Source organism: Lactuca sativa, chromosome 6, assembly GCF_002870075.4.
Source record: "Lactuca sativa cultivar Salinas chromosome 6, Lsat_Salinas_v11, whole genome shotgun sequence".
NCBI classification, from domain to species: Eukaryota; Viridiplantae; Streptophyta; class Magnoliopsida; order Asterales; family Asteraceae; genus Lactuca; species Lactuca sativa.
Window position 1 is genome coordinate 143,660,992 of NC_056628.2, and position 144,179 is coordinate 143,805,170.

Consider the following 144,179-nt stretch of genomic DNA (forward strand, 5'->3'; position numbering starts at 1 on the left):
CTCAAGCTAACAGCATGTCTGGTTGTAGTGATCAAATATAGTTATGTTTCGGGTGTGTACGAAAAATCTCCCTTCCATACTATAGTTGCAATGATGGATGTCCATTCTCTCTCCACAAGTATTGAGTCGAGTTACCACTAAAATTACAACATCCATTTCACCCAGATCATTCGCTTGACTTGATAAACATCAGGAGGATACATGAGAATTACAATGAATGTACCAGATGCAATAGCTATGGCAATACATTTTTATAGAGATGTGAAATTTGCAAGTTCTACCTCGATTTCAACTATGCGTTTCTACTTAGAACCATCAAACACAAATCCCACAAGCATCCTCTTCTCCAAGTTATCAATCCTCACCCTCTTTGTAATGCTTGCGACAAGTGGTTTGATAATATAAGCTATACTTGTAGAGCTTTTAACTTCATATTAGACATGTATTGTGGAATGAGATTGAGAAATTCTTTTGCTTATAGGGCTTGCAAAGAACATAAAATTCCTTTGACATATCCCCCAATCATGGATCATCCTGAAGATTTATATTGTGATATTTGTGAGATGGAAATGCACCACAAGTTCCCCCTCTATTATTGTCACAAGTGCAAAAAAAAACAATTCACCTTCATTGCATTAATCGATTTAAGCATTTTGCAAACGTTTTCCACATGGGCACCTTGAATGTTCCTTATCACAAACATCCATTAATATTTGTTCGGAGAAAGAAAACACCCAATTATGTGTGTTGTATTTGTAATCAACACAGCTGATTCCACTCAACCGAGTCCACTCAGGCTTCGTATGCAAGGTGTATTGCGGATGTATGCGGGGCATACTAGCTGCTTGAGGCATCAGGGCCAGATCTACCTTCGCGCAGCGTACCCTTCGGTATGCCCAACATAGGCATCAGTCCCCCTTTTAACTTATTAAGTGCCTTTTTCTTTGACTAAGCACGTCCACTTGTAGATCCAAGGCGAAAATGCCATCAATAGTCATAAACTTTCCAACTTTATGACTTTGCATGTCCATTAAGTGCTTAATACACAAAATCCCAACATCTTAATGCCATAAGACCTTCTATAGCATGCATGGAGTAAAACTAACCATCAATACCACATTTTTATGACTCAAGGCACCCCATAGGGTCTGAAATGCAATATTTATTCATACTCAGGGACTAAAATGCAATATTTATTCATACATAGGGTTAAAACTGAAAATACCTCAACATCGGGATGTTAAAATTATCGATCTGAGCTTAAGTATAGAAATACTCCGCTTGTGAAACGCACGAGCTTAATCGAGTAGCGTTATATTTACACTTTTATCCTTTATTTCTTCATATTTACATATTATAGAGTCGAGTCGATTCGAGCTCACCAGCTTCATTGTATTTCTATTGTAATTTAATGTTGATTTTATTTTATTAGTAGCTAATCGAGTCGAGCTGAGATGATCTCGAAAGACTCGGTTACTTTATCGAGATCGAAATTGAGCTTGGAGTTAAGGCTCGAGTCGAGTTCGAGCGGAGTTTCGAGCTTGGGTTTTTTAGTCGAGTTGAGTTTCGAACTTGACAATGCTCGACTTGGCTCAGATTGATTACACCCCTAGGTAGGAGTAACTTTTTAATATGGGCCAAGTTAGATTGATCGATAAAAAAGTATTTTATTTTGAACTATTGACAAATACAAGTAATGGCAACATGGTTTTACTTTTTGTTTATCATAGCATCCTACTTTCATTTATTGCTTTTACATCATTGTACTTTGAAATTTCTACCCAATTATAGCAAGGTCATCCAAATGCTCATAAATTTTCACTGTTAATATATTTTTGAAGTGCAATGCCTGATAAAAAACACTAAATGGAAGTACAATGTTATAACTGAGTTATTTTTTAAAATACAATGTTTTAATCATAAAATGATTTAAAGTTCAATGGTGTAATAGAAATAAGTAAAAGTATGATCTTCTACTTCTAATAAAAGCAATGTTGTAAAAATCGGTCTAGGCGGCCGATTAATCAGGGATTAACCGCTAGGCGGTCTTCAACTAAATAGAATTAAGGCTAATCGGTTGGCTTAATCGGTTTTGGTCAAAGGGGGTCAAATTCGGAGCTAAATGTTTCTAATCGGTCCTAGGCGGTCCTAATCAGGCGACCTAATCGGCCAAATTTTCAAGTTTTCAAATTTTTAAATGTTAAACCAAAATTTTCAAAATTTCAAAAGTTCATAGTATTTCAATGTTCAACTAATATATAAAAAAAATTTAAAACAAATAAATTTTAAAGTTTTTCGCAAAAAATTTCAAATTTCCTGTGTTTTCAAATATACAAATACCAAAATTTACTTCTTTTCTTAAGATATATTAAAAGTTGAATAACTTTTCTTATTAATTAGATAATAAATTGTTGTGCTTGTTAAACTTATTATTAAACTTTTATGCTTATTTATTTATATTCTTACAATTAAAGTTATATTTATAAATTTTTGAACAGTTTTCTTAATAATTAATGGTCCACGATTAATCCCCCAATTAATCCCCACCTAGTCGATTAATCCTTAAACCCCAGTCTAGCGACTAGCTAACATCTAATGTTTTCTACAACCATGAATAAAAGAATATACTTATGTGTCATCTTTGATTATCTGGTTTACAACACGTCATATTTTAAGAAATTATATCTTATGGTGTTGTTGAGTGTGGATATTGTCCCCTGAAGACCTCCCCATACTGTTTCCTAGAACACACATGTGTGTCTATGTAATGGTAGGTAAGTACGATGCTAAAACTGTAATTCTTAGGAGTTGAATGTGATGGTGGTTATCCATTATACACATACTTATCACCCAAATCTTGATATATATATATATATATATATATATATATATATATATATATATGGGAAGAGGGAATATGCATTACAACCCCACCTAACTTTACATACTACACCTCTTAAAAATGCATTGTTTTACTATATAAATATTACGGTTAATGGATTCACGATTAAAACTTCAAGATGTAAATTCAGGATCGACATAATAGGGTTTAGGGTTTAGGTTTTAGGGTTTAGGGTTTAGGTTTAGTGTTTTGGGTTTAGGGTTTAGGTTTATAGTTTAGAGTTTAGGGTTTAAGGTTTATTAATGTTCACTTGGGTGAAGTAATAAACGATAATGGAGGAAGGAAAAAACAGAGATGGTAAAACGATAATGAAAGAAAGAAATGTTATGGAGGAAGATATATTTACCAAGTAAAACCAAACCGGGTATATTTAGCAAGTTAAAACGATATATTTTAGAGGTTTGGTACCTAAGCTTAGGTGGGGCTGCAATATATTTTCTTTATCCCCTATATATATATATATATATATATATATATATATATATATATATATATATATATATATATATATATATATATATATATATATATATATATATATATATATAAATTCACGAATCTTTTAATGTTGTAGCCCAAAATATGACATTTCCCTACGTGGAAACGTTTTGGACTTTATATTTGTTGGATTAGTGTCTAAGTCCATAACTATTTTGGTATGAACTTGACCCGATGGTGCATGGTCCTTTTGGGTTGCCTTCACCAAAGCAACTTGATAGGATGAATTATGGAGAGAAAGGATTAAATATGATTTATTAATATATTATGGGAATAATATATTAAAGGAGAAATCATATTGTTTAATTAATATTAGTCAAGAATTAATTGGTAATTAGTTTTGTGACTAAAAGAGATTAATTAAACTTAAGGGACTGGAATTGTAATTATAAGATAATTGCAATTAGGGCCATGGATTGCCTTATATTATAAGGTGGACGAATTCTATGGGGGAAGACCATATGAAATCGTCCAAAGCCTTAAGGAAAGGGCTCGATGGGTTGCTTAGGACTTAAGCATCCAAATTAGAGTTTCCTTGTTAGATAACCCTAGTTGCCTCACTATATATAGATCCCTTAAGGACCAAAACGTGGCTAAGCTTCTTGCTAGGGTTTCACACGAGTTTTGGTAGCCTCCATCCTCTCTCCTCTTCATCCTCTTGCTTATGGTGTTTGTGAACCATTAGAGGAGTGACACTTGTGACTCTAAGCCTTCCAAAGTCAATACAAGGAGATTTGGGATTGTTATTGCTACATAACAATCAAGGTAACATTATAAACCTATTATCATGTTAATATGATTATTTGAATGCTAGAATTAGGGTTTATAGTCTTGGATAACATGCATGTACAATAGAGAAACCTAGATCCAAGCATTAGGGTTTGTATGAGCACATAGGATGTTCTTAGGACCAAAACCCATCAGTAGTATCAGAGCCTAGACTGGTTTCTATTGTATTAATGCTTGATATGTTTGAAAATTTTGATTTTTGGTTTTTGGAGGCCGGACTCGTCGAGTCCATAGCTGAACTCGCCGAGTCCATGCAGACTCGACGAGTCCTTGCTTAACTCGGCGAGTCAACTCGTCAGATGGAGCATATTTCGCGATTTCTTGCTGTTTTTGCTTATGGATAGTTACCTTATCATATTAGATCAATATAAATCCGATTTTATGATATATTTGACTATATTCTTGATCTAATTGAAGATATTTATCAATTAATAAGATAATTGTTTCCTTATGTGATAATTGATTAACTATTTTGATTAAATTGGTAAATTGTTTTGCAAGAAATCATTAAATAAATCAAATATGGATAATTATGTAATTAAAAGTTAATTTAGATTATTTGTTATTTGATACTTGTGCTTTGAAAAGTTTCATATTTTCCCCTTTAGGTTTTATAGTTTAAATTTGAACCCAAAAGTTTTGTTGTTTTGAAATTTAAATAGTTAAAACCCTAATGTTTTGAAAAATGTTTCAAAACTTGCTCTCAAGTTTTGGAATTTAAAAATTTTGGATTAATAGTTTAATTTGATGTATATTTAAATTCTAAACCCTAATGTTTTGAAATGTTTCAAAACTTGCCCTCAAGTTTTGGAATTTAAAAGTTGATTAAAAGTTTAATTAGGAATGTTAAATTCTAAAACCCTAGTACTGTTTTGAAAAGATTCAAATCACACCCTTATGGTTTTATTAATTAATTAAGGTGTATAATTAAAAGAGGTTTAATAAATCCATAAAGTTTTTGGTTTTAAATTTAATTGAATTAAAAGCATAATTGTTAAATTTGACCACCTAATATTTTAAAAGTGTAAAATACACCATATACTATATATATATAACATTAAAAGTCTAACATTACATATATGTATGAGTAAAAGTCAGTCTTACCGTTAGTAAGCCTCATTCACGAAGTTGGTCTATAAGGGGTGTTTAAGGAAATTGCCTATAAAATGGCGATTGAATGGGTATCCACTCTTACCCACCGCACTCTTGACTAGTGGAGGGTCGTTAGCCGAACGGGTAGGATGGGACAAAACCTTCCATTATAAGTACAATGAAGTATAAAAGTAACTAAATGTTTTCATAAAATTCCCAATATTAGTTACTTTGGCAAAAGTGAATTGATGCAATTCCATGAAATTACACTTTGTGCCCTTGCAAAGACGTTAGTGGAGCGTGTGTGGTTTACCGACACACTAAATGGTTCTAAGCAAAGGTAGCAAAGGGTGACTCAATGTTTGTCATAGTTCGGTGGAGCGTGTGTGGTTTACCGGCACATCGAATAAGTGACTGTAACATGTGAGGGCACCATGTAAGTTTGCATGGTTATTCACACCCGCTTTGTGATCCTCGGCATCCCAGTCACAAACAAGAGGGGCATATCGAGATTTAAACATGCCATTGAAAGTTCAATGAATCTCAAAGGATCTAGGAGTTTTCATATATTTAAAACTTAAATTTCGTTTTTGTTTTTCGTGGTGGAAATTAGTGAATCGTCATTCACTTACCTTCAAATGTTCTGCAATTAGGGTTACGGCATCCCTCTCCCGAGTTATGGAATATTGTGTTGGGTCCTAGCCTTAGTATCTCATTTGGGTGATTTACTAAGGACTCAATCAATCAACTAACTTGAATTCGTTTTCTCCCGTTTTGTAGATGTCAAAGTTCGACAACTATGGTCATCCCAAATCCCTTGGAACAAGCATTCCACATGAAGATGATATTCCATGATTCGATCGAGGAACAAGAAATCATGTTTCGACAACTATGGTCTTCTCAAATTATTCTCCCTAACCCACAAGTTCAAAGGCTTGAAAAGTTCAAGCTCACTCAAGCCCTTTTGGAAAGTAAACATAAAGAAGGAAAGTCGGTGTGTGCACACGTCCTAGGGATGAAGTCACACATTGATAGGTTAAGAATGTCGGGATCCGTTGTCTGTGAGGAAATGACTGTTGATTGGGTTCTTCAGTCACTTCCTAACTCATATAGTGAGTTCGTAAGAGAGTACTATATGATGAACCGCGACGTGACCCTTATAGATCTCACCTATATGCTTATTGCTACTGAATCAGAATGGTTTGGCGCAATAGAAAAGCAAAGTTGATTGGTGAATCTACCTTCAAGACCTCTATGGATATAGACATCGGCAACGAAAGACATGCTATGATCGAAAGGTTTGATCATAAGAGAAAGGCAATGTCCGAAGTAGTTCCATGTTATGTTCCAAAAGAGTCAATTTGCTTTTATTGCCAAGAGAAAGGGCATTGGAGACGAAGCTGCCCCATTTACCTAAGAGATCTAAGAGATGGGAGAGTCGAAACGTATGGCTCTAATATAGGTAAAATCCATTAACTAACTCTTTTAAGCTTCTATCCTAGATTCTTAATACATAATGTGATAAGATTACAATTGATGTTTTGTAGGATCGAAGAAACGAAAGGAAGCTTAAGGGAAGAAGTGAGCAGAATCTAACCGTGAAGAAATGGATTTCGATCGCATTACTTGAAGATTAGATTCTTGAGCTACTACTTAGAGTTAGAATAAGATTGCTAAGAAATATGTATTAGCATAGTTTTTTAATGAATTGCATTGTAAGGACAAGTTTTTCCGCAATAAAATAAATTTTGATTTTATATTATTTATTTATCCTTACAATGTCGTGTATGAAAAATTGATGTTTAAATGTTTCTATTATTAGCAATAATGGATTTGATTCGTAACTATGATGTTTATGGAAAAGTCAAGAATTTACCAAATAGGGAGAGTTTCTCATCGCCCAAGTTTCAATTGGACAGAAACTTGGAATCATGCAACTTCGTTGCACGATGAATGAGAAATTTCATATTTGGAAATTAGACTAATTCATTGACAAAGTGTCAAGTGAAGGACTAGGAGATCAAGTACACAAAGTTGCGTATTGATCAAGTCCACCATAAGAGTATCCAAGATATTCGTCATGATTTACTAAAGGTTTAGTAAATGTGATTATACTTATAAGATTAAATGTAATTCTGAATTGATTGAAAAATGTTTAAATCAATAGCAGAACGAATAAGAAGAATCAAGCAGGCAGAAAGATAAAAGTTTCTCCATTCTAAGAAGAAGGGAGAGTACCTTTTATGCTTTATGATAGGTCTTAATGATTAAGAACCATATCTCAATTAATCCTCTAAGAGAGTCTTAGTACAATTGCATGTCTAAGAAGAGGATTCAAGAATTGAAGAAATGGTTAAATCAAGATGTCAATCATACTTCGTTCAAAAACAAGTCTTAGAGTTAAGATTGTGACATTGAGTGATAAGTGTTAAGAAGGTTTATAGCATTCATCAAATGTGGAAAGTTATGATGTCTTAGATAAGACAAAGACCAACTAGGACCAATTTATAAAGTGTTTTGATAAAAACTAAACTAACTCTTGAATATTTATTTGTCAAGAAATGTTTATTGACAAGAGAATCTTATATGTCAAGGAGTCAGTGGGAGTCTTAATGATCTTGAAAGGTTTCGAGAACAAATCAAAATAAACCTTATCGGTCATCACTAGCACACGAGTTAAGGTTTACAACCTATCGTGTTGACATTATTTTGTTTCTGTGTCGTTCCAATTAAGTTAATTATGCATGTGAGTTCTATGAATTCTCATTTTGAACGCATAAAAGGCAAGGCACCTTGATCAATGAAAGGTACATTGATAGGAAAAGGTGAGCTGCTTAACTACTTGGAAGACGTGGTGGGCAGCTGTGCTACCATAAGGCAAGAAATCAAGATTAAGAAAGTTAGGTCCATATGAGTTTGAATTTGTCGTAAACTTTGGTTTTAACAAATTCACATGGATAGGAACACATACACCGTTTAAATCTAAGTGTCATAAGATTTCCTCCTTCATGAAAATGATTGTGAGGAAATGCTTTCACTAAGAAAGATTTTAAGAAGATAGTGATTGTAAAATTGCATTCTCGAATTCGATTATGGTTACGGTATCCCTTTCCATGATTTGAATTGTGAGGTTTGGCAATTAATCTTAATTGTTTAGACACACATATGAACTATCTAAGGCAAAGGTGTATAAGTTCCAGAAGCCTTGATAAAAGATTATCAAAGCACTAAGTATTAAAAACATGGACTTAAGAAATTCAATAAGTATTGTTTATCTGAAAGCTAAGATGTTTATGAATACATGTCAAAGCTAGTGGGAGCATAAGTGTTATGTTTTATAGTAATCATCATGATAGTGGAAGCATTAAAGTTATGGTTGTATGATTATCATAGAAAGTATTGCAAGTTGGCAATATTAATTATAGAAAACAAGAGTCATACCTTGCAAAGTAGTAAGGGTTGTAAAGTTGTTTTGCTATAATTAAGGGAGAGAATATTATGCTTCATTTCAAATCTAAAGGCTTAGGTCGTGGAATGTTAATAAATTTAGTCAAAGGTACATAGTGTGTTCTTAAAATTTCGATTATGATTACGGAATTCCTCTTCACAATTTGAATTTTGAGAACATAGCAAATAAAACATTATCCGTCGTGTCCCATACGCTTCGGGTATAGGATCGATTGCAAATGCTTTAATGTTTTACCATTCTAAAATTTTCCAAATGTCTAGCGCATTTAGAGGGAAAAAGGACTAGAATCGGTTTTGACCAAAATAATTAAACAACTATCAAAGAACAATCCAAAGTTCGACGAGGATTGGTTGCTTATGAGTAGTTGGAAGCATGGTATTGGATGGACCATATCGACATCATTACGAATAGATAAGATTCTATTAAGAATGAGTTGTCATATGGAAAATATGGAAGCGTGTCCATATTGGGAATTGAATATTGAAAATCTATGTCTAGATTAGAAATTTTTATGCAAAAGGATGTTCAAAGGAATGTACTTTGAGTGAGAGACAAAGGAATTGTCTTGTAACAATCTCTGATAGAAGACTTTGTAATATCATTGGCAATAGTCTTTATGACTTTGGTGCAGTGACATTACGAAAGGATAAGTTGCATAGAATGTTAGAATCTAGCATATTCTATAAGTAGCAAGAATTTGATATTCTTTCACTTATGGAAAAAGGATTTGGAGTTGTGAAATGAGAATGATTGGAAATGTGCTCAATTTGGTCTATTTCACAAAGTAAGAACCATAGGTAAACATTGTGTGCATGCTAGGAGCATGGGACAAGTGTAATAATTCAAGTAAGAAGTTGATTACCCGAAACAACAAATAATGAGTAATCGATATGGTGATAAATAAAAGGTGTTTTATTTATACTCAAAGGTTTGAGACCATATGGGATTAGTATTATTCTTGTGTTTCACTTTGCATGTTTTGACTTCCAGAATAATTTAATTGGTTAAGAACAGTCAAATTATTCAAACGGGCTACAGTCGTTCATATGTTGGAAGTAGATATGAAAGAAGACTGTCGTGAATTGGTGTGTGGATTGTCGAAAGAGTATTAGACATAAGCAAATGTTTGCTGCAACGTTCATGAGTGCTTATGAATATGATTTGAGCATTGGATTAAACCCACGCTCACTTGGATCACTCCATGGTATTGTATCACGAGTGATTAGTGAGACGATAACATCTTATATTCTTGAAATCGAGATGTGTGAGTTGTATCTTGCGAATTGGTTGCACATTGATAATATGTAAACGCACTAGTAACTTGGTGTTATAAAACATATTATTGTGTGTGATTCGGTGAGTGAGTGCAAGCAAGCATTGTATCAAAGTTTATCCGTTCCTTTTATCCAAAGTAGGATAAAAGCGGTATCTTTGGGCCCCTCGATGATTTAGTGATAACAAACGTAAATGCTCGGCTAGACTAGGGCTAATTTGATTTGTTCAGTTAGTCAGTCGTCATAAATCGGAAATCGAGAAATAGTACAAAGAGAATGATTTGAAATCATATCTCATATGATATCTGGAATGGAGGAATATATGATACCTTATCTAAAGGACACGCGTATCTGATAGGATCAGAGTTAACAGCGACTTTGGAAAGCTACGATTGCAGATCAGGATCTGAAGTCATACGCATAATAGTTATTAGACTTATCCAAGTGGGAGACTGTTGGATTAGTGTCTAAGTCCATAACTATTTTGGTATGAACTTGACCCGATGGTGCATGGTCCTTTTGGGTTGCCTTCACCAAAGCAACTTGATAGGATGAATTATGGGGAGAAAGGATTAAATATGATTTATTAATATATTATGGGAATAATATATTAAAGGAGAAATCATATTGTTTAATTAATATTAGTCAAGAATTAATTGGTAATTAGTTTTGTGACTAAAAGAGATTAATTAAACTTAAAGGACTGGAATTGTAATTATAAGATAATTGCAATTTGGGCCATGGATTGCCTTATATTATAAGGTGGACGAATTCTATGGGGGAAGCCCATATGAAATCGTCCAAAGCCTTAAGGAAAGGGTTGCATGGGTTGCTTAGGGCTTAAGCATCCAAATTAGGGTTTCCTTGTTAGATAACCCTAATTGCCTCACTATATATAGATCCCTTAAGGACCAAAACGTGGATAAGCTTCTTGCTAGGGTTTCACACGAGTTTTGGTAGCCTCCATCCTCTCTCCTCTTCACCCTCTTGCTTATGGTGTTTGTGAATCATTAGAGGAGTGACACTTATGACTCTAAGCCTTCCAAAGTCAATACAAGGAGATTTGGGATTGTTATTGCTACATAACAATCAAGGTAACATTATAAACCTATTATCATGTTAATATGATTATTTAAATGCTAGAATTAGGATTTATAGTCTTGGATAACATGCATGTACAATAGAGAAACCTAGATCCAAGCATTAGGGTTTGTATGAGCACATAGGATGTTCTTAGGACCAAAACCCATCAATATTCTCATGGCAAATCAATTTATTTTTGTTTTTATCTCCCATCTTTTTGGAAGTATGTGATATGCTATATTCAGTAGTCTGATATAGGGATGAGAATTTGGCCCGAAAACCCGAACCGAACCGAAAACCGAATCGAACCGAACCGAATTAGACCCGAATAAGCAATTCGATTCGGTTTTCGAGTAATTAAATAAGTTTTATTCGGTTTTTGGGTTATTCGGTCCGGGTTACCCGAATAAGGGCTTATTCGGTCCAAATGGACCGAACCGAATATGAAAAGTCATATTTTTTTTTTCACCTACAAGATTGCTTATTCGGTCTTGTGTTCTATCAATCATTACCCAAAATACCCACGTAATGTTTAATGTTTAACTTATATACTTATAGATAGTTTTTTAGGTGTTTTGGATGTTTAATGTTTAGTATTTAATATGTTACTTAATAACTATATCTTAAGATTGTGGTGGTTGGATTTTACATTTTATATATCAAGAATAGTTAATCCGTTTTATTCTTGTTTATCATAAGCTACAAAATTCATACAAAATACAATATTTATAATCATATTGTAAATGTTATTTGGGTTATTCGGGTTATTCAGCTCCTTAATCATCTTGTACATGTTATTTGGGTTATTCGGGTCGAAACCGAACCGACCCAAATAATACCCGAACCGAACCCGTATTGCTTATTTTGTTCGGTTTTCGGTTCATACAATTACCCTTATTCGGTTTTTGGTTTATTCGGGTTCGGGTCGGTTCGGTTCGGTTCCGATCCGAATAACATCCCTAGTCTGATATATGATTGACAAGTTTTGATTTATTTATTTACAGAAGTGGCAACCTTAGTAGAAGTTTTAAAAGAGAATTCAAGAATTTCCAAATAATTTTGGGTACATGTGATGGCCAATCCGTTATTTTTAATGTTATGTCATATATATATATATATATATATATATATATATATATATATATATATATATATATATATATATATATATATATAGGTTCAGGTTCATTTGAGACCATTCTAATTTTGTAAGACCGTGAGACCAAATCTAAAAATAATTTTAAAATGCAAAATAAATGGAAAAATCCAAAAATGCTTTTTTTAAATATTATTTTCGGAGCTTGAATTAACTAAAAAAAATTAAAAAAAATCCCGTTTTTTTTTTGAAAAATACGTGAAATATTCTAAATAGAATATTATACTGACATATTCTAAAAAATAATTTTAAAATGCAAAATAAATGGAAAAATCTAAAAATTGTTTTTTTTAAATATTATTTTCGGAACTTGAATTAACTAAAAAAAATAAAAAAAAATTCTATTTTTTTTTTGAAAAATACATGAAATATTCTAAAAATAATTTTAAAATGAAAAATAAATCGAAAACTCAAAAAATTCTTTTTTTAAATATTATTTTCGGAACTTGAATTAACTAAAAAAAAATAAAAATAATAAAAATAAAATAAAAAAATGCGTCTCACGGTCTCACAAAATTAGGCTGTCTTACATGAAGCTAACCATATATATATATATATATATATATATATATATATATATATATATATATATATATATATATATATATATATATATATATATATATATATATATATATATATATATATATATATATATAGGGAAGAGTTATTTGGAAAATGAATAATTAGGGCAACACATATTCGAACTAATGAAAACATGACAACACATCACTTTCACAATAACTTCCACAATACATTACTTGTGAAGAAAGAAATGGACACGTGTCATTTGATTATTGGTTCCGGTAGATGTTGCCCTAGTTATTTGTTTTCCATAGAACTCATTCCTATATATATATATATATATATATATATATATATATATATATATATATATATATATATATAGAGAGAGAGAGAGAGAGAGTGAGAGATCTAGGTTCAAATGTTTCTAGCAACTATTGTGTGCATGCATGCACCAATAGGAATTTAGGAATAATTAAATAATTAAAAATTATAATAAGGGTAATTATATAACTTTAGCATGATAATTAAAATAAAATGCCTTAATTCATGGAAATTACCATAAAAATATCTTTGACCAACTATTAAACCCTAGCTTCTCATATCATACGTATTCTACTTATGCCTCCTCCCTATTGCCTCTTCCATCGGCAACCACAAAATCGTATCCTCCCCCCTTCCATTGACCTTCGTCCGCATCAGTTGAGTTTTGATGAACATGTCGACCATAACCCTGCTACAACCAACAAATGTTACAAGACTGAGGGAGTGAATGATAATCAGAATACCAGCACCAGTAGCAACGAATTCAAACGAATTCTATTTCTCAAGACGCCAAAAGGTTAGTTATATTTCCTCTATTTCTTATTCAACTTAATCGATTTCTTCTACCTTAATTTCTAATTCGTTGGAAGTTTCATCTTTGAAGAATCGAGACTTATTCACTTTGAGTCAAAATTGACTTATGATTCTGATTGAGTATGTATCGATTGATTGGTTTTGAAATTGATTTATGATTTTGCACCTTGAATCTAATTTCTATCTGAAATTACACATGATGTTTACCTTGTTGTTGAATTTGATGTTGATCTTGACATGCTAATTTGCTATGTGTAATGTGAAAGTGTAACTTCCACCCACCAGGTATTCGACATAATGCCAACATTGCATCATTCCTCCTTAAACATTCTACATATTCTTATGTGATAATGATTTCTTTTGATTTATTCTAGATATTTTAAGTTATGTATACCTTAAGTATTTTAAGCATTATGGTTTACGTTTATTTATTCTATGCATGGTGGTTTGATAAAATGTTCACTTCAAATTATTCTACTTATTCTAGAATAACTAGTATTTTTCATGAATATTTTGATTTTATTTTTCATGTATTTCTATTTTCATGTATTCTAACTCCAAACTACTTTTACTTATGTTCACTTCAAATTATTCTACTTATATATTCTAATCAAGCTTCAATTGCTACAGATGATGAAAGATACACTATTATTCTACTAATTCGATTATATGTTGTATTGCTTTAATTAAAATATCACTAATCAAGCTTCTCAATGCAGCAAAAGATGGACCAATTGTTGATCAATTGATGAATTATTTTTCAGTTTAAGCTAATTAAGCTAATTTTGTGAGAATGACTTTCTTTCCTCATCGTTGGGTGTTTATTCTTATCTTTAATTGTTTCATTCTTTAAGAATAGTTATTTCATTCTTTAAGAATATTTTGTATCTAATGTATTCTTCTATTTGAATAATGTGAAGAGAGTATAATAATCTTGGAGAATCACGTAAGAACGATTCTGTCAGAATTGTATCTCTGGTATAATCACATAAGAATGATTATGGTAGAATCACATAAGAATGGTTTTGCAATGGTTGTATTGCAATTGGCTGAAGTTTTAACATGATTTGTGTTTCTTATGTTTTTCAGATCTTTCAAGTTTTACCTAGGGATCACTTACCATCCTCAAGTTTATCTCCTTTTTTTAGCTCCTTGTACAGAATCATTCTCAAGCAATCCAATTCTGACAGAATGTCAATCTCACAAAATGTCAATCTCATAGAATGCTACCATATTTTGAAGTGGCTTAGAGGTCAAACATACACAATACATCTAGAAACGAAACAAGAAAGTGAATGATGATTCTTTCAAGAATGCCGATATTTTTTTTTTGCAAGAGATTTCAAGAATAAATATAATTTATGTGCATAGTTGTATTCTTTAATAATGAATGTAATTACTTATTCTAAACTATTTAAATTCGTCTTATATAAAATTTATATTCATTAAAAATTATTGGTCTTATATGTGTTTATAATATTATGTTCATAGTTGTATAAAATTCTGACATAATTACAAAATATCATTCTAACAAAATAACATCCTGATAGAATAAAATCGGTTTATTATTACAAATTACGTTTGAAATTCAATTAATTTGAAAAAAAAAATCAGATTTTTTAAATCAAAATCATTAATTATCCCATAAATCTCGACTTTTCCTTTTTAAAATTCATCTGAATTGACTAAAATGCCCTTATGCTGAATTTTGTATGATTATATGGTACATGTTACCTTATTATACTATTATAGACCCTCAGATCATGATCGTTGATTATATTTCATTCGATGGTCCAGATCTGTGCGTTCTGACACACAATAGTTACTAAAAACAAAATATCTAACCATATATATATATATATATATATATATATATATATATATATATATATATATATATCCTTGGGATGGTTTTGGAGTTTTTGAAGGCTAAGGGTATTTTCGTCATAAAATAGAAATACATGAAAAATAAAATCAAAATATTCACGAAATTTCTGAAACTTTGTATTTGTTTTAATAAAATGATTTTAAAACCAGAAATTTTGATTTTAAACGGCCAAAATATAAAAGAATCCGGTTCAAAGTTATAAGGGTGATATCAATGTACTTTGCTATTACCATTTTGCCATTACCATTTTTTAGAACATTTTTTATTATTTATAATCAATTTATAAATTATCTTTTAGATAAATATGATATATTTAATAACAAACCATTCCAAAGTGTTATACAAATAATTGTTTTCAATATTTTTGATTAATAATTAACTTTTATTTGATATTTTTATTATTTTAATATTTCAACCGTATATTACACATGTTATAATCTATGTTATAATCTAGTTTATTAATACAAGAAACATATAAAACCTAAAGAGTCCATCAATAAAGTAAGATCAAATTTCTTATAGTTCTATTGTGTAAAAATCCATGGGTGTTAAACCATATTGTTAGTGCAATGTCACTAATATTTCAAATATGTCAACTTTATGATTTCCACTCCTATCAATTCAATAAAAATTCTCTTTCAAAATGGACATCAACAATTAATTTATAGATTTTAAAATATATCTAAAATTTATTATATATATATATACATATATATATATATATATATATATATATATATATATATATATATATATATATATATATATATATATATATATATATATATATATATATATATATATATATATAGAAGAGTTTCGTTTATGTCCACGTCGATACCTGCATTCGTCCTCCAATAACAACGCTGTGAGCGGCCATTCTTAACGTATACGGCCATTAGTAGGTGCTTTACACCGCCTCACCGTCATCTACGTCATGTTTTTCTCATGCTATCATCTACATACTTCACTTCAGGGTTTCTTGTTTGCCGTCGTTTCTCCCAAAGTTGCTTGCCAGCTTCCGCCTTGTTTCAGGCGCTATCTTAAAACGTGTTGATGCATCAGTAGATCTAGATTAAACCGCCATGTCCTCTGTTTTACTTATGTATTTTTTCGACTGTATCCTGTGGGTCTCTTCTTCTTCACGCCTCCACCATGGATCCTAATTTTAAACCACCTAATGTACGCTTTCTTCTTCTTGAAAGACCCTCTGTCATATCCAAGAAACTATCCATAACTATTCATGTAGGTTTGAGCCCTAATATTCAAGTACTGCTTTACCTACAAGTAATGTTTTTTCATCTTATATTATGTGAGTTCTTGATTTCTCATTCCCATGCCTAAAATTGCTCAATGAAGCCCACCTCTCATTTTTGCGTCTGAGCTATCCTCTCAAAAGAAACGCGCCATTATCTCGGGCCTCATGTTTGGACCAAATGAGTAATCACCCTTATCTTTGCTTCGCCTTTGAAGATGCATACCAAGTGTTTGCCATTTTCAACCTTTGAAGCCACTTATTTTTTTACCAATATTGAAATACAGTCCACTGAAGCACTAGACTGATGTTATTAGGGCTTATATAGTCTTTTACACTCAGTGCCCCAGTGCTCTTCGTTATTGGCATGTCTTTTGGTCTGATAGAACTACCATATTCTACTTCATTAATTACTGTAAACATCTAGAATGTTCTTAATGTAGTTTCTTCACCTTCTACACTTACTATTTCTTATAAATAATAAAATCTCATGATAGTTTTCCATTACAGGTGGATGATGAGGGACTTACCTTGCCATACAGGTTGTCCGATGCTTCAACTCTTTTATGACTTCTGCAAAAAAAAAAATCAGTCCAATGGTATCTTGACAGCTCAATGATCCAAGGTTTCCTCTTTATCACATGGAGGGTTGCACAAGTAACCTTTGGTCTTTCTTTTCTTCCAGTTCTACCCTTTTACCTCATTTTATGCTGTATGAACTTTTCAATCAAGGCTAAACTCCACATAAGTACATTATTCATGATGGGATTTCAGCTGTGGAAGTTAGGTATCAAACTATATTGTTTAAACAACAGTTAACAGCTTGTGCAGAGAAGATATTTGGGTTCTATGTTAAGGAGTATGTTTGATAGGTATTTTTTTTAAGGATCCAAGCTTTTAAAAAAAAATATAAGGTATGGTCATAGGCTAACGGCCAATTAATGTCTTCACAAAGAAATAAAAATAAAATTGAGTAATAAACATTAATACTTTGTATATAAAAAAGTCTATTTTTAGAAACCATATTAAATCAATTCTTCCGTTTGGCTCATATGTCATATTAATTGTTGTGGTCTGTCATGTGAATTTGGTTTGCATTTGTTGGTAATTGATACATCTAACCCATGTAGCTAAAAGCACAATATACTTTTAACATAAAATACAATTACTTTTAACATGAAATTGCAACATAGTTTTATTGTTATTTAAGCCAATGCCTGTAATATTCAATTTTAACATAAAATCACAATATAGTTTTTTTTTTAATCAACATATAAAACACTTTTATTTTCAATCAAACACATCAACATACTAATTCTTAAAATAAAACAATAAGAATAAAAGTTTGTCTTGCAAAATACATGTGATATAGTCTGCTAAAAATGGTTAGAATGACATAAATCAATCACGATTTGATTATTAAAGAAAACGAAAATTGTTGATAATCACAAGATATCATTATTGTTCGAAATTCACGGACTCGATAAATAATATGCACTATGGATTCCTTAGCACCTTTCTCATAACATCATTAGGATAAAGAAGTTGAGAACATACATTCCTTGTGTTATTATGAACAATGACAAAATACTTTTCATGCAAAAGTTATTATCGTTATAACCCGTGTTTTCTTACAATCACTTAAAATCAACTTACTAATTATTTCTCTAGGGCCGTGATTATCACGGCCTAAATAAGTTTACTAGTATATATATATATATATATATATATATATATATATATATATATATATATATATATATATATATATATATATATATATATATATATATATATATATATATATATATATATATATATAATCATTGTAGAGAAAAACAAACATAAAACATTATAAAAGACAAGTGGCATTCCAACTAGTCTTGTAGCAGTTGAAAGATGACATGGCACCTAAGAGATTGTTGAAAGACGGTGTGGGTGCTCTTACATTTACTATTTACCAAGTTAAAATTTTGAGTTTATCTAATAATGTAATTTTTCGCTTGCTCAATTTAAAATTTTGAAGTGTAAGCTAGCTACTACAACCGCTAATATCGAAGTTGTCGAATAAAATTTATTAAAAAAATTATCATATTTACACCAAACTTGTAGTGTATATTAATTGTTTAAAATGCATTCAAATATTCCTATCATAGGCGTAAAGTTGGAGTTTAGAAAGCACTAAAGCGCTGAGAGGTGATATAGAGTATGGTTCTTATTATATGGCTGAAAGTTCGTATTATATATTCAATTTCAACTGTATTTAAAATAGTTTTTTCTAGTAGTTTTCAACATTCGGCCGGTCAATGATATTTGCACAGTTACACGACAATCTCTTCTCATTTTTTACTACTCTTTGTTTTCATTCAGGAAAAGCAATGTTTCTCCATAGAAGAAACATATATAACTCTGAGAAATCCATTATTAAAGTCGCATGTAGTCCTTTATATATGTTAATTTGTTTGTTGAAATTTAAGATGTTACATTTATCAAGACGGAATTTCTAGCTTTATCTAATACTGTAATTATTCACTTGCTCAATATAAATCATTAAAACCAAAGTTACCAAATATAATTTCTAATAAAATTACAAAATACCATATTTAAATTTTGAAGTACAAACACCACTAAAATCAAATTATCTAGGTGATTTTTTTTCTTTCTATACAAATCAATTCAAGTCCTTGTTAAACATTATTAATACATACAAATAATATGCATTGGCGAGACTTGTTAAACGAATTGTAGTTTTTATTCTTTCAATCAAGCTCAAAAAGTAAACAAAGAATTAAAATAAAAGGAAGAAATCCAATTCTTTTATGTGACATAGGGCGTGTTTGGTAAAAGTAGTTGTTAGCTGGAAGCGGGTAGCGGTTAGCTGGTAGCGGGTAACTGGTAGCTAGTAGCGGGAAGCTGTAACTTTTATTTGTTAAATGAATGTTTGGCAAAAGTAGTTGGAAGCTTTTGAAATATATAAAATTACATAAAAAGACAATTGATTAAAAATAAAAAAATATATAAATATATATTTTAAGGGTAATTATGAAAATTGATTTCAAAAGTTCCGGAACGTTTTGTTAAAAGCTACATGAAGTAGCTTTTAGAATCGGAGCGTTTTGTTAAAACTAAAAGCTAAACGCTCGTACTGCCAAACGAAGCTTTTTGTTTAAACTAGAGTGTTTTGTCAAAAGCTAAAAGCTAGAAGCTCTCAAACGCTTCCAAAAACTCCGTGCCAAACACGCCCATAGAAAGAAATTTTCAATTGGAAAAAGAGATGTATGGTACCTTTAACTTGATATATGAGAAAAGAATGTTATAGATACCATTTTAAAAACTATACTTGGTAGCAAAGCAATCTAAAAATGCTAAGTTGGATTTCTTTAGTTTTAAAAATGGTATTTTGCCTTACCTTATTGTCTATAAATTCAATGATTAAATACATCATTTTCCACACACACACACACACACTCACACAGATGGAAGAGATTAATCACTTTAGTCATAAAAACCATCCACTAAAGCTCATAAACTCTGAGACCATTGTTGGTTCTAGTTTCGATGGTGGTGATAAAAAACCACAAGTCATTGGTTGCTATGCATGTGAAAAACCCATATCAAGTGGTTTTGCATATGCTTGCCTCCAATGTCGCTACTTTCTCCATAAATCATGCGCACTACTCCCCCCTACTATCAACGACCCTTCCTTATATCATCACCCTCTAACACTTACTGATTTGAAACATATAAAACCCAGATCTTGGTTTTGTAACATGTGTGGGATTCAAAAGAAACCTAGTGGATTTGCATATACATCTGTTGAGCAGCATAACACTTTATTTAAGTTTATAGCTTGCATTGATTGTTGTGTTGTTGAGATTGCTCGCAGGGCTGAAGCAGATGCTATCAAGGAGGAGGCAAAGATAAAGGTTCAACATGAAGGCCATCCAAAACACACTTTAACCCTCCAGTTAAGACCTGCTTCATTCCTGTGTGATGCTTGCAATGCTAAGGATGAAGGCTTATTCTATGAGTGTGACACTTGTGACTTCTGGATACATAAGTCTTGTGTTTCCTTAGCCCCTACCATCATACTACCCCATCACCCTAATCACCCACTTGTTCTCGTCTATTCACTTCCTGAAAAATTCTTTAATTTCTTGTATTACTGTGAAATTTGCAACAAATACATCCGGAGGAATTTGTGGTTGTATCAATGTGCAAATTGTAGATATTTTGTCCATATCAAGTGCGCCTTAAATGCAGTAGACCAGCCTTCTACTCTAAGGTAAAAGTTGTGTACTTCTTTGTGTTTGTGAAGACTTATTCTTGATTATGGACTGGGTTTCAGGGATAGCGCAAGTGCTTCTATTGATGATGAAGAAGTAGATAATTTTCTGCATTTTCCCATGTTAGAGGCATTTACAGATCCATTGAAACTGGTACTTTTTGAAAAGACAGCTCAATATAATGATGATGATGATGATAAAACTAAGATCAACCATTGGTGTCATCAACATCCATTAACCCTTAATGTTGAATCCCAACCTAACAACATGTGTTGTAGTAGTCATCCAATTGAGGTATGTTTTGGGTGTGTACGACCCCTCTCCCTTCCATACTATACTTGCAAAGATGGATGTAATTCATTCTCTCTCCACAAATATTGTGCCGAGTTACCACTCAAATTACAACATCCACTTCACCCGGATCATTCACTTGCCTTGATAAACACAAATCGTTTGCTTTCCTTGATAAACACAAGAGGACATGGTAAGTACAATCAATGCAATGGTTGTGGGAGCTTTTGCAACACGTTTTTGTACAAATGTGAAACTTGTGAGTTCAAACTTGATGTTAGCTGTGCATTTCTACCCAACACCATCAAACATAAATCCCACAAACATCCACTTATCCAAGTTATCGATCCTGTACCTGTTTGTAATGCTTGCAACATGTGGTCTGATTATATCAGTTATGCTTGTAATGCTTGCAACTTCATATTAGACATGTATTGTGCAATGAGGGTGCCACGTTCCCTTGGTCATAGGTATTGCAAAGGACATGAAATTCCATTGACGTATCCTCCGGTCATGGATCATCCGGAAGATTTCTTTTGTGACATTTGTGAGATGGAAATGCACCCTAAGTTCCCCCTCTATTATTGTCACAAATGCAAAAATTCTTTTCACCTTCATTGCATTAGTCGAATCGATCTTTATGCAAACATTTTCCATGAGGGCACCTTCAATGTTCCCTATCATAAACATCCGTTAACATTTGTACGGAGAAAGAAAACGCCCAAGTATATATGTTCTAACTGTAATCAAGATATTAATGGTAGTTTGATCCTAGAATGTCGGAGTAAAGTCTGTAATTTCAATATATGCTTGGAATGTGCTTATAATAAGGTAATGGGTCCTTAATCATGTCATATGATTAGGAACAAAGGAAGGGCCATATATGTCATTGTTTCCACAAATTATAAATATATATGTTGGATTTCTCTTCATCTTGTCTTATATTCAACAACTCAATGTTCATAGAAAACTTACACATATTTTCAATTTGAATATACCTTTCTCCAAGTGTTTCTTCAAGAACCATCACAAATCACATAACAATTTGGAATAGTACATTCGATTGGGATTCACTATGTGTAACAGGTTTTTCTGCTAGATCCATTACACTCTTGTACTCTAATTGGAGACATGCACCTGACTGAAGAAAATCAAAGAAGAATAAGACACAAGAATTACATCAAGCACCTTGTAGGCAGAATATGAATTAAGCACGCGTCAACTCTACTACCAACTGTCGACTTTTGGATCCATAAATAAGTCCCAAAGATACTTCTCTATGTACAAGTTCCGTGTGTGGTAACAAGTAGTTGCCAACAGTGAAAATAATTATGGTAGAAAGTCATATGATTGTGTTGTATGTAGATATGAACTTAACTAAAGAAAATCAAAGAGCAATATCATGCAGGCATTTCATTAAGCTCCTGGTAGACAAAAGGTGAAACTACACATTCACCGATTGAAAATAAAGCAACCTTTGTTTTTAATGCAAGAAAATAATAAGGCCAACACAAAAATCAACATAAACAATTCAGAATTTGTTGAAAAACCTTACCTCTATTTTTCCAATTTGCTACCCACAAAAACAATTATTTACAACATAACGACTGTGCCATTTGGAAAATTACCATCTACCAAAATCTGCAATCAAGCCTTCACTTGTTTAATTAAGAACATTCTTTTCTTAATATATTTAGAACGTTTTAAAACAAATCAGGCTCCAAAATATCATCTCTATACAATCAAAACACCTGTATATAAATTGGGGTATGCTTTAAATTTGATTACCCTTTGGTGCTGCTCTAATTTCAAAAAAAAATATGACTTGGGGCTCTGTTTCTTGGTTTTGCTTAACATTTGAGGTTGCTCTGTTTTTCAAACAGAAAGATCTGAAGAAAATTGGAGTTATGTTTTTATCTCCTACTTGAATTCCTCCTTTTATTCCGACAACCTCATCCACTAAATTAATGGTTTCGATTCAAATCTCAATATGTTACAGAAACATATGGATAAATGATAAATCTGTTGGATTAGGTGTCTAAGCCCATAACTATAATTGGTATGTACTTGAATTGATAGCAGTATAGTCCTTTTGGGTTGCCCTCAAACCTAGCAACCGGAAAAGGAAATTATGAAAGGAGAGATATTAATTTATTATAAGATTAATAAATTAATATAAATGAATTTATTAATATGTTAAAAGATTAATATATTAATAAGAAATCATTTTGTTTAATTAATTGTTAGCCATAAATTAATTAGAATTAATTTTGGGGTTAAAAGAATTAATTATAGTGTGTAGGGACTAGTTTGCAATTATCTAATAGTTGAGTGGAAGGCTCTAGAACCCCCTTAGATAAGGGTGGACGAAATCTTTAGGGGAAACCCTAATAATTTCGTCCATAGGGGCTTGGATAAGGCCATTGGGTTTGCTTAGGCCCTAAGCAAAGGATAACTAGGGTTTCCCCTAAACCCTAGATCCCTCAGCTATATAAGGAGCCTCCTGGTTCATGTTTTGGCCACTCTTTTCTTTTGAAGAAACCCTAAGGGCCGAAATTTTGAATACTCCCTCTTCCCTCTCTCCTCTACTTTCCTTCTTGCTAGTTTGGGTGTGATTCCGTTAGAGGCATTACACTTGTGGTGCTAAGCTTCCAAGAAGATCAAGATCAAGATCAAGGGAATCGTCAATTGTTTACTATAACAATTGAAAGGTATGTAATTACTAAACCCTAGTTTGTAAATTTCGATTATAGCCTCTCTCCTCTAGGGTTCTTGTTTTGCAATTCAAAGTTGTATGTTCAATAGATAAAACATAGATCCAAAGTAGGTTGCATGTGAACTTAGGAATTGTTCTCTAGTTTATTTGTTTTACCTAAAATCCATCAGTGGTATCAGGGCCTTTGTTTGTTTTAAATTGAATTGTTATAATTGTTGAATTGCAAATTAGGGTTTATAGCTATTAAACCCTAAAGGCCATTTTTTTCGATTTTAGGGTTTTGGATCAAAGGGTTTTTGAAAACCCTAGCTTCCAAAGAACCCTAATCGAAATTAGGGTTAGGGTTTTGAAAACCCTAGCCTCCTCCCTTGGAAATTTCGAAATATGCTATAAAGATTAGGGTTTCTTTATTTTGGATAATAGTTGCCTTATTGGATAATTGAGGAAAATAAGGAAATTATCCTATCCCCATATTTTCGAAATCTAGAAGGGATATGGATTAGGATTAAATTAATTGTTTAATTTAATTAGATAATCCTTACAAGATTTAATAAATTAATTAAAAGTTAATTAATAGATAAATATTAAATCTAATTAATTGGTTTATTTAAATTTAAAATTTAATAGTTTAAATTTCGAAAAAAATTTATATAAACCCTTGGAGTTTTAAAATGTTTTAAAACACACCTTATATATATATATATATATATATATATATATATATATATATATATATTATAATTAAAAGTTAAATATTATATATGTATAAGAATATGGTCAGTCAAATCGCTAGTATGCCTCATTCACGAAGCTAGTCTATAAGGGGGGTATAAGGAAACTGCCTATAAAATGGTAGTTGAATGGGTGTCCACTCTCACCCACCGCTTCCTTGATTAGTGGAGGGTCGTTAGCAGAACGGATTTGATAGGACAACTACATCTCATAAAAAGTATAATGCTATTAAAGAAAGTACTAGAACACTATTTTTCAAAATCCCAACTCTAGTTACTTTAGGAAAAATGTGAAAAGTATGCTAATCCACGAAATTGCACATTATGCTTTATTGGTCGTTAGTGGAGCGTGTGTGGTTAACCGGAACACTAAAAGGCATTAATAAAGAGTAGTAATGGGTATCTTATAATTATCATTTTGATGGAGCGTGTGTGGTTTACCGGCACATCAATAGTTAATGATAAAGACAATAAGGTTACCAAGCACATTTGCATGGTTATTCACATTTAGTTTGTGATCCTCGGTATCCCAGTCACAAATAATAGAGCATAATCCGAGATTAAAACATGCCATTAAATAGTTTTAATGTATCTCAAAAGAATTAGGAATTTCACTTCGTTTATTTTGTCTAATGGTGGAATTGGTGAATCGTCATTCACCTACCTTTATGAGATTTGAACTTGGATCTCGGCATCCCATTTCCAAGTTGTAAATCGTCATAGTTGGGTCCTAACCTTGATATGATATCTTTGGGTTATTATATTGAGGTATCTTGGAATCTAACTAAAACTATCTTTCTTTTCAGATGTCTACTCCTGGAAACACTTCTGTTTCATCATCCTCCAGCCACAACTTCTCTCTACTAAACATCTGCTCCAAAGTCGTTATGGATGGCTCCAACTATAACGATTGGATGCGTAACATCAAGATGGCGCTTAGATTCGAGGACAAAGAGTACGTCCTTGAAAAGGAGCTCAAAGAACTTGATGAGTCAAAAGCCACTCCCAAAGAATATGTTGCCTACAAGAAACACTATGATGATGCTACCAAAGTGGCATGCATCATGGTTGCAACCATGTCCCCAGAATTGCAGAGGTACTATGAGGACTACTGGCCTTTTGAGATGAACAAGGACCTTATGGAAAAGTACCATAAGCGAGCTCGTCAAGAAAAGTTTGAGGTAGTCAAGTCACTCATGGCTTGCAAGATGAAAGAGGGGGAATCGGTTGTATCTCATATGCAAAGAATGCAACGCTACATAGAGCGTTTGGTCAAGCTCAACATTCACCTCGATGAGGAATTGGCCATTGACATGGTCTTGAACTCGTTGCCTGATTGTTATGGTCAGTTTATCTTAACTTACCATTTGAACAACACTGAGCAGACTTTGGCCCAATTGCACAACTTGTTGCAGACAGCTGAGGCAGGGATGAAGGGTAAAAGTATACCCTCCACACCTGCAAGTGCCCCTGTCTTGGCCATTGGACAGGGAAAGGGGAAGAAGAGGAAAGGTCCTCCCAAGCAAAACTGGAAGAGCAAGGCTCATGCTGTGTCATCTAGTAATGGCCCGAAGGCTAAGCCCAATGGTTCCACTCCCCATGTTTCTGATCCAAAAGAGGCCATTTGCTTTTACTGCAATCAAAAGGGGCATTGGAAGAGATCTTGCCCACAATATCTGCAAGATATCAAGGATGGCAAAGTGAAGCCATCCTCGGCAGGTATTTACACTATTTCTGCTAATAACTCATTATCTTCTCGTTCATGGGTCCTTGATACAGGATGTGGATTTCATATCTGTTCTGATTTGCAGGGGCTAAGGGAAAGTGAGGAGATAGAGCATGGGAGAATAAACTTGATCATGGGGAACAGAAAGTCTTCACCAGTTACCAAGATCGGAGTTTATCAACTTTTGCTCAGTAATGATGTTAGATTAGATTTAATAAATTGTTGCTATTCGTCTGAGATGACGAGAAACATTATTTCATTTAATGCATTGTTCAGACAAGGTTTTAAATATTATTTTAATGATTTGAATGGTTCAATTTCAGTTTATAAGAATGGTGTTTTTGTGTTTGAAGCGTTACCTTGTGATGGTGTGTATGAAACAGTGACTTGTGTTGATAGCTTAGGAAATAGTGTACTTAATATTGACTTGTCTAATAGTGTAGACAAGGCATGCTTGTGGCATTGTCGTCTTGGACACATTAACAAGAAACGCATAGCCCAACTCCAAAAGGATGGAGTGTTGGAATCATTTGACCTAAAATCAGATGATATGTGTGAATCTTGTCTTTTGGGAAAGATGACAAAATCACCATTTACAGGGTCTTGTAAAAGAGGTGAAGGTCTGTTGGATCTCATACACACAGATGTGTGTGGGCCCTTCAGATCAACCACAAGGGATGCTAATCGATTCTATGTGACTTTCAATGACGATTATAGCAGATATGGTTACATCTACTTGATCAAACATAAGTCAGAAACCTTTGAAAAGTTCAAAGAGTTTAAGCATGAAGTCGAAAATCAATTGGGCAGAAAGATCAAGATACTTAGATCCGATAGAGGCGGGGAGTATCTTAGTACCGAGTTCAATGACTATTTGAAAGAATGTGGTATAGTCTCACAATTGACTCCTCCTAGGACACCACAGTTAAATGGTGTAGCTGAGAGGCGTAATCGAACCTTGTTAGACATGGTTCGTTCTATGATGAGTCGTGCCTCACTTCCTATTCACTTCTGGGGGTATGCATTAGAGACAGCCGCCCACATCCTCAATCTTGTCCCTACAAAGAAGGTTGCCAAAACACCTCACGAAATGTGGACAGGGAAAGTTCCCTCGTTAGCACATATTAAAGTCTGGGGTTGTGAAGCTTTCGTAAGACGAGAGACTCACGACAAGCTAGCAGCTAGAAGTGAGAAATGTGTTTTCATTGGTTACCCAAAGCAGTCTTTTGGATATTTGTTCTACAGACCTAGTGAAAACGTGGTGTTTGTAGCTCGAAGAGGAGTTTTTCTGGAAAGAGAGCTCATATTCAAAGAGAACAGTGGGAGTACCATTGACCTTGAAGAGATTCAAGAGTCAACCAATGAAGGAACCTTAAATGACACTAGCACTCAACCAGAGGAAACAGTTCCTATTGAACTAGTTGATAAATCATTACCTCTTCGAAGATCCACTAGGGTGAGTGTGCCACCTGAGTTGTATGGTTTTCATATTACTTCAGATGGTGACACATTCATAAGTGACAGAACATTGGTAAACTTAGATGAACCAGTCACTTATAAGGAAGCAATGGCAGGCCCAAAGGCTTCCAAGTGGAAAGAGGCAATGGACAGTGAGATCAAGTCCATGTATGACAACCAAGTTTGGAATTTGGTTGATAGTGCACCAGGTCGTAAGACAGTTGGGTGCAAATGGATCTTTAAGAAGAAGACAGACATGGACGGGAATGTGCATACATTCAAGGCTCGACTGGTTGCAAAAGGTTTCACTCAAACCCCAGGGGGTTGACTATGATGAGACCTTTTCGCCAGTAGCTAAGATTAAATCTATTAGGGTATTGCTCGCCATAGCTGCCTTTCATGACTATGAAATCTGGCAGATGGATGTCAAGACTGCCTTCCTTAACGGGAAGTTGGCTGAGGATGTTTACATGAGTCAGCCAGAGGATTTTGTTGATGCAAAGTTTCCCAATAGAGTATGCAAGCTTGAGAAATCCATTTATGGATTGAAACAAGCATCTCACAGCTGGAATCTTTGCTTCCATGAGAAAGTCAAAGAGTTTGGTTTCTCTATAAGTGAAGATGAGTTTTGTGTGTATATCAAGGCTAGTGGGAGTATAGTAACTTTTCTGGTGTTATATGTCGATGACATATTACTCATTGGTAACGACGTTCCAACCTTGAATGAAGTTAAATCTTGGCTTGGAAAGTGTTTTGCCATGAAAGACCTAGGAGAAGCCGCCTATATTCTTGGGATTAGAATATTGAGAGATAGAAAGAAGAGACTAATTGGACTTAGTCAGAGCACATACTTGGATAAGGTACTAAATAGGTTTAGTATGGAAAATTCCAAGAAGGGAGAGCTACCTATCCAGAGCAATACCAAATTGAGTAAGACTCAATGCCCGAGTACAGATGAGGAAATAGATGACATGAGTCGTGTGCCTTATGTTTCCGCTGTCGGATCGATCATGTACGCTATGACATGTACTCGCCCTGATGTGGCATTTGCTTTGAGAATGGTCATTCGCTATCAGGGAAACCCAGGTAGAGCTCATTCGATAGCCATGAAGAATATACTCAAGTATTTGCGAAGAATGAAGGACTGGGTCCTTGTACTTGGTGGCAATGATACTTTGAGAGTAGATGGTTACAGTGATGCCAGCTTTCAGACGGATAGAGATAACTTCCGTTCTCAGTCAGGCTGGGTATTCTTATTAAATGGAGGAGCAGTTACTTGGAAGAGTTCCAAGCAAGATACGGTGGTTGATTCTACTTGTGAATCAGAGTACATAGCAGCAAGTGAAGCGTTGAACGAAGCAGCTTGGTTGAGGAACTTCATCGGGGATCTCGAAGTTGTTCCAACCATCCAGGAGCCTATGGAACTGTTCTGCGATAATGAAGGAGTGGTTGCCTTGACAAAGGAACCGAGAGATCATGGTAAAACCAGACATATCGACACAAAGTACCATTTCATCAGACATAGAGTAGAAGAAGGCCATCTTATAGTGAAGAGAGTGTCATCTGAAGATAACCCAGCAGATCCCCTCACAAAGGGTCTGAGTAGGGCTAAGCATATTCAGCATGCTCGGAGCATAGGGCTGAAAGATGATATTAGTTTTAGTAGTTAGATTAGTTTTGTTCTGAAACTTGTAACAAAGTAAATGGTGATTAAATAATAAAGTATTATTTATAAGTTTGGGTTCTACCTTTTGTCAATTGTTTATTATTGTGTTTCATTTTTTGCATGTTTTACTTTCCGAATAATAAGATTATTCAAACTCCACAGTCGCTCGTACTTTTGGAAGTAAGTAGTGAATCAAGACTGTCATGAACTGGATTGTAGATTGTCTAAGGATAGACATGGCAATAGATTTTGCTGCAACATTCATGAGTACTCAGAAATTGAGATTTGAGTATTGGATAAACCCTCGCTCAGAGTATTACTTCATGGAATTCATCACGAGTAATACTGAGACGATAATATCTTATAATCTTGAAACAGAGATATATGAGATGTAATTTGCAAGTTGGCTATGCATTGGTAATACGAAAACGCATCAATAACTTGGTGTTATAAAACGTATTATCATGTATGGTTTGATGAGTAAAAGATACAAGCATATGAGTCAATGTTTATTCGTTCCTTTTTCCTTAATGGGAAAAAGCGATATCTGTGGGCCCCTCGATGATTTGGTGTTGACTTATGTGCTGGGCCCAGCCAGGACTAAATTGATGTGTTCAATTAGAAGTCCTACATCATCACTAATCAGGAATCGGGAAACATAGATTCTGGACAAAGAGGTTGATTGCATTCCATGTCTTTTGTCTAGGGATATCAAGCAGAACGAAGGATTATATGATCACTTATCTTAGGACACGTAACTGACTGGGTCAGAGTTCGGCAGCAGCTTTTTGGAAGCTACAATTTGCTGGTCAAATTTAGAAGGCATACTAGCAATTATATTTATAGACTTATCCAAGTGGGAGACTGTTGGATTAGGTGTCTAAGCCCATAACTATAATTGGTATGTACTTGAATTGATAGCAGCACAGTCCTTTTGGGTTGCCCTCAAACCTAGCAACCGGACAAGGAAATTGTGAAAGGAGAGATATTAATTTATTATAAGATTAATAAATTAATATAAATAAATTTATTAATATGTTAAAATATTAATATATTAATAAGAAATCATTTTGTTTAATTAATTGTTAGCCATAAATTAATTAGAATTAATTTTGGGGTTAAAAGAATTAATTATAGTGTGCAGGGACTAGTTTGCAATTATCTAATAGTTGAGTGGAAGGCTCTAGAACCCCCTTGGATAAGGGTGGACGAAATCTTTAAGGGAAACCCTAATAATTTCGTCCATAGGGGCTTGGATAAGGCCCTTGGGTTTGCTTAGGCCCTAAGCAAAGGATAACTAGGGTTTCCCCTAAACCCTAGATCCCTCAGCTATATAAGGAGCCTCCTGGTTCATGTTTTGGCCACTCTTTTCTTTTGAATAAACCCTAAGGGCCTAAATTTTGCATACTCCCTCTTCCCTCTCTCCTCTACTTTCCTTCTTGCTAGTTTGGGTGTGATACCACTAGAGGCATTACACTTGTGGTGTTAAGCTTCCAAGAAGATCAAGATCAAGATCAAGGGAATCGTCAATTGTTTACTATAACAATTGAAAGGTATGTAATTACTAAACCCTAGTTTGTAAATTTCGATTATAGCCTCTCTCCTCTAGGGTTCTTGTTTTGCAATTCAAAGTTGTATGTTCAATAGATAAAACATAGATCCAAAGTAGGTTGCATGTGAACTAAGGAATTGTTCTCTAGTTTATTTGTTTTACCTAAAACCCATCAAAATCATACCCTAAAAGATATTTTCTTGAGTTTATCACACAAAATTAGGTCATTACTTAAATATCATCATAAAACTGAAACATCCATGACCTATGTTAATGAAACCATAGCAACTTTTAAATGGTCAAGTATGCGCCTAATAGCAGCCAAATTAGTATTATTGCTATCTTTGTTCTAATAATCATTTAAGTTGAAGTAAGTAGTTGTTTTTTAACGATGAGAAAGGAAATTTGAGTATTTCACTTAAAACATACACTTCAATTAAAGTATGTCCCTATTAAAATATTGCATATTTATTTGGGCTAAATGTAAGAAATAGCAATATAGTTTTATTTTTGTGTTTATAACATCCTACTTCCATTTCTTCCTATTACGACATTGCACTTTCATTCTTATTTGGACTAATTGTATTTATGAAATCCAACCCAATTATAGAACCATACTTGAAATTCTTTTCATATCAAGAAGCCATTCTTCATATTATCTATCGGGTTATAGCCTTAATGTTTTGTATTGGGATGAATTTTCTTGCACTTAATCCTATTTATCTTGGATATACCATATGCAACAACAACAATATATTGGAATGATACCTTAAGCTTCTTTTGTTTCTCTAAAAACTTGTTTCTTGCTTACGCAGCCACCAAGAAAGTGACCTCTACATGATCCATCAAGTATATGTTGACAAACAATAGAAAGATGTGTTAAAGGATTTATTGTTTTTAACTTTCAATTAAACATAAAAGTAACAATCAATGAATTAAGATAAGAGAAAGAAACAATATGGATATTCTTTTCAACTAAAGAAACTTAGGAAATCTAGAAAGTCCATCATTAAAATCAGATCAAATCCCTTAGAGTATTAGGTATGGACAACATGCCATAACACCATTTTGGTGTCATCTCACATGCCACATCACCCATAGTATTATAACACCAATTTAGGACATCATTGAAATTTGAATACATGCACTAATCGGCCATTGATACACTGTCAAAGCTTATAAAAGACTATAACCTTCTCATTGATGTAATTAAGGCATAGGAGTTTGTAATGGAAACTAAATACCATGACTTGCTAGGTTTCAGTTACATAACATGAGGAATCACATTCAATCTCCAATCAATGGTATTCGAATTAGTTATACACCAGAAGGTTATTGATACCACATACGTTTGCTACATGGGGGCATTGAGGGGGGGGGGGGTACAGTGGGCTATTGCACATGAACAATTTTTTTATTATATATTTTTATTTAAAAATAAAAACATATAACAAACGATAAGGGCCTCTTTTTTCTAACTTGTCCTGGGCCTTTAAGAATATTTAATTTCTCAGGACCGGCTCTGCCGCTCTGATTTGCTAGGCCTTTGTGACATTTTTGTTGAAGTTGTAAACATAAATTATTAATAAAAACAGTGAAAATCATTGTAAACCATGACTGAAGCTTTTTTCATACATAAAACTCCCCATAAATGGATTAAATGAGTGGTAGAAAGTTATATGCTAAGTGGATATGAACTTAACTAAAGAACATCAAATAGCAACAAGAGTACATGACCCAAGCATTTCATCAAGCACCTGGTAGGAAAAAGGTGAAAAGAAAGCGACCTCTATTATTAACGCATGAAAATAATATACCAAGTTTCCAATTTCCTACCCACAAAAAAAAATAATAAATAAATATTTCCAGCACAAGGTTGGTCCATTTCCGAAAAATGATTAGCTATGTACAAAAACCTGCAATCTAGCCTTCTAATTTTCAATGAACAAACATTCTTCTTACTAGATATGTTTCTGAAAAATATTTAGAACGTTTTTAAAGCAAGCACACTCCGAAATCTCATCTCTAAACCATCAATATACCTGTATAATAATCGGGGTAAGCTTTAAATTTGATTACCCTTTGGTGCTGCTCCAATTTTCGATTCTTGCTGTCACTTGGGGTTGCTCTGTTTCTCGATTTTGCTTAACATTTGGGGTTGCTCTGTTTTTACATTCAGAAAGACATGAAGAAGAATTGGAGTTATATTTTTATTGCATACTTGGATTCCTCATTTATTCCAACTACCTCATCTTCTAAATTAGGGGATTTGACTCAAACTCAATATGTCATAGAATTACGTCTTTACTCAAATATTCCAACAACTTAAAGCTCTTTTCTTGAGTTTATTACACAAAATTAGGTCATTACTCAAATATCCTCATAAACAGAAACATCCATGACCTATGTTCATTTGTCATGAGAATAGAACCAAACATTGCATTGTTATCTTTGTTCTAATAACTATTTAAGTAGAAGTAAGTATTTGTAGTTTAACCAAAAGTAACAAAATTTAACTATTTCACTCAAAAATATACATTTATATTATTCTAGTTTCATTTATTTTGTCTTATAACATCATACTTCCATTTCTTGGTATTACTAAATTGTACTTTTATATTGTATTGGCAACTGTTGTAACAACCCGTTATTTCCGGGCATTATAAATCAAGTCTTGTAACCTCTTTGGAATGTAATAGGAATATCATCGATAAATGAATTATTCAAAAGCTCTGATTGGAGTACACTATGTAGTAGATATCGTCTTAAGGTTTCCAAATATATAAAGAACACTAAAATCCGAGTTATGACGAAGAAGTTATGACCATTCTAAGATTTCCGACAAAACCGACAACACCGATTAAACGGAAAACGCAAAGTTTCAATATGATAGCATTTAGCCTTAGGTATCTAAATGAACGTTATAGATAACATTAAACCGTGAGCGTACACAAAAAGAACGTCCAAATCTGACTTCGTATGAGGAAGTTATGATTTTTCCAAGATCCGAATATAGCAGTAGACAGCTAAAAACTCGAATCGGAGATCGAGCGACTTTTGGCCGGAATGACCTAAACGAGAATCGAAGGTCTCGACAATGGTATTTCAGTGGTAAAAAGTCTGGCAAAAACCGACATCAGATAAAGAAGTTATGAATTTTCAAAGAAATTCCTTAAACACGATGAGTTTAATAATAATAATAAAAAAAAATAATTTCGGAATCTGCCGACGGAGTCTAAACGAAAGTTGTAGAGCGTAGTCTCACCTACGCGTGGATGTAAAGACCATCGAAAACGGAGTTTGTATGAAGAAGATATGAATTTTTGAAGTTTATTAAATAAATTATATATTTATTTAAATCAAAATTCGGACCTTATCCGAAGAGGAGTCAGCGTCCTCATCCGAGGTACGCGCTGCGTACCCCTGTACCCCCTGCGTACCCCTAGAGACTTGGCCTCGAAACATCCACGTCGCCCTATCCGAGGCTTCCAACCCGTCCGACCGACCCGTCCGACCCGATATCCCATCCGACCCGCCGTCCCATCCGACCTGCCTCCCCACCGACCCGTCCCATCCGAAGCTGAGGCAGTCGAGGCTTCGGTCATGCATGACGTACGCGTACGCGCTGCGTACGAGCGTACGCCCCGCGTACCGAGGCGGTTCAGCCTTCCTATAAATAGAATGCGAGGGCTTCCGAGAAAAATGCTCATTTCTCTCCTCTCTCTCACAATCTTGCCTCGTTTTCCGTGCCCGTTCAAACCCGAAGCTCTGGTCTTTTTGCTCAAGTCCCGAGGGTCGATTTTACTCCCGAGATTCCCGAGAATCCCGAGGAAAATCCGTTTCCCGAGACGAAACTCTGTCCGGTTTTCCATCTCGCTATCTTCAAACTATCAAGTGAGTTCATATCCCCTTCGAACACTCTTTAAATACATTTTAAATGCTTTTATACTCTTTTAAGGGGAGGAATACAAGTAAACATACTGTTATTATCATGTATTTCGTAAAAATCTCATTTACTCATTTCTATCAAATGAATCACTTGTGATTTAGTTCTATTATGCGAAAACTCTTGCTATACTTTGCATGCAATAGATTTATACAAAGTATTTAGTAACACCAAAATATCTTTCGTTGTTAAACCGTTTCATATATTCTAAAAACTTGTGATTTATGTTGGTCAAACATTGTGAAAAAGGATAAACTTTGCATACAAAACTATCACTTTAATACAGACTTAGTTGAGAATCCATGAGACGTGTATATCTTCAAACACTGCCTTTTAGATAAAAGGTATCGCTACAAGTCCTGTCTATAACCAGAGTCTCCCATTCGGAGAACGTGTCAAATGTGTATAGATCTATACGGGATGTCATGATCCCGCACCCTGGCTGTTAGCTACAGTCCGTCTTTTGGGGTGACAGTTTGTCATAACGCTACGACGCCTGAAGAACGTCGCTACAGGCATATTATGTTCAGTATGGTTATAAAACTCATCGGATATACAACTACTATAGTACTTTTGAATAATGAATAAGTAGTTACTACGGTTATTCATTATCTAACAAGCTGAAAACTTCTAATAGGTTTATTATATAAATCTATGTTTAAAACTTTTCTAAAGCATGTGGATTGCTTCAAAATGTTAGCCTTGAACATTAAACAAACAACTATTAAGAAAATAAGGGATTTTCTTGTTTCAACTATCTACGTTTTTTTTCAATACCAATATTCTCATGCATTTCACACTTTTATAAGGAAATATGGGATTTTCTTGGAAGATATACACTCGCTTTTGGAATGGCATTCAATGTTTCTAAATCACTTATGAACTCACCAACTTAATTGTTGACACTTTTTCTTTGAAATAACTCGTATTCTCAGGGAATCGTTAAGCAGGTTTGGAAAGCAACTTTTGGTGAATAACGCACTGGCATTATTTACTTCTTTTGAAAGATGTTTATGCATTTATCTTTTGAACGTGTAATGAATACAACGATGTAAACATTTTTTTAAAAAAAAACCTTTATATATGGTGGTGTGTACTTTCCTTTCTATAAACTGTTATGATATTGAATATGACGTCCTCCGCCCCCTAACGTTTCCGCCGTTCTGGTTTGGGGGTGTGACAGATTGGTATCAGAGCACCGTTTATAGTGAATTAAGTATATCAAAACCATTTTTGGTATACAACTATAAACTCATCTGGTCAAAAAACACTCTGAGAAGAGTCATACTTTTGAAATTAAATTTATTTAGTTTTTGTAAAGTAAGCATGCATTCATTTCGTACTAATAACAGTTTAACATCGTACCATTTTAGAAGTATTATAAATAAGTTGTGCAGTACAGGTACGCCTTGGGACACGTAATCGGAACTGGGAAGGATATAGCCTGATCAACTATATTTGTCCGAGAGCCGACTAACGTGTGCCGAGGGGTGTCTGCAGTGGACAACAAATTTTAAAACTTACCAAACCGTTACTAGAATCAAATACAAGAGTTTAAATACCATAGGAGTATTTTCTATCTAAACTAATTTAACTTACATGTTTTGCATGTTTCGAATTTATTCAATTCTTATAACCCTATTTCTCGTACAGTCAAATGGCTGGATTTCACCACCCCAATGACCCCTACTTTCCCAACCAAGGCAACGGAGGATGGATCGAAGATGATCCCGAAGAGGATGAGGAACCCATAGAATTGGGTGATGACTCTGGTACTGATTCAGAGCCGGAAGTGATCGATCCACCACCCATTCAACCTCCTGTCCATGTGAGGAACTTCCAAGGACCCACTCCCGTCTGGGGAAGTCACCTCCATCATTGGAGCCAACAACAAGGCATACGCCCTCCCTACGGCATGTGTCGGGACTTCTATGATGTCCGCGGTGGAAGTTCGGCTGATCGAGCGCTCCCGGTAATGGTGGGTAAGTTAGCCAATCAGTCCTATCAGTCCGGAGTTCAAGCAAGCCGACTCCGGGATGTCAACGTGGAAGTGCAGGTTCACACTTCTGACATCCGTAGGCTGGACAAGATACAAGATAATGCTCAACTCCAGTCTGAGGCATTTCAGGCACAGATGATTGCAGCCCTAGCCGAATTAAGGGAGCAACAAGCCGCTTTTGATCGGCGCCTAATGGAATCGAAGCAATCAGATGCGGAGTCAAGCTCCAAGCGCAACCTACGTCGCAAATAGTGCCTGCCAGGATTTCAAATTTTGTTATAAATTAGGACTTCGGATAAGAATATTCTTTTCTTTAAAACTTTCTGTAATCGGAGACCTTTAGAAAGGTCAAAAAGTTTTGTCTAAACTCGGATGTAACACAACTATATGTTTAATATATATAGGGCATATCTCTTTCTTGTTTTAATTATGTGTAGTCCGTTCAATTCATAAGTGCATCCATTCAAACGTTATTAATGAATCAAGCTCAAAACCCAGTGTTGGTCAAACCAAATTCTTAATCTATTTAAGGTAGTTAACTCAATATCATTCAACTCGCAACCACCGAAACTTATAATATCTCATTTTTCTTTTGGCAGCGCAATGCCTCCTCGTAGATCAGCACGTACCAACGCAACCCCACCACCACCTCCACCACTAACTTATGATCCGGCAATGGTCCAGGCTGCTATCACAGCAGCATTAGCAGCAGCCCTCTCTCAAATAAACTCCAATGCAAATGGAGGTACAGGAAGCATCACGAATCATCCCAATCGTGGCACCGGCCAGGGCCATGTAAGGGAGTGTACTTACAAGGAGTTCTCAAACTCAAAACCAAAGACCTTTAATGGCAGTGGAGGAGTCATTGCACTAATGCAATGGTTTGAAAAGACCAAAACGGTCTTCGAGATCTGCTCGTGCCAAGAAAAAAGCAAGGTTAAGTTCGCTGCTTGCACCTTCATAGACCGAGCCCTCACTTGGTGGAAAAGCCATGTGAACTCAGTGACGCTCACTGTCGCTAACGCCATGATTTGGGAAGAACTGAAGGTACTACTACTGGAAGAATACTGCCCGAGGGGTGAAGTGCAAAAGCTTGAGCAGGAGCTCTGGAATTTGAAAATGACTGGGTCTGATCTAGTCGCCTACACAGCTAGGTTCAACGATCTCGTTGCTTTGTGCCCTACCATGGTCAACCTAGAATCAAAGAAGGTCGAAAGGTACATTTGGGGGTTGTTACCCCAGATTCAAGGGCATGTCCTAGCTTCCAACCCTATCACCTACAACAGCACTAAACGCCTGGCGCAACGACTCATCGACCACGGAGCGAAATAGAGTACCATCACAGCAGCCGCAAATCCACTTAGGGAGGCTCAGGGCCAGAGTAAGCCTTGGAACAAGAGGAGGGGACAAACCCTCCAGGAGAACCCCAAGAAACAACAAGTGATAGTGACCCACGCTATTACTGTACCTACCAATTATGCCCCCACAAGCTCATACAATGGAAAACTACCGAAATGTAACTAGTGCAACTTCCACCACCACGGTCTCTGCCGTGACCTTCAATGCACCAGGTGCAATAAGAAGGGTCATACAGCCCGCTATTGCAAGGAGCAAACCCAACAATCCGCCCCCACTGCTAATACCGGAATAAGCCGCGCCTGCTTTGAGTGCGGAGACACAGGGCATTACCGCAAGGACTGCCCGAAGGCAAACAACAGGAATACCGGCGGAAGGGGCCGAGCTTTCGCAATGGGACAAGGTGAAGCCATTGCGGACCCTACTGTTGTTACGTGTACGTTTCTTCTCGATAACTCGTATGCATGCATTTTGTTTGATAGTGGAGCGGAAAGGAGTTTTGTGAGTCACGACTTTAAAAGCATGCTAAAACCAATACCACAATCATTAAGTGAACCGTTCATAGTAGAAATGGCCAACGGGAAAACCGAAGGCACTAAGGAGATATATTTAAACTGCACCCTAACTCTAAACGATAATCTCTTTCAAATCAACCTCATGCCAGTCTCGATTAAGAGTTTCGATGTCATCATTGGCATGGATTGGCTGAGTTCACATCGTGCGGACATTCTATGTTACGATAAGGCCGTTCGCCTTAATCTGCCAACCGGCGAAACCTTCCTTGTCTTGGGCGACAAACCTAGTACCACTCTTAGTATCATCTCAAGTATCCAAGCTCAGAAGTACCTACGCAAGGAGTGTCACGCATTTTTAGTGCATGTTGTAGACGTGAAACGCGAAGTCCGGGACATCAAGGATGTGCCCGACGTATGCGATTTTCCCGACGTGTTTCCCGAGGACCTTCCAGGGATACCACCCGTAAGACAAGTCGAATTCAGAATCGATCTGATTCCCGGAGCTACCCCAGTAGCCAAAGCACCCTATCGATTAGCCCCGGCAGAGATGCAGGAGCTATCCAGCCAACTGAATGAACTACTTGGAAAAGGATTCATCAGGCCGAGCTTCTCACCTTGGGGAGCACCCGTGTTGTTTGTGAAAAAGAAAGATGGATAGTTCAGGATATGCATCGACTACCGAGAACTCAACAAACTTACCATCAAGAACCGATACCCCCTACCCCGAATCGACGACTTATTCGATCAACTCCAAGGAGCCAACTACTTTTCCAAGATCGATCTGAGGTCGGGATATCACCAGCTGTGAGTCCTAGAGAGTGATGTTCCCAAGACGGCCTTCCGGATGCGATACGGACATTACGAGTTCGTAGTGATGCCGTTCGGACTAACCAACGCCCCGACCGTATTCATGGATCTAATGAATCGGGTATGTCGTCCATTCTTGGATAAATTTGTGATAGTATTCATAGACGACATACTCATTTATTCAAAGAATAAAGAAGAACATAGTCAGCACCTGAGACAAGTCTTAAAGACGTTACGGACTGAGAGACTTTATGCAAAATTCTCAAAATGTGAGTTTTGGATTAGAAAGGTGGACTTCCTCGGTCACGTGGTCAGCAAGGAAGGAATCCACGTGGACCCCTCGAAAATCAAGGCTATCGAAAACTGGTCTGCACCAACTACACCAACAGAAATTCGCCAATTTCTAGGTCTTGCTGGTTACTATCGAAGGTTCATCCAAAATTTCTCCAGCATCGCAAAGCCTCTTACCGCTTTAACCCAGAAAGGTGTGACCTACAACTGGGGAGAAAAGCAAGATGTTGCATTTCAAACCTTGAAACAAGCCCTTTGCAGTGCACCTATCCTTTCTCTTCCGGAAGGGACCGAAGATTTTGTGGTGTATTGCGACGCTTCGAAGCAAGGGCTGGGTTGTGTGCTAATGCAGAGGGGAAAGTTTATTGCATATGCCTAACGACAACTGAAAACGCATGAGGTCAATTACACCACTCATGACTTAGAACTTGGAGCAGTGGTCTTCGCTCTTAAAATCTGGAGGCACTATCTTTACGGTACCAAGTGCACTGTCTTTACAGACCACAAGAGCCTCCAACACATCTTCGACTAGAAAGAATTAAACATCAGACAACGACGTTGGGTCGAATTGCTCAACGACTACGAATGTGAGATTCGCTATCATCCGGGAAAGGCAAACGTCGTAGCCGATGCCCTTAGTCGAAAGGAGTACTCTGGCCGAAGAGTGAAGTCATTAGCTATGTCGATCCATTCGCACCTGTCAATGCAAGTCAAGGAAGCTCAAAAAGAGGCCTTGAAACCCGAAAACGTGGCAGGTGAGGCCCTTAGGGGAATGGACAAGAACTTAGAAATCAAGAGTGACGGAGCACGCTACCTCATGAACCGGATCTGGACACCCAACTTTGGTGGATTCAGAGAGGTAGTTATGAGCAAGGCACACAGGACCCCATACTCCGTACACCCAGGGTCAGACAAGATGTATCTAGATCTCAAGCAACTCTACTGGTGGCCAAACATGAAAGCGGAGATCGCTACTTATGTGAGAAAGTGTTTAACTTGCGCCAAAATAAAAATAGAACACCAGAAACCCTCAGGTCTACTCCAACAACCTGAAATACCTGAGTGGAAATGGGAGCAGATTTCCATGGACTTCATAACCAAACTGCCCAAAACTCAGAGTGGCCAAGATACTATTTGGGTAATCGTCGACAGACCAAGTCAGCCCATTTCTTACCGATCAATGAAACCGATAGGATGGAAAAACTATCAAGAACCTACATCCGGGAGATCGTACGACTTCATGGAGTACCGATGTCCATCATCTCAGATAGAGACAGCAGGTTCACTTCCAGATTTTGGCAATCATTGCAAAAATCCATTGGAACAAGGTTGGACATGAGTACAGCATACCACCCTCAAATTGACGGACAGAGTGAGAGGACGATCCAAACCTTGGAAGACATGTTGCGAGCATGTGTAATCGACTTTGGTAAGGCATGTGATATTCACTTGCCTTTGGTCGAGTTCTCTTAGTACAATAGTTACCATACTAGTATCAAGACTGCTCCATTCGAAGCCCTTTACGGCCGTAAGTGCAGATCACCCCTGTGCTGGACGGAAGTCGGCGACACACAATTGGCAAAAGGTCTAGTCCCTAATAGCACCCTCACTGGTCCGGAGATCATCAGAGAAACTACCGAAAAGATCGTGCAACTACGAGAACGACTGAAGTCCTCAAGGGATAGGCAAAAGAGCTATGCCGACAGGAGACGTAAACCCTTGGAATTCCAGATTGGCGACCGTGTACTACTGAAGGTCTCACCCTGGAAGGGCATGATACGCTTTGGGAAGCGTGGAAAGCTAAATCGCAGGTACATTGGACCCTTCGAAATCATTTCGAGAGTTGGTCCAGTGGCCTACAAACTCCAACTTCCAATCGAGCTTAACAAAGTGCATCCAGTATTCCACGTATCGAACCTGAAAAAGTGTTTGTCCGACGAAACACTTGTAATTCCACTCGATGAAATCGAGTTAAACGAAAATCTTAACTTTGTGGAAGAACCCGTCGAGATCATGGATAGGGAAGTTAAACGGACTAAGCAGAGTCGCATTCCAATAGTAAAAGTTCGATGGAATGCTAAGAGAGGACCCGAATTCACATGGGAACCGGAAGACCAAATGCTACAGAAGTATCCGCATCTCTTCCTCAGCCCCTAAAACTTTTATCTTGTATTTAATTTCGGGACGAAATTCCCTCTAACGGGGGGGATGATGTAACAACCCGTTATTTCCGGGCATTATAAATCGAGTCTTGTAACCTCTTTGGAATGTAATAGGAATATCATCGATAAATGAATTATTCAAAAGCTCTGATTGGAGTACACTATGTAGTAGATATCGTCTTAAGGTTTCCAAATATATAAAGAACACTAAAATCCGAGTTATGACGAAGAAGTTATGACCATTCTAAGATTTCCGACAAAACCGACAACACCGATTAAACGGAAAACGCAAAGTTTCAATACGATAGCATTTAGCCTTAGGTATCTAAATGAAAGTTATAGATAACATTAAACCGTGAGCGTACACAAAAAGAACGTCCAAATCTGACTTCGTATGAGGAAGTTATGATTTTTCCAAGATTCGAATATAGCAGTAGACAGCTAAAAACTCGAATCGGAGATCGAGCGACTTTTGGCCGGAATGACCTAAATGAGAATCGAAGGTCTCCACAATGGTATTTCAGCGGTAAAAAGTCTGGCAAAAACCGACATCAGATAAAGAAGTTATGAATTTTCAAAGAAATTCCTTAAACACGATGAGTTTAATAATAATAATAATAATAAAATAATTTCGGAATCTGCCGACAGAGTCTAAACGAAAGTTGTAGAGCGTAGTCTCACCTACGCGTGGATGTAAAGACCATCGAAAACGGAGGTCGTATGAAGAAGATATGAATTTTTGAAGTTTATTAAATAAATTATATATTTATTTAAATCAAAATTCGGACCTTATCCGAAGAGGAGTCAGCGTCCTCATCCGAGGTACGCGCTGCGTACCCCTGTACGCCCTGCGTACCCGAGAGGCTTGGCCTTGGAACGTCCACGTCGCCCTATCCGAGGCTTCCGACCCGTCCGACCCGCTGTCCCATCCGACCCGCCGTCCCATCCGACCCGCCTCCCCACCGACCCGTCCCATCCGAAGCCAAGGCAGTCGAGGCTTCGGTCATGCATGACGTACGCGTACGCGCTGCGTACGAGCGTACGCCCCGCGTACCGAGGCGGTTCAGCCTTCCTATAAATAGAATGCGAGGGCTTCCGAGAAAAATGCTCATTTCTCTCCTCTCTCTCACAATCTTGCCTCGTTTTCCGTGCCCGTTCAAACCCGAAGCTCTGGTCTTTTTGCTCAAGTCCCGAGGGTCGATTTTACTCCCGAGATTCCCGAGAATCCCAAGGAAAATCCGTTTCCCGAGACGAAACTCTGTCCGGTTTTCCATCTCGCTATCTTCAAACTATCAAGTGAGTTCATATCCCTTTCGAACTCTCTTTAAATACATTTTAAATGCTTTTATACTCTTTTAAGGGGAGGAATATTGTGACATCCCCAAAATCTCGGCCAAAAAAGACCGATTGCATTTATGCTTTTTAAAACATTTTCAGAGTAAATCCATTTGATTTTTAAAAGAGATGCGGAATTTGTTCCCAAAAACAAAACATGATAAGATATATATTTATCAAAACATTTCATATAGAAATATGATTTCATTTCATAATCAAAAGTCGGGATGTCATGTTCCGATACAGATCACAAAGCATAAACGATTACATTACATGTCTTTCAACAAATATATACATATGCAGACTTGTAAACAAAAATAACTTGATGATTCGCCCATCTTAAGCTCTTGCGCCACTTCCTGTAAAACAATTCGACTGAGTGGGTCAGGCTTGGGAGCCTGGTGAGCATATAGGGTTTTCAAACCCACAATAATTATATTTAATTACAACAATCAACAATAAACCCGATTACCCATTCCCGTTATCCTCACCTTACGTTCCTAAAAATAACGTCTATTATAAGGAACTTATTTTAGGATTTTCATCGGGACGGACATTACTGCAGAGGGGCTTCCTCAACAATAAGTGTCCTAAAGGCAACCATGTGGGGGATAGAGTACACCGGTGAACACGTCGTTCACAACACCTACAGGTAATGAGCCTGCTAGTGTTCCACAGGACAGTCTAGAATAGTCCGTGGTCGTCATCCATACTCTGCTGAATGACTAGAATAACACCAATAACACCGAGGCCTCTCATCTGTTTATTTCACACCAATTATCTACCCATGTTCTACCCAACATATTAGTAGATAGAAATATACATTTTTATACACTATTTAAAAACCTGTATAGCATGTTTTAATCAATACATATTCCACATAACAGATGAGGCATACACACATAACACATATTTCATAGAGAATATACATTCACACATATAACCACAAAATATATACACGTAGCACGTATTTTATATTAAATACTTCATAATATTGCGTTGGAGAGAAAATAACTACACACTCACTTGATCAGAAGATGATCCGACAGTACTACGGCTTATAGAAGTAGCGTCTCTCCGTAGATCTGGAAGATCTTCACAAAAACCGGCTCCTCGCGGGCAGGGCTTCGGCTCGGGAATAACGCTCTTCGGGATTCTCGGGGCTTCGAATCTCGCTTCGTGGCTCGGGAATAATACCGGGGCTTCGGGGTACAATCGGCACGCAAATCGAGGCGAAAGGGCTAAAGAGAATGAGGGATTTGTAAAAGAAAAGAAGCTGCTTCGGACCTCCTTTTATAGGCTGATCCTCGGGGTTACGCGGGGCGTAACTTCGGGGGTACGCGGGGCGTAATGCTTCGCAGATCGTCAGCGCTTACGTCACCGGGCCCTCTACGTCATCGCTTACGACTTCGGACTACTCGAGTGCCCCTCGCTGTACACGGGGCGTACAGCAGTACGCGCTGCGTACTTTGGATAGACCGCCTCTCCTTTCTTCGGATAATATCGGAGTAAAATAAAAATAAATATTAAATATTTTATTAAACTTCAGAAATTCATATCTCCTTCATACGGACTCCGATTTCAACGTTCTTTATATCCACGCGAAGGTGAGACTACGCTCTACAACTTTCATTTAGACTCCGTTGGCTAATTTTGACTTTTATTTTTATTAATTATTTTTAGAAGGCTCGGACAGGAAAACTTCGTTATAAAATCATAAGTTCTTCGTCCGACGTCCGTTCTCGCCTATCTTTTCATCGTTTCGCTACTAACAACGAGATCTTCGATTCTCATTTAGATTGTTTCGGCTAGAAATCGCTCGATCTCAAATCGAGTATTCGGGCTGCAGACTGCCACGTCGAAACTTCAGAAAATCATAACTTCATCATACGAAGTCAGATTTAGGCGTTCCTTTTACGCACGCTCTCGGTTTAACGAAATCTACGACTTTCGTTTAGATTGCTAAGGCTAAATATCGCTCTGACTTAAATTCATACTTTACGTCACTCGGCGTCGTGCCGGTTCTGCCGCGAAACTTCGACAGGTCATAACTTCTTCGTTATAACTCGGATTTTGGCATTCCTTATATCTCCAGAATCCTTGTTTCAATCACTACAGCTTTATGCAAAGATATCGGGCTTATCTCATACTTTAATTTTGACGCTTATTTTATTCTTAATTTAATTACATCACATAATTAAGCAAATAAACACATAACTCACATAATACACAAATTCACTAATAATACATTTTATTATTTCAAATTGGGGTTACAATGGTTAACCTAGACTATTACATTGCTAAAAATGGCAAGCCTAGAAACACGGGCGTTACAATTCTCTCCACCTTAGAATGATTCCGTCCCCGGAATCACACACCAGCAAACAAATGCGGATAGCGACTCATCATGTCACTCTCCGTTTCCCAGGTGAGATTCGGCCCATTCGTGTGTTTCCATCGGACAAGCACTAACTCAACCATCTTACGTCGCAACTTCTTAGTCTTTCGGTCAACGATTGCCTCCGGTTCTTCAATCAACCTTTTGTTCTCATCGATCCTCAACTCCGAAAGTGGAATTATGTCGGGAACTTCTCCTGTGAACTTCCTCAAGTAACACACATGAAAAGTGTTATGAATTCCATTCAGTTCTTCTGGTAGTTCGAGCTTGTAAGCTTGGTTCCCAATCCTCTGAAGAACTTTAAACGGTCCAATAAACCTTGGACTTAACTTTCCCCTTTTACCAAATCTTATAAGTCCCTTCCATGGCGAGACTTTAAGAAAAACCGAATCTCCAACTTCAAAGTCATCAGTCTTTGCTTTTTGTCAACATAGCTCTTTTGACGGTCCTGAGCTGCTAACATTCTTTCCCTAATTATTTTCAACTTTTCTGCAGTTTGATGGACTATCTCCAGCCCCATAAACTGCTTTTCCCCAGCCTCAAGCCAACAAGACAGCGTACGACACTTCTGTCCATACAATGCTTGATAAGGTGCCATCTTTATGCTCGAGTGAAAACTATTATTATAGGAAAATTCTACCAAAGGTAAATGTTCATCGCAATTACCTAGGAATTCCAAAGTACACGCTCTCAGCATATCTTCAAGTGTTTGTATCGTCCGTTCGCTCTAACCATCAGTCTGCGGATGGTAAGCTGTACTTAGACACAACTTGGTACCCAATTCCTCTTGTAGACTTTTCCAAAATCGTGAGGTGAAACGACTATCACGATCCGACACAATCGTTAACGGAACACCGTGAAGCCTCACAATTTCCTTTACGTAAGAATTCGCAAGCTTTTCCATAGACCATTTTTCATTGGCCGCTATGAAATGCGCACTCTTAGTGAATCGATCAACGACCACCCAAATCATGTCGTGACCATTCTTTGTTCTGGGCAGTTTAGTGACAAAATCCATAGCAATGTCTTCCCACTTACCCATAGGCACAGGTAATGGTTCTAAACTCCCGTATGGTTTCTGATGTTGTGCCTTGACTCTTGCACAGGTCACACACTCGGCCACATACTTCACAATGTCGAGCCTCATCGTCGGCTACCAATAATAGGGTTTCAGGTCCCTATACATTTTTGTGCTACCGGGATGAATCGAGTACATGATTTTGTGAGCTTCTTCCATAAGAAGATCCCTGACTCCTCCTGTCTTCGGTATCTGTAACGCTTGTGTTTCCGGGCTTGCCACTTTTAGCAATGTAATAGTCTAGGTTAACCTTTGTAACCCGTTTTGAAATAATAATAAAATTGTATTATTTGAGTATTATGTGTTTTGTGCTTAATTGCTTAATTATGTGGTTTGATTAATTAAGAATAAAAATAAGTGTTAAAATTTAAGTGTAAAATAAACTTAATATCTTTGGTTAATGTTGTAGTAATTGAAACGAGGTTTCCGAATATATATAGAACGCCCAAATCTGACTTCGTATGAGGAAGTTATGATTTATCGAAGTTCCGGCTTAGCGATATACAACCTGTTTTACTCGATTTGAGATCGAGCGGTTGTTAGCCGAAGCAATCTAAATGAGAATCGAAGATCTCATTGTTGGTATTGAAACGATAAAAAGTTAGGCGAGAACGGACGTCAAACGAAGAAATTATGAATTTATAACGAAAGTTTCTGTCGCGGCCTATTAAAAATAATTAATAAAAATAAAGTCAAAATTAGCCGACGGAGTCTAAACGAAAGTCGTAGAGCATGGTCTCACCTTCGCGTGGATATAAAGAACGTCGAAAACGGAGTTCGTATGAAGAAGTTATGAATTTATGAAGTTTATTAATCATTTGGTATTTAAATTTAATTCAAAATTCGGAGGTATTATCCGAAGCCGAGTCACCCGTCTGATCCGAGGTACGCCCCGCGTACGCGAGAACGCCCCGCGTACTCCGATAGTGTCGACACTTCGGATGACGCATGCAATGACGATTTCGGAGCCCTGTACGCCCCGCGTACAGGTGTACGCCCCGCGTACTCCGAGGCTCCAGCCTCTATATAAAGGATCCGAAGACAGCCTTCTTTGTTGTTCAATTTCTTCTCTTCTCTCTAGTCTTTTGCATCGTTTTTCGTGCCGAAGCTATCCCGAAGTCCCGGTATCATACTCTAGCCCCGAGGCAAGTCCCGAGACCCCGAAGATCCCGAGAAGTGCGGTTCCCGAGTCGAAGCTCTGCCCGCGAGAAGTTCGATTTTTGTGAAGATCTTCCAGATCTGCTGTGGATTACTACTTTTATAAGCCGTAGTGCTGTCCGATCGTCTTCTGATCAAGTGAGTGTGTAGTTATTTTCTTCTAATACAATAATACGAAGTATTTTATATAAAAATACGTGCTATGTGTATATATTTGGTTGTGTTATGTGTGAATAAGTATTCACTCTCTTCTATCTTACAGATCTGCTTATTTCTTTATGAGATATGTGTTATGTGTGTTGTGCCTCATCTGTTATGTCATATATGTGTTGATTAAAGCATGCTATACAGGTTTTTAAACTATGTATACAAATGTATATTTTTATCTACTAATATGTTGGGTAGAACATGGGTAGACAGTTGGTGTGTAATAAACAGATGAGAGGCCTCGTTGTTGTTTGATTGAGTCATCTAGCGGAGTTTAGATGACGACCACTGGCTATTCTAGACAGTCTTGTGGAAACATTAGCAGGTTCGCCACCTGTAGGTGTTAATGAACTTGGGTGTTCATTCGCTGTACTCCATCCCCTTCATGGTTGCCTTATTTGACTTATATTGCTGAGGTACCCCCGAAGCATGTGTTGTCGCCCCGATGAAATATTCTTAGACTAGGTCCCTTATGTTAGTTGTTTTAGGGACATTAAAGTGAGAATAATGGGAATGTGTAATTGGGTTATTGTTGGTTGGTGAAAATTAAATATGATATTTATTGTGGGTTGAAAACCCCATATGCTCACCAGGCTCCCAAGCCTGACCCACTCAGTTTTAAATTGTATTACTGGTAGTGGCGGAAGGGCATGAGATGGATGAACCATCAAGTTGTTTTGTTTACAAGTCTGCATATGTTTATATTTGTTATATGACTTGTAATGTATTCGTTTATGCTTATTGGTCTGTATCGGAACATGACACCCCGAGTTTTGATTATAATGAAAATACATTTCTTTTATGAAATGCTTCGGTAAACAATGTTTTATCAAGTTTTGTTTTGGGAACAAATTCCGCAACTCTTTCAAATCAAAAGGATTTACTCTAAAAATATTTAAAAGCATAAATGAAAATCGGTCTTTTCTGGCCGAGATTTTGGGGATGTCACAGTTGGTATCAGAGCATTAGTTTAAGCGAACTAGGAATTTGTTGGATTTCTAGACTTAAACTTAGAATGCTAAGTGAAGTTTTGAGATGCGTGTCTGTTATGTTTTAGACACGAGCACTAGTTTATTTTAGGAAAGTTGCCTAAAATGCTTTATGTGCTAAATGTTATATGTTGCCATATATGATATTATTTGTTCGGATCTATGGTGTGTTGCCGACCGGATCTAGAAACCTTATGTGTATAGGATTCTAAGCGTACGTCTACGATATTAGAACTAGCATGTAAACGTTTCGGAGTGATAAGGATGATTTGAATATCTATCATGATTGAGGATCTAATTTCACCTTAATTGGTGTGTAGATCAAAATGGTGAGATCAAGAAGTGGAGTTGGAAATGCTGACGAAAACAGGAATCAACCACCAGTGATTGAGCCAATACCTGTCGTAGCAGCAGCACCTGAGCCAATAACCATGGCTGGTGTGCAATTGATGATTCAGACGATGTTGGATCGTCATATGGATGAAACTAGACGGTTGCTTCAACAAAATTGTGAAGAACTGTCGATTCGTGTGGAAGAGCCTGAATTAAATGAAGGGCACTCAGAAGGAGGAAACTTCAGTGGGTCTGTTGGTCCAGCCAACCCACCGATAGTTAGGCAAGATAACCGTGATGGAAGGAATGATGGAATGGGATGCAAGTACAAGGACTTTTTGACTTGCAAACCATCGACCTTCAATGGAAAGGAGGATTCGATTGGGGTTATGGATTGGATCTCTGAAATGGAGCTAGCCTTCATGACGTGTGGCTGCAGAGGTAAGTTGCAAACTATCTATGCCGTGCGTCAATTCCGAGGTGGAGCCGTTCGTTGGTGGAACACTCTAGGGAAGACCTTAAGCCCTAATGAGCCACTGCAATTGACATGGGCAGAATTCTTGGTGCAGTTCAAGCGCAAGTTTTGTTCGGCTCAAAATCTGTTGGAGTTGGAGAATAAGTTTTTGACAATGACGAAAGGTAGCATGTCAGTTGATGATTACACCAATAACTTCACCGATAAGATGGAGTTTGCCTTGCGTATCGTTCCAGACGAGCTGACAAAGGTGGATCGGTATGCGAAGGGACTTCCATGGGAGTACGAGGTGCCAGTACGTCAGGCACTTACTCTAGAGGCAGCTATCTGGGCTGCCAAGTCTGTGGAGAACATGATCAAGGGGAGAACCACCGTCAAGGTTGAGGTTGGTGAGAAAAGGAAGTTTGAAGGAACATCTGGTTCCAGTAAGAAGCGCAAATTTTCGAAATCTGATTCGAAAAAGTTTGGAGGAAAAGGAGGCGAAGCAAAGTGGTGTGATAAGTGTAAGAAAAGGCACTTTGGGAAATGTAGCGAGGATGTGACCTGCTACAAGTGTGGAAAGGTTGGACATTTTGCCAATGAATGTCCGAACAACAAAAGGATGTGTTTTGGGTGTAATGAAGAGGGGCATATTTTGAAAGACTGTCCGAAGAAGAAGGAGGCAGCTAGGCCCAACATTCCACCAAAGCCGAAGGCAAGAGCCTTCCAGATGACACTTGAGGCTGCTAAAGATGAAGCTGATGTCGCTTCAGGTACCTTTCTCGTAAATGATTTACCTGCTCAAATTTTGTTTGATTCTGGAGCCAACTACTCCTTTATTTTGCATGAGTTTGGTAGAAAGCTAGCTTTGCCTGTTGATAGACTAGATGATGCTTTATTAGTCGAAGTAGCTAGTGGCAAGTTTGTACCTATTAATCATCGTATGAAAAGCATCTTAATTGATATGAATGGGAATAAGTTTCACGAGGAATTATTGCCTATCGAACTAAATGGTTTCGACATCGTGTTGGGAATGGATTGGCTTAGCGCCAATGATGCCGAAATTTTGTGCAAGAAAAAGATAGTTAAAGTAAACCCGCCTGGAAAAGATTCGTTTATGGTGTATGGGGACAAACGGCGAGTGAATTCTGGGATCATTTCTCTAATGAAAGCCAGAAAGTGTTTGACCAAGGGATGTATATCATATTTAGCATTCGTGATTGATGCTAAGAAAGAAAAGAAGGTGATGCAGAGTATTCCAGTGGTATGTGATTATCCGGAAGTATTTCCCGAAGATCTTCCTGGATTACCACCTAATAGACAAGTAGAGTTCAGAATAGACTTGTTACCAGGAACCACACCAATAGCAAAAGCACCTTATCGATTAGCACCGACGGAGATGAAGGAGCTAATGATGCAACTTCAGGAGTTATTGGACAAAGGTTTCATTAGACCTAGTTCATCGCCCTGGGGAGCTCCGGTGTTATTTGTGAAGAAGAAAGATGGAAGTATGAGAATGTGCATCGATTACAGAGAGCTGAACAAGGCAACAATAAAGAATAGATATCCGTTGCCGAGGATTGATGACCTGTTTGATCAGTTGCAAGGTTCGAGCTATTTCTCGAAGATCGATCTAAGGTCAGGATATCATCAGCTGAAAGTAAGAGAGCAAGATATCGAGAAGACTGCATTCAGAACTAGATATGGACACTACGAGTTCTTGGTTATGTCGTTTGGACTAACCAATGCTCCGGCAGCATTCATGGATTTGATGAACAGGGTTTGTAATCCGTTCGTTGATAAATCTGTGATAGTGTTCATAGACGACATTCTGATTTACTCGAAAAGCCAGGAGGAGCATGGCAGGCACTTGCGAGAAGTGTTAGAAGTTTTGAAGCAGGAGAAGCTGTATGCGAAGTTCTCCAAATGTGATTTTTGGATTCGTGAAGTCCAATTCTTGGGTCACGTGGTCAACCAAGAAGGGATAATGGTTGATCCAGCGAAGATCGAAGCTGTGATGAAGTGGGAACAACCGAAAAGTCCCACGGAGATTCGAAGCTTTTTAGGATTAGCCAGATATTACCGAAGGTTTATCCAAGGTTTTTCTTCGATTGCTACTCCATTAACAGCTTTGACCCACAAAGGAGCTACTTATGCTTGGAGTGAGAAGCATAAAGAAGCATTCGAGAAGTTAAAGAAGAAGTTATGCGAGGCACCGATACTTTCTCTACCCGATGGAGTTGAAGACTTCGCTGTTTATAGCAATGCGTCTGGTGTTGGATTGGGTTGTGTTTTGACCCAAAGAGAAAAGGTGATAGCATATGCGTCTCGACAGCTGAAAGAGCACGAAAAGAATTACCCGACTCATGATTTGGAGTTGGCAGCGGTAGTTTTCGCTCTGAAAATATGGAGGCATTACCTCTATGGCACGAAGTGCAAACTTTTCACTGATCATAAGAGTCTCCAATACCTCTTTAATCAGAAGGAATTGAATATGAGGCAACGACGCTGGCTAGAATTACTTAAAGACTACGACTGCGAGATACTTTACCACCCCGGTAAAGCTAATGTTGTTGCTGATGCTCTCAGTCGGAAGGTCAATCTTGAAAGGAAGAGGCCAAGAGCGTTGAGAATTGAAGTTGTCTCGACTATTGTGGAAAGTATAAAGAAAGCTCAAGAGGAAGCTTCTGAGAAAAATGACCGAAAGGAGGAACGTTTGGGTAAAACGTTGGTGTTTGGTACTAACGGTCATGGACTGAAGGTATTCCAAGATCGTATTTGGGTACCTAAGTCAGGTGGAATTAGGGATCTTCTGATGGAAGAAGCTCATAAAACCATGTACTCACTTCATCCAGGTAGCACTAAAATGTATAGGGACCTGAAACCCTACTACTGGTGGCCGACGATGAAGCTTGATGTTGCAAAGTATGTGGCCGAGTGTGTGACTTGTGCGAGAGTCAAGACACAACATCAGAAACCGTACGGGAGTTTAGAACCTTTGCCTGTGCCTATGGGTAAGTGGGAAGACATTGCTATGGATTTTGTCACTAAACTGCCCAGAACAAAGAATGGTCACGACATGATTTGGGTGGTCGTTGATCGATTCACTAAGAGTGCGCATTTCATAGCGGCCAGGGAGAAATGGTCTATGGAAAAGCTTGCGAATTCTTACGTAAAGGAAATTGTGAGGCTTCACGGTGTTCCGTTAACGATTGTATCGGATCCTGATAGCCGTTTCAACTCAAGGTTTTGGAAAAGTCTACAAGAGGAAATGGGTACCAAGTTATGTTTAAGCACAGCTTACCATCCGCAGACTGATGGTCAGAGTGAAAGAAAAATACAAACACTTGAAGATATGCTGAGAGCATGTACCTTGGAATTCCTAGGTAATTGGGATGAACATTTACCGTTGGTAGAATTTTCCTATAATAATAGTTTTCACTCGAGCATTAAGATGGCACCTTTTCAAGCTTTGTATGGACAGAAGTGTCGTACGCCGTCTTGTTGGCTTGAGGCTGGGGAAAAGCAGTTTATGGGACCGGAGATGGTTCATCAAACTGCTGAAAAGTTGAAAATAATTAGGGAAAGAATGTTAGCAGCTCAAGATCGTCAAAAGAGCTATGCTGACAAGAAGCGAAGACCGATGACTTTTGAGGTTGGAGATTCGGTTTTGCTTAAAGTCTCGCCGTGGAAGGGACTTATAAGATTTGGAAAAGGGGGAAAGTTGAGTCCAAGGTTTATTGGACCATTTAAAGTCCTTCAGAGGATTGGAAACCAAGCTTACAAGCTCGAATTACCTGAATAACTGAATGGAATTCACAACACTTTTCATGTGTGTTATTTGAGGAAGTTCACGGGAGAAGTTCCCGATATAATTCCAATTTCTGAATTGAGAATTGATGAGAACAAAAGGTTGATTGAAGAACCATAGGCAATTGTTGACCGAAAGACTAAGAAGTTGCGACACAAAATGGTTGGGTTAGTGCTTGTCCGATGGAAACACACGAATGGGCCGAATCTCACCTGGGAGACGGAGAGTGACATGTTGAGTCGCTATCCGCATTTGTTTGTTGATGTGTGATTCCGGGGACGGAATCATTCTAAGGTGGGGAGAATTGTAACGCCTGTGTTTCCGGGCTTGCCACTTTTAGCAATGTAATAGTCTAGGTTAACCTTTGTAACCCGTTTTGAAATAATAATAAAATTGTATTATTTGAGTATTATGTGTTTTGTGCTTAATTGCTTAATTATGTGGTTTGATTAATTAAGAATAAAAATAAGCGTCAAAATTTAAGTGTAAAATAAACTTAATATCTTTGGTTAATGTTGTAGTAATTGAAACGGGGTTTCCGAATATATATAGAACGCCCAAATCTGACTTCGTATGAGGAAGTTATGATTTATCGAAGTTCCGGCTTAGCGATATACAGCCTGTTTTACTCGATTTGAGATCGAGCAGTTGTTAGCCGAAGCAATCTAAATGAGAATCGAAGATCTCATTGTTGGTATTGAAACGATAAAAAGTTAGGCGAGAACGGACGTCAAACGAAGAAGTTATGAATTTATAACGAAAGTTTCTGTCGCGGCCTATTAAAAATAATTAATAAAAATAAAGTCAAAATTAGCCGACGGAGTCTAAACGAAAGTCGTAGAGCATGGTCTCACCTTCGCGTGGATATAAAGAACGTCGAAAACGGAGTTCGTATGAAGAAGTTATGAATTTCTGAAGTTTATTAACCATTTGGTATTTAAATTTAATTCAAAATTCGGAGGTATTATCCGAAGCCGAGTCACCCGTCTGACCCGAGGTACGCCCCGCATACGCGAGAACGCCCCGCGTACTCCGGTAGTGTTGACGCTTCGGATGACGCATGCAATGACGATTTCGGAGCCCTGTACGCCCCGCGTACAGGCGTACGCCCCGCGTACTCCGAGGCTCCAGCCTCTATATAAAGGATCCGAAGACAGCCTTCTTTGTTGTTCAATTTCTTCTCTTCTCTCTAGTCTTTTGCATCGTTTTTCGTGCCGAAGCTATCCCGAAGTCCCGGTATCATACTCTAGCCCCGAGGCAAGTCCCGAGACCCCGAAGATCCAGAGAAGTGCGGTTCCCGAGTCGAAGCTCTGCCCGTGAGAAGTTCGATTTTTGTGAAGATCTTCCAGATCTGCTGTGGATTACTACTTTTATAAGCCGTAGTGCTGTCCGATCGTCTTCTGATCAAGTGAGTGTGTAGTTATTTTCTTCTAATACAATAATACGAAGTATTTTATATAAAAATACGTGCTATGTGTATATATTTGGTTGTGTTATGTGTGAATGAGTATTCACTCTCTTCTATCTTACAGACCTGCTTATTTCTTTATGAGATATGTGTTATGTGTGTTGTGCCTCATCTGTTATGTCATATATGTGTTGATTAAAGCATGCTATACAGGTTTTTAAACTATGTATACAAATGTATATTTTTATCTACTAATATGTTGGGTAGAACATGGGTAGACAGTTGGTGTGTAATAAACAGATGAGAGGCCTCGTTGTTGTTTGATTGAGTCATCTAGCAGAGTTTAGATGACGACCACTGGCTATTCTAGACAGTCTTGTGGAAACATTAGCAGGTTCACCACCTGTAGGTGTTAATGAACTTGGGTGTTCATTCGTTATACTCCATCCCCCTCATGGTTGCCTTATTTGACTTATATTGCTGAGGTACCCCCGAAGCATGTGTTGTCGCCCCGATGAAATATTCTTAGACTGGGTCCCTTATGTTAGTTGTTTTAGGGACATTAAGGCGAGAATAACGGGAATGGGTAATTAGGTTATTGTTGGTTGGTGAAAATTAAATATGATATTTATTGTGGGTTGAAAACCCTATATGCTCACCAGGCTCCCAAGCCTGACCCACTCAGTTTTAAATTGTATTACAAGTAGTGGCGGAAGGGCATGAGATGGATGAACCATCAAGTTGTTTTGTTTACAAGTCTGCATATGTTTATATTTGTTATATGACTTGTAATGTATTCGTTTATGCTTATTGGTCTGTATCGGAACATGACACCCCGAGTTTTGATTATAATGAAAATACATTTCTTTTATGAAATGCTTCGGTAAACAATGTTTTATCATGTTTTGTTTTTGGGAACAAATTCCGCAACTCTTTCAAATCAAAAGGATTTACTCTGAAAATATTTAAAAGCATAAATGAAAATCGGTCTTTTCTGGCCGAGATTTTGGGGATGTCACAGTATCCAAATCCGATCTTGGAACACCTTCAGTCCATGACTGTTTACACCGAACACCAACGTTTTGCCCAAACGTTCCTCCTTTCGGTCATTTTTCTTAGAAGCTTCGCTTTGAGCTTTCTTTATACTTTCCAAAATAGTCGAGACAACTTCAATTCTCAACGCTCTTGGCCTTTTCTTTTCAAGATTGACCTTCCGACTGAGAGCATCAGCAACAATATTGGCCTTATCGGGGTGGTAAAGTATCTCACAGTCGTAGTCCTTAAGTAATTCCAGCCAGCGTCGTTGCCTCATATTCAATTCTTTCTGACTAAAGAGATATTGGAGACTCTTATGATCAGTGAAAATTTTGCACTTCGTGCCATAGAGGTAATGCCTCCATATTTTCGGTGCGAAAACTACCGCTGCCAACTCTAAATCATGAGTCGGGTAGTTCTTTTCGTGCTCTTTCAGCTGTCGAGACGCATATGCGATCACCTTATCCCTTTGGGTCAAAACGCAACCCAATCCAACCCCAGACGCATCGCTATAAACAGCGAAGTCTTCAACCCCATCGGGTAGAGAAAGTATCGGTGCCTCGCATAGTTTCTTCTTTATTCTCTCGAACGCTTCTTTATGCTTATCACTCCAAGCATAAGTAGCTCCTTTGTGGGTCAAAGCTGTTAATGGACTAGCGATCGAAGAAAAGCCTTGGATAAACCTTCGGTAATATCCGGCTAATCCCAAAAAGCTTCGGATCTCCGTGGGACTTTTCGGTTGTTCCCACTTCATCACAGCTTCGATCTTCGCTGGATCAACCATTATCCCTTCTTGGTTGACCACGTGACCCAAAAATTGGACTTCACGAATCCAGAAATCACATTTGGAGAATTTCGCATACAACTTCTCCTTCTTCAAGACTTCTAACACTTCTCGTAAGTGTCTGCCATGCTCCTCTTGGCTTTTTGAATAAATCAGAATGTCATCTATGAACACTATCACAGATTTATCAAGGAACGGATTACAAACTCTGTTCATCAAATCCATGAATGCTGCCGGAGCATTGGTTAGTCCAAACGACATAACCAAGAACTCGTAGTGTCCATATCGTGTTCTGAATGCAGTTTTCTCTATATCATGCTCCCTTACTTTCAGCTGATGATATCCTGACCTCAAGTCGATCTTTGAGAAATAACTTGAACCTTGTAGTTGATCGAATAGGTCATCAATCCTCGGCAACGGATATCGATTCTTTATTGTTGCCTTATTCAGCTCTCGGTAATCAATGCACATCCTCATGCTTCCATCTTTCTTCTTTACGAATAACACCGGAGCTCCCCAGGGTGATGAACTAGGTCTAATGAAACCTTTGTCCAATAACTCCTGAAGTTGCATCATTAGCTCCTTCATCTCCGTCGGTGCTAATCGATAAGGTGCTTTTGCAATTGGCGTTGTTCCAGGCAACAAGTCGATACGAAATTCTACTTGTCGATCGGGCGGTTATCCAGGAAGATCTTCGGGAAATACTTCCGGATAATCACACACAACAGGAATATTTTGCATCACCTTCTTTTCCTTCTTAGCATCGATCACAAATGCTAAGTATGATGTACACCCCTTGGTCAAACATTTTCTGGCTTTCATTAGAGAAATGATTCCAGAGTTTACTCTGCGTTTATCTCCGTACACCATAAACGATTCCTTCCCAAGTGGATTCACTTTCACTATTTTCTTCTTGCATAAAATTTCAGCATCATTGGCGCTAAGCCAATCCATTCCCAAAACGATGTCGAAACCGTTAAGTTCGATAGGCAATAATTCCTCGTGGAACTTATTCCCATTCAAGTCAATTAAGATGTTTTTCATACAATAGCTAACAGGTACAAACTTTCCACTAGCAACTTCGACTAATAAAGCATTATCTAGTCTATCAATAGGCAAAGCTAGTTTTCTACCAAATTCATGCGATATAAAGGAGTAGTTGGCTCCAGAATCAAATAAAATTTGGGCAGGTAATTTATTAACGAGAAAGGTACCTGAAGCGACATCAGCTTCATCTTTAGCAGCTTCCAGTGTCATCTGGAATGCTCTCGCCTTTGGCTTTGGCGGAATGTTGGGTCTTGCTGCTTCCTTCTTTTTCGGACAATCCCTTGAGATGTGCCCCTCTTCACCACAACCATAACAAACATTCTTGGTGAAGGTGCAGTCGTTGGCATAATGCCCTAGCTTTCCACATTTGAAGCATGTGGTTTCCCCGCCACACTTCCCATAATGCTTCTTCTTGCACTTGTCACGCCATTTCGCTTATACCTTTCCTCCGCTTCCCCTCGAACTAGACTTCGAGAATTTACTTTTCTTGATGGACCCTGAAAATCCATCGATTTTCCTTTTCTCGCCAACCTCTGACCTTTCCAGACCTTTTTCCCTGATCTGGGTCTCAACATTTCTAGCAGCCCAGATGGCGGCTTTCAATGTGGTTGCTTGCTTAACCATTGGACCATAGTCCGCTGGTAGTCCAAGGGCGAACTTGTTGACCTTAGAGAGTTCTGTAGGCACCAAATATGGGATAAACTTCATCTTTTCTGTGAAACTTGCAGCGTATTCAGTAACGCTCAATTTCCCTTTCTTCAAATTCTGAAACTCATTACTGATTTCCAGAAGGTCCTGCTCGGAGCAGTATTGCATTTTTAGTTGTTCCACAAAGTCTTCCCAAGACATTTTGCTTGCTTCTCCCTTGGGCGTAGAGTCAACTAACAGCTTCCACCAACTCAACACACTAGATTTTAGCAGAGGGATCGCGAGAGCGGTCTTCTGCCTGTTGCTGCATTCGCAACTTTCAAACATAGTCTCCATTTCGGAGACCTAGTCCATAACTTGCACCGGCGTCGGGCTTCCGAATAGACATGGTGGTTTGGATGCCATGAAATCCTTGTACTTGCACCCACGACCATCATTTCCTCCATACTGGTTATTGCGTCTAACCACTGGTTGTTCGTCTTGACCAATAATCCCACTAAAGTTTTCTCCTCCAGATTTCCCTCCATTCTCCTCGGGCTCTTCCGCTTGAATTGACGGTTCTTCACGATGCTGCCTAAGCAGGCGTCTTGTTTCTTCCATCTGACGATCCAACATCATTTGAATCATCATTTGTACACCAGCCATTGTTATCGGCTCAGGTGCATCAGCTACAACAGGTACTTGTTGATTTACAGGCGGTTGATTCCTGTTTTCATCAGCATTTCCAACTCCGCTTCTTGTTCTCACCATTTTTGATCAACACACCGAATAATTTCACCTTATTACTCCAAACGATTACATGCTAGTTCTAATATCGTATACATACGCTTAGAATGCTAAACACATAAACCTTCAGATCCGGTTGGCAACAAACCGTAGATCCGAACAAATAATATCATATATGGAAACATATAACATTTAGCACATAAAAGCATTTTAGGCAACCTTCCTAAAATAAACTAGTGCTCGTGTCTAAAATTTATCAGACACACATCTCACAATCTCCACTTTGCATACTAAGTTTAAATATAGAAATCCTACAATTTCCTAGTTCGCTTAAACTAATGCTCTGATACCAACTGTGACATCCCCAAAATCTCGGCCAGAAAAGACCGATTGCATTTATGCTTTTTAAAACATTTTCAGAGTAAATCCATTTGATTTTTAAAAGAGATGCGGAATTTATTCCCAAAAACAAAACATGATAAGATAGATATTTATCAAAACATTTCATATAGAAATATGATTTCATTTCATAATCAAAAGTCGGGATGTCATGTTCCGATACAGATCACAAAGCATAAACGATTACATTACAAGTCTTTAAACAAATATATACATATGCAGACTTGTAAACAAAAATAACTTGATGATTCGCCCATCTTAAGCTCTTGCGCCACTTCCTGTAAAACAATTCGACTGAGTGGGTCAGGCTTGGTGTAACGTCCAAAATTTCAAAGCAATTAAAACTTTTCAAAATCATCCATTTTATTAACGTTGTTACAAAAAGGTTTTCAATACATTATTAAACAGAGTAATTTCCCAGGTTCATATCATAAAACACCAACACGAGGAACGGTACGATCACGCCTTTGCCATGCCACAGACTCTTGAGAACCTGAAACATAAAACCACAACTGTAAGCCCGAAAGCTTAGTGAGATACCCCCAGAATACCAACCACATATACGCCTTTCCAGGCCCTGACCTTCCGGTCCATGTGTCTCACGGGACTTCCGTCCCTGCTGGGTAAACCTTCCGGTCCTACCCACGCCGACCTTCCGGTCCATTACACAACATAATCGCCTTCCGGCCCATAACATATTGCCTTCCGGCCCATAAGCATAAAATGCATATACAACATAACAAATAATCATATAGCAGTTCATAGACAACAATCGATCAACAGATCACATATCATAGCATTACTCTAAGCAAGATACCGGTCTAGCCGGTCACTAGCATAACATTACCCTACGAATCAGTCAACATACTAAATGCATACATACGCCTTTCCAGGCCATGACCTTCCGGTCCACATAGCAAAGCCTTACGGCCCATAACATGTAATGCCTTCCGGCCTATATCATAACAATGACAAATACCCGGATTTCCATCCGATAAACAGGGTCGGCCTTGGTGCCATAAACCCTAGCGATATAGTGAGGATAACTCACCTCGAAACTGCCGACTGAACAGATAGCTCAAGCTGCTCCGATCACTGATACGATCTCCACCTCTGGACATCCACCAAATGCACTGAACTCAAACAATAAACAACAATTACCAAAATACCCCTGGAACCACTGGTCAATCCTTGGTCAGAGACAAGGTCAAGGTCAACCCCTGACTGACCCTACTCGCCGAGTCAACCCTATGACTTGCCGAGTCCCCATACCCAGAACTTCACTCAACCCGCGATCTAACTCGCCGAGTCACCCCAAGACTCGCCGAGTTCAACGACTCTGAGTCCACTCGCCCTTAACCCACCGATTCCTTAAGATTCCCTTTCTACGCGTCGAGTATCCCCTTTTTACTCGACGAGTTCCTCCTGGATGAATCGCGGGGCCACCCCGACTCAACTCGCCGAGTCTGAAGAACAACTCGACGAGTCCCAGTTAATCTTCAAGCTACTCGCCGAGTCTGTTCATCGGACTCGGCGAGTCCATGCCATGCAACCGCTCAAACTGCCTTCTAAGGTCAGAACTGCTCCAACCATTCATAGGTCTGGCCTTCCTAATCTGATTCATCACATAAGGTCCTCATTTCGGTGCTCATAATACACTCCATGACTCATAAATTACATTTTGACCTAAGGCATAAGGATTCCAATCCAAAACCTTCATCAATTCCCGAAATGCTCAGGCATGGGACATTCTGGACCTCCAAAGGTCCCAATACAGGGTTCCAATCGTTTGGGGGACTAGGGTAACATTCAATCTAGTCACAAAAAGGTTCCATAAACCCTAATCCATATACACATCAACATAGCAGAGTATAACTCGAATTCTTACCTGAATAATGTGCTCTCTGTGTCCCCAATCCTCAGAACGTGACTTCCTTTGTTGCTCCCTTAATCAAGCCTTCTCTTCCTTGCACAATAACTCTTCTAAAATCAACAATGGCCTTCAACCTTGCTCCAGACGCTCACAATCAATTTAGGGTTTCTCTCAGAAGGCTAGAGTGAACAATGACGGCCATAAAGTCCCTCATATACGTCCCAAACCTGAACGGTTAGGGTTTCGCTAAACAGCGTGGACTCGCCGAGTCCATATCCGGACTCGTCGAGTCCAGTCGCGAACCCGCGACCAGATCTGCGATCCTACTCGGCGAGTCTGAGCTCCAAATCGCCGAGTCCCCTTTTAAAACACCCAAAATCATAATTATATCAATATCTAGATTTCCGGGCTATTACAACTCTCCCCCACTAGGACTAGACTTCGCCCTCGAAGTCTCACTCTGAAAATAGCCCCGGATGCTACTCCCACATCTCACGTTCCAGCTCACAGTTCATTTCCGATCCCCTCCGGTGCTGCCACTGAACCAACACCAGAGGTATTTCCTTATACCTCAGAACCTCGATCTTCCGATTTCTGATGACCACTGGTCTCTCGGCATAATTCAGGCTCGCATCCACCTGAATGTCTTCTAATGGGACCACTGCCGACTCATCGGCTATATACTTTCTCAATTGCGACACATGAAAAATGTCGTGGATTTGTCTCAAATCTGTGGGCAACTCCAAATGATAGGCTACCTGGTCTATCCTTACAATCACATGAAAAGGCCCAATATACCGGGGACCCAACTTGCCCCTATTCCTGAATCGAAACACTCCTCTCCAAGGAGTGGCCTTCAGGAGTACGAAGTCACCAACCTGAAACTCAAGCTCGGACCGGCGTCTGTCTACATAACTTTTCCTGTCGGCTCTGGGCGGTCAATAACCTCTGTCTAATCCGCTAAATCTGCTCTGTCGACTGAAGCACGGTCTCTGTACTACCCATCACTCTCTGTAACCGAGAATTACCCAAGATGCAACTCTACTCTCAATCTCAACAATCACTCGACCCATAAGGGTTAGGAAACCAGAAACCACCGGATCCCCAATCCAAAGCCCACTTTGTCCATAACGGACCGACTGAGAGACCCATTCTCACTCTCAGAGCAACTCTCACGAGTTCTCCTCTTGCAATCACATACATCTGCTGAGCTAGCCCCCAACACCCGCAGGTTGGAAGACCCGATACACTGCTGATATCCTCGAACGTCTCCCAGGATGAACCACTAATATCCACCCTATACCCTGATCAGAATCACATTGAGAAGTCAAGATTCTCTCTCCCCCTGCATCCCTTCTGAGCCTCGACAGACATCCCAAACCGGATGGGTTCCTACTTCGCTTCCGCGAACACGATGCTCAAAGCCATACTCGAAATACTCTAACCATAACTTCTGCTCTGCATCTTTCACTTTCATGAACTTGCACTCCCCTTCGGAGTTACACACCTTTCTCTTTTCCTTTTCCAAGGAACCCTCTTGGCCATAATGCCACTCCAACCAGTGTCACGGTGCTCGCCCCAAGCGACACCACCCTGTTTGCGTAACCGCTATTCACATACTTTGGCTCTCATTGCAGGGGATCTCAATCTCATGCACTCTCTCCACTCATCAAAATCACTGCCTCAGCTAAACAAGATCACTAACCCGGGGCCAGACCTTTCCAATGTAATCACACTGCAACCTACACAATCCGAAATTTCAAACCGATCCAACAATACCATCAGAGTCCCCAGCATGACTGGACCGACTCTCATAACACACACTAGCCACTCGGGGCTATATCTCTGTGGGTCCGTACACCCATACTCTGTGAACCCTCAGGTTCTAACTCTAGGAACCTTCCGGTTCCAACTCTAGAAACATGCACAACATAAATCTCGTGGGATTAATGCAGTACAACCCATCACGTACCTCAAGCATACAAATACTCTGATCACATAACCCCGGTTACTTACTCAAACTTGATCCCGGCCTGCTCCCAGGCCTCCACAATCAAATGCCCTAGGTCTGTATCCTGCCCCGCATACCCGACACTCGCTCTTGTCAGCCTATACTCTGAGCTGACAGAACACTGCTGAATCCCAACAGTTAAGCACCCTCACATACTCATCGATCTCCCGGAGAATTCTCCAATTCTCCCCCACTTAAAGCACTGACTAACAGCCACCGCTCGCCATTAACGACCTTTCAGAACAATCCTGCACAAAGAGAACATTTACACACTGACTGTTTCCCACAAGCATAAGCAACCCTCAGCAAAACACATCTCCTCCCTGATCAATCCGCTCAAAAGAATCCGGTCTTTCAATTATCCACTCCACGACTGCAGATGCTACCCGACATTCAACCCAGTGCCGCATCTCTACTATCAACCCTCACGAATGATAACCAACGGAATTCCCAAACAATAACCCGTAACCAAACCCACAACCTGCAAAAGGATGAATACCGCATCGAAAACCGCACAAGGCTACCGGCACCAAAACACCAAACTATAACCATACCAAACCATCAGGGAACAACGAATGCCAAAGCGAAAACCTAAAACGCCAATCCATAACCATGCCAAACCCGCGAAACAACGAATACCGCATCGAAATCCACACCAGATACCAGCACAAACAATACGCCACAATCAACGCAAGATAATCAAGACATCAAGAAAGCATCATACCTGCAGCTGCCTCCGGCACTGCTCCGTCTCCCTCTACCGCAAGCTGATAAGCACGACCCTGAGCCCTTGGGGCTCCGCTCCATCCTGTCCTCCTCCTGAACTCCTCAAGGTGGCCGGTGCTAGAGCCTGCACCGGTCCTGCAGAAAGATGTGGACAGTTGACCCTCAAATGTCCAACCTGCCGACAGTGATAACAAATCCTCAAGTCCCGAATCGGCACTGACTGTCGACAATCCCGCGCATAGTGCCTCTCCTTTCCGCACTTGCGACATGCACCACCGGACCATCAAACTCCGGTGTGACCCCTCCCACACTTCCCACAAGTGTGGCCGCTCCGATCCCCCACTCTAACATCAACGGTACTGGACCGTTTCGGTGCTGGCTGCGACTGTATCGGAGCCTGCCTCAGCTCACGCAACTGCAACTCAACCTCTAACTCACGCCGCATGGCGGCCTCCTGCAACACCAACAAGGTCTCGCACCTCTGCGCAGACACGAACTGTCTGATATCCCCCTTGAGCATACTCAGATAGCGGGACATCTGAGCCTGCTCCGAAGCGAACTCAGGGCAAAACATCACCCTCTCAGTAAACATCCTGGTGATATCAGTCACCGACTCCAAATCCTGCTTCAGCTCAGGGAACTCCCGAGCCAATCCCTCCCTCTCATCCCGCGGAACATAGCGAGTACTGAACATCTCTCTGAATTGATCCCATGAAATTGCAGCCCTTTGCACATCGGAAAATGACCCCGTAGTCAATCTCCACCAATCCTTCGCTCCGAGCCTCAATAGGTTCAGAGCACTCCTCACCCTCTGATCAGCAGGGCATAAACTCGTGGAGAAACATCCCTCCACGTCTGATAACCATCTCATAGCAACAATCGGGTCCTGAACTCTATCGAATGTGGGAGGCTTCGTAAAATAGAAGTCCCGATACTAAAAACCCCGACTAGCTCCTCCTCTTGCCACTGCTACAGCCGCTGTAGCCGCCGCGGCAACCGTCTCTGCGAGAGCCGCATATCGCTCATCAAATACTCAATCATGGCGGTCTTGATCGACCCCAAACAATTCCGGCAACTCAGTCCCGAACAATGCAGCAACCCCATTACGCAGGATCTTGTGAATCCTCGCATCCAACTCACTCGTGCTCGTCTGATTGATAACCTCCGACAGCACCGATCCACCCGGGACTCGCTCTCCAGCTCCTGATCCTGATCCGGATCCACTATCATCATGCCTCGAAATCTCCATACCGAAGACACCATACCAAACTCAGACACTTCCCACAATCCTGGGATCCAACTCTCGCAACCCTACCCTAGAGATCATGGTTTCCCTGATACGCGTATGGGTCCTGTGCTTTCAGTAGTACGGTCTCATACTACCTTCCACACCTACCCATATTTGTATGAAGTACTACCACAATACCCTAGAGAACATGCATAACAACTATCACCCTCACCACTAGAGGAACACTGAGAATATCCCATAAGGGACCCTAGGCTACAGGCATCACAAATCAGGCAACATTATCATGAATTCCTGAAGATCCCTAGCCTAACTCTAGCATGTTGTTCTATCAAGCTCAATAAAGCAAATATCATGTATGGTATCTTGGGGTTACTTACTGGCTCCGGCTGATCGTACCTCCGCGTCCTCCTTTTACTAAATTTGAAAACCATTTTAATTTCTCTTTTTAAAATCCTCCTCGATTTGAGACTAGAGTCACACGAATGTTTCCCCCAATTCACTCAAACCAAGGCTCTAATACCAACTTGTAACGTCCAAAATTTCAAAACAATTAAAACTTTTCAAAATCATCCATTTTATTAATGTTGTTACAAAAAGGTTTTCAATACATTATTAAACAGAGTAATTTCCCAGGTTCATATCATAAAACACCAACACGAGGAAAGGTACGATCACGCCTTTGCCTTTCCACAGACTCTTGAGAACCTGAAACATAAAACCACAACTGTAAGCCCGAAAGCTTAGTGAGATACCCCCAGAATACCAACCACATATACGCCTTTCCAGGCCTTGACCTTCCGGTCGATGTGTCTCAGGGGACTTCCGTCCCTTCTGGGTAAACCTTCCGGTCCTACCCACGCCGACTTTCCGGTCCATTACACAACATAATCGCCTTCCGGCCCATAACATATTGCCTTCCGGCCCATAACATATTGCCTTCCGGCCCATAAGCATAAAATGCATATACAACATAACAAATAATCATATAGTAGTTCATAGACAACAATCGATCAACAAATCACATATCATAGCATTACTCTAAGCAAGATACCGGTCTAGCCGGTCACTAGCATAACATTACCCTACGAATCAGTCAACATACTAAATGCATACATACGCCTTTCCAGGCCATGACCTTCCGGTCCACATAGCAAAGCCTTACGACCCATAACATGTAATGCCTTCCGGCCTATATCATAACAATTACAAATACCCGGATTTCCATCTGATAAACAGGGTCGGCCTTGGTGCCATAAACCCTAGCGATATAGTGAGGATAACTCACCTCGAAACTGCCGACTGAACAGATAGCTCAAGCTGCTCCGATCACTGATACGATCTCCACCTCTGGACAGCCACCAAATGCACTGAACTCAAACAATAAACAACAATTACCAAAATACCCCTGGAACCACTGGTCAATCCTTGGTCAGAGACAAGGTCAAGGTCAACCCCTGACTGACCCTACTCGCCGAGTCAACCCTATGACTTGCCGAGTCCCCATACCCAGAACTTCACTCAACCCGCGATCTAACTCGCCGAGTCACCCCAAGACTCGCCGAGTTCAACGACTCTGAGTCCACTCGCCCTTAACCCACCGATTCCTTAAGATTCCCTTTCTACGCGTCGAGTATCCCCTTTTTACTCGACGAGTTCCTCCTGGATGAATCGCGGGGCCACCCCGACTCAACTCGCCGAGTCTGAAGAACAACTCGACGAGTCCCAGTTAATCTTCAAGCTACTCGCCGAGTCTGTTCATCGGACTCGGCGAGTCCATGCCATGCAACCGCTCAAACTGCCTTCTAAGGTCAGAACTGCTCCGACCATTCATAGGTCTGGCCTTCCTAATCTGATTCATCACATAAGGTCCTCATTTCGGTGCTCATAATACACTCCATGACTCATAATTACATTTTGACCTAAGGCATAAGGATTCCAATCCAAAACCTCCATCAATTCCCAAAATGCTCAGGCATGGGACATTCTGGACCTCCAAAGGTCCCAATACAGGGTTCCAATCGTTTGGGGGACTAGGGTAACATTCAATCTAGTCACAAAAAGGTTCCATAAACCCTAATCCATATACACATCAACATAGCAGAGTATAACTCGAATTCTTACCTGAATAATGTGCTCTCTGTGTCCCCAATCCTCAGAACGTGACTTCCTTTGTTGCTCCCTTAATCAAGCCTTCTCTTCCTTGCACAATAACTCTTCTAAAATCAACAATGGCCTTCAACCTTGCTCCAGACGCTCACAATCAATTTAGGGTTTCTCTCAGAAGGCTAGAGTGAACAATGACGGCCATAAAGTCCCTCATATACGTCCCAAACCTGAACGGTTAGGGTTTCGCTAAACAGCATGGACTCGCCGAGTCCATATCCGGACTCGTCGAGTCCAGTCGCGAACCCGCGACCAGATCTGCGATCCTACTCGGCGAGTCTGAGCTCCAACTCGCCGAGTCCCCTCTTAAAACACCCAAAATCATAATTATATCAATATCTGGATTTCCGGGCTGTTACACTTAGGAGCCTGGTGAGCATATAGGGTTTTCAAACCCACAATAATTATATTTAATTACAACAATCAACAATAAACCCGATTACCCATTCCCGTTATCCTCACCTTACGTTCCTAAAAATAACGTATATTATAAGGAACTTATTTTAGGATTTTCATCGGGACGGACATTACTGCAGAGGGGCTTCTCAACAATAAGTGTCCTAAAGGCAACCATGTGGGGGATAGAGTACACCGGTGAACACGTCGTTCACAACACCTACAGGTAATGAGCTTGCTAGTGTTCCACAGGACAGTCTACAATAGTCCGTGGTCGTCATCCATACTCTGCTGAATGACTAGAATAACACCAATAACACCGAGGCCTCTCATCTGTTTATTTCACACCAATTATCTACCCATGTTCTACCCAACATATTAGTAGATAAAAATATACATTTATATACACTGTTTAAAAACCTGTATAGCATGCTTTAATCAATACATATTCCACATAACAGATGAGGCATACACACATAACACGTATTTCATAGAAAATATACATTCACACATATAACCACAAAATATATACACGTAGCACGTATTTTATATTAAATACTTCATAATATTGTGTTGGAGAGAAAATAACTACACACTCACTTGATCAGAAGATGATCCGACAGTACGACGGCTTATAGAAGTAGCGTCTCTCCGTAGATCTGGAAGATCTTCACAAAAACCGGCTCCTCGCGGGCAGGGCTTCGGCTCGGGAATAACGCTCTTCGGGATTCTCGGGGCTTCGGATCTCGCTTCGGGGCTCGGGAATAATACCGGGGCTTCGGGGTACAATCGGCACGCAAATCGAGGCGAAAGGGCTAGAGAGAATGAGGGATTTGTAAAAGAAAAGAAGCTGCTTCGGACCTCCTTTTATAGGCTGATCCTCGGGGTTACGCGGGGCATAACTTCAGGGGTACGCGGGGCGTAATGCTTCGCAGATCGTCAGCGCTTACGTCACCGGGCCCTCTACGTCATCGCTTACGACTTCGGATTACTCGAGTGCCCCTCGCTGTACGCGGGGCGTACAGCAGTACATGTTGCGTACTTCGGATAGACCGCCTCTCCTTTCTTCGGATAATATCGGAGTAAAATAAAAATAAATATTAAATATTTTATTAAACTTCAGAAATTCATATCTCCTTCATACGGACTTCGATTTCAACGTTCTTTATATCCACACGAAGGTGAGACTACGTTCTACAACTTTCGTTTAGACTCCATCGGCTAATTTTGACTTTTATTTTTATTAATTATTTTTAGAAGGCTCGGACAGGAAAACTTCGTTATAAAATCATAACTTCTTCGTCCGACGTCCGTTCTCGCCTATCTTTTCATCGTTTCGCTACTAACAACGAGATCTTCGATTCTCATTTAGATTGTTTCGGCTAGAAATCGCTCGATCTCAAATCGAGTATTCGGGCTGCATACTGCCACGTCGAAACTTCAGAAAATCATAACTTCATCATACGAAGTCAGATTTGGGCGTTCCTTTTACGCACGCTCTCGGTTTAACGAAATCTACGACTTTCGTTTAGATCGCTAAGGCTAAATATCGCTCTGACTTAAATTCATACTTTACGTCACTCGGCGTCGTGCCGGTTCTGCCGCGAAACTTCGACAGGTCATAACTTCTTCGTTATAACTCGGATTTTGGCATTCCTTATATCTCCAGAATCCTTGTTTCAACCACTACAGCTTTATGCAAAGATATCGGGCTTATCTCATACTTTAATTTTGACGCTTATTTTATTCTTAATTTAATTACATCACATAATTAAGCAAATAAACACATAAATCACATAATACACAAATTCACTAATAATACATTTTATTATTTCAAATTGGGGTTACAATGGTTAACCTAGACTATTACATTGCTAAAAATGGAAAGCCTAGAAACACGGGCGTTACAAATACAAGTAAACATACCGTTATTATCGTGTATTTCGTAAAAATCTCATTTACTCGTTTCTATCAAATGAATCACTTGTGATTTAGTTCTATTATGCGAAAACTCTTGCTATACTTTGCATGCAATAGATTTATACAAAGTATTTAGTAACACCAAAATATCTTTCGTTGTTAAACCATTTCATATATTCTAAAAACTTGTGATTTATGTTGGTCAAACATTGTGAAAAAGGATAAACTTTGCATACAAAACTATCACTTTAATACAGACTTAGTTGAGAATCCATGAGACGTGTATATCTTCAAACACTGCCTTTTAGATAAAAGGTATCGCTACAAGTCCTGTCTATAACCAGAGTCTCCCGTTCGGAGAACGTGTCAAATGTGTATAGATCTATACGGGAAGTCATGATCCCGCACCCTGGCTATTAGCTACAGTCCGTCTTTTGGGGTGACAGTTTGTCATAACGCTACGACGCATGAAGAACATCGCTACAGGCATATTATGTTCAGTATGGTTATAAAACTCATCGGATATACAACTACTATAGTACTTTTGAATAATGAATAAGTAGTTACTACGGTTATTCATTATCTAACAAGCTGAAAACTTCTAATAGGTTTATTATATAAATCTATGTTTAAAACTTTTCTAAAGCATGTGGATTGCTTCAAAATGTTAGCCTTGAACATTAAACAAACAACTATTAAGAAAATAAGGGATTTTCTTGTTTCAACTATCTACGTTTTTTTTCAATACCAATATTCTCATGCATTTCACACTTTTATAAGGAAATATGGGATTTTCTTGGAAGATATACACTCGCTTTTGGAATGGCATTCAATGTTTCTAAATCACTTATGAACTCACCAACTTAATTGTTGACACTTTTTCTTTGAAATAACTCGTATTCTCAAGGAATCGTTAAGCAGGTTTGGAAAGCAACTTTTGGTGAATAACACGCTGGCATTATTTACTTCTTTTGAAAGATATTTATGCATTTATCTTTTGAACGTGTAATGAATACAACGATGTAAACATTTTTTTTAAAAACCTTTATATATGGTGGTGTGTACTTTCCTTTCTATAAACTGTTATGATATTGAATATGACGTCCTCCGCCCCCGAACGTTTCCGCCGTTCTGGTTTGGGGGTGTGACAACTATTTTTAGTGGTGTTCAATTGGTGTTGTTGTTGAGCAAAGTCTTGTTGTTTATTCCCCTTCAAAGTTTCATAGCCGACTTGTGAGGTGGCCTCCACCTTTCGAGTCAGCTTTTGACTATCTTGCCCCCGATGTTGCTTTGTTGAAGTTTAACATTTCTGATGCTGCCACGTTCATGTTGTGAGATGGTTTTCTCCCTTTTAATTCAGATTTTGACCATTTTCCCCTAATCAATAGAGCTTTTACTTCATCAATTTGAATAATTAATTTATTCAAATTTGTCAAATATAATCTCTAATATAATTACAAATACCATATTTACACCGGTATATATCATTGTTCATTGTTTGAAAGGCTAGCTACTAGAAAACCTTTTTTATGATATGAGAAATCATATCTCTCATTTCTATAATATGATCTCCAACTTTCTTTGTAAAAGGATTGAGATTTATAACAATCCAAATCGTGTAAGATGGTTCTATATTTGAAATTACACTATAGTAGCTTGATAGTTCATTCGACTTAAAGTACGCTAACTAAAGTAGTGTAGCTAAATTCTTAAAAAAATATATTATGTACTCTAATAATATAGACTCTTGATAACCGATTTAATATATTTATAGAATAAATGATAGTCTAATGCATAAATGAATATGAACATATTTTGGATCAGATATGTCAATCCAAACGAGTAATTTTTGAAATGAAAACATCACTAAAATCAAATTATCTAAGTGATTTTTTTTTTCTAATCTTGTATACAGATCAATTCAAGTCCTCGTGAAAACATTATTAATAAAAAAATAAAAGCATTGGCAAGACGTGTTAAACGAATTCTTGTTTTCAATTTTAAATTAAGCTCAAAGAGTAATCAACGAATTAAGATAAAATAAGAATCCAATTCATTTTGTGTGACATAGAAAGAAAATTCCAATTTAAAGAATAGATGTTTGATAATTTTAGCTTGATATATGAGAAAAGAATGTTGTAAACAGCACTCTAAGAACTATACTTGGAATCAAAGCAATCTAAAAATGTAATTTTAACTTGATTAAGATAAAATAAGAATCCAATTCATTTTGTGTGACATAGAAAGAAAATTACAATTTAAAGAATAGATGTTTGATAATTTTAACTTGATATATGAGAAAAGAATGTTGTAAACAGCACTCTAAGAACTATACTTGGAATCAAAGCAATCTAAAAATGTATTTTACCTCTACCTCATTTGCTATTAATTTAAGGGTTAAATAATTGTCATTTTCCATACAAAAAAGAGATAAGATATGGAAGAGATTAATCACTTTAGTCATGAAAACCATCCATTAAAGCTCATCAACTTCAAGACAATTGTTGATGTCAGTTTTGATGGTGGTGATAAAAAAACCACAAGTCATTGGCTGCAATGCATGTGACAAGCCCATATCAAGTGGTTTTGCATATGCTTGTACCAAATGTCGTTACGTTTTGCATAAAGCATGTGCACAACTACCACCCACTTTCAACGACCCTTCCATATATCATCACCCTCTAACACTTACTGATATGAAAAATAAAGATTCTAGATCAAGGCAATGTGACGTGTGTCGTATTCGAAAGACACCTGGAGTGTTTTCGTATATCTTTATTAAGGATAATAAATACACCTTTGCAGCTTGCATCGATTGTTGTGTTGCTATAATTTCTCTCAAGGCTGAAGCTGATGCAATCAAGGAGGAGGCAAAGATCAAGGTTCAACACGAAGGCCATCCACACCACACTTTAAGCCTACAATTAAGACCTGCTGCATTCTGATGTGATGCTTGCAATTCTAAGGATGAAGGCTTATTCTATGAGTGTGATAGTTGTGACTTTTGGATCCACAAGACTTGTGCTTCCTTAGCCTCTACTATCCATCTGCCCCATCACCCGAATCACCCACTTGTTCTCGTCTATTCACTTTCTGAAAAATTCTTTAATTTCCCATATTATTGTGAAATATGCAACGAATACATCTTGCGGAATGAATGGTTGTATCAATGTGCAAATTGTAGATATTTTGCTCATATAAAGTGTGCCTTGCATGCAGAAATTCCTTCTACTGCAACGTAAGTAAAGCTTCTTTACTTTTTTTTTGTTTTGTTTTTTTTTTTTTTTTTTTTTGTGTTTAACGCTAGTTCTAAACAAGAGTATGTGGTTTCAGAGATGATGATGATGTAAAAGGTTTGCTGCATTTTCCCATGTCAAATGCATTTACAGATCCATTGAAACTACTACATTTTGAAAAGATGAGTCGAGTTGATGATGAAAAAACTAAGATTAAGCATTAGAGTCATCACCATCCATTAATCCTTACCGTTGAAGCCCAAGCAAACAACATGTCTTGTAGTAGTGATCTAATAGAGGTATGTCAGGGGTGTGTACGACCCCTCTCCTTTCCATACTATAGTTGCAAAGATGGATGTTCATTCACTCTCCATAAATACTGTGTCAAATTACCTATCAAATTACAACATTCACTTCACCCAAATCATTCGCTTCACTTGATAAACACACGGGAACATGTCGATAGATGTAAAGGTTGTTGGGGCCATGTCAACACATTTTCTGTAAAGAAAGTAAAGAACACCAACGATTCCCAACTTGAACAGTTTATTCACTATAAACCAGTTCGATCAAACATTTACTTACATCAGAAAACTCTCTACAAAATTCACTCACACTCAAACATTTACATGAATCTCAAGAAGATTTTACACACAAAGATCTTCTAGATTTAAGTATGAATACACTGGGAGAAAACCCTAATTTGAGAGAGAAGAGAGAACCAAAAATGAAGAAAAATATCTATTGACTGACTTCATCTACACACAGAACACAATATATACCTCGGGTACACAGCTCCATGGAGCTACCCATTAACCCGCGTGTAAACCCGGCTACTTGCACAATAAATACACAACACACCCAACACAAATACAAATATACACCACTTACCCTGCATAAGAATTAATGACAAGTTTGATATATCGGATACTTATTTCAACACCCCCCCCCCCCCAAACTGATCATTAATTCAAAATTTTATTAACTTTTAAAAACATCTATCATACCCAAACGATTAGAAATATATTCATGCTGTGAAATACTCAATGACTTTGTCAAAATATCTGCATTTTGATTTAAAGAACTAATTTTATTTATTTTCAAAATACCCTTTTCAATTTTTTCACGAATAAAATGCAGATCTATTTCAAAATGTTTAGTTTTTTCATGAAATACAGGATTTAAAGCTAATTTAATAGCTGACTCATTATCACAAAAAACATTAACTGGAGTTAAACCATTAATACCAAAATCAAACAACAATTTTAAAATCCAGATTATTTCACAAGCGACAGAGCCCAATGCTCTATATTCAGACTCAGTTGAAGAACGCAAAACAGTACTTTGTTTCTTACTTTTCCAAGATACAAGAGAATTTCCAAAATACACAAGAAAACCAGTAACAGACCTTCTACTAAACAAACATTTAGCCCAATCTGCATCTACATAAGCAGTAATGTTCAATGAGTTATCCTTTGTTATATGTACACCCTTACCTGGACAATTCTTCAAATACCTTAATAATCTAAATGCTACTTTTAAATGAGATTATGAGGTTTATGCATATATTGACTCAAAATGTGCACAACATATGAAATATCTGGACGTGTCATTGTCAAGTAAATTAATTTTCCAATAAGTTTTTGAAATTCAGTTATATTAACAACACAATCAGATTTATCCAAATCTGACTCCCTTTTTAAAACCAAATTTGTTTCTAAAGGAGTCTTAACAGGTTTACAACCAAGCATACCAAACTCATGCAACAACTCTAAACAATACTTTCTTTGATTCAGACAAATACCTTTATCAGTTTTAATAACCTCAATACCTAAAAAATACTTTAACTCTCTTAAATCTTTAATAAAAAATTGTGATTTTAAGAAATTCTTAACTTTTCCAATTCAGCATTACTGTTTCCTGTGATTATGATATCATCTACATACACCAGTAAAATTACAATTGTATTCTCATGATTTCTCACAAATATAGAATAATCATTCATGCTTTGTTTAAAACCAAAAATTGAAAGTGAATGACATAACTTTTCATTCCATTTCCTAGGGGCTTGTTTAAGACCATATAAAGACTTTATTAGTTTACAAACCCTAATATCACCTTTTGAATGATATCCTTCAGGTTGACTCATATACACATCTTCAGATAAATCACCATATAAAAAAGCATTATTCACATCAAGTTGAAATAGAGGCCATGAACTATGAACTGCTAAAGATAATACTACTCTTACAGAAACCATTTTAGCAACAGGAGAAAAAGTCTCGTCATAATCAATACCCTCACGCTGACTATAACCTTTTGCTACAAGTCTAGCTTTAAATCTTTCAATTTCCCCATTAGCCTTATATTTAATCTTATAAATCCATCTACATCCTATAGGTTTTCTTCCTTTAGGAAGATCAGTAATTTCCCAAGTATTGTTTCTATAAAGTGCCTCCATTTCATCATTCATAGCTTTTATCCAATTAGTATCTAAAGCAGCTTCACTATAATTTTTTGGTTCAACAGTTTTATTAAGATTTGAAACAAAACATAGATTTTCATTATCCAGTAGAGAATAGTTAACTATTTTTTCAATACCAAATTTATGTTTTCCTTCCACAATATAATCACTAAATTTAGCAGGCAAATGCACAGTACGACCAGACCTAGTAGTCCTAATAGATTGATCACTTTCAAGAGGATTTGTATTATCTTGACCACTTTCCTCAGACATTGTAGAAGTACTAGGAAACATCTCACCAGAAGAAGGCACATGTGTCTCCCCTGTCTGGTTGCTGACATCAAACAAATTAGTCTCATCCAGATATTGGTCTGCACTAGCACCATTCCTCTGATGGACATCTCTCAAGTTATCTACTCTAGAATTATCAAGTAATGAACTAGAATGCAAAGAATCATCATAGGAAAAAGGATCACTAGAGCTCAAAGGATCATTATATTTATTTGTAATTGAAGAAGATTTGAGCTTGAAAGGAAAAACAGACTCATAAAATTTAACATCCCTGGAAACAAAAACAAGATTTGAGTCAAGACTAAGAACTTTATATCCTTTTTTATCAGAAGAATAACCAAGAAAAACACATTTATCAGCCCTTTCAGAAAATTTGTCCAAATTATTTAATTTTGTTGCAAAACATAAACATCCAAAAACTCTAAGCCTATCAAAAATAGGAGAAGACTTGTAAACCAATTCATAAGGAGAAGCTCCTTTTAACACAGAAGTAGGAGTTCTATTAATTAAAAAAACAGAAGTTAAAACAGCTTCTCCCCAATACTTGAGAGGTAAACCAGATTGAAAAATTAAAGATCTAGCAACATTAAGAATGTGCCTGTGTTTTCTCTCCACAACTCCATTTTTTTGTGGAGTGTGAACACAAGAAGTTTGATGTATAATACCTTTAGACTCAAACAAATGTCTCATCTTATTATTTAAAAATTCAGTTCCATTATCTGACCTAACTGTTTTAATTTTAACTTCAAATTGATTTAAAAGAATGTTAAAAAACAACATGACACACTCATAGACTTCATCCTTTGATTTTAACAAATATACCCAAGTAGCTCTAGTAAAATCATCCACAATGGTCAAGAAATATCTAAATCCTTCTACAGTGGTCACTCTATAAGGACCCCACACATCCAGATGAATTAATTCACCAAGACCTGAAGTTACATGTTGACTAACAGGAAAAGATTCTCTAGTTTGTTTTGCTTTATGACACACATCACATGGAGGAAGAATATCATTTTCAAAATTAAGTTTTTGTTTTAAAGAAAACAAAGCTTGATCAGAAGGATGACCAAGCCTGTTATGCCAAGTGAGTTTAGAAACACAACAAAAAGATGAGGAATTATTAACCCTAAGAGAATTACCTGAAGGTTCACTATTCATGTAATAGAGACCTCCAGACTCTCTACCATTCCCCACCATCACCTTTGATTGTAAACCCTGAATTTTGCAACCATGTTCATTAAAAATGACTTCACAATTACTGTCCTTACAAACTTTATGAACAGACAACAAATTTACATTGAAGTCAGGAACAACAAAAACATCAAACAATGTTAAAGAATTAGTCATATTCATATTACCAATCTTTTCTATTTTAGCAAAAGTACCATTAGGATGACTAACAATTAGATTCAATTTAGACACATCCACAGTGTCATGAAGAAGAGATTCAGAAGCAATCATATGTTGATTTGCCCCTGAATCTACAATCCATTTCTGATTCTTAACAGAGGAACTAAAAGCTTGGAATAAGCAAGTACCTGCTATATTAGCACTAGCAGATGCTTCCTCATTAACCTGCTTATCATTTATAAGTTGCAAAAATTTGATATATTGTTCCTTGGTAAGCTGATGAAACTCAGAATCTCCAACAGAATCAGTAGAATTAGAAACACTAGAACTCCCAGAAGAAGTTGTAGCAGAATTAACAGAAAAAGATTTTTGACCATTAAAATCATTTTTCTTCTTAAAATCTTTTGGATATCCTATTATTTTGTAACGCTTATCAATTGAATGACCTTTAACACCACAGTTTTTGCATTGAACAATTTGACTCTTATTTTTATTAGAACTGTTGGAGTTAAACTTATTATTAAATCTACTATTAAAAGCAGTAGGCTGAGACTTAGATGAAGCTTGAGATGACTGAAGAGAACCCAAAGAACCATTTCTTTGGAGAGACTCTTCTCTAGACAATATAGAAAAAGCAGTTTTAACAGAAGGTAATGGTTCCATAAGTAAAATATGACTCTTAACCTGACTATATGAATCATCAAGACCACTAAGAAACTGCATAAGTTTCATGAGATTAGAGTGATCTGTTTGTTTAACAGCAGCTTCACATGTACATTCAGTGAGACTAGTAAGAGCATCAAATTCTTTCCAAAGAGAGTCAAGTCTATTGAAGTAGTCTGAAAGAGAAATTCCATTTTGTTTAAGATTATTTATTTGTTGATGAATATTAAAAACCACAGAACCATCTGACTTGTTATAAGTTTCAAACAGACTATTCCAAACATCCTCAGCAATGTCAGAATAGGCTTGACTCTGATAAATGGAATCAGAAACAGACGACAGGAGCCAAGAACAAACAACTCATTGGCCCTATCCCACTTAATTTGTTTGGATGCATCAACACTCGATTTTTTACAAGTTCCATCTACAAAACCAAGTTTATTCCTAGCCTTAAGGGCTCTAGACATAGAACTTCTCCACAATCTAAAGTTCTCATTACCAGTTAGTTTTATTGTAATAATTGTTGTAACAGTATTATCATAAGGATGGACAAAAAGAGGATCATCAAAATTAACTTGATCATCTTTTCCACTTCCACCCGGAGGATCAGTAGACCCAGCCATACCAAAAGATTAATCACAAAACTTACTACAGAAATGAGATAACAAGAGAAAAAATAAACAACGAAAAACAGATTCGAGTATTGACTTAAAGTCCAGATGGTCACTACGTTTGTCGGGGCCCAAGACAATCAATACCGAGTCAAGAAAATCATAAAGAACATACTATGAAAGCATACAAAAAACAAACAGCAACAACTGGAGTACTCAAGACATCCAGAATCTCACAAACAAATATAAGAAGAATAAAAGAGAACAAGAAATGCCTCACAGTGCTATAGTGACGATCTCTTTAATGAATCGACTCTACTTGTCCGTTCTCTACTTAGGGTTTATCGGTGATCAACTCCGACCCCTAGAGAGTTATTTCAGACAGATAGATTAATCGAATGAAGCAACACCGACGTTAGCAACACCGACGTTCAACACCAAGTATCCAGCAACTGAACCTGCAAGGATCCACAAAGAACTCACAGTACCAGGATTCTTTAAAACTTTTCACTAAAAACACCGATCTAAAGATTCAATGAAAGAAAACTTCAGATCAAACAACAAAAACTGTAAAAGAGAAACAAAAGGTTAGAAACAACCTTTAACGATGACGTTCTGGGAAAAAACAATCATCGATGAACACCAAAACGAAGAACACGAAGCCTACAGCTCTGATACCATGTAAAGAAAGTAAAGAACACCAACGATTCCCAACTTGAACAGTTTATTCACTATAAACCAGTTCGATCAAACATTTACTTACATCAGAAAACTCTCTACAAAATTCACTCACACTCAAACATTTACATGAATCTCAAGAAGATTTTACACACAAAGATCTTCTAGATTTAAGTATGAATACACTGGGAGAAAACCCTAATTTGAGAGAGAAGAGAGAACCAAAAATGAAGAAAAATATCTATTGACTGACTTCATCTACACACAGAACACAATATATACCTCGGGTACACAGCTCCATGGAGCTACCCATTAACCCGCGTGTAAACCCGGCTACCTGCACAATAAATACACAACACACCCAACACAAATACAAATATACACAACTTACCCTGCATAAGAATTAATGACAAGTTTGATATATCGGATACTTATTTCAACATTTTCATATAAATGTAAAACTTGCACATTCAACCTCGATGTCAATTGTGCATTCCTACCCAACACCATCAAACATAAATCCCACAAGCATCCTCTTATCCAAGTTATTGATACTGAGACTCCTTGTAATGCTTGTGACATGGGGTTTAGTGGTATAAGTTATGCTTGTAAGGCTTGCGACTTCTTATTAGACATGTTTTGTGCAATAAGGTCGCCACATTCCCTTGGTCATAGGTATTGAAAAGGACATGAAATTCCATTGACATATCCCCCAGTCATGGATCATCCTGAAGATTTCTATTGTGAAATTTGTGAGATGGAAATGCACCCCAAGCTCCCCCTTTATTATTGCCACAAATGCAAAAATTCCTTTCACCTCTATTTCATTACTCGAGACGATTGTAATTTAAATATTTTCCACGAGGGCACCTTGAATGTTTCATATCACAAACATCCATTAACATTTGTTCGGAGAAAGAAAACACCCAAATACGTGTGTTCTATTTGTAATCAAGATATTAATGGTCTTTTGGTCCTCAAATGTCGGGCAAGAGTCTGTAGTTTCAATATATGCTTTGGTTGTCATTATGGTAGGAAATATTGAAGGGCGATTCCATTGTTTCAATAAATTATAAATATATATGTTGGCTTCTTCTTCTTCTTCTTCTTGTCTAATATCAAGCACTTTGTGCTCGTAGAAAACTTGTGTATATATTTTTTCAATCTGTATACCTTCTCCAAGTTTGGCTTGAAGAACCATTTCAAATCACAACAATTTGCATTAGTACACCCGAACTTGATTCACTATATATAACCTGCATGTTTTTCAGTTAGATCCATTACAATCTTGTCTTTTATTTGGAGACATGCACATGACCAAATAAAATCAAAGAAGAATAAGACACATACATTACATCAAGCACCTGGTAGACAGAAGACGAAAGCACACATCCATTCATGGAGAAGAAAGCGACATCTGTCTTTTTAAGCAAGAAAATAAAAAGTCTAACAGTAAAAACAACATAAAGAACTTTGGATTATCAAGTAAACTTTTCATGAATTTCCCTTTTACATGACCAATTTAACACCACTAACTTGAAATAAACATCACTAACAGACTGCTTCTCTGGCATTGTTTCATGATGGGAATTAAGTTACAGATTTTGGGGAAGATTGGGTATATGTATAATTATGTGTAATTACATACAGATTCACAAATCCAATAAACACATAAGCTATTTCTGATCGATTGCAAATTAATCTGGACTTGAAATTACCTGAAATTACACGTCATGCTTCCTTGCTATTAAAAGCCGCATGAAATCCCTTTATGTTGAAATTCATTTTTTTAAAACAGAAAACTAGCTTACCTACTCCTAAATACAACCAACCTCTCCTAAGAGACTTGAACCCATGACCTTTTATTTGAGAGAGTCACTTACGTTTATAAAGATGGAATTTCGAGCTTTTTCTAATAATGTAATTTTCACTTGCTCAATTTAAATCATTATATTTAAACCAAAGTTGTCAAATATAATTTGATATAAAGTTACAATGGAAGAATTTTATATATACCCTAGATAACTTGTCATCGATTTCTCTTCATAGGACACATTTAGCACCAATGATTTATGAAATAACTGTGAAATAAACATCACTAACAAGCTGCTTCTCGGCCATCGTTTCCTGATGGGAATTAAATTTAGATTTGGGGAAGATTGGGTGTCTGTATAAATCTTGAACTTAAATTACAGATTCACGAATCCAATAAACACATAATCTGGACTTAAAATTACTCTCATGCTTTTTTGCTATTTAAAATTCAATTACTTCTAATAATGTAATCTCTCACTTGCTTATTTAAATCGCTAAAACCAAAGTTGTGGAATATAATTTGACATAAAATTATAAAAACCCATAACTCTGAAATATATCATTTGTTAGTTGTTTCAACGGCTAGCTACCAGAGGCCTTTTTTTAAGGTATGATAAAATCATCTCTCATTTTTACCATGATCATGTACAACTCTGTTTGTAAAAGGGCTGAGGTTTATAACAATCGAAATGGTATAAGATGGTCATATATTTAGACATTACACTGTCATAAATTGTTATTTTATTAGATTTAATGTATGATAAATAAGTAATATATATATAGTTATATTATAATATTATGTACTTGACAACTAGTTTCATCTATTTAAAGAATATTACTATAGTACAGATTTTTTTACAGCAGCAACCAAACATTCATCATTTACAACATCTCTAGCAAGAAGCTAGAGAAGCAAACAAGGCATTACATACTTTGAATAAGATTTTTTACCCACTCGGTCTAATTAAGAATACAATTGTCTTTTCTAGACTTGATCCACAAAAAAAGATCAAGACATCACCCAATCGAGCAACTCATCAGCTTTCTTTTTTTTTTTTTTTTTTTTTTTTGAAAAAGAATGTCATATTGTTCCTAAACATCCAAATGCCCCCCACAAACAGCATCCGACCACCAAAGACCCACTCTATACCAAAGTTGTTGGGAGAGATAGGAATCTTGGAATAGATGTCCAAATTCCATCTCAGAGTGATAATCTCCAAATGAAGACATATATTTTAATAGTGGAAAGAGAATTCCAGAGGGTAATCGAGCTAAAGGATTGGAGATAGGATTAATTGATCAATTAACTTTATAAACGATCTAACAGTGAACTCATCAAAGCAAAATCCAATAGCCAACCTATCAGCTTGATTTCCTACCCAAAAAAACGTATTCAAACATTACCCACTTTCCATTATGAAGAATCTAGAAGGATTAGAGCTGATAAAACCCCCATCTGGACCATTGATTGCATTGATGACCTCGACCAATTTAAAATTTTGATCATAGAGGACACTACATCGCCATTTTGCTAGAAGGGCTCAGTTAGCTCCAAAAAGGCTACCAAGAAATCTTTGGAGTTTTAAAGGAGGAGAAATAGTACGTACGTATAAATGAATATGAATATATTGTGGACAGTAATTTTTGAAATACAAACATCACTAAAATCAAATTATGTATGTGATTTTTTTTTTTCGTTTTAATTTTGTATATAGATCAATTCCAGTCCTTGTGAGAATATTAATAATAATAAAAGCATTGGCAAGACATGTTAAAGGAAATCTTTGTTTTTACTTTTCAGTTAAGCTCAAAAAGTAATCAATGTATTAAGATAAAATGAAGAAATCCAATACTTTTCGTGTGATATAGAAAGAAAATTCCAATTGGAAAAAGAGATGTTTGGTAATTTTAACTTGATATATGAGAAAAGAACGTTGTAAATATCATTTTAAAAACTATACTTGGAATCAAAGCAATCTAAAAAAGTTAAGTTCATTCTCTAGTTGTGGAAATGGTATTTTGCCTCTACCTCATTTTCTATAAATTTTAGGGTTAAGTATAAGTCATTTTCACAACAGAGAGAGAGAGAGAGAGAGAGAGAGAGAGATGGAAGAGATTAATCATTTTAGTCATAAAAACCATCCATTAAAGCTCCTCAACTCTCACACGATTGTAAGTGCTACTGTTGGTGGTGATGAAGAGAAACCAAAATTCATTGGATGCTCTGTATGTGGAAAACCCATATCAAGTGGCTTTGCATATGGTTGCATTCAATGTCGTTACTTTATGCATAAAGAATGTGCACAACTTCCGCCAACTTTCAACGACCCTTCCTTATATAACCATCTTCTAACACTTACTCCTTTGAATTCTACTTCTTCCAGATCATGGCATTGTAATGTGTGCCGCATTCAAAAGAAACCTGGGGTGTTTTCGTATAACTTTTCGAAGGACGGTGAGTGCATCTTTGCAGCTTGCATTGATTGTTGTGTCGTTAGGATTGCTTGCAGGGTTGAAGCAAATGCTATCAAGGAGGAGGCAACAACCAAGGTTCATCATGAAGGCCATCCACAACACACTTTAACCCTTCAGTTAAAACCTGCAGCATTCCTTTGTGATGCTTGCAATACTTATAAGGATGAAGGCTTGTTCTTTCAATGTGATAGTTGTCACTTTTGGATCCATAAGACTTGTGCTTCCTTAGCACCTACCATCCACCTAACCAATCACCCCAATCATGAACTTGTTCTCATCTATTCGCTTCCAGAAATATTCTTTAATTTCTTCTATTATTGTGAAATTTGTAACAAATACATCCAACGGATTGAGTGGTTGTATCATTGTGCAAATTGTAGATATTTTGTCCATATCAGGTGTGCCTTAAATGCAGAGCAAACTTCTACTACTCAAAGGTAAATTAAACTTCCTTTTTATGCGTTTGTGCATGCTTCTTATGATTTGTTTATTTATTTATTTTTTTGTGGTTTCAGAGATGTCTCAAGTACTTCTTTTGTTGATGAAGACCTAAAAGATTTGTTGGAATTTCCCATGTTAGAGGCATTCACAGATCCATTAAAACTGCTACATTTGGATAAGACATTTATGGGTGATGATGACACGAAAGAAATTACACATTGGAGCCACAATCATCCATTAATACATAGTGTTGTTCATCAAGTTAACAACATGTGTGGTATGATCTCTAGTGATCCAATAGAGGTATGTCACGGGTGTGTACGACCCCTCTCCCTTCCGTTCTATAGTTGCAAAGATGGATGTTCATTTACTCTCCACAAATATTGCACCGAGTTACCCCTCAAATTACAACATCCACTTCACCCGGATCATTCACTTGTCTTGATAAACACAACGGGACATGGTATAAACTATAAATGCATTGGTTGTTTTAGCTACGGCAACACGTTTTTGTACAACTGTGAAACTTGCAAGTTCTACCTTGATGTCAATTGTGCATTTCTACCCAAAACCATCAAACACAAATCCCATAAGCATCCTCTTATCCAAGTTATTGATCCTGAACCTCTTTGTAGCGCATGTAACAAATATTCGAATGGTATAAGCTATGCTTGTAAGCCTTGCGATTTCATATTAGACATGTATTGTGCAATGAGGTCACCACATTCCCTTGCTCATAGGTATTGCAAAGGACATGAAATATCATTGATGTATCCCCCAATCATGGATCATCCAGAAGATTTCTATTGTGATATTTGTGAGATTGAAATGCACCCTAAGTTCCCACTCTATTATTGTCACAAATGCAAAAATTCTTTTCATCTTGATTGCATTAGTCGAATCGATTGGCGTGCAAACATGTTGTACAAGGGCATAAGAAATGTTTCCTATCATAAACATCCATTAACATTTGTTCGGAGAAAGAAAACGCCAAAGTATGTGTGTTCTGTTTGTAATCAAGATATTAATGGTTATTTGAGCCTCGAATGTCGAGCAAGAGTCTGTAATTTCAATATTTGTTATGAATGTCATTATAAGAAATTATGAATCCTCAATCATGCCAATGTTTCCATTAATTATTTCTAATATGGTTGCTTTATCTTCTTATGTTTCTTAAATTCAAGCGATCTTTGCCCATAACAATTACATTTTTAATTTGTATGCCTTATTTAGGTATGACTTCAATAATCTTGGCTTAATTCTTATTTGAAGGAAGAAACCACATGTCCCATACGCATAAAAATTTTTATCGTGATGTTCATGCTAAAAAATAATGAGTTTCTAGTTGACATCAAGCTTTAACAACGTGATACACTATTATAATTTCTAAAGAACTCATATTTAAAATTTGTAAATAGACCTAGTGCCTATTAATTCATACAATATCTTGTTCATAAAAACTAATAATCCAAGTGTCTAAGGGCCATTCTGCAATGCTTTCACATTGACCTGAAATCCCAAAGCATTTTGCATACCAATGCTAAGTAGGAAATCATTGAAATATGAATACATGCACTAGTCGGCCAATGATACATTGTCAAAGCTTATTTAATTCCTCAGGAGTGGCTCTGGTTTGCTAGGTCTTTGTGACATTTTGGTTGAAGTTGTAAACATAAATTATTAACGAAAACAGTGAAAATCATTAAAAGGCATGACTGAAGCTTTTTTCATAAATAAAAGTCCCCATAAATGGATTAAATGAGTGGTAGAAAGTCATATTCTATGTGGATATGAAGTTAACTAAAGAACATCAAATCGCAACATGAGTACATGACGCAAGCATTTCATCAAGCACCTGGTAGGCAAAAGGTGAAAAGAAATATTAACCCATGAAAATAATTTCCCAACTGAGAAATTTACATAAAGAAGTCGGATTTTGTAGAAAAATTCTACCTCTATGTATCGGTATAGATAGTTCTTTATTCTATCACATAGGAATATTGTCAGGTTACAATTTTAATGGATTTTGCTTAACCACAAAAAGAAAGTTTATTTACAGCATAGTGGTTTCTTTCTAAATATGTTGCTGAAAGATATTTAGAACGTTTTTAGAGTAATTGGGGTAAGCTTTAATTTTAATTACCCTTTGGTGCTGCTCCAATTTTCGATTTTTGCTGTCACTTGGGGTTGCTCTGTTTCTCGATTTTGCTTAACATTTGGGGTTGCTCTGTTTTTTCAATCAGAAAGACATGAAGAAGAATTGGAGTTATATTTTATCGCATACTTGGATTCCTCTTTAATTCCCACTACCTGATCTTCTAAATTATGGGATTCGACTCAAACTCAATATGTCACAGAATTACGTCATTACTCAAATATTCCAACTACCTTAATTAAAGCTCTTTTGTTGAGCAAAGTCTTGTTGTTTATTCCCCTTCAAAGTTTCATAGCTGACGTGTGAGGTGGCCTCCTCCTTTCGAGTCAACTTTTGACTATCTTGCCCCTTGTGTTGCTTTGCTGAAATTTAACATTTCATGTTGTGAGATGGTTTTCTCCCTTTTAATTCAGATTTTGACCATTTTGCCCTTTGAATTGTTTTGGGGAATTTCATCCGCTTTTGTGGAGGTTACCGGAAGCCTTTTTTTGCTACATCTCTCGATGATGAAAACAAAAACTACGATCTTGTTGCAAATCAGTAGAGCTTTTAATTCATCACTTTGAATCATTAATTTAACCAAATTTGTCAAATATAATCTCTAATAAAATTTGCAAATACCATATTTACACCAGCATATATCATTGTTCATTGTTTAAAAGGCTAGCTACTAGAAAACCTTTCTTAGGATATGAGAAATCATATCTAGTGTTTCTACAAGGTGATCTCCAACTTTCTTTGTAAAAGGATTGAGATTTATAACAATCCAAATGGTATAAGATGGTAATATATTTTGAAATTACACTATAGTAGATTGTTAGTTCATTCTACTTAAAGTAAGCTAACTAAAGTAATGTAGTTAAATTCTTAAAAAGATATATTTTGTACTCTAATTATATAGACTCTTCAACTGCATAAATGAATATGAACATATTTTGGATGAGATATGTCGATCTGAATGAGTAATTTTTGAAATACAAACATCAATAAATCAAATTATCTAAGTGATTTTTTTTTCTTTCTAATCTTGTATACAGATCAATTCAAGTCCTCGTGAAAACATTATTAATAAAAATAATAAAAGTATTGGCAATACGTATTAAACGAATTCTTGTTTTTAATTTTCAATTAAGCTCAAAGAGTAATCAACGAATTAAGATAAAAATAAGAATCCAATTCATTTCGTGTGATATAGAAAGAAAATTACAATTGAAAAAATAGATGTTTGATAATTTTAACTTGATATATGAGAAAAGAATGTTGCAAATAGCATTTTAAGAACTATACATGGAATCAAAGCAATCTCAAAACGTTAAGTTGATTTCTCTAGTTGTGGAAATGGTATTTTGCCTCTACTTATTTTCTCAAAATTTGAAGGTTAAATAAATGTCATTTTCCACATAATAGAGAGATAAGACATGGAAGAGATTAATCACTTTAGTCATGAAAACCATCCATTAAAGCTCATCAACTCCAAGACAATTGTTGGTGTTAGTTTTGATGGTGGTGATATAACACCACAAGTGATTGGCTGCTATGCATGTGAAAAACCCATATCAAGTGGTTTTGCATATGCTTGCATCCAATGTTGCTACTTTCTCCATAAAGCATGCGCACAACTTCCCCATACTATCAATGACCCTTCCTTATATTATCATCATCACCCTCTAACACTTACTGATATGAAAAATACAGATTCTAGATCAAGGCAATGTGATGTGTGTCGTATTCGAAAGACACCCGGAGTGTTTTCGTATATCTTTATTAAGGATAATAAATACACCTTTGTAGCTTGCATTGATTGTTGTGTTGCTAGAATTTCTCTCAAGGCTGAAGTTGATGCAATCAAGGAGGAGCCAAAGATCAAGGTTCAACACGAAGGCCATCCACACCACACTTTAACCCTACAATTAAGACCTGCTGCATTGCGGTGTGATGCTTGCAATTCTAAGGATGAAGGCTTATTCTATGAGTGTGATAGTTGTGACTTCTGGATCCACAAGACTTGTGCTTCCTTAGCCTCTACTATCAATCTGCCTCATCACCCTAATCATCCACTTGTTCTCGTCTATTCACTTTCTGAAAAATTCTTTAATTTCCCATATTATTGTGAAATTTGCAATGAATACATCCTGCGGAATGAATGGTTGTATCAATGTGCAAATTGTAGATATTTTGCTCATATAAAGTGTGCCTTACATGCAGAACTTCCTTCTACTCCAAGGTAGGCAAAACTTCTTTACATTTTATTTATTTATTTATTTATTTTTTGTGTTTGTGTTGAATGCTAGTTCTAAACAAGAGTATGTGGTTTCAAAGATGATGAGGATGAAAATGGTTTGCTGCATTTTCCCATGTGAGACGCATTTACAGATCCATTGAAACTACTACATTTTGAAAAGATGAGTCGAGTTGATGATGAAAAAACTAAGATTAAGCATTGGAGTCATCACCATCCGTTAATCCTTACAGTTGAAGCCCAAGCAAACAACATGTCTTGTAGTAGTGATCTGATAGAGGTATGTCAGGGGTGTGTACGACCCCTCACCCTACTGTACTATAGTTGCAAAGATGGATGTTCATTCACTCTCCACAAATATTGTGCCAAATTACCCATCAAATTACAACATTCACTTCACCCAAATCATTCTTCACTTGATAAACACACGGGAACATGTCGATAGATGTAAAGGTTGTTGGGGCTATGTCAACACATTTTCCTACAAATGTAAAACTTGCACGTTCAACCTCGATGTCAACTGCGCATTCCAACCCAACACCATCAAACATAAATCCCACAAGCATCCTCTTATCCAAGTTATCGATACTGAGACTCCTTGTAATGCTTGTGACATGGGGTTTAGTGGTATAAGTTATGCTTGTAAGGCTTGCGACTTCTTATTAGACATGTTTTGTGCAATGAGGTCGCCACATTTCCTTGGTCATAGGTATTGCAAAGGACATGAAATTCCATTGACATATTCTCCCTCATGGATCATCCTGAAGATTTCTATTGTGATATTTGTGAGGAAGAAATGCACCCTAAGTTGCCACTCTATTATTGTCACAAATGCAAAAATTCTTTTCATCTCTGTTGCATTACTCGAGACGATTATAATTTAAACATTTTCCATGAGGGCACCTTGGATGTTTCATATCACAAACATCAATTAACATATGTTCGGAGAAAGAAAACGCCCAAGTACGTGTGTTCTATTTGTAATCAAGATATTAATGGTTTCTTGATCCTAGAATGTTGGGCAAGAGTTTGTAATTTCAATATTTGTTTTCGGTGTCATTATACGAAGTAATGAATCATCAATCATGTAATACAATTATGAACCAAGGAAGGGCCATGTCATTGTTTTCATACATTCTTTCTGTATGTTTGTTTACATTTCTTTTGAGTCTTAAATTCAAGCGATCTTTGATAATAGTAATTACATTTTCAATTTGTAAGCCTTCTTCAAGTGGGACTTAAATAATATTGGCTTGATTCTTACTTGAATGAAGAAACCATGTCTCATGATATATTGCTATCCTTATTAGTTGATATTAGTTTATTAGCTGATATTAGTATAATTAGTTGATATTCATATACTAATATCAACTAATAATCTTGATACTTAAGGTGCTCTAAATATAATGAGTTTCTAATAGATATCGACCTTTAACAACTTGATAAGCTATTCAAATTACTGAAGAATTCTTATTTGAATTTTGTAAATAAACCTAATGCTTATTAATTCATACAATATGCCCATAAAAACTAATAAACCGGGTGTCTAAAGGCCATGATTTTCTGCAATGCTTTCACCTTGACCTGAAATCCTAAAGCCCACTTGGCTAGCAAGGAGGTGTTAAACTAACAACTAACTAAGAGGTCCCAGGTTCAATCCCCGAGAAAGGAGAAAAAATAATTATTTGCCATTAAAAAAAAGTACGCAATCATTGAAATTTCAATACATGCGAGTTGGCCATTGAAAACATATAAAACACCATAGCCTTCACATTGATGTGATTAAGGCATAGGAATTTATATAATGAAAATCGAATAGTATGAGTGACTAGGTTTCAGTTACATAACATGATAAAGAACATTCAATCTCCAGACAATGATATTTGAATTAGTTATATGCAAGAAGGTTAGTGATACCACACAGGTTTGCTAGGTCTCTGTGATATTTTTGAAGGTTTGAACATAAATTATTGAAAAAAAAAATAGAGATAATCATTGTGGTAGAAAGTCATATGATTGTGTTCTATCTGATATGAACTTAACAAAAAAAAATTTAAGAACTATAAGAAGCAAGCATTTCGTCAAGCACCTGGTGGGCAAAAGCTGAAAGTACGCCTCCTCTGACAAAAAAAGAAATCGACCTCTGTTACAAAATGTTTGGTTTATAATTATGAAATCAGCACCATAATCCGGAGATCTGTTTATCCACCAAATCGGTTCCCTCTGAATCGCAAGAAACTAACATCATTTTCCCACCACCATCGATTTCTTTAAAAGCACAGGTACCAATTTCATAGTACCAATTTTTCAATTCGGTTTCTACAAAGAAATCTTCAATCGATTTCAAGGTTAGTATCGTTTTCATACCAGGCCTTGTGCTTTTGTGTCATCTGTTATCGTAATTGTTGATTACATTGATTTGTTACGTCTTTGATTGTTTCAGTGTCGTAAGACGAAGATTTTCTACTTTTCTTTTTATGTGGTTAGTCAAAGCTTCAAACGAACTCAAGGTGAGTAATCTTTTTTAATCAACTTGTTGTTTCTCCAATTTATATGATCTGAGTAAAGCAATTTTATAGTCGTTTATATGATTTTGAGGTGTGGGACAATGCGATTGTCTATCTGTAGTTGTATGCCCTTCTGATTCCTTGGTTCCAATTTGTATTAACCAGCTTCCTAATTAACAACAAGATTAATAAAAAACAAGACTTTATAACCCAATAAAAAAAACTTGTATTGCAGATAAATCCTAGCAAGGTCTTGAAACAATTTGATCAAAGTGTCATTTAAGCCAAAATCGCAATAAACCCATCATGGTAAGTACCCTTATAAAAGATAAACCATTGTGCAGCTTCTAGCAAGCTAAAAGATCATCAACATAGTATCAAACTGTAATTTATTCATAAATTCAGTTCTTTTAATGGACGCCCACATAATGCTCGACAAAATGTCTAAAAGAGTTGTCTCTTTTGAATTGCATAAGAAAGGGCATGATTAGGGGGTAGGTCACACTGTTTAAGTTGAAGGTTGGTCATAGTTGAAGTCATATGTCCAATGTTTAACAACCATTTTATTGCCTCTGCTTCATAATACAAGTATAACATGGAATTAAGTAAAATCCAAGTCACATAATTTGTAGGTAAAACAACTAATAAAGCAACCAAGTTACACTCTTCTACTAATTTATGCAAGAAAGTGGATTTCTTATCGGTTTATGCATTAATTTACTAATACGCATGGTTGCAGAAATCGGGATTAATTGGCGATTAATCGTGGATTAATCGCTTTGTGTTCTCCAACCGTCGATAATTAGGGCATTAATCGGGAATATAGGATTAATCGGGTTTGACGGGATTAATCGGCCTTGGCGGGATTAATCGGTCAACAAAAGTCAAAAAATCGAAAAAAAGTCAAAAAAGTCAAAAAAAAAGCCAAAAAAAAGGTCAAAAAAATTTTAAAAAATTCAAAAAACCAACATTCTTTTTTTACTCCAAAATTTTCAAATTTTCAAAATTTCAAATTTTATACCAAAATGTTCATATTTTCGTATTTCCAAATTTCCAAATTACAATTTTTCTAATTTTCTAATTTTGAAGCACTTGTTTTTCTTAAGATATATTCATATTTAATTAATTTTAATAGTTTATTAATAATCTATGGTCCCCGATTAATCCTTGATTAATCCCCCCCCCCCCCCCCCCCCCCCAAGACCGATTAATCCCTTAACATCAGTCGACCGTCGAGCTACCGTCAAACGATTTTTACAACCTTCTTAATATGTAGTACTTATTTCAAGTGGTTAATATGAAAATAAACTATCACCCACAAATTAATCTTTATGCCAACTTTAAAGTCAAAAAATGTTCATTTCAACCTCAAAAATCCAATACTATATATTTATAAGTATCTTTATAGGGAAAACTACAATAAAGTCCCTACATATTGACCTCATAATCGATTTAGTCCCTAAATTTTTTTTATTCAATTAAGTCCCAAATACCGGTAATCGTATTCAATTTAACCCTTTGACCCGGTAAACAGGCCATCCAACTTTCAAAAATTACATTTTTGGCCCAGATTTCAAAATTTATTACAAATTTGGTCCAAAATTTACACTTTTGGCCCAGATTTTAAATTTTGTTAATTTTATTATGAATTCATCCTAACTTTAGTTTTCTTTACAACTTCTTTTCTCAAAGAATTGTTCCTAATATGTTTTTTCTTTATAAAATCATATTTATACAAAAAAAAAACATATTTTCACTTAAAAATCTTATATTTTGTATATAAAAACTTTTATTAAAAGTTTTTTGCATATGAAATATATAGTTATAAAATACATATTTATTAAGTCGATAAATATATACAAATCCGTTTTTATAAAAAAAATGTATACAAAAACATATTTTACAAAAAAAATGTATACAAACGTCTATCACATATATATATATATATATATATATATATATATATATATATATATATATATATATATATATATATGCACACAAATAGGTGTGTATTTATATTTTTTTTATGCAAACGTGTTTGAATAATTTTTTATATAATACATGTTTGTAGATATTTATAAAATCGTGTTTGTATACATTTTATAAAATGTATACAAACGCGTATTATATAAAAAATTATTCAAACATGTTTTTATAAAAAAAAATATATAAACAAACACGATTTTATAAAAAAAATATAGATAAAATAGGTGTTTGTATACATTTTTTGTAAAATACGTTTTTGTATACATTTTTTAGAAAAACCAATTTGTATATATTTATATACTTAATAAATATTTATTTTTATAACTAGATATTTCATATACAAAAAACTTTTTAAAAAAAAAGTTTTATAAAGAAAATATAAGATTTTTAAGTGAAAATACATTTTTTTTTGTATAAATATGATTTTATAAAGAAAAAACATATTAGAAACAATTATTTGAGAAAAAAAGTTGTAAAGAAAACTAAAGTTAGGATGAATTCATAATAAAATTCTAAAATTTGGGCAAAAAGGGTAAAGTTTGGACCAAATTTGTAACAAAATTTAAAATTTGGGCTAAAAGTGTAAATTTTTGACCAAATTTGAAATAAATTTTGAAATCTAGGCAAAAAATATAATTTTTGAAAGTTGAATGACCCGTTGACCGGGTTAAAGGGTGAAATTGAATACGATTACCGGTATTTGGGACTTAATTGAATAAAAAATATATATAGGGACTAAATCGATTGAGGTCAATATGTAGGGACTTTATTGTAGTTTTCCCTATCTTTATATGCATGAATATAGTGTTGCCACTAAACATATAATTGCAACTCATATCATATAACACTATAAAAAAACAAAGAACAGGAAACAGAATTGGATAACCATATCATGCCAATATTCGGCAGTTATGGCATGAGATACGAGAAATTTGTAATAATATTGCAAATATGATATGAAATGCATGAATTTTACTTAAATACAAATAATTAGAGAAATGTTTATAGTATTTACAATAATTTAATTTTATGTATTACATATTTTCTTATTAAATTTGAATCATTTACGTACATGTCCTGATATGTTGTTTTATATTTCGTAAGTAGTTTATCAGTTATTTTTTTACCAAACGTTATATTTTATCAACTAGTTGCTAATTTGCAGCTATTAGCTAACTTTTCAGTCAGTCTGTCAAACATAGTCTTAAAGTGTGCTAATTAAAATAATATAGTTAAAATTTTCAAAAATATATTATGTACTCTATTTATATAGACTCTTGAAAACAATTTTAATATATCTAAAAGAATGTTATGATAGTGTACTCCATAAACGAATATTAATAAATTATGGATGAGATATTTGAAATCACAAGAGAATAACTTTTGAAAAACAATCAACACTAAAATCAAATTATATATCTATGTAGTTATTCTTTTTTCTAAAATTAATTATATGTTGATCGATTAAAGTCATTGTGAAATCATGACTAATACATACAAATAATATCCATTGGCAATATTTGTTAAATGATTTCATGTTTTTAATTTTCAAGAAAGCTAATAATAAGTAATGAACAAATTAAGATAAAAGGAAGGAATCCAATTATTTGAAATCATGACTAATACATATAGAAAGAGAATTTCAATTGGAAAAAAGATGTATGCAAAATTTAACTTGATATAAGAGAAAAGAATGTTGTAAATAGCATTAGAAACTATACTTGAAAAAAAAGCAATCTAAAAAAGTTAGGTTGATTAAATGGTATTTTGCCTCTACCTTATTTTGATATAAACTGAAGGAAGGGCTATATATATATATATATATATATATATATATATATATATATATATATATATATATATATATATATATATATATATATATCATTTTCCACAAAAAAGAGAGAGAAGATATGGAAGAGATTAACCATTTTAGTCATAAAAGTCATCCATTAAAGCTCCTCAACTCCGAGACGATTATAGGTGCTAGTGTCAATGGTGATGACGAGAAATCAGGGTTGATTGGTTGCTATGTATGTGAAAAACCCATATCAAGTGGTTTTGCATATGCTTGCATCCAATGTCGTTACTTTCTACATAAAGCATGTGCACAACTTCCGCTCACTATCAACGACCCTTCCTTATATCATCATCATCTAACACTTACGGATTTGAATGATCTAGATTCCAAATATTGGAAATGTGAGGTGTGTCGTATTCAAAAAAAATCTGGGGTGTTTTCATATACTTTTGGAATGGATGATATATGCATCTTCACAGCTTGCATTGATTGTTGTGTTACTAGAATTGCTCTCAAGGCTGAAGCTGATGCAATCAAGGAGGAGGCAAAGATAAAGGTTAAACATGCAGGCCACCCACAACATACTTTAAGCCTCAAATTAAGACCTGCTTCAATATTTTGTGATGCTTGCAAAACTAAGGATGAAGGCTTATTCTATGAGTGTGATAGTGGTGACTTTTGGATACACAAGACTTGTGCTTCCTTAGCACCTACCATCTATCTACCCCATCACCCTAATCACGAACTTGTTCTCATTTATTCGCTTCCAGAAATATTCTTTAATTTCTCATATTATTGTGAAATTTGCAACAAATACATCCAGCGGAATGAGTGGTTGTATCATTGTGCGAATTGTAGATTTTTTGCACATATCAAGTGTGCCTTGCATGCAGAACGTCCTTCAACTCCAAGGTAAATAAAACTTCTTTACTTTCTTTTTTGGTGTGTGTTTGTGAATGCTTGTTCTAATCAAGATTATATGGTTTCAGAGATGGTGTGAGTACTGTTGATGAAGATGAAAGTGGTTTGCTGCATTTTCCCATGTCAGGCCCATTTACAGATCCATTGAAACTACTATATTTTGAAAAGATGACTCAATATGATGATGAAACAACTAATATTAACCATTGGAGTCATGAACATCCATTAATCCTTCATGTTCAACCTCAACCTAAACCTAACAACATGTCTAGTTGTAGTGATCCAATAGAAGTATGTCACGGGTGTGTACGACCCCTCACCCTTCCATACTATAGTTGCAAAGATGGATGTTCGATCACTCTCCACAAATATTGCGCCGAGTTACCACTCAAATTACAACATCCACTTCACCCCAATCATTTGCTTGACTTGATAAACACAAGGCAACATAGGAACTACTATAAATGCGTTGGTTGTCGTAGCTTTAGCAATACGTTTTTATACAGATGTGAAACTTGTGAGTTCAACCTCGATGTCAACTGTGCATTTCTACCCAACACCATCAAACATAAATCCCACAAACATCATCTTATCCAAGTTATCGATCTTAAACTTATTTGTAACACATGCAACAAGTGGTTTAAGGGTATAAGTTATGCTTGTAAGGCTTGTAGCTTCACATTGGACATGTATTGTGCAATGAGAATGTCGGATTCCCTTGGTCATAGGTATTGCAAAGGACATGAAATCCCATTGACGTATCCCCCGGTCATGGATCACCCGGAAGATTTCTATTGTGATATTTGTGAGAAAGAAATGCATCCCAAGTTCCCCCTTTATTATTGTAACAAATGCAAAAATTCTTTTCACCTTGATTGCATTAGTCGAATCGATTATTATGCAAACATTTTACGCGAGGGCACCTTGAATGATTCATGTCACAAAGATCCATTAACGTTTGTTTGGAGAAAGAAAACCCCCAAGTATGTGTGTTCTAATTGTAATCAAGATATTAATGGTTATTTGATCCTCGAATGTCGGGCAAGAGTCTGTAATTTCAGTATTTGTTATGATTGTTATAATAATTACTAAATCATCAATCATCTAATACGATTAGTAAATAAGGAAGGGCCCTATCATTGTTTCCATTAATTATTTTTATATGTTGGTTTTCACTTCCTATGAGTCTTAAATTCCAGCGATTTTTGCTCATAGTAATTACATTTTCAATTTGTATGCCTTCTTCTAGTGTGACTTAAATAAATTTGGCTTGATTCTTATTTGAATGAAGAAACGACGTGTCCCATAAGCAGATAAATTGTTATCCTGATGCTTGGGGTGCTAAAAAATGATGAGTTTCTAATAGATATCAACCTTTTACAACTCTATAAGCTATTTGGATTACTGAAGAATTCTTATTTGAATTCTATAAATAAACCCAATGTTTATTTATTCATACAATATATTGTTCATAAAAACTAATAACCCGCATGGCTAAAGGCCATGATTTTCTGCAATGCTTCTAAAATCCTAAAGCCTTTTGGATACCAATGCTAAGTAGGAAATGATTGAAATTTGAATACATGAACTAGCCGGCCATTGGAAACTTATAAAAAACCATAGCCTTCACATTAATGTAATTAATGCATTATATAATGGAAATTAAATACAATGACTTATGAGTTTTCGTTACATAACATGAGGAATCACAATCAATCTCCAGTAAATTATATTTGAGTTAGTTATATGCAAGAACGTTAGTGATACCGCACTGGTTTCCTAAGTCTTTGTGATCTTTTTGAAGGTTTGAACATAAACTACTAACAAAAAGCAGTGAAAATCAATGTGGCCTAAAGTCATATGATTTTGTTGTATGTGGATATGAGCATAACTAAATAAAATAAAAGAGCAATAAGATGCAAGCATTTTATCAAGCTCCTAGTACACATCAACCGATGGAAAAATACCATCTCTAAACCATCAAAATACCTGTAGACTAATTAGGGTATGGATTAAATTTGATTACCCTTTGGTGCTGCTCTAATTTTCAAAAAAAAATTCACTTGGGGTTGCTCTTTTTCTCGATTTTGCTCAACATTCGGGGCTACTCTGTTTTTCAACCAGAAAGACCTAAAGAAAATTCGAGTCATGCTTTATCTCATACTTGAATTTCGATTACCTCATCCACCAAATTAAGGGTTGCGATTCAAATCTCAATATGTTACACAAACAAATCGATAAATGATAAAACATAACCTTAAAGCTCTTTTCTTAAATTTATTACAGAAAGAAATCGATAATTGAAAAAACACACTAAATGGAAGATAATGCCCTTACTTCTAAATGTTAGGATATGTCACAATTCACACGTTAAGATTTACAATTGCAGGTTTCCCTCTTCCTCACGATGCATTAACATTAAAGTCGTCATCCTTCTTCCACTTTTGTTTGCAATCACACACATAAAGTAATTGTACTTAGACCCTATTCCTATTTTCCCTCTCTCCAACTTAGTTCATGCTTTTGACTGATTTCCTTCGAATCACTAATTGGAAATAAGGCATGATCAGTGATTGTCAAAGACATTATTTTTCTTGATTTTGTTACATTCATGTTGTGAGATGGTTTTCTCCCTGATAATTCAGATTTTGACTTTTTTGGCCCTTCAATTGTTGCAAATCATCCCAATTTTTTGTCATCACTCTTCACGGATGAAAGTGAGGCAAGACCTTGACTTTTATGGTTATAATAATTTTATCCTTTCGTTCACTTTCAGTCTTTCACTAACATTTTTATAGAAAAAAAAGTATTCTTACAAGACTTCCATGATTGCAGTTGCTGAGAGTGTTGTCCAAACATGTCACACCCTGAAAACCGAAGGCGGAAACATTTCTGGGGTTGACTCCACATTGAGTATCAAATCCAATGCACATAGTAAGTAAAGTAAAATAACCATTACATTACATATAGGAAAGTTTACATTTGTTTCAAAAGTAAGTTGTACAGTTGTGATACATAGTATATATAAACAAAACGAGACAAGTCTTCTGCGCACTCCGTCTTTGCAAAAAGAAATCATCAGGTACCTGTCTAACGCTGACTTGAGAACACAAGCGGTTTGAAAATCAGCATAACGCTGGTGAGTTCATAAGCAGTTTTCTTTTGTGAAAATGTTCAAGCTTCCTTTCGATTTCTGAAAATGTTACACACACAAAGAAAATCCCATGTTTTCTTAAAAAGGTTGGTTATTGTTTCTCCACATGAAAAGTAAAGTTGTACACTGAAAACACGTATATTCTTGTGGAAATGTATAGTTAGGTTATCTGTTTTAGTTAAGTACAAATGTATTCACAGGAAAATCCCATACTTCCCTGAATTGTTGGTTATCAAACGTAAAAGATGTATTCTGAAAAACATGTTTACTCTTCTGAGATGTAAAGTTACCGGGTTTGTTACCCTTTTCTAGTTATGTACAATGTTCCCCAGGAAAGTCCCATACTTTCCTGACTGTTGGTTACTAATGTGAGAAATGTATACTGAAACCTGGTTATCTTGTGAAATGTATTACGTTATTCATTATTACTATTAAGTAAATTTCTGTTATCCTAATTGCGAGTTCCATAACCATACGATAGACTAGATGTGGCAATAAGTAGTCCACATCACCTTATGACTTTCGTCACCCTTGAACCATTTCGGTTCGGCTGTAGCTATCAGCCAGGTGTGGGGTAGTCAGCCCCGTATAGATCTATACACTCAAGTCACGCTCTCTAAACCCAGAGATTCTGGTTACGGATGCAGTCCTCCACTCGCGTATCTCTGTGGAGTGTTCGCCGAGGACGTGTCTCCAATCATACAGGCTTAACAAATTTACAAGTAATAATATGACAATCCTCCACTCGCGTATCTCTGTGGAGTGTTACTGAGGATATACAGTTTACAAGTTCTATGTTCAAAGGTTCTAATGTCATGCTTTTAACTGATAAAATATGGAAAAATCATTTGTGATATATATATATAAAACATAACAGTTTAAATTCCTTTTCATAAATATATGTTTACGTGATCTGCATGTTCAAACGGTTATCAGTTGTATCAATCCATGTTAAAAGCATATAAAATGTGAAACATACACATGAAAAACAAGTTTTGAGTACAAGAAATCTCTTGTAATTTGCTTGTGTTCCCCCCTGAAAATAGTGAAAAACCAGTGAAAAAGGGTAGGGGTATGAACTCACCGCTTAATGTAGAGTTCGAGTGTCACCGGATGTCTTGAACTCCTATGGCCCCTATTTTTCATGTGACGACACATAAATGAGTTAGAACTAAGGTGTCTCATGAATAAACATGATGGGAAAACATCCTTAGGACTTGGAATTACTAAGAATAAGTGTCCTATGATCCAAACTTAATGATTTATGCAAGTTTAGGGCCAAATATGGGTATTAGAGTGGTTGTATGGTCTTGAAAATGAGTGTGCGGCTGGGGAGTGCGGCCAGGAGTGTGTGTGAGGTAGCACACAAAAGTGTGCGGCCGTACAGAGGGTGTGTGCGGCCGTACACAGGAGTGTGCGGCCGTACACTCCTCATTTGAGTCCATATGTTGATTTTTGAAGTGTATGCTCTTCATACTTGGGAGTTTTGAATGTGTGCTGCCCCCATATGAAGGTGTGCGGCCGTACACCTTCATAGGATGATGAATATGATGAACATAATGAGTTTTAAGCTTGAGATTCAAGTGTTTACCACTATACTTAGCTTGAAGATGAAGTAGATCACGATTATGAAGCCTTCCAAGTGTTCTTGTTGATGATTTAGAGAGAGAAAGTAGAGAGAGGGAAAAGAACATCTAAATGAATGAATGAAGGGGGTATCCATCCATAAATTGAATTGGGTGTGAGGTTGAGGGTGTTTGCGGTTGGGTGTGGCCGTACACACAGGTGTGTGGCCGCACACACAAGTGTGTGGCCGCACACACCTTATTTGGTGAGTTTTGGCACGATTTTGTGATACTAAATACTCTCCAACCCTTCCTAAGACCCATATCTAAATTATACTAAGTCTAAAGCACCCATATGGAATCACAAGATTTAATAAATGACAATGAACTCAAGTTTTAGTGCTAGATCAATACATGGGTTAGAAATTTCGGGTCACAAGATTTATCCCCCTGTTAGAGGGAATTTCGTCCCAAAATTCAAAATTAAGATACAAGTCAAGATAAAAATCATGGATCTGGAAAGAGATGCGGATACTTCTGTTTCATCGAGTCTTCACGCTCGCAAGTGAACTCCGGTCCCCGCTTGGCATTCCAGCGGACCTTCACTAACGGGATGCGGCTTTGCTTTGTACCTTTGACTTCTCGATCCATGATCTCGATCGGTTCCTCCACGAAGTTGAGGTTTTCATTGATCTCGATCTTGTCTAAAGGAATTACTAGGGTTTCATCGGATAGGCACTTCTTGAGAATTGAAACATGGAAGACGGGATGGATGTTACTGAGCTCATGGGGTAAACGAAGTTTATAGGCTACCGGACCAATCCTGGCGAGGATCTCGAAGGGTCCAATGTACCTAGGGTTAAGTTTCCCACGCTTTCCAAAGCGTACCGTGCCTTTCCAGGGCGAGACCTTCAACAGGACACGGTCTCCACCTGGAATTCCAGGGGTTTCCGGCGGTTATCAGCGTAAATCTTTTGGCGATCTCGTGAAGCTTTCAATCGTTCCCGGATTTGGATGATCTTCTCGGTAGTTTCACGGATGATTTCGGGACCAGTGAGAGCACTGTCAGGGACTCGACTCTTGGCTAGCTGCATGTCTCCTACCTCGGCCCAGCACAGAGGGGATCTGCACTTCCGACCGTAGAGGGCCTCAAATGGAGCAGCCTTGATGCTGGTGTGGTAACTATTGTTGTACGAGAACTCGACCAAAGGTAGATGTGTGTCCCACGAATTTCCAAAATCAATGACACATGCCCTAAGCATGTCCTCCAGGGTTTGGATTGTTCTCTCACTTTGTTCATCGGTCTGAGGATGATACGCCGTGCTCATGTCTAATTTGGTTCCAAGAGCCTTCTGGAGTGACTGCCGAAATCTAGAGGTAAACCTGCTATCTCAATCAGAGATAATGGATGCAGGTACACCGTGCAGTCGGACTACCTCTTGGATGTAAATTCTCGCGAGTCTTTCCATCTTGAATGATTCTTTGATCGGAATGAAGTGAGCGGACTTTGTCAGATGATCGACAATTATCCAAATGGTGTTGTACCCACTCGGACACTTGGGTAACTTGGTGATGAAATCCATGGTAATCATATCCCATTTCCATTCGGGTATCTCGGGATGCTGGAGCAGACCCGAGGGTTTCTGATATTCGACTTTCACCTTGGCGCAAGTCAGACACTTGCCCACGAATGTAGCTATCTCAGCTTTCATGTTTGGCCACCAGTATTGTTTCTTGAGATCTAGGTACATCTTGTCCGAACCCGGGTGAACAAAGTATCTGGTCTTGTGCGCTTCCTCCATGACAATCTCCCTGAATCCTCCGGACTTTGGAATCCAAATTCGATCCATCAAGCAGTAGACTCCGTCACTTCTGATCTCAAGTTTCTTTTCCATTCCCCTCATGGCTTCGATTGACACGTTCTCAGGTTTGAGGGCTTCTAATTGGGCTTCTTGGATTTGCATGGATAAGTTGGAATGGATGGTCATCGTCAGGGTCTTCACCTTTCGGCTTGAACTCTCTTTTCGGCTAAGAGCATCTGCTACCACATTGGCCTTGCCGGGATGGTAACGGATTTCACACTCATAATCGTTGAGTAGTTCTACCCATCGTCGTTGCCTCATGTTCAAGTCTTTCTGATCAAAGATGTGCTGCAGGCTCTTATGGTCAGTGAAGATCGTACACTTGGTTCCGTAGAGGTAATGTCTCCAAATCTTCAATGCAAAGACTACGGCTCCTAATTCCAAGTCATGTGTGGTATAGTTGACCTCTTGTATTTTCAACTGTCTAGAGGCATAAGCAATTACTCTTCCTCTTTGCATAAGCACACAGCCTAAGCCTTGATTAGACGCATCACAGAAGACAATGAAGTCCTCTGTCCCTTCGGGTAGGGACAGAACAGGCGCGCTGCACAAAGCTTTCTTCAACGTTTGGAATGCGGTTTCTTGCTTATCATTCCAACAGAAGGGTACACCTTTCTGTGTTAGAGTGGTTAAGGGTTTGGCGATTCTGGAAAAGTTCTGGATAAATCTCCGATGATAGCCGGCGAGACCCAAGAATTGCCGGATTTCTGTGGGTGTCTTCGGTGCCGTCCAATTCTCTATCGCTTTAATCTTGGAAGGATCTACATGAATACCCTCCTCGCTTACCACGTGACCGAGGAAAGTTACCTTCCGAATCCAGAACTCACACTTGGAAAATTTCGCGTACAACTTCTCGGACCTAAGGGTTTCCAACACTACCCTCAAGTGTTGTTTGTGATCTTCTTCGCTTCTGGAGTAGACAAGTATGTCATCAATGAATACAATGACGAACTTATCCAGATAAGGACGACACACCCGATTCATCAGGTCCATGAACACTACCGGTGCGTTGGTTAGACCGAAGGGCATCACTACGAATTCGTAGTGTCCATACCGAGTTCTGAAAGTTGTTTTGGAAACATCACTCTCATAAACTCGTATCTGATGGTACCCTGATCGAAGGTCTATCTTGGAGAAGTAACTGGCTCCCTGGAGTTGATCGAAGAGGTCATCTATTCGCGGAAGAGGATATCGGTTTTTGACGGTCAACTTGTTCAGCTCACGGTAGTCGATACACATCCGAAAGGATCCATCTTTCTTCTTAACGAACAATACCGGAGCTCCCCATGGCGAAGAACTCGGTCTAATGAATCCTTTGCTGAGCAATTCATTGAGTTGGCTGGACAACTCCTGCATTTCTGCTGGAGCTAGGCGATACGGAGATTTTGCCACAGGGATAGCTCCAGGAATTAGGTCAATACGGAACTCGACCTGACGCTCGGGAGGAATTCCTGGAAGCTCTTCGGGAAATACATCAGGAAAGTTACAGAATTCGGGGATGCTTGCGAGGTCTTTAACTTCCTGTTTCTCGTTGATTACATGGGCTAAGAATGCAATGCACTCCTTTCGCAGGAGTTTTTAAGCTTTGATGCAGGAAATGATACGAAGATTGGGACTGAGTTTATCGCCATAGATTACGAGAGTCTGACCCGAAGGAAGGTTGAGACGGATGGCTTTTTCGTAGCAAAGAATATCAGCATGATTGGGACTCAACCAATCCATGCCAATGATAACATCAAAGCTCTTAATGGAGACTGGCATAAGGTCGATGGGAAATGAATGATCGTTCAGGGTAAGGGTACAACCTATGAATATGTCATTAGCGTTTTCTTTCTCACCGTTAGCCATCTCGACAGTAAACGTTTCAGTTAAAGGGTGGGGATTATATTTTAGGTTATGTTTGAACGAATGACTAACAAAGCTTCTTTCAGCACCCGAATCGAAAAGAATACTAGCATATGAGTTGTCGAGAAGGAACGTACCGAAACAACGGTGGGATCGGCGACTGCCTCCTCCTGTCCCATGGCTAATAAATGTTTGAGCGGTAGATCCCACAACAGAAGCAACAGCAACGGGGACAGTAGCAACATAGACTGCTACAGTCTGCTGTTTCTTTGAGGATCCTTGAGAAGATTGGCCCTTCTTCTTCTTCCAAAACTTCCTTTTCTCACCACTATTCTTGGTCGGTTCAGGAGCGATGGTGGCTTCTTCGACGTCATCACTGTGATCAATTAGGGTTTGGGCTAAACTCTTGGCACTATCATAGGTATCCGGACGTGCAGCTAAGACGTTTCCCTTAGTTGGCTGGGTCAGCCCCCAGATGAACTTTTCTATCTTTTTACTCTCCGGGGTAACCAATCCCGGACAGAGTAGTGCCAGGTCATCAAATCTTGAAGTGTATGCGGCAATATCGGAACCCTTCATCTTCAGGTTCCAGAGCTCGTGCTCTAACTTTTGCATTTCGCCCTTAGGGCAGTACTCAGCTAACGGGAGTTCTTTCATGGCTTCCCAACCCATGACATTGGCTACAGGTAGGGTCAAGGATTTGACTCGGCCATTCCACCAAGTCAGAGCTTTATCAATGAAGGTACAGACTGCGAACTTTACTTTATCAGATTCCGAACAAGCACAGATTTCGAAGATGGATTCGATTTTCTCGAACCATTGGGAAAGGGAAATGACACCTCCAGTGCCATCGAAGGATGTAAGTTGTGTTCATGAAATCTTTATAGGAACCCTCCTTTCGGTGTCCCTGGCTATTTTCTTGGTTTTGGGGTTGGGGACCACCTCCTGAACCACCGGGGTTCACTTGATACATGGCGGCTGCTACTGCAGCAGTAACAGCTGCCTGGAACATCACCGGGTCAAATTCAGGAGGAGGTGGTGGCGGAGGAGGATTGTTGGTCTTGGAGCTGGGTATCTTTCTTGGAGGCATCTTGATCTAATAAGATCAAGAAAGAGAGAGGATGGTAAGTCCTCTGAATCGAATCAAGAGATATGACAGATATAAATATCGAATAAGCGATAAAGCAGGAAAGAGTCATCAAAGCAGGTAAACTATCATTAACAGAATGATCGTGGATCTATACGTGAATGAGGATTTCTACAAAGGATTGGTTCGAGAAATACTCCTATAGTATTTCATGATTCGCTACGACATTGGATCTATGTTTGTGGTATTAGGGTAAGTTTTAGGCATGCCGCATACCACAATCACTCCCAAGCACATGTTGGCCGTGTCTCAAATGAATATAGTTGCCCAGGCTATATTGATCCTAGACACGACTACATAACTGCCCAGGTTTAACCGCAGTACACAACACCCATTTACTTATGTTTTGTTCTACTTTTAGTTACGGATTTCGACGGTTTGGTATACTTGTATACTTTTGAAAATACTTATAATTTGATGATACTTTTAATTCAGAGCACTTAGGCCCTTTAATGTTTATAGTTTTATACCATGTAAGGTTTGGTATACTTTATTCACTATAAACAAGGGCTCTGATACCAATCTGTCACACCCCGAAAACCGAAGGCGAAAACATTTCTGGGGTTGACTCCACGTTGAGTATCAAATCCAATGCACATAGTAAGTAAAGTAAAACAACCATTACATTACATATAGGAAAGTTTACATTTGTTTCAAAAGTAAGTTGTACAGTTGTGATACATAGTATATATAAACAAAACGAGACAAGTCTTCTGCACACTCCGTCTTTGCAAAAAGAAATCATCAGGTACCTGTCTAACGCTGACCTGAGAACACAAGCGGTTTGAAAATCAGCATAACGCTGGTGAGTTCATAAGCAGTTTTCTTTTGTGAAAATGTTCAAGTTTCCTTTCGATTTCTGAAAATGTTACACACACAAAGAAAATCCCATGTTTTCTTAAAAAGGTTGGTTATTGTTTCTCCACATGAAAAGTAAAGTTGTACACTGAAAACACGTATATTCTTGTGGAAATGTATAGTTAGGTTATCTGTTTTAGTTAAGTACAAATGTATTCGCAGGAAAATCCCATACTTCCCTGAATTGTTGGTTATCAAACGTAAAAGATGTATTTTGATAAACATGTTTACTCTTCTGAGATGTAAAGTTACCGGGTTTGTTACCCTTTTCTAGTTATGTACAATGTTCCCCAGGAAAGTCTCATACTTTCCTGACTGTTGGTTACTAATGTGAGAAATGTATACTGAAACCTGGTTATCTTGTGAAATGTATTACGTTATTCATTATTACTATTAAGTAAATTTCTGTTATCCTAATTGCGAGTTCCATAACCATACGATAGACTAGATGTGGCAATAAGTAGTCCACATCACCTTATGACTTTCGTCACCCTTGAACCATTTCGGTTCGGCTGTAGCTATCAGCCAGGTGTGGGGTAGTCAGCCCCATATAGATCTATACACTCAAGTCACACTCTCTAAACCCAGAGATTCTAGTTACGGGTGCAGTCCTCCACTCGCGTATCTTTGTGGAGTGTTCGCCGAGGACGTGTCTCCAATCATACAGGACTAACAAATTTACTAGTAATAATATGACAATCCTCCACTCGCGTATCTCTGTGGAGTGTTACCGAGGATATACAGTGTACAAGCTCTATGTTCAAAGGTTCTAATGTCATGCTTTTAACTGATAAAAATATGGAAAACTCATTTGTGAATATATATATATATATATATATATATATATATATATATATATATATATATATATATATATATATATATAACATAACAGTTTAAATTCCATTTCACAAATATATGTTTACGTGATCTGCATGTTCAAACGGTTATCAGTTGTATGAATCCATGTTAAAAGCATATAAAATGTGAAACACACACATGAAAAACAAGTTTTGAGTACAAGAAAGCCCTTGTACTTTGCTTGTGTTCCCCCCTGAAAATAGTGAAAAACTAGTGAAAAAGGGTAGGGGTATGAACTCACCACTTAATGTAGAGTTCGAGTGTCACCGGATGTCTTGAACTCCTATGGCCCCTATTTTTCATGTGAAGACACATAAATGAGTTAGAACTAAGGTGTTTCATGACTAAACATGATGGGAAAACATCCTTAGGACTTGGAATTACTAAGAATAAGTGTCCTATGATCCAAACTTAATAATTTATGCAAGTTTAGGGCCAAATATGGGTGTTAGAGTGGTTGTATGGTCTTGAAAATGAGTGTGCGGCTTGGGAGTGCAGCCAGGAGTGTGTGTGAGGTAGCACACAAGAGTGTGCGGCCGTACAGAGGGTGTGTGCGGCCATACACAGGATTGTGCGGCCGTACACTCCTCATTTGAGTCCATATGTTGATTTTTGAAGTGTATGCTCTTCATACTTGGGAGTTTTGAATGTGTGCTGCCCCCATATGAAGGTGTGCGGCCGTACATCTTCATAGGATGATGAATATGATGAACATAATGAGTTTTAAGCTTGAGATTCAAGTGTTTACCACTATACTTAGCTTGAAGATGAAGTAGATCACGATTATGAAGCCTTCCAAGTGTTCTTGGTTGATGATTTAGAGAGGGAAAGTAGAGAGAGGGAAAAGAACATCTAAATGAATGAATGAAGGGGGTATCCATCCATAAATTTAATTGGGTGTGAGGTTGAGGGTGTTTGCGGTTGTGTGTGGCCGTACACACAGGTGTGTGGCCGCACACACCTTATTTGGTGAGTTTTGGCCCGATTTTGTGATACTTAACACTCTCCAACCCTTCCTAAGACCCATATCTAAATTATAGTAAGTCTAAAGCACCCATATGGAATCACAAGATTTAATAAAAGACAATGAACTCAGGTTTTAGTGCTAGATCAAATACATGGGTTAGAAGTTTCGGGTTGTCACAAAACACGGTGAGTTGCCTTCAATTCTCATTCCATTGTTTAGGAATAGAAATACGGTTGCTCCAATTAGTTGTGTTGAAGCAGTGCATTTCTAGAAGTAGCTAATATCTTGTCTCAGGATGTCTCCTTATGTTCACAATTGTAAAATACATTTTGTAGAAACGGATAATTAGTTTAGTATGGATTGTAAAAAACTTCATAAAACTGAAGACATTTATACACATTGATACAATATTCTTGGGTATTATGTATGAATGAATTTCATATCCCTTTATTATTCTTGATTGGATTTATAGTTGGTAACAACAATTTTTTTGACATTATCAATTTGTTATTCTGGATTGGATTTATTGAAAATTTGTACTTTGTTTCTTTAGCAACATAGTATGTGGATAACGTTTTTTTTTCAGCATCGTACTTTCTAGACAAAGCTTTTTAACAACATACTTCTGGAAAAATCTTTTTACCATCATACTTTCTAGAAAAAAAATATTTAGCAACATACTTTGTTTACGATCCTTTTTCAGCAACATAATTTCTGAGCAACCTTTTTTACCAAGAAAGTTTCTATACAATCATTCTTCAGCAACATACATTTTGGAAACACCATTTTTAGCAACATACTTTCTTTTTACAATCCTTTTTCAGCAACACACTTTCTGGACAAACATTTTTTACCACCATACTTTGTAGACAAATGTATTTTTAGCAACATACTTTCTAGAAAAACCTTTTTAGCAACATCTTACAACTCGTAATCCATTAATTGAACCTTAGTTAGGAACATTTGTAACTAAAAATAAGAATATTCTCAAAAGGACCAACTATTTTCTTTAGTTTTTTCACATAGACCCTGAAACTTCGAAGCTACCACAAGATTTTGTTTTCTTTCCACGTCTCTAAAAATGAATAAAATGTTTATTATCATTGTATAATTATTGATATTTGTTTATGAAATAAGAAAAAAAAATTGGAAGTTTGAGCAACCTTTTAGAGGTAGATGTAAGATGTTTCAGTTGGATGGATAACATTGAGATGCGGTATTTTTGCATGCCTTTTCACGATGTCTAGACTCACCACATCGCGGACACTTGAGAGGTGATATATAGTATCGTTCTTAAATCGCAGTCCATTGTGTGTAGTAATTTAATAAACCTACGTTGTAATATGGCTAACCTTCCGTATTATATATTCAATTTCAGTCGTACTTAGAATAATTTTTTCTAGTAATTTTCAATCTTTAGTCAATGGTATTTGCACACTTACAAAACCGTCCCTTCTCATTCTATGTTTCATTAGTCCCCGTTTTCTAAGAAAATAACAATATATTTTTATAAAAACATATAAAACTTCAAAGAAGTCCACTACTGAAGTTGCATGAAATCCCTTATATATGTATTTTTGTTGAAATTCCATATGGGATTTTGAACTCTATCTAATAATGTAATGTTTCACTTCCTCAATTTAAATCATTAAACCAAAGTTGTCAAATATAATCTCTAATAAAATTACACTATAGTATTTAGTTCAACCTTTACAACAATCCAAATGGTATAAGATTGTAATATATTTTGAAATTACACTATAGTAGTTAGTTCATTTGACTTAAAGTATGATAACTAAAGTAATTTAGTTAAATTCTTCACAAATATATTATCTGCTCTAATTTTATAGACTCTTGAAAACCAATTTAATCTTTTTAAAGAATAATATGATAGTCTACTGCATAAATGAATATGAGCATATTATGGATGAGATACCGTCATATTCGAAAGAGTAATTTTTGAAATAAAATCACTAAAATCAAATTACCTAGGTGACTTTTTTCTTTCTGATTTTGTATGTATACAGATTCAAGTCCTTGTGAAAACATTATTAATAATTAATAAAAATAGTAAAGGCATTGGTGAGACATGTTAAAAGAATTCTTTTTTTTTTTTTTTTTAATTTTCCATTAAGCGCAAAAGTAATTAACGAATTAAGATAAAATGAAGAAATCCAATTCACTTTGTGTGATATAGAAAGAAAATTCCAATTGAAAAAGATATGTTTCATAATTTTAACTTGATATAGAAAGAAAACACCCACAAGATATTGATTATTCTATTTTACTATTACACGAATGCAAAAATCCCTCCATGTTTGCTTTAAACCCTCTAATCAAAGTTTAATTCAAGAGCTCAACACCTGAAAATAGCTTTCATTTCTACAAAAGAATCGTAAAATCAAATCTCATAAACCTGATAATTACACCTTTACGTTCTTGATCAAGTCTGATCTGCAGTTATTGGATAAGGACTTGGGTTTGGCTGAATATTGGACTGCATTGAAATAAGTGTTGGATGAAGACCCACATGTTCAAAGCGGGTTACTAAATTTGTATCCTGAAATGGGTTTCTTGGGGACTTAAAGACTTGTTTTTTTGACATCCACGACCAGTTTGGTAGCTCAGACAACAATGGAGGTTGTTGGTGAAAGATTAGGAAGTATGTGATTCACGGAGCCTTAAAAAGGGCTAGAATTGTTCAATATGATGGAAATGAACGATTTGAAAGTTAAGGAAGCCACAATAGTTTCTGTCATTCTGTGTCATCTGCGGAAAACACACACACAAATATATTAACCATAAAGGACTACAAATTAACACAACTCTTGGTAGTGCACTAGTATATATGTACACAAAGTGTGGGGATATTAACATGGAAATGGAAGTTTTTTTGGGCATGAAATATAAGAATTCGTGCACGAGGAGTGGTGCCATTGGAGGACTAGCCATAAATTGTTATGGCAAAGAGTATCTTGACCTTTTTACCCTTGTGTAAAAATGAAAACGTCACACAAAATGAGTGTCACTTTCCCTTCTAATCTTGTCTTTGTAAGTTATGCAACAAGTATGATGAAACTTTGATCTATTGACAGATTATCAGTAACATTTAACAATGATCCAAAAGTGTCAACAAAAGGGAGATAATGAACAAGATGAACAAGAAGCATGGTCTTTCCTTCTTATCAAACTTCTTGAATTCATAATATCCAAATGAACTAATTTAAAAGACAATATTTGCATATCAGCAGTTTGCAAAAAAATATTCTCCCATTTGCACACCACGGTCATGGGGTGTTCTATTTTTTGAGTTTAACAGGGGTGACTTGAGGTTTATGACCCGCATGAGTCTAGAATTACGAACATCGGCACAGACAATAAACTTTATTTTTGCCCAATATATTAAAAAAAAAAGTTAAACAAGTGAGAATTACCATGGTTAATTTCTCATTAAAATTGGTATATTTATTTAGTTGAATACAAGAAGTTTTGTTCATCAATATTATAATAAATAGCATATATGATTCATTATTTTATAGAACAAAAATTCATTACATTTTAATTGGCTATAACAAAAGTCAATACATTTTAAGTATTGTTTCAATTTTGAAACCTTGAATGTAATGTCATCAAACAATGACGACGTGACATCATGTCATGTCATTAAAAAGTAAGTACTACTTGAACATGCCACATCAATTAGAAACCGGTGACATGTTAAGTTATCAACATTGAAATAAATTAGAAAAAATATATTGTCAGTATATATATATATATATATATATATATATATATATATATATATATATATATATATATATATATATATATATATATATATATATTATCAAAAAAACATATAAAACTGCAAAAATATATTCTTTAAAAAAATATATTCAAAAAAAACATAATGTTTTTTATGCACTTTGCACTTTTTTTTATTAATTTATCTATCAAGTTTTTCTCCATAGAAGAAACAAATAAAACTTCAAAAATGTCCATTATTGAAATCAAATAAAATCGAATATATTTGTCCTGTGTTGAAATTCGAGATGAGATATTACACTTGTAATTAAATTTCGAGTTTTATCTATTTATTGTCTACTTGCTCAATATAAATATTTTGGAAGTCATATTCACTTGAGGTAATAAATTGATGTGACATAGTAACTAAATCGTTATTGATATAATGTGACTGTCTATTCTCCTTAACATGTAAGCTTAGCTAGCTAATTATAGAGCAAGACCAATTCATCAATAATTAAAGTCAATGTTAACAAATATAATTTCTTATAAAAACCTGAATACCATATTTATGCCAACACATATCATATTATAACTTTTTGAAAGGGTATTCCAATTTTTTGCGGGTTAGCTCCCACGAAGAAGGTTCACCATTTGGTATAGGGGAGCCATTGCCCTAACCAAGCCACTACATGATAGTTAAACATTGGTAAGATGTTTTAAAGGATTTATTATATTTTACTATTCGATTAACATAAGAATATTTCAATGAAGTAAAATGGAAAAAGAAACTCAAATCTTTTCGTGTGATATAGAAAGAAAATTCTATTTGGAAAAAAGAGATGCAAGTATAGGATGCATCTGTCACCCTGCCTTTGTTGCTTCTAGATCTTCTCATGGATGATGTTTTGGGGCCATTTTGGCATGTTAAGGAGCCATTTCGAGTTAGAAGTCCAGATCTGAGGTTGCTACTTCAAATCTAGGCTTGTCTTGGTCCAAAAACCCGTAAAGTATCAGCCCTTGGTGTGTTGGTGAAGCATGTTTGTCATAAACCCTAGCCCTAGAGTGTTTTAAGCCTATAGCTCCTTGGTTTCATGTAAAGTTTGCAACTTTACGTGAGGAATAGACTTTGGAAGAGTGGGTCTATGAGTTAGAGCCCCTGCATGGCTCGAAAAGCCACCGTATGGATTAAGAACTGAAGTAACTCGGTGAGTCACATGGGTGGACTTGGAGAGTTGGATGAAGAAAGGAAGGAGCTCGACGAGTTGGAAGAACAACTTGGCGAGTCTATTGAAGATTGCCATGGACTCGGTGAGTCTGTTCTTGGACTCGACGAGTTGGATCGTAGAGCCCCCAACCTCATCTGGTTAAGACGCATATCAGTGAGTTGAGGGTGACTCAGTGAGTTAGTCTAGATGGGACTTGGAGATCGTTGAACTCGACGAGTCTTGGGGTGACTCGGCGAGTTAGGTTGTATCTTGAGAGCTTCGGAGTTTAAGGACTCGGCGAGTCTATGGGTTGACTCGGCGAGTCGAGTCAACTAGAAGGTTGACTTTGACTAGGACTTTGACTTTAACCAGAGTTGACTTAGTTTGACTTCCAGAGTTCAGTTGGAACTAAGTGTTATATTGATATTAGTAGCTCGAGGAGCTAGTGGAGCAGCGGTTCAGAGAGTTATCGGGTAATAGCCAGAGGTTTATCAACAAAGTTCAGCAGTGCGAGGTGAGTTACCTTCCAGTAGTGGTGGGTCTACGGCCACAATGACGGCCCACCAGTAGGAGTTGTATGATTAGATGATTGTCTTTATGATATCATCTAGGTTTGCTACTACCTGATATGTTATATGCTGGCATGATATGTTATATGTGTTAGTAATAGAGTTTGGTTGTTTGGACCGGAGGGTAGGTCAGGCACCCCAGATATGTCTGATAATATGTGCTTATATGTTTACATGCTGGCATGATATGTTATATGTGATAGCGGTAGTAGGAGGGGAATAGTCCCCAAGTTCAGTTGTTAGGACCGAAGGGTAGTTCGGACACCCCAAATATGTCTGATAGTATTTTTATGTTATGATATATGTGATAGTAGTAGTAAGGGGGTGAAATAGTTCCCGAGGGTCGGTTGTTAGGACCGACGGGCAGGTCAGCACCCCAGAATGGCTTGACATAGGTAGGACGGCACCCCAGAATGGCCGCATGGGCAAGTCAGCACCCCAGAATGGCTTGACATGGGTAGGACGACACCCCAAAATGGCCGCATGGGTAGGTCGGCACCCCAAAATGGCCAACAATATGTATGTTATGTGATTGTGTGGTATGTGGTACGATTGGGGAACTCACTAAGCTTCGTGCTTACAGTTTTCAGTTTTGGTTTCATGTACTTTGTTTTCAAGGAAAGGAGTCGGCTCGATCGCAGCGCATCACACTATGTTTTCCGCACATCATATCTTTGGGATTACACTCTGATATGGTTTTTAGATAATATGTTTTGATTACCGACACTATGGCTTGGCACGAGATATTATAATGGATGTTTTTATATTGATGGTTTTATGTAATGACTTATTTAAAAATGAAATTTTTGGCCTTGAATTTTGGGGATGTTACAAGTTGGTATCAGAGCCTTGGTTTGAGGGATTCAGACATACCCTTAGGTGTGTCTGAACTCAAACTAAGGGCTTGGTATGAAATTTTTCAAAAGGAAAACCATTTTATAAAAATGAGCTTGAAAAGAATCTGGAAAGAGAAAAGAACTTTGAGAAGAACAAAGTGCGTGATGCGTGCAATCAGCCGAGCTCAAGTAAGCTTACCCCAAGATACCCATACAAGTTTACATTATGTTTATCGGATTCAGTAGAACAGCATGCTAGAATAGGACTAAGGATCTAGGAATGATGCCTTATGTGCCTGCTTTATGTGCTTCAACTTATGAGGATTGCATGCTAGTATTGAGTAGACAGTAATAGGATAGCCTGTTTAGGTTATGCTTGATTATATGAGCTTAGAATCGCATGCTAGTACAGATTCTTATTGTGTGGATAGAATTGCTCGATTATGTTCTGGTTAGATTTCCCTTTTGTTTGAATGCTACTTGTTTTGTGCGTTGTGGGACTCTGAGTGATGAGAGTTAGCCATTAGGTGAATACGCCAAGTCACATGTGATCAGGGTTGAATAATCTCGGAGTGTTGGATTTGACCCTATTTTGCAGCTCTCGTATGAGTCTAACCGTTGTAGGGATGAGTCCTTTACCCGGAGGATTATCTGAGCCCCGTCACATGTGATGGTATCCAAGTAATGGCTAATTGGAATTATAAAGATGCCTTAAGTAGCTGAGGACTGGGTGCGGGTTGGAGGTTACCCTAGGGCAAGCCTAGGGTGAGAGTAGTGCTGAGAGTAGTGTTAGTAGTAGTGAAAGGGACTTCGTGAAGTTGAAGCAACACTTGAGGAAAGTACGGATAGATGTGGAAGGTAGTATGGTCCCGTACTACTGGAAGCAGAGGATCCGTACTCGAGTCAAGGAGGGCCGAGATGGAACCAGGAATCTTGGATAATGTGTGAGACCTCTCGGGGTATGTTTTGATCCGTACATTTATGTGTTTATCTCCAGTATGGTGACCACGCAACATGGAGCAGGAGGCTCAGGATCTGGGTCAGGATCGGGCTCGGGCGCGGGATCCGAGCAAGTTGATGATGGGTTACACGAGTTCATCACGTCTGAGATTAAGAGAGGCATCCTTGAGGCGACCCCGGTCATTTCCGGGTCGATCAAGGAGGGGATCGTTGAGCTGATGGAGGATCGCCTCCGAGCTTTCAGGAGTGATTTGGCGTCTGGCCAGGCAAGTATGCGCACACTGTCCTTCAAGGACTTTAGAGGGAGTGGTGTGCCGGATTTTCATGGGGTGAAGGACCCCATTGCTGCTAGGAGATGGATCACAGACATTGAGTCTGCGCAGTTGACGAGCTTCTGCTTGGAGGGGTCGAAGGTCCGCTTTGTGGCAGGATGTTTAAGAGACAGAGCCAGAGACTGGTGGGAGTCGGTTGGTGATTCCCTGGGAGCCTCAGCCATTAAGGCTATGACCTAGCCCGACTTTGTGACCAGGATTAGGGCGTAGTTTGCGCCAGCGGTGGAGCTTCAGCAACTGGCCAGAGAGTTCCTAGACGTGAGACAGACGACAGAGTCGGTGACGGAGATTACCACCAAGTTTCGGGAGAGGGCCTTATTTGTGCCTCAGTATGCATGGGATGATGAGATGCATAGGACCCGTTATCATGACATGTTGAGAGCTGATATTCGGGAGCATGCCAGCTTCTCGGCATGCCCGACCCTGGACTCTATGATTGCCAAGGCACGGGGAAGGGAGATTGATTTGGAGCACATTGCGAAGAGGAGGTCCGATCAGATGTATACTTTGGAGGGTTCCGGGAAGAGACCCAAGAATTTAGATCAACGATAAGTAGGTTGGCAGGTCCGAACTCAGTGCAGCACGTGCGGGAAACTGCACGAGGGAGTTTGTCGTTCCATGGGTTCAGAGTGTGGCAGTGTTGGTCACGTTAGCAGGGACTGCCCACAAGGGGCAAGCCCATTATGGTTTCACTACAATCAGGTGGGCCACAAGAAGGCCGACTGCCCGGCGATGAAGGGAAAAGCGGGAAGTGCGTCTGCCCCGACAACTTTTAGGTTTACGGATGGGTGAGAGGGTAGGGCCTTGCAGTGACAAATGAGGGAGATCTGGATCACAGCAGGGAATGTTGCAGGTATGTATCTATGGCTATTTTCGATTCTATGCGTATTAGGGTTGTTCTTACCCCAGACTTTGGTGATAGTATGTATGAGTTGTCTCTCTGCTTGTATTCGGTTTGTACTTTCAGAATTGTCTTATGCCAATTGCATACCAGGAGCTATTAGTAGCTAGTGTAGGGTCATCTCTCACTTCGAGTCCAAATTGTCCAGTATTATCTCGATTATGACCAAAAGCGGTTCAGGAACATTGCATGGAGGTTGGTGGATAGGGCCCATGGAGTAGCCTTCCACCATCATTAAGCACTACTAGAAAAACAGCCTTTTTACGACGCTCATTGCGCGTCATAAAAGGCTCAGACGACACGCAAATGCGCATCAAGGAAGGCCCTGTCATAAAGAGAGACGACGTGCAATTATGACGCGCGTTTACGACACCCAATGTGTATCAAGGAAGGCCCTGTCATAAAGGAAGACGACACACATTCGCGTGTCGTAACCTTACGACGCGCGTGTTAATGACACGCAATGCGTATCAAGAAAGCCCCTGTCAAGAAAGGCCACGTCATAAAGGAAGATGACACACATTTTTGCGTATCATAATATTAAATGTTTAAAAAAATATATTATTTATAGATTTACTAATTTTCAAATTAAATAATATATTAAAAATCTCATACTACAAAATAAAATACCATAAATAACAAAGATAATTCATTTCACTAATATGTCAAATACAAATAATTATTCCAAAAGTGAGTAAATGTTATAAAAAATGAACTCATTTATATACAATTGCATTATAGGATTTATGTAAGAATATAAAAAACATAGAATAAAGAGATAAATATAGATAAAGAATGAACAGCAGGTCCACTGAGAAGACGTTGTGCATGTCTCATAACAACTGCCAAAGCTGCTGGTTATGGTAAGCCACGAGCATTAGAAGGCAATTTTGTTGCACTACTATCTGATGGGCGATGCCCTGTAAAATATCAAATAAATCATGCAAATAATTAACAAGGAATATTTATCATTAAGAAATATTTTTATCAATACTAAAAAAAATAGAAATACAAGAGGTGTATCACATAATGAAACAAAAAAATGAAAGAACAAGTGTCACCTGCATATTTGGTTGTGATACACCAATGGGGGTTTGACTTTGACCCCCTACCCCAATGGAATTCAATGCTGGCTTTTTACTAGTGGTCCCACTAGTATTTTCCAATTTGTGACCTGAAATAGATCAAAAATATAATTAAAAAAACAAGTAACAACAAAAATATAAGAAAACAATGGAAAGGATTTTGGTATTTAGTCTTACAGACCTTGACCATTCTGGTATAAACTTGAAAACTTTGTTAATGAATGATCTACAAAAAAAAATAGATTTTTTAATGATAATACTGAATTTACAAACAATAGTAAATTAGAAAAAATAACCAATAAGTTTTAGTAGTTTAAACCAACTTAATGTCACAGTATAGATTAAGGCTATAACCTAACTACAGTTAAAAGCATGAGGTATAGAGTGGAAACAAGGAAGTGGGAATACAATACGATAAGCACATACTCATAAAAGCAACTACGAACTTTGTCACATCCATGATGAATTGATATAAGTAGGAAAAAAGCATCAACAAACTGAATCAAGCAACTGAGGTCATACATGTCTTTTTGGAGATGAATGTGGTTAGATTAAATGAAAGAAGCAAATACAAACCAGACAAGAACATACACTTATGGTATAAAATATCAATGTTATTTGGTATAAGAACAAAAACATTCATCTCGTTTGCATTATTTAACACATCATTGTGTCGTGTCACTCTCTCCTCATGTTACATACACCTATTTTTTATGCTGTCAATAACCATGACCTTGTCAACTGCCATATCATACTCATCTATTTAATTTTTACCCATTCCACTTTCATCAGGTATTAAGTATTAAGTATTAACCAACAAACACCTACGTTTAGTTTTTCTTTCTTCTAGCAAAGCATCATAGACCAATCCGAATTCCAAAGTTAAAAAGCTTAAAGGTCCTTGTAAACCAGAATCTATTAATCAAGATTTTCATACACCGTTGTTTCATGAGGAGAACTGCAGGTAATCAATGTCCTGTTTTTTCTGTTGATGCTATACTACCATTATCTCTAATATAATCAAATTAAATGATTGGTAAGTATTTTGAGTTACTTACATTACCTCTTCATCATCATCATCCAGACAATGACATGCCATGACATGTAGACTACTGATCCACCTTTAAACAATGCTTCAGGTACCTATCATCCAGAAAAACAACAAAACAGACAAAAATTTACACCAATCCCATCACAAACAAAACCAGCTGCTATTATCACAAATAACAAATATAATATTCTCTAGACAGTATTAAAATGTAGCAGCATCAAAACATATTATAAGATGAAAAAGTTAATAATATGAAGAAGTAAGAAGTAGACACCCACTCAGATAAACAAGGTCAACTCAGGCCTACTGTAGACATTCTCCCCTTCATCCTCTAAAACAAGATAAGCCGCGACAAGTGAATCCTGAGCCCCAATATACAACGAGTTGTAAATCTCCCAATACACCTCCCTCACCTTCCTGGCCGGATGAAACAGCCCCTGCAAATAGTAATAATACGTCTCCTTGTTTTTCATCATCCATGAGATCCTTTCCTATAGCAACAAGGTTGATTTTGCCAATTTTATTGGCCTATGCATCACATCAGAACATCAAAAAAACAAATCCATATCAACACGTCGCAACATAGTAATAGTAGGGAATGCAAAAGAACAAACATGATATATATATATATATATATATATATATATATATATATATATATATATATATATATATATATATATATATATACAGTCCCCAAAGGGTACATTACTATTTACTTCCAGAGAGTGATTTTGCACTATTATGACAAAACATCTCCTCGCATTGATTTCAGAAATAAAGAGAGAATATTACCTGTAAAGTAATGTTCTAAATGGACTTGTAAAGTTCTTATATCTTGACCATCTACCATTATCAAACCTATCATTTTTATACCAAGATTAAATTTAAAACCAAATTTTAGCTTGACTATCCATCATTATACCATAACTAAGAACTGGGGACAAAAATAGCCTCAGGGGTATTTTGGGAAAGTTCCATTTTAATTAAGTTTTTGTATGAAAATATGATTGCAGTTCGTGAATTACCATAATATCACCTCCATTGTTGGCGTAATTCAGGAAAAAGCCAACAGGGGCATTTTAGGAAAAATGCGTTTATTATTTTTGTTTCCCGGTTTTAGACTATGAGTCAAACTCTTTTTCTTTTAGTATAAAAGAGCTACGTTATAGGTATTTAGAAAGAAGTTTTTCAGCAATAAAAGTCTAAATGGGTCCCTCAAGCTCACAAGGTCATCAATTTCTTTAAATACACCAACAATATTCCCAAACCCCAGCTTTATTTAACAACTCTCTTAGGTTCCAATATAGAAGGCATGAAACCATTAAGCAATATTAAAAGTTTAAACAACCATCTTGGTCTTAAATCCCCTATTTCCTAGTCAACAACTCTCTTAGGTTCCAATATAGCATTATAATAATACATTGTCTGATTAAAAATTACAGTCCTGCATTTCCCTATCTCAGTCCCTAAATTTCTTAATAAAACAAGCATCCCCAAAAAAAATTAATAGCAATCTCCTCCTACAACTATAACCATAAAAAAAAGGATTCTCCATAATCGAACCAAAATTTCCTGCAAATCTTTTAAATCCACCAAATCAGATCTTCTCATTTATTATTAAAATATCAAAATCCAAAAAAAAACGATAAGTTAGTAACCAACACAAATTATCCAACCTAGCATTAGATCCATGATTCGTGGTTTTACTTTTACTATGATGCAACTCTCATTACCTAGGGATGTAGGTGCATACCAAAACACTGAAAATTCATCATGTGATAATATTTATATATGTTTTAAACTACACTACAAAGAATACCATTTTTCAAGATTTAAACAAAATATATTTCAAACAAGAAGCATCAACTTTGGCGTTATTGCTAGCATTTGAAACCCCAAAAATTGAGAAATTGAGCATGGCATGGATTGAAGACTACTACTCTAGAGAATATAGATTAGAGATTCAAATGCAGCCACCTTAGGTACTAGTTGCTTCTTTTAAATCATATTCTCCTAAAACCTAACCTCATTCACTCACTATTTCATATCTGTAATACCTTGTATATTTTTTAATAATTTGTTGAAGACACTGAGGAGATTGCTATCAGTTAACAAGGGGGGACACCAGCTTTACCAATACCATAGGAAGAGGAACTATTACTGTAACTCCATAATCAACAAAAGGGTTGTTTGGGGATCAAAAGATTTCACAATTCTAACCTGCATTTTAAAAAAATAAAAAAGAGTTAAATTAAAGGCACAAGAAAAAAAATAGTTAAACTCAAGTGAATAAGGGTCTCGCTGAGAACAGTTGCCTTCTGTGTCCCTGAGAACCTGTACAAGAACAAAACTTCATAGTATTAAACAAAACTGCCAATAAAAAATATATATTATGTTAATAAAGCAAGTAAATTACCCGAGTGCCCTTGCTATCTTTTTCTGTTCTTCAAGAGGATCAACACTTGAAGCTGAACCAAATCAATTTCTCGGTGGCAAGTGTAGCAAGTTTGGTCATATAAGCGGTGTCAACTTCCCCTACTTCAAGGGCACTAATTGCAATCGAAATAACTTTAAATACACCAGCAATATTCCCAAACCTCTGCAAATAACAAGAAAAAGAAGTTCAAATAGTCTTTCTGTTTTCTGATTACGTGTGTAATTTATGTTATAGTGAGTGATACACGATGCTTGCTGTGAAATTAGAGTTACCTTTACCAATCAACCTCTTCTTTGTCTAAGGAACTGGTGAGTTTTTGCCAATCCACCACCACAATGAGGCTGAAAACCCTAATCGGAGAAAATTGTTGCAAAATAGTAAAACCTTCGGAATTGTTGATTTGAGGTCAAAGAGATTTAATTACCTGGTTGAAACTTGGGATAAGGATATCGGAGATGCCTTTTGGGTTGGAGCGCGAAGCTTGAAGAGACATCAATAGATTTAGATTTGACGCATATACCTTACCAACATATTAGAACAGTGGAGTGGATAGAGAGGGAAGCAGTGGATTGGCGTTTGTCAAACAACGATTCAAAAGGAAGTATGGATTTCTTTGATGTATACGGCGTTGTTCCGGGATATATTGATAGGTGAAGGGGATACGAGAGAGTTAAATGGAGGTGGACATGAGGTTGCCGGACCTGAGGTTGTCGGACGTGAGGTTGCCAGAAAGGCCAAGCGAAGCGAGGTGATATCATCGATTATTGCAGAGGCTAGAGAGAATCGAGAGAATTTGAGAAGCATCATAAGTCGTAACAACGATAGGTACATTCTTCATGTTTCTTCTCTTTTCGTCTCTGTCTCAGGGGACTAGGGCTTGAAATGTATTGATCTTCAGAGTGAGACTAGAGCAGAGATCTGATGAGACGATTAACAAGTAAGGTCAAGAGTAGTGGAGAAGCATATAGGAGAGGAGGGAGAGGGGAGAATAGATTGTGAAGATTAAAAATAGAAAGAAGGTAGAAAAACATCAAGGCGGGTTTTCAAAATTTTGGGGATTTCATTTCCCCCCGTATCTACTAAACGCGCGTTCATTAAAATTATAAAGCGACACTTACAGACGACGCGCATTTAAGATACACCGCCCTCCGTGTTTTTAATTTTTTTCTTATGGCACTAATGTAAGGGCACGCAATAATGTGTGACCTAAATCCTTAAATTTTTTGAAGAGATGACACTTTTTTAATGTCACTCTATTTTGCGTAACATAAATCAATGAGTGTCGTGGTTTGCGCGTCGTAAAAGGGTCTTTTTCTTGTAGTGAAGGTTTGATGGTTCTAGTCTTGGTACTTGGGATAGCTTTTGGAAGCATCAAAGGGAAGTGGTCTATCACTGATGGGGTTGCTATGAGCATTAGTTATTCGGACCTTAAGGGCATTAGTTGGAGCTCAGGAGATTATCAGTATCAGGGATGCAGGAGGTGTTCATCTAGTATTCAGTAATCGTATGGTATTTGGAGTAGGCTAGTGGTGGATCGCTAGCGACATCAAGGCGATGGTAGTTATCATGCCTATTGTGCAAGGGAGGAAGGAATGGAAATCCTCGGGTTTCTGCATGCAGTAAAGACTTAGCCGAAGCTAAGTGGGGGAGAAACAATCATGTTATAGGAACAACAACGGTTTTCGAACTAGGATAAGTTTTGCTCTCCTGTCAGGAAGAAAGGCGGCCCAGGTGGCTGTATGAATTGAGGAAAGTGTGAACTGGAAGTTCGGAAAACTTGCCAATTGTGAGATCGCATTCTTAGGCTACCCGATAGCAAATTGCAGAAGAATCGGTTGGGAGTTCCAGATAGGTCATGAGTACATCTTGGGGGTACTAGATTGTGCTTGTATGCTCGACTATAGGTTAGTCGTAGCATCCACTAGCAGCCACTCGGTGTGGAAAGGTGTTGTCAGACTACCAGATGGTCGTAGCATTCACCAATGGTCAGATAAAAGAGGAGTGTGGTAAGACTACGAGGCGGTCCGTAGCAATGGTTAGCAGATAGCATCGAAGTGTGGTGCGACTGCGGTGTGACCCGTAGCATTAGTTTAGTGAGACTGCGGTGTGGCCCGTAGCAATCGTATATGATTGTAGTAAGACTGCGGTTTGTCCTATAGCATTAGTTTAGTAAGACTTCGGTGTGGCCCGTAGCAATCGTATGTAAGTATAGTTGGGCTGCGGTGTGGCCCGTAGCATTGGTTTAGCAAGATTGCGGGGTGGTCCGTAGCTTTAGTTGGCTTGCGCAGAAGTGTTGTAAGACTATGTGGGTGGCCCGTAGCATTCACTAGTTGGCAGAGCAATTATAATAAGCCTACCGGGTGGCCCATAGCATTCGTCGATCCCTATTCGCTAGTGCGAATATATCAGGTGTGTGATTCTTTAGCAGGGTTTTTCAGATAGTTAAGTTCAGGGTGGGGCAGCCGCCCGGATGTGAGTGGGCCACGTGATGATTGGGTCCGGAAGACGGTAGGTCATTGGATGCCAGGAGTGGCGTAAGACTGCTGGTAAGCTGTGACTTTCATTAGTAGCTTGGTTCGCGGATAGTGGGTGAGGGGCCCGTATCTCCGAGGTAGCATGGGGGAAACCGATATTCCGGGTAACGGTAGATCAGTTGGGATCAGGACGGACTCGGTTCATCTGGTAGGCGGATGGGAGTCAGCAAGACTTTAAGCTAGAATAATGGTAAGGGATTCGGTGCGAAAAGCCATGAACTGATCGGATAACGCTAAGCTGCTCATCGCGGGATCAAATGATCTCAGAGTAAAGGATTTGGCTCGATGACGCCGTTCTCGTCTGAGCCTTAAGCGTAGCAGAGAGGGATCTATTACCCGAAGGATTGTCTGAATTCTCACGATTGGGTGTAGCTTTCAGTATTGGAGCATTGTATGGGGGTTATTCCGTAAGTATTGGTATGATGGCCGACAATGGGAGTGGCCGGGATTGCGGTTTCAGCAGAGAATCAGTCCTCGAAGGAAATTGGAAAGGTTGTTGCTTGTGGAAAGTACCTTAGAAAGGCCAGTGACAGTGTAGGGTAAAAGGGTAAACCCCTTGCGAATCAAGGGCAAGTGTAACAGGAGTATCGGTATGATTATGATTACCGGTTGGATAAAAGTGTTGTACTCGAAGGAAGTAAGGAACGGGTTATTCTGAAGATGGCATCTTCAAGGTTTGGATCGGATGGGCGGAGTGTGTACCTAGTGGTAAAGTGGTGACCAAATGTTAAGGTAGTTGGTCCTGGCAGACTTCGAGAACAAAGTCTAGTTTAAGTGGGGGAGTGTTGTAACACCCAGAATTAGAAACACCAAGAAAAGAAAGGAAAGGCTCTAAGTCAAGAGTCAACTCGTCGAGTCCAAGGAAGAACTCAACGAGTCAGAGCGGGATCCGGGGCATAGAGTAAGTGACCGACTCGGCGAGTCGGCTAGTGGACTCAGCGAGTCTGTTCTGGACGAGAAAAGCCCTAATCTTAGGGTTTGCACCCTATTTAAAGGACCTTATGTCCTCTCCTTAGTCCCCCTTGTCAGCCAGAAGCTGCTATACACGATTCCAAACCCTAAGTTGAGTGAGAGAAGGAAGAAAGTGAGTTTGGGGCTTTTGCAAGAGGAAGAATTGGAGGATTTGACCACTAAAGAGATGGAGGATTCAACTCTTTGGTTGTGAACATCAGTTTGAAGGTAACAATCTGTTACCTTGCCTTTGTTGCTTCTATATCTTCTCATGGATGATGTTTTGGGGCCATTTTGGCATGTTCAGGAGCCATTTCGAGTTAGAAGTCCAGATCTGAGGTTGCTACTTCAAATCTAGGCTTGTCTTGGTCCAAAAACCTATAAAGTATCAGCCTTTGGTGTGTTAGTGAAGCATGTTTGTCATAAACCCTAGCCCTAGAGTGTTTTAAGCCTATAGCTCCTTGGTTTCACGTAAAGTTTGCAACTTTACGTGAGGAATAGACTTTGGAAGAGTGGATCTATGAGTTGGAGCCCCTGCATGGCTCGAAAAGCCACTGTATCGATTAAGAACTGAAGTAACTCGGCAAGTCACATGGGTGGACTTGGCGAGTTGGAAGAACAACTCTGCGATTCTGTTGAAGATTGCCATGGACTCGGTGTGTCTGTTCTTGGACTCGACAAGTTGGATCGCAGAACCCCCAACCTCTTCTGGTTAAGACGCAGATCAGTGAGTTGAGTGGTTACTTAGTGAGTTGGTCTGGATGGGACTCAGAGATCGTTGAACTCGACGAGTCTTGGGGTGACTCGGCGAGTTGGGTTGTATCTTGAGAGCTTCGGAGTTTAAGGACTCGGCAAGTCGAGTCAACTGGAAGGTTAACTTTGACCAGGACTTTGACTTTAACCATAGTTGAATTAGTTTACATGTTGGCATGATATGTTATATGTGATAGCGGTAACAGGAGGGGAATAGTCCCCAAGTTCGGTTGTTAGGTCCGAAGGGTAGTTAGGACACCCCAGATATGTCTGATAATATATGCTGATATGTTTACATGCTGGCATGATATGTTATATGTGATAACGATAGTAGGAGGGGAATAGTCCCCAAGGTCGGTTGTTAGGACCGAAGGGTAGTTCGGACACCCCAGATATGTCTGATAGTATGTTTATGTTATGATATATGTGATAGTAGCAGTAAGGGGTGAAATAGTCCCCGAGGGACAGTTGTTAGGACCGACAGGCAGGTCAGTACCCCGAAATAGCTTGACATGGGTAGGACGGCACCCTAGAATGGCCGCATGGGCAGGTCAGCACCCCGGAATGGCTTGACATGGGTAGGAAGGCAGCCCAGAATGGCCGCATGGGTAGGTCGGCACCCCAGAATGGCCGTACCGGGTAGGTCGGGCACCCTAGAATTGCCTGGCAGTATGTATGTTATGTGATTGTGTGGTATGTGGTACGATGGGAGAACTTACTAAGATTTGTGCTTACGGTTTTCAGTTTTGGTTTCAGGTACTTTGTTTTCAAGGAAATGAGCCGACTCGATCCCAGCGCATCACACTATGTTTTCCACACATGAGATCTTTGGGATTACACTCTGATATGGTTTTATGATAATATGTTTTGATTACCGACACTATGGCTTGGCACGATATATTATAATGGATGTTTTTATACTGATGGTTTTATGTAATGACTTATTTAAAAATGAAATTTTTGGCCTTGAATTTTGGGGATGTTACAAAATGTAAGTCTATTTCAACATGTTTGGTTCTTTGGTGTTGAATTTGGTTAGAATCTAAGTACATAGCATTCAAATTATCACAAAAAGACAATTTTAGATTGAGTTAGAGGGCACAAAAGTTCAAGAAGAGATTTCGAAGCTAAGCAGTTTTGGCAACTACATTAGCTACCCCTCGATACTAAGCTCATTCGATTGACTTGATAAACACATGGGGGTATGGGGACAACTACTATACATGCAAAGGTTGTTGTAGCTATGACAACATTTTGTTATATAGATGTGAAACTTGTGAGTTCAACCTCGATGTCAACTGTGCATTTCTACCCAAAACCATCATCCCACAAACATCCTCGTAAACAAGTTATCAATTCGGATCCTCTTTGTAACTCTTGTAACATGTGGTTTGATGGTTTAAGATATGTTTGTAATGCTTGTAACTTCATATTAGATATGTATGGTGCAATGAGATCGCCAAATTCCTTAGTCATAGGTATTGCAAAAGACATGAAAACCCATTGACATATCCCCTAATCATCGATCATCGTGAAGATTTCTATTGAGATATTTATGAGATGGAAATGCACCCCAAGTTCCCCATGTATCATGGTCGCGTATGAAAATATTCTTTTCACCTTGATTGCATTAATGGAGACGATTATTATGCAAACATTTTTCCACAAGGGCTCCTTGAATGTTTCATATCACAAACATCCGTTAACATATGCTCGAAGAAAGAAAACGACGAAGTATGTGTTCTATTTATAATCAAGATATTAATGGTTTTTTGATCATCGGATGTCGGGCTAGAGTTGTAATTTTGTTAATGATTTCATCATAAGCAATGAATCATCAATCATGTAATATGATTAGGACCTAAGAAAGGGCATGTCATTGTTTCCATAAATTACTTCTATATGTTCACTTTCTCTTCTTCTTCTGTGTTTTAAATTCAAGCAGTTTTTGCTCATAGCAATTACATTTTCAATTTGTATGACTTCTTCGGCGTGACTTTAAATAATCTTGGCTTAATTCTTATTTGAATGAAGAAAACACATGTCCCATATGTAGATAAATTGTTATCCTAATCTGATGCTCCAAAAATAATGAGTTTGTAATAGGTATCAAGAGTTAACAACTTGATAAGATATTCAAATAACTGAAGAATTCTTATTTGAATTATGTAATAAACCTAGTTAATGCCCTATTAATCATACAATATTGTCACATTCAAAAATCAGTGAATGATATTTGAACTAGTTATACACAAGATGTAACTAAGGCATGGGAGTTTATATAATGGAAATTGAATAGCATGACTTACGAGGTTTCATTAACACGAGTAATCACATTCAAATATCAGTCAATGATATTAAATTAGTTATACACAAGAAGGTTATTGATACAACACAGGTTTACTAGGTCTCTGTGATCATTTTTTGAAGTTGTAAACATAAATTATTAACAAAAAACAGTGAATCTTTGAAATCCATGATTTAAGCTTTTGTTTTCATAGATAAAACCCACATAAATGGATTAAATGAGGGATGTAAATTCACATGCTTGTGTTCTATGTTGATATGAACTTAACTAAAGAAAACCAAATATCAATAAGAGGCAAGCATTCGATCAAGCACTTGGTAAGCAAAAGGTGAAAGTACACATCCATTGATGGAAAAGAAAAAGCAACATCTGTTTTTTACACAATAAAATAATGGTGCCAACAAAAAAATTTACATAAAGAATCGGAATCCATTACCACATTCTCTTCTCTCCCTCTATCTTCAGACACTTCTCTGTTGGTGAATCGGAATCCATGACCAAGTGAATTTTCTTGAGTTTCCCAACAACTTCTATTGTAAAAATATGAAAAACCAATGGAAAAATCAACAAAATTCACTCGTAAGTGCTACTTAATGGTTTCATCAACGACCAACAACTTGGATCTAAATTTGCTACATCAGTTAGACCGAAAACACTCATAAGATACTGATTATTCTATTCTACTATTAGATCAATGCGAAAATCCCTCCATGCTAGCTTTGCTTTAAACCCTCTGATTAGAGTTTACTCTAGGAGCTCAACTCATGAAAATGTTAGGAAAATTAGGGTTTGCGGTGGAGATCAGGATACAAACTTAGATCGTGATATCACTTTCCGAACTGATATTTCTACCCTATGCCTAGGTTACAAGAAATTCAGCCTAGGATAATCCAAGCGGACACCTACGTTTCTAGGCACAGAAAATGTAAGTTGTTATGATAAAGGGTTCTGTGAATGTGTGATGAAAAACAAGAGCTAAAAATGTACCTCTTCTGAAAAGGAAGAGTTGTTTATATACTAAACACGATTAGGGTTTCATTAGGGTTGGGCCTTCATTACTTGCTTTGGAAGCAAGTAATATTAATCCAGATCAGCGGGACCCCAGCCAGGGGCTCTGCCTCTTGGACCCCACTAGGGGCGCTGCCCCTAGACCCCGCCAAAGGGGCGCTGCCCCTTTGGAAACCCCGGACCCGGGGACGCTGCCCCCGGACCCCGACTGGTCGTCGAACCGGCTTCTGACTCGATCTTATACATATGTACACTCCACACAACCCCCGTACATGTATTAGAGTACAAATCATCAAACCCCTTAGCTCACATGTTAGTTCCAATTACTTAAAATGACACGGTGACACTAAAATCACCAACAATCCTCCCCCATTTTAGTGTAACCCTTGAACAAACATAACCTTATCAAAACAACAAACCAAACTAGTACATAATGAAAATATCGTAATGATTGAATTTCCACTTAGTATCATACAATTGCAAATACTCGAGAATCAGGGTGTTCTAAGAATTGAACCCATCAACCCATTTGAATACCAGAAAGTAAAATACATACTAGTTTGTTGAATTTCTAGCATAATACAACTTGACACTGTTATAAAGTCGTGTGTCCCAATCCTCTCATGATCGTATCAAGGTCAAGTCCACAACCTCTTGAAATGTGGCTACACTTCACAATCACGTAGGTAACTCCTTTCCATGTATCCGCACATACATTTATCAAAGGAATTATTAAGAAGTTAAACTTCAACCTGGCTAACTTGTAGAACCGAACACATACCTGGGATGAATACTTCATGTGTTCCAATCTATAAGTATGAGCTTTCCACATTGAATTCAACTCCTTACATTATATTAGGAGGGAATTGGGTGTCTCATCATTATAGAATTAAATGGACTTTAATCCCATCCCGATCACAGACTTGTGTACTAAGTCTCTTGTCAGACCTTTAGTCAAGTGATCTGCCAAATTATGTTGCGATTTCACAAACTCAACCGAAATCACACCATTCATGATTAGTTCTCTAATCATACTATGTTTAACACCTAGGTGTCTAGACTTGCCATTATAAACCTGGATATATGCCTTAGCCAAAGCGGCAGCACTATCACAAAGGATAAAAATAGGTGCTATCGGTTTAGACCACAAAGGAATATCATAGACTAAATTCCTTAGCCACTCTGCTTCTTTACCAGCAGCTGCTAACGCAACAAACTCAGATTCCATTGTCGAGTTTGTAATGCAAGATTGCTTCTTGGAAGCCCAAGAAATGGCACCTCCCCCAAGCAAGAATACCCAACCAAAAGTTGAGGAATGGTCCTCCATGTTGGTAATCCAACTTGCATCTGAATGACCTTCTAAAACCGAAGGACTGCCCAGGTAACTCAAGCCATAATTCATGGTTCCCTTGGGATACTTAAACAATCTATTCACTGCTTGCCAATGTTGAGCACTAGGATTGCTAGTGTACCTTCTCAACTTACCCACAGCAAACGCAATATCAGGTCTGGTACTTGTCATGGCATACACCAAGCTACCAATAGCCTTAGAGTATTCCAACTGTGAAATGGGAATACCATTATTTGGCATTAATTTCACACTTGGGTCCATAGGAGTACTCACAGGAGAACAATCGGTAAAATTAAACCACTTGAGAATTTTCTCAATATAATGACTTTGAGTCATTACCAATCCTTTGTTCATCCTCTTAATTCTTATTCCAAGAATTACATCCGCCTCTCCTAAATCTTTCATGGAAAACTTGGATGACAGTAATTTCTTTGTTTCATCCACGTGATTTTGGTCGGTACCAAAAATCAACATGTTATCTACATATAAGCAAATGATCACTCCAGCTCTAGTAGCATCATCAAATCTACTATAAACACATTTGTCACATTGGTTTGTTTTGAAACCAAAAGAAAAAATCACCTCATCAAATTTTTGATACCATTGTTTAGGCGCTTGTTTCAACCCGTACAAAGATTTGACAAGCTTACAAACCATATGCTCTTTACCGGGCATAATGAAACCTTCTGGTTGTTTCATGTAAACTTCCTCGTCAAGATCACCATTTAAAAAGGCTATTTTCACATCCATTTGGTGAATAACCAGATTGTGGATACTTGCCAAGGCAACCAACAATCTAATAGTAGAAATACGTGCAACTGGAGCATACGTATCAAAATAGTCAATACTGGGTTTTTGTCTAAAACCTTGAATGACTAACCGGACTTTGAATTTGTCAATAGTCCCATTTACATTCATTTTCTTTTTGAAAATCCATTTGCAACCAAGAGGTTTAGAACCTGGAGGCAAATCAGACAACACCCATGTGTTGTTCTCAAGAATTGATGACATTTCATCATCAATCGCTTCCTTCCAAAAGGCACTATCCCGAGACTCCATGGCCTCTTGATAAGTCTTAGGATCATCTTCAATACTATAGCAATAAGAGTACTCAAGACTAATTTCATCCCTTGAACCTTCCACCAAGTACAGTTGGAAGTCGGATCCCAAATTTTTTACAATATTGCCTCTTTTGCTTTTACGAAGCTCTTGTAGTTCTTGCACATTACCACCATCTTGACTTTCTGAATTTTTCTCTTTAGGATCACCAAAAGTAAGATCCTTAGGCCTTTGAATTGATGAAAACCGCATCTCATCAAAAATTGCATCTCGTGATTCGATAACAGTGTTAACCGAAATCGAATCATTAGGTTCTATTACATAAAACCTATATGCCTTGGAATGTTCAGCATATCCAATGAATATGCAGTCAATTCCACGTTCTCCCAAATTCTTCTTTTTGGGCTCGGTGAGTTTTACAACTGCCCGACATCCCCAAACCCGAAAATAACTCAAATTCGGCTTTTTCTTGAACCAAAGTTTATATGGGACTGTTCTATTCCTTTTATTTGGAACCCTATTTAACAAATAGCAGGCCGTTGACATGGCCTCTCCCTAGAATCCTTCACTCAATCCCGAGTAAGACAGCATCGAATTTACCATTTCCTTTAAAACTCGATTTTTGCGTTCAGCAATGCCATTCTGTTGAGGCGTGTAAGGTGTCGTGGTCTCATGAATGATACCCATTGATTGGAAGTATATGGGATCCATATATTCACCTCCCCTATTAGTCCTGAGACATTTAACCGGAATGCCCAATTGCAATTCCACCTTGGTTTTGTATATTTTGAATTTATCTAAGGCTTCATCCTTAGAGTGCACCAAATACACATAGCAAAACCGAGTGCAGTCATCAATAACAGTGACTACATACTTTTTATTCCCTAAAGAAGGAGTGGAATGAAAATCACACAGGTCACTGTGTACAAGCTCCAAAACAGTAGAATTTCTAGTGACACTAGGAAAGGGTTGTTTTGTCACTTTTGTAAGCATGCATGTTTTACATTTATCAGATGTCATATCAAAGGCTGGAATTAATCCATCTTTTGACATCTCATGCATCCTTCTAAAGTTAACATGACCTAATCTTACATGCCAAAGCATAGATTTGTCAACATTAGAAGCAGAAGATACAAATGTAGAATTCTGAACATGTAATAATTTGTCAACAATATTCAAACGAAACATTCTATTATTTAAATATCCAAAGCCAACAAACATTCCACCCTTAGACAAAACAAACTTATCCGACTCAATAACTTGTTTAAAACCATCAGAATTCAAACAACTAGAGCTTACAAGATTCTTGCGAATCTTGGGAACAAACAAAACATCAAATAACCTAATTATCTTTCCAGAAGTAAATTCAAGACACACGAAACCTAAACCACAAATAGTTATAAAATAATTGTCTCCCATTTTCAGCACCGAGCCATCTTCAAGCGGAGTTAATGTTTCAAACATCCGTTTATCCTTGCATACACGGTTCGTTGCTCCGGAGTCGATCCACCAAGCAACATCATCATCCTGCACATAGAATGATTCAGGGATAAATGAAACATAGTAAACATAATTCTGATTAGAATTATCAAAGTTAGTAAAAAACTGACCTCCTTTCACTTGGGCCGAAGACCTGTTCACTTTCCCATTGGCTCCGCTGTTTCCAGCACCATTGTTGCCCAAATTCACACGACAATCACGCTTGCAATGCCCAACTTGATTGCACCTCCAACAAACCAGATCCTTTCTCTTTTTGTTGGAGATGCTTGGGACATGTTCCTACTTATGTTTGCCATGTCCTTTGTGGTTATGGTTCCTTGGTTTGTTTTCAACCATATGAACCGAGGGCTGTCCAGGTTCAACTTTTCCTTTGGGTTTTTCAGATTTGTCACTTTCCTTCGCACGAAGAGATTCTTCAATACGAATGTGGCTAGCAAGTTGAACTAATGACAGTTCCTCCTTTTGATGTTTCAAGTTATGTTTGAAGTCTTTCCAGGACGGAGGCAGTTTGTTAATGATAGTGGACATAGCTATGGATTCATCCATATTCATTTTGTGCAGTTTAAACTGTCCATATATGCCAAGGAGTTCATTGTACTGTTCAGTGATAGACCTTGAATCTTCCATCTTATAATTATTAAAGTCACTAACCAGAAACTTCTTGCTAGAAGCATCCTCAGTAATGTATTTTAGTTCAAGGGTATCCCACAACTCCTTGGCACATAAGGCTTCACTATGGATATTAAATAAAGCATCAGACATACCGTTCAGAATGTGACCTTTGCAGATGTAGTCATCATTGTCCTACTTCTGTCTCTTTCTCGTCTCTTCATTCGTCTCAACAACACCTTCCTCAGGCTCTGCTGGTCTTGGAGTAGTCAGCACATATGCTGCTTTCAGAGTAGTCAGCATGGAGTGCATCTTCTTCTTCCAACGCCTGAAGTCGACACCTTCAAACTTCTCCAGTTTGGCAAACTTGATAGTCATCTCGCGGATTGAGTCACCCATCTCCAGAAACAAAAAAATATCAGTTCGAATGTTGGGAAAATTAGGGTTTACGGTGGAGATCTGGATACCAACTTGGATCGTGATATCACTTTCCGAACTGATATTTCTACCCTATGTCTGGGTTACAAGAAATTCAGCCTAGGATAATCCAAGCGGACACCTACGTTTCTAGGCACAGAAAACGTAAGCTATTATGCTAAAGGGTTTTGTGAATGTGTGATGAAAAACAAGAGCTAAAAACGTACCTCTTCTGAAAAGGAAGAGTTGTTTATATACTAAACACGATTAGGGTTTCATTAGGGTTGGGCCGTCATTACTTGCTTTGGAAGCAAGTAATATTAATCCGGATCAGTGGGACCCCAGCCAGGGGCTTTGCCCCTTGGACCCCGCTACGGGCGCTGCCCCTAGACCCCGCCAAAGGGGCGTGGCCCCTTTGGAAACCCCGGACCCCCGACTAGTCGTCAAATCGGCTTCTGACTCGATCTTATACATGCGTGCACTCCGCACAACCCCGCACATGTATTAGAGTACAAATCATGAAACCCCTTAGCTCACATGTTAGTTCCACTTACTTAAAATGACATGGTGACACTAAAATCACCAACATAAAACACCTTCGATCTCTATAAAAGAATCGTAACATCAAATCATAAACCTAATAATTACACATTTACGTTCTTGATCAAGTCTGCTGTACAGTTATTGGATAAGGATTTGGGTGTGATTGTACATGTGATTGCATTTACGTTATGTCAGAGTATCTTGACCTTTTCACCCTTGCGCAAAAAACAAAACATCACACCAAATGAGTGTCACTTTCGCTTCCAATCTTGTCTTTGTAAGCTACGCAACAAGTAAATGTGATGAAACTTTGTTCTATTGATATATTATCAGTAACCTTTAACAATGATACATAAGTGTCAACAAAGGGAGAGATATTGAACAAGAACAACAAGTATGGTCTTTCGTTCCAGTTGAAACCCTTGAATTCATAATAGAGCTAGTAAAACGAGATGAACTTCTATTACAAGGATTCTTTTATTAAGACCTTTCGGATAGATAGCCCTATTGAATGAAGGTTGAACACCAACCCGCCTGGAAAGCTAAGAGTCGGCAAAGACCTAGTTGTCGAGGAATGAAAGTAGTCGAGAGAATTACCAATGTTAATTTCTCCGTAAAATTGGTATGTTTGTTTAGTTGAGTGCACGAAGTTTTATTCATCAATATTGTAATAAATAGCATATATGATTTATTATTTTATAGCGCAAAAGTCACCATATTTTAGTTATTGTTTTAATTTTGATAGTATGAATGTAATGTCACTAATTAGTGATGCGTCATCATGTAATGTCATCAAAAAGTACAACTTGAGCATGTCATTTTAATTGGAAACCAGGTAAAAGTAAGAAGACATGTTAAGTTGTAAACATTAAAATAAATTAGAAAAAAATATTTTTTCAAAATAAAAAAAAAAAAAAGAAAACACAATGTTTTTTATGCAGTTTGCCCAAAAAACAATGTGTTTTTATATAACATTTTTCATTAATTGATCTATCAAGTTTTTCTCCAAAGAAACAAATAGAACTTCAAAAAAATCCATTATTGAAGTCAAATAAAATCAAATATATTTTTCTTGTGTCGAAATTTGAGATGAGATGTTCCATTTGTGATTAAATTTCGAGTTTTATCTAATAAAGTATATATTCTTTACTTGCTCAATTAATTATATAAATATCTTCGAAGTCGTATTCACTTGAAGTAATAAATTGATGTGGAATAGTAACTTAGTTTTTTTGGCGATGATAATGCGAATGTCTATTCTCCTTGACATGTAAGCTTAGCTAACTTATACAACAAGTTCAATTTATCAATAACTAAAGCCAAAGTTATCACATATAATTTCTTATAAAAACCTAGATACCATATTTATGCCAACACATATCACATGATAATTGTTTGAAAGGCTATTCTAGTTTTTTACGGGCTCCCTGGAAGAAGGTTCACCATTTAGTATGGGAGAGCCACTACCCTAACCAAGCCACTAGGTGATAGTTAGACATTGGTTAGACGATTTAAAGGATTTATTATATTTTACGATTCGATTAAACATAAGAATATTTCAATGAATGAAAATGGAAGAAAGAAACTCAATTCTTTTCGTGTGTCATGTGATATAGAAAAAAGTTTCCATTTAGAGAAAGAGATGCATACATAGGATGCATCATGTTAACTTTGAATATAATAAAAGAATCTTAGAAAAAGCATTTTAAATATACACTACTTGAAAGCAAAAAAATCTTGACTTCAGAACTCAAACACCACCAATCTTAGTACCTATTTGTTTGCATATACAAAAGGACTATCACTTTTGTATCTTCTATAACTCTGTTAGTCCTCTTTGTCATCATATAGCCAAGGAGTTCAGGGGGAAAACTGTTGGAAATATGCAATGACTGCACTTATGGTATTAGCTATGCTTGTAAGCAAGAAAATAATAAGGCTAACACATAAAAAAAAAAAAACATAAAGAACTTGGGATTGTCAAGTTAACTTGTCATGGATTTCTCTTAACTGGACAAATTTAACACCAATGATTTATGAAATAACTGTGAAATAAACATCACTAACAAGCTGCTTCTCTGCCATCGTTTCCCGATGGGAATTAAATTCAGATTTGGGGAAGATTGAGCCTCTGTATAAATCTTGAACTTAAATTACAGATTCACGAATCCAATAAACACATAATCTGGACTTGAAATTACCTGAAATTACTCTCATGCTTTTGTGCTGTTTAAACTTCAATTATTTCTAATAATGTAATCTCTCACTTGCTTATTTAAATCACTAAAACCAAAGTTGTGAAATATAATTTGACATAAAATTATTAAAAACCATATTAACTCTGAAATATATCATTTGTTAGTTGTTTGAAAGGCTAGCCACCAGACGCCTTTTTTTTAAGGTATGATAAAATCATCTCTCATTTTTACCATGGTCATGTCCAACTCTGTTTGTAAAATGGTTGAGGTTTATAACAATCGAAATGGTATAAGATGGTCATATATTTGGACATTACACTATCATAAATTCATATTTTATTAGACTTAATGTATGATAAATAAGTAATATATTTAAATTCTTCAAAAAATAATATTATGTATTTTAATAGATGTCCAAATTCCATCTCAGAGTCATAATATATTTTAATAGCGGAAAGAGAATTCCAGAGGGTAATTATCGAGCTAAAGGATTGGAGATAGGATTAATTGATCAATTAACTTTATAAACGATCTAACAGTGAACTCATCCAAGCAAAAAAAATGTAATCAAGCATTACCCACTTTCCTATATTATAAATACATATGTTGGCTTTCTCTTCTTCTTGTCCTATATTCAAGCACTCCTTGCTCATCATAGCAAATTTGTACATATTTTCAATGTGTATACCTTCTCTAAATATGGCTTAAGAAGCCATTGCAAATCACATAACAATTTGCAATAGTACATCTGACCTGGATTCACTATATCTAACAGGTTTTTCAGATAGATCCATCACACTCTTGTATTCTAATTGGAAACATGGAAAAACAAACAACAATAAGCCACAGGCATTTCATCGAGCACCTGGCAGGCAGAAGAGAAGACCAAAGCACACATCCATTAATAGAGAAGAAACCCACTTCTGTATTTGTAAGCAAGAAAAAATTAACAACCATCGCTAAATTGCTTATATATAGAGAGAATAGATTGCCTGAAAAGGTTTGATTCCAATTATTTGTTTACTCAACAAACAAGTACCAACCGCCATTAAAGAGCATAACAGTTTGCTCGAGCAGCTCCCCTAACTCTGTGTTAAACCCTGACTTTACGATCCTATAGCTGATGCCTCCAGGGGACAAACGGGTAAAGAACTCTATTTACAGATTCATGAATCCCACGACCATATAATGACAATAAACACATAAGCTTCTTCTGATCAACTGCAAATATATCTTGAATTGAAAAAAGACGATTTAACAAAACTCACTTAGGTTTGATAGTTTGAATGAAATTACCTCTGATTACTCTCTTTCATGTCATCGATCGATTGCAAATCAGACACAATCCATTACGTTAACTATTTCCATTTCTTGCAAAACTTGTTCCTCCACCTGTACACTTAACAAATTCATTACCTTAATAGATTTGATATATATCGTCTTTTGGCCCAATCTTTATCTACTATATTTTCCACTTGTTCGATTCAAATATTTTGGAAGTCATATTAACTTAAAGTGTAAGTTAGTCTGCTGCTCTGATGACTATAAAAGACATTGGAAGGGTCATTTGAACAAAAAATCAACTTACATGAATCAATTTAAGATGCAGGGTATGTGCAAATCAATTCTAATCACCATTCTTAACATATTATGTCTAATTTGCATTATAGCAACCTACTCTCATTAATTTTTTATTCGTACTATATTTCAGGGATGTAAAGGCAACTATAAAAATGTAAAAAATTCTTGAACGATTTTTTACTTTTACCACTTTCGCGTTTATTTTAACTATTTTTCTTATTAAAGCATTGTAAGTTCCGATTATTTCTTCTGGACAAGTATGCCATCATCTCCCCTTCTATAACTTCACATGCGTCCTATATTTGTCAAGGGTCAAATGCAAGACAATAGTTTACTTTTATTTATTTGTTTGTTATAGCATCCTAATTTCATTTATCCATGTTACATCGTTATACTTTTAAAAATCTAATACAAAACAATTTTCACTATACATGCGTAGATATTTCAAAGTACAATGTCCTAATAGAGAAAAAATTGCAAGTATAATCCTATAATTGGGTTGATTTTTATCGAAAGAGATGAATGTAGGATGCTATAGCAAACATATAAAGGAAAGTACATTGATTTTTCATGTATTGATCCTATTTTTCAAATTTACCAACTTTTGCAGCTCTCAATAGATTTGATGGCGATAAATAGGAACTTATTTTACCAAAAATCCCCAATTATAGCAACACTCTATACCAAAAATCCCAATTAAAACGACGTACTTTACTAGTAAACTATTTTACTAATTCAAATTTGTGGTTTGGTTAGATGCATGAAACTCAGCATGTGGTTAAATGTAAATTTATAATCTAGAATTTCTACATTCGAACTTTATAGCATCCTACTTCCATCAATATACATCTAAATTTGGAGCAGTAGCTACCCCAACAAATTGCCCTTCACGAAGCGTAGGAATCCCTCTAGTTCAGATAAAATGAAGAAATCCAATTATCTTCATGTGATATACAATGAAAACTTCAATTGGAAAAAGAGATGTATGGTAGCTTTAACTTGATGTAAGAAAAAAGAATGTTGTAAATAGCATTTTAAAAACTTTACTTGGAAGCAAAGCAATAAGTTAGATTTCTTTAGTTATAGAAATAGTATTCTTCGTCTACCTCATTTTCTATAAATTCAAGTGATAAATACATCACATTCCACACAATAGAGAGATAGGATATGGAAGAGATTGAACACTTTAGTCATGAAAACCATCCATTAAATCTTATAAACTCTGAGATGATTGTAGGTGCTAGATTCGATGGTGGTGATAAAAAACCACAAGTCATTGGATGCAATGCATGTGACAAGCCCATATCAAGTGGTTTTGCATATGCTTGTACCAAATGTCGTTACTTTCTGCATAAAGCATGTGCACAACTACCACCCACTTTCAACGACCCTTCCTTATATCATCACCCTCTAATACTTACTCGTATGACAGATCCCAGATCATGGAAATGTGCGGTGTGTCGTATTCAAAAGAAATCTGGGATGTTTTCATATACTTTCGAAAAGGATTACATATACATCTTTAAAGCTTGCATTGATTGTTGTGTTTCTAGGATTACTCGCAAGGCAGAAGCTGATGCTATCAAGGAGGCAGGAAGGATCAAGATTGAACATAAAGGCCATCCACAACACACTTTAAGCCTCAAATTAAGACCTAATGTGGTGTTGTGTGATGCATGCAAAGCTAAGGATGAAGGCTTATTCTATGAGTGTGATAGTTGTGATTTCTGGATCCACAAGACTTGTGTTTCCTTAGCACATACCATCGATCTACCTCATCACCCCAATCACAAATTGGTTCTTGTCTATTCTCTTCCAGAAATATTCTTTAATTTTTGGTATTATTGTGAAATTTGCAATGAATACATCCAGCGGAATGAGTGGTTATACCATTGTGCAAATTGTAGATATTTTGTACATATCAGGTGTGCCTTAAATGCAGAGCAAACTTCTACTACTCAAAGGTAAATTAAACTTCCTTTTTATGCGTTTGTGCATGCTTCTTATGATTTATTTATTTATTTATTTTTTGTGGTTTCAGAGATGTCTCAAGTACTTCTTTTGTTGATGAAGACCTAAAAGATTTGTTGGAATTTCCCATGTCAGAGGCATTCACAGATCCATTAAAACTACTACATTTGGATAAGACAACTATGCATGATGATGAGAGTAAAAAAATTAAACATTGGAGCCATAATCATCCATTAATCCTTAATGTAGATCATCAAGTTAACAACATGTATGGTATCATCTCTAGTGATCCAATAGAGGTATGTCAGGGGTGTGTACGACCCCTTTCCTTTCCATACTATAGTTGCAAAGATGGATGTTCATTCTCTCTCCACAAATATTGTGCTGAGTTACCACTCAAATTACAACATCAACTTCACCCAGATCATTCGCTTGTATTGATAAATGCAGCGGGACATGGTATAATCCATGAATGCATTGGTTGTTTTAGCAAAGGCAACATGTATTTTTATAGGTGTAAAACTTGTGAGTTTTACCTTGATGTCAATTGTGCATTTTTACCCAAAACCATTAAACACAAATCCCACAAGCATCCTCTTATCCAAGTTATGGATCCATACCCTCTTTGTAACGCATGTGAAAAATTTTCTAGAGGTATAAGCTATGCTTGTAAGTCTTGCGACTTCATATTAGACATGTATTGTGCAATGAGATCACCACATTCCCTTGCTCATAGATATTGCAAAGGGCATAAAATCCCACTGACGTATCCCCCTATCATGGATCACCCGGAAGATTTCTATTGTGATATCTGTGAGAAAGAAATGCACCCTAAGTTGCCACTCTATTATTGTCACAAATGCAAAAATTCTTTTCATCTTGATTGCATTATTCGAATCGATTATCAAGCAAACATGTTGTACAAGGGCACAAGAAATGTTTCCTATCATAAACATCCATTAACATTTGTTCGGAGAAAGAAAACGCCCAAGTATGTGTGTTCTGTTTGTAATCAAGATATTAATGGTTATTTGAGCCTCGAATGTCGGGCAAGAGTCTGTAATTTCAATATTTGTTATGAATGTCATCTTGAGCAATGAATCCTCAATTATGTAATATGATTAGGACCTAATAATTATGAATCCTCAATCATGCCATTGTTTCCATGAATTATTTCTAATATGTTGGCTTTATCTTCTTCTGTGTCTTAAATTCAAGAGATCTTTGCTCATAACAGTTACATTTTTAATTTGTATGCCTTGTTTATGTGTGACTTCAATAATCTTGGATTTTTGCTTAGTTGAATTAAGAAATCACATGGCCCATAAGTAGATAAAAATTTATCGTGATGCTGATGCTAAAAAAATAATTAGTTACTAGTTGACATCAAGTTTTAACAACTTGATAAGCTATTAAAATTACTGAAGAACTCTTATTTAAATTCTGTAAATAAACCTAGTGCCTATTAATTCATAGAATATCTTGTTCATAAAAACTAATAATCCAAGTGCCTAATGGTCATGATTCTGCAATGCGTTCACATTGACCTAAAATCCCAAAGCCTTTTGCATACCAATGCTAAAAGGTTAGTGATACCACATACGTTTGCTAGGTCTTTGTGAGTCGTGACATTTTTATTGAAGTTGTAAACATAAATTATTAATAAAATAACAGTGAAAATCATTGAAGGCCATGACTGAAGCTTTTTTCATACATAAAATTCCCCATAAATGGATTAAATGAGTGGTAGAAAGTTATATTCTAAGTGGATATGAACTTAACTAAAGAACTTCAAATAGCAACATGAGTACATGACCCAAGCATTTCATCAAGCACCTGGTAGGCAAAAGGTGAAAAGAAAGCGACCTCTGTTGTTAACTCATGAAAATAATTTCCCAACTGAGAAATTTACATAAAGAAGTCGGATTTTTTTAGAAGAATTCTACCTCTATGTATCGGTATAATAATATACATATGGCCAGATAGATAGTTCTTTATTCTATCCCATAGGAATATTGTCAGGTTACATTTTTAATGGATTTTGCTTACCAAGTTTCCAATTTGCTAACCTTCAAAGTTTCATAGCCGACTTGTGTATGAGGTGGCCTCCTCCTTTCGAGTCAGCTTTTGACTATCTTGCCCCTGGTGTTGCTTTGCTGAAATTTAAGGGGGTGTTTGGATTAGCTTATTAGCTTATTGCTTATTAGTTTATTTGTGGTTGGAATAAGCAATAAGCAATAAGCATGGGGAGAGATGCTTATTAAAATTAGCTTATTTAGCTTAATAAGCTGGATTTTATCCAAACATTCAAAGTTAGCTTATGGTGGGAATAAGCAATAAACATCTCTTTTTTTCCTACCCAAACACCCCCTTAACATTTCTGATGCTGCCACATTCATGTTGTGAGATGGTTTTCTCCCTTTTAATTCAGATTTTGGCCATTTTGCCCTTTGAATTGTTTTTGCGAATTTCATCAGTTTTTATGGAGGTTACTGGAAGCCTTGTTTTGCAACATCTCCTGATGATGAAAACAAAAATTACCATTTTGATGCAAATCGATAGAGCTTTTTACTTCATCAATTTGAATAATTAATTTAACCAAATTTGTGAAATTTAATCTCTAATAAAATTACAAATACCATATTTACACCAGCATATATCATTGTTCATTGTTTGAAAGGCTAGCTACTAGAAAACCTTTTTTTATGATATGAGAAATCATATCTCTCGTTTCTACAAGATGATCTCCAACTTTCTTTGTAAAAGGATTGAGATTTATAACAATCCAAATGGTATAAGATGGTAATATATTTTGGAATTACACTATAGTAGCTTGTTATTTCATTCGGCTTAACGTATGCTAACTAAAGTAATGTAGTTAAATTTATAAAAAAAAATATATTATGTACTCTAATTATATAGACTCTTGAAAACCGGTTTAATATAGTTATAGAATATATGATAGTCTACTACACAAATGAATATGAAGTTATGAACATATTTTGGATTAGATATGTCAAACGGGTAATTTTTGAAATACAATCATCAATAAATCAAATTATGTAAGTGATTTTTTTTCTTTCTAATCTTGTATACAGATCAATTGAGGTCCTCGTGAAAACATTATTAATAAAAAATAATAAAAGCATTGGCAATGCGTGTTAAACGAATTCTTGTTTTTAATTTTCAATTAAGCTCAAAGAGTAATCAACGAATTAAAATAAAATGTAGAAGCCAATTCATTTTGTGTGATATAGAAAGAAATTTCCAATTGAAAAAATAGATGTTTGGTAATTTTAACTTGATATACGAGAAAAGAATGTCCTAAATAGCATTTTAAGAACTATATTTGGAATCAAAGAAATCTAAAAAAGTTAAGTTGATTTCTCTGATTGTGAAAATGGTATTCTGCCTCTATCTCATTTTCTATAAACTTGAGGGTTAAATATATGTCATTTTCCACATAAAAGAGAGATAAGACATGGAAGAGATTAATCACTTTAGTCATGAAAACCATCCATCAAAGCTCATCAACTCCAAGACAATTGTTGGTGTTAGTTTTGATGGTGGTGATAAAAAACCACAAGTGATTGGCTGCTATGCATGTGAGAAACCCATATCAAGTAGTTTTGCATATGCTTGCATCCAATGTCGCTACTTTCTCCATAAAGCATGCACACAACTTCCCCCTACTATCAATGACCCTTCCGTATATCATCACCCTCTAACACTTACTGATATGAAAAATACAGATTCTAGATCAAGACAATGTGATGTGTGTCGTATTTGAAAGACACCCGAAGTCTTTTTGTATATCTTTATTAATGATAATAAATACACCTTTGCAGCTTGCATTGATTGTTGTGTTGCTAGAATTTTTTTCAAGGCTGAAGCTGATGCAATCAAGGAGGAGGCAAAGATCAAGGTTCAACA

At 37.0% G+C, this 144,179-nt stretch overlaps 5 protein-coding genes, 2 long non-coding RNA genes and 1 pseudogene across 9 annotated transcripts; 7 read left to right on the forward strand and 1 right to left on the reverse strand.

Annotated features, from left to right (window-relative positions):
• Positions 1-20,222: 20,222 nt before the first annotated feature.
• LOC111918131 (uncharacterized) lies at positions 20,223-22,298 on the forward strand. The gene is made up of 2 exons (XM_023913796.2): positions 20,223-21,074; positions 21,138-22,298. The coding sequence occupies exons 1-2, from the start codon at positions 20,266-20,268 to the stop codon at positions 22,210-22,212; spliced, it is 1,884 nt and encodes a 627-aa protein (XP_023769564.1). The 5' UTR covers positions 20,223-20,265; the 3' UTR covers positions 22,213-22,298.
• Positions 22,299-72,857: 50,559 nt separating this feature from the next.
• Positions 72,858-73,944, forward strand: LOC128126726 (uncharacterized; annotated as a pseudogene).
• Positions 73,945-83,632: 9,688 nt separating this feature from the next.
• Positions 83,633-85,584, forward strand: LOC111915785 (uncharacterized). Its single transcript, XM_023911431.3, has 2 exons — positions 83,633-84,462; positions 84,541-85,584. The coding sequence occupies exons 1-2, from the start codon at positions 83,657-83,659 to the stop codon at positions 85,571-85,573; spliced, it is 1,839 nt and encodes a 612-aa protein (XP_023767199.1). The 5' UTR covers positions 83,633-83,656; the 3' UTR covers positions 85,574-85,584.
• Positions 85,585-88,039: 2,455 nt separating this feature from the next.
• On the forward strand, positions 88,040-89,003 carry LOC128126886 (uncharacterized). The gene is made up of 2 exons (XM_052765046.1): positions 88,040-88,845; positions 88,913-89,003. Exons 1-2 carry the CDS (start codon positions 88,040-88,042, stop codon positions 89,001-89,003), a joined length of 897 nt encoding a protein of 298 aa, XP_052621006.1.
• A 1,656-nt stretch (positions 89,004-90,659) lies between these two features.
• LOC111915780 (uncharacterized) lies at positions 90,660-92,539 on the forward strand. The gene is made up of 3 exons (XR_002858278.3): positions 90,660-91,208; positions 91,304-91,370; positions 91,603-92,539. It is a non-coding gene; the product is annotated as an uncharacterized LOC111915780 (long non-coding RNA).
• Positions 92,540-95,244: 2,705 nt separating this feature from the next.
• Positions 95,245-97,479, forward strand: LOC111915779 (uncharacterized). The gene is made up of 2 exons (XM_023911427.3): positions 95,245-96,069; positions 96,147-97,479. Exons 1-2 carry the CDS (start codon positions 95,270-95,272, stop codon positions 97,168-97,170), a joined length of 1,824 nt encoding a protein of 607 aa, XP_023767195.1. The 5' UTR covers positions 95,245-95,269; the 3' UTR covers positions 97,171-97,479.
• A 39,779-nt stretch (positions 97,480-137,258) lies between these two features.
• Positions 137,259-138,368, reverse strand: LOC111915783 (uncharacterized). Of its 2 annotated transcripts, XR_002858281.3 has the most exons (3): positions 138,283-138,368; positions 137,991-138,086; positions 137,259-137,915 (listed from the first exon to the last, which is right to left on the reverse strand). It is a non-coding gene; the product is annotated as an uncharacterized LOC111915783 (long non-coding RNA). The 2 variants fall into 2 exon arrangements; XR_002858280.2 differs by lacking the exon at positions 138,283-138,368 and having other exon boundaries at positions 137,991-138,276.
• A 1,053-nt stretch (positions 138,369-139,421) lies between these two features.
• On the forward strand, positions 139,422-141,419 carry LOC111915782 (uncharacterized). Of its 2 annotated transcripts, XM_023911430.3 has the most exons (3): positions 139,422-140,072; positions 140,183-140,239; positions 140,317-140,396. In XM_023911430.3, exons 1-3 carry the CDS (start codon positions 139,443-139,445, stop codon positions 140,341-140,343), a joined length of 714 nt encoding a protein of 237 aa, XP_023767198.1. In that variant the 5' UTR covers positions 139,422-139,442; the 3' UTR covers positions 140,344-140,396. The 2 variants fall into 2 exon arrangements, with proteins under 2 accessions (XP_023767198.1, XP_023767197.1); XM_023911429.3 differs by having other exon boundaries at positions 139,422-140,239; positions 140,317-141,419.
• The last annotated feature ends 2,760 nt before the right edge of the window (positions 141,420-144,179 follow it).

Excerpts from the sequence above, each read along its gene's own strand:
- LOC111918131 (XM_023913796.2), top strand. The coding sequence starts at position 20,266 with ATGGAAGAGATTAATCACTTTAGTCATAAAAACCATCCACTAAAGCTC. Across the intron at positions 21,075-21,137 it reads GACCAGCCTTCTACTCTAAG|GGATAGCGCAAGTGCTTCTA; the intron begins GTAAAAGTTGTG and ends ACTGGGTTTCAG.
- LOC111915785 (XM_023911431.3), top strand. The coding sequence starts at position 83,657 with ATGGAAGAGATTAATCATTTTAGTCATAAAAACCATCCATTAAAGCTC. Across the intron at positions 84,463-84,540 it reads CAAACTTCTACTACTCAAAG|AGATGTCTCAAGTACTTCTT; the intron begins GTAAATTAAACT and ends TTGTGGTTTCAG.
- LOC128126886 (XM_052765046.1), top strand. The coding sequence starts at position 88,040 with ATGGAAGAGATTAATCACTTTAGTCATGAAAACCATCCATTAAAGCTC. Across the intron at positions 88,846-88,912 it reads GAACTTCCTTCTACTCCAAG|TTCTAAACAAGAGTATGTGG; the intron begins GTAGGCAAAACT and ends GTTGAATGCTAG.
- LOC111915779 (XM_023911427.3), top strand. The coding sequence starts at position 95,270 with ATGGAAGAGATTAACCATTTTAGTCATAAAAGTCATCCATTAAAGCTC. Across the intron at positions 96,070-96,146 it reads GAACGTCCTTCAACTCCAAG|AGATGGTGTGAGTACTGTTG; the intron begins GTAAATAAAACT and ends ATATGGTTTCAG.
- LOC111915782 (XM_023911429.3), top strand. The coding sequence starts at position 139,443 with ATGGAAGAGATTGAACACTTTAGTCATGAAAACCATCCATTAAATCTT. Across the intron at positions 140,240-140,316 it reads CAAACTTCTACTACTCAAAG|AGATGTCTCAAGTACTTCTT; the intron begins GTAAATTAAACT and ends TTGTGGTTTCAG.